A 108707-nucleotide genomic window follows, 5' to 3' on the forward strand; every position below is an offset into this window, starting at 1 on the left:
TTCAGCTCTCATGAGGACAATAGTTGAGTAGTGTGCAGAACCTACAAATTGTTCCTGCTCCCCTTTATTAGCTTATCACAATTCTCATTTAATCCTCATTTTTTCCATTTCATGCTTTCCAGATCTGAAAATCTTTCCAATAGTGGCCTTTATGCATTCTAATGACATTTAATTAGTTGCCTTTTATCCCACCTTAGTCTCTCTCCCAGACTATATTAAAAATCAATGATTGTAACATTTCTAATGATCTGATGTGATGTTGGACAGTTCAAGTCTGGTCCCAGAATAACGAAAAAAAAAAAGGCAAGAACCATAAAAGGATGTGATACTTCTTGCCCTAGATTTCTTTGCTGTGCTTCCCAAACTTACACAACAGAGATCAACAATTGTGTGTGGTTTTTGCATTATCAAGGGTATGAGAACTGTGCTTTGGAGTTTATAGGAAAGTTGAAGATGGAAGATGATTACACTGACAAAGACAATAAGCTCGATGTTTTTGCATACGGCTTTCCAACCTCTACTTTTGGATTGTCTTTCCCCCTCCTGCTACCCCAACTAAATGGGATGTTAGCCACCCATGGCTGAAACGAAAAAATGAACATGGAATGAGCAGGAGACAAGATGAATGAATGAAAGATGAGAATATATTTCTTTAGAAAAATATGCACATATACATCTTTTTGCTTTTAACATACTCTGTATTAATTTATACATATACATAGCGTAAGCAGCTCACATCATTTGGCACTATGTATAATTCTACGGTAAGCTGTGTTGTTTTGTCAGCCCCTACTATAATAGCACAATAATGTCTAGAATATTTAGCAATATATTATCACATTTGTACTAGAGCTGCCTCAAATACTCTGTTTTCCATGTTTGTAAACAAAAATAGGAACACCACTACATAAACACTGTGATTGGAAAAATACCTTCTTTTCAATTCCTCCTTTACATTCAGTAAGGAGACATAAGTCATTTTAGTATCCAAAATACATTTTCACTGAAGGAATATAATTTTCTTTGGGTGCACTAAATATGTAACCAGAACAAATAAACTTTTTGTTTTTCCACAGCTAAATCACCGCTGAAAGGCAGTGGCATTGACATAAACGAGATCTGAGATTTGTAGGGTTTCAATGGATCTCCCCATTTAGCACAAAATCAAATGATGGTAACTGTGATTACTGTTGCAAATTCACAAATGAACTTCAGGTGCCAGTAATGAGAACTGGTTTATTCAGGGATTTCTGAAGATTTTATACTGAGGGTGTAAGGAGAGATGTGGGAATATAATATTGGGTTTTAATAAGAACCTCTACTTTTATTTTAAATGAACTGGTAGATGGTTCAATTCATAGCAGTTACTTTTCCTCCTCCTGTTTTGCTAATAGCAGCAAACAAGAGGTCAACTACAAACTGATTTCTAATTAGCCCTACTGAATCTTCCTGGAAAAGACCGAGATCTTGTTAAGCTTTGAAGCTGGGTGGAAGGCAGTTAATGGATTTATATGGAGTCTTTTAATTACCAGTCTTAAACAAATTTATCTTTTACTGCTAGATAGCACCCAAGGGCAAGAGGTAATCTGCTTTATAAACCTTACAGTGATCTGCTTTATAAATCCTGGAGCTTAAGAAAGTGGAAAACTCTCTTTAAAGAGAATATTCTCTTCCACCAGAAATTATAGTTTTGGCAGTTTTGTGAAAAATTTAGTGATGGATTCTTTGTGACCTCCCAATTTATAAACGTCAGCGACCAAAGCACATTCAACGTGAAGGCTGGTTCCTTACGGCAGTTCGGGCCCATTCAATGGACAGGATTATCGAAAACCACGCTGAGCATACGATATTAATAAACCAATTAACAAATTGGCCCATCTAATGTTTTGAGCAAACTGACTCTAAATTTCTTTTTCATTCAAAGCATTACATCTTCCTGCCAAATGCAGGTCTCCCCCCCACCTTCTTAGTCACCTCTATATTAGAAAGCCACCTGGTCTTGCAGAGGTCATGTAATTTGTGTGGTTTACATTGTGTGGACGGTAAAACATCTGAGTAACGTCGGAATTGATTGAAATAAAAAAATTAAAAATCAGATCCATAGCCAAATACAGAAATATTCTAATTCAAAGTCTAGAGTTAAAAAGAAAAATAGTGACCGTGATTTTAATTTTTCAAAGTTATAAATGGCTCAAGATTAACAAGGAGCACCCTGTTTCTGAACTAGGTCAATTTAAGTGTGTTTTTCTTGGATACTTTGCTTGCATTACTGTGACATCTGCATCTCAGTCCTGGATGAAAGATGGAGTTCACAAGGGATGCAGTGGGAGACCCCATTCCTAGACTGTCTCCCACAGCAATAGTACCAAGGATAACTTTCTCCAGATTTACTATGGACAAATTCACTTAATAATTCTTCACAAATGATATGCTCAGCTCCTGGGAGGATGGGGGTCACTTTAAACGCATGGTCTGTCTGTCTCCCAGGAAATGAAGGCTCAGTGATCACGATGTTGCGTTAGCTTCACATTCAAGCGGATGACTCTTGCTCAATGATTTCCAGAGCAATGACCTCGGCACCCTCCTCACCCAGGTTGTTGGCGGCTTCGTTCCTCGGCTCCTGATGGCAGATGTAAACCGGGATGTCCCCGGCTTCGGCGGCGGCGGCGGCGGCAGCGGCTGCGGCGTTGGCCGCAGAGCGGCGGGGGTTCCTTCGCCCCCAGCGCTGGTCCCACTGGGTTTTAAACTGGGCCCACTGGCGCTTCACGGTGGTTTGGACCTGGAAGAGAAAAGGGAACCTTGTTTTCGTACGACTGTCAGAAACGACCCGAGCCAAGTTTATGGGCACAGTTCGTGTTGCTTATCAGAGGTTAAAGGAGGACGAATTGTAATTCTGATCCAAAGGACCATGCAGTATACACGCTCTGGATGGGGAATATGCCATCTTGGAAGAACCTGCAAGTCGGAGAAACGAGTTGCTTGCTTAAGTACTGGCAAGGTCGTTTGCTCTCTTGAGCAAAAGTCTCTTCTTTAGCTCTTCTCTCCAATGAATGAAATTTGCCTTGGTTTTATACCCAATATGGTATATGTGTCCTATCAGAGGAAACAATTTTGAAAAGTTTTTATCTGCTACCACCTCTGATAATGCAGAAGCTTTTATCTAAGCCTGCACATTACTGGTCATATAAAAAAAAATATGTATGTAAACCACAGCACAGTTCAGGGTTTTATAAGGACTTCATACTATCGATTTTTCCTTTCTCCAACACGGCTTGAGGTGGGGCACGCTGGATGAAACTCTGGTGAATGGAATGCCAAGCTTTTAAGAATAAAATGTCAATCTCTTCCTATGGAAAAACCCCTAATATGTAAACAAACTTACCAAACTTGCTTTACAAATATGATAAACTGTATAATAGAGAAGGAGAAGATGCTAAAGCCAGGAAGCTCTAAATACGAAAACTATGATAGCCACTGCGGAAAAGAACACCATAGGCAGTAATGCTGCTTGTCCAGCTCTGATTTCTCCAGAACTGAATTCAATTTAGTCATTAAGTTCATCTTCCCTGTCATCTCCTAACGTCTTGCTTTTCTCTATAGCTGAACAAGACTAAAATGATTAGAGACTACTGCTGCAATATCTACATTTCTGAGTTTCTGTTGCTCAGTACATGAGACAAGCTTTTATATAAAATATTTGCATCGACTTATTAATACATCTTTCGTTGCTTTGCTACCGAACTTGGATGTAAGACCTAATCATTATGGGGGCACAGGATGGGAAATCTGGAAATAGTATGACATGAGATAAAGCATGTAACAAGTTAATTGTGAAAAGCCAAATTTGTATGAATAGAAAAGAAAATATAAATGATAGCACAACCTATTAATGTTATAAAGAGATATGCCTGATGGAAGGCTGAATAATTTCTGTGGCAAATACATTTCTGTGTATCATAGCAGAACAGTCTTTCCAAATAACTGCTAGTATTTGTCATATCATTTTAAATATTTTCCTCAGAAAAAGGCAAAACGGTCAAATGATTCATTGAAGACAAGAGGGTATGAAACTTGTAAGTGGAGAGGCTCCTCTTCAAAGCCATCAAGTTCAAGATGACAAATGGCAGAGGAATTTGGTAATCTGATCATTTGGAATTACTGCTGCAACAAACTGTTTTGTGTTTTTGGTTTTTTGGAGGTGATGAGTGTGTGGGTGTACTCTCTAATGTGCGTCTATCTAATTTTATTTAAAAGAGACAAAGACCGAAACTTTAAGTGCCATGGTCGAGCTGTGTGCCATGCAGCCGAACCTTGCCCTGACAAAAGACGTACAGAGGACTGTGGAGGGCATGAAAAGTTGTAGCTGTTGCTGTTATTTACTGAGGGTTTACCACGTGCCGTTTTCCAAGCTCTTGATAGTATGAACTTACTTAATCCTGTTGATTTAACGACTACTGTTCTGCTCACTTTACATATGGGGACTGAGCTTATGTAATGTGTCTAGGGTCAGACAGTTGGAATGTGATGGAACCACCAGGCCGGGGGAAGCCCGTGGCTCCTGACCGTGCTGCTTGGCCACAGCATGCACTATAGAGGGCTGACCATCAAGTTTAAAACTGAACTGAAAGTAGGATTTGTTTCTTGTGGTCATTGCATAGGCAGGAGGAGAGCGTTAAGTGTTGACGCATCTGCTCCAAAGACTGTGCTCTTTGGATTTGGGTCCCAGTTTGTTTCCTGCAGGTTTTTTGGTTTTTTTTCTTTCTTTCTTAGATTTTTCTCCTTTGTAAAAAGGAATTCATGACATGAATTCAGAGTTGTGAGTAGGATTTACTGAGGTTATTTGATTCACCTTGTATGGTGCTGGTGCATAGCAGTAATTCCCTACTTTTTCTCCTATTCTCTCCCCATGCTGATCCCACTCCCCACACCACCTCCAAGCTTCTTCCAGTCAATGTGGCTGGATTTGTGAGAGTCAAGTAACTCCCTTATGATAGTCTGGCACCTTCAAACTCCTAACTGGGCTCGTTCTTTATTAGGGCTATTTACTGGTTGAAAATTGATGCATGTAAGTGTTTTGCCTCCTATTGTTTCCTAAGAGGTACAAATGGAAGGCGTAATACAGCTAGAGGGGACAGGATGGATTGGAAGAGGCAGAGCTGAGGAAGAATGAAAAAGTAAAGAAGGAAAGCAATTAGGACAGTTTATCTACATTTAGTGAATAACTCAGCACTGACTAGTTTGTTCACCCTCTGAGACATTTCTATCTAGAGGTCAAGGCACAAAGAGAAGACAAGTCTAAAGGATTAGGTCCATTTTTTGTCTCTAAGTGAGACAATGTGCTCTTGCACATACCAGCTTCTTGTGCTCGGCTGCTGCCATTCAAAACAGCAGAGGGTGACTTACTTCAAAGGGGCTGAACTTGACCAGGGTTATTCTCTTCAGAAGGAATTCAGTCCACACCCAAAGTGACCTGAAATCTTGGTCTGATGGTTTTGTCCTTCAGCGATTTACCAAAAATGCCTCCATTTCAGTCACCTGGCCAGGCACATATAGAAGGGATTTGGGTCCTGTAAGAGCACTTAGACACCAGGCACAGAGCTGCTGTCGGGGGCAAGAATGAAAGATTCCCATCATTCTACTGCTTTTGTCTGAGTTGGCTCATCTCTCTGCCAGAGTGGTTTTTAGCCACTTATGGCCCTGACATGAATTTTCCAAAATCAACAAACTGCTTGTCTCCCTCCACCAGCTTTATCATTTCTTCCCCTCAGGCCTCTTTGCTCACACTACTCCCTTGGACTGGAATGGTCCTCTCCCACCCTTCAGTGATGCCAAAACTGGTTTTTCAGGACTCAACTCTGTTTCCCCAGGAACCTTTTCTTGACCCCCTGATACAGAGTCAGGAGTCTCTTGTTCATGCTCTTGTTGCAGTAACCTGTATTCCCTATTGCTCTTACTATGTTATCTCATCATGACTCAGTATGTCTCTCTCTCCTCCTGTACCTGGAAATTCTAAAGAGCAGGGACCATGTCTTGTTCATTTTTATATTCCCAGAACGTGTCATGCTGTTGGACATATAGCAGTTATTCAACCAATATTTGTTGACTGATTGTCAACATCCATTCTAGAATGAGTTCATAACTCTTTCAGCCAAGAAAATGATCACTAATGACCATAATTAGTGCACAGGTATCCAGTGGTACTAGGGTGGGGAGCTGAAAGCATCTAGGGCAAACGTAATGGAAAAATGGGAATTTTCTTTCATGCAGACATGAAACACTGGGTTTTGATAGGAGACCTAGAATCAATGCTTTTCGAGAACTTGAATTCCTTCTGGAGGTGCCCTGTAAGTCACTGGGTGTTAGATCATCTACAGCTGTTGCTAGGTCTTCTCTCATGCCATGGTGTGTGTTTTTGGGAACTGCTCTTGAGCTCCAATGAGTTGTACTTTTGGAAATGATCAGAAGCAGGCACTTGTTATACTGCCCAGGCAACCAGCTGGGCGGGAAAGGAAGACTGTCATTGGGTAACATCACACCACCTTTCTGTTCTTTTTGCACCTATAGCATCATTTCACCGGGTCTCATTCAATGCCATGAAAGAAAGGGCTGAACTTTGGGTCAAGAAACGCACTCTGCCCACATTAGCCTTGTAACCTTGGGTAGGATAGTTAACCTCTCTGAGACTCCTTTCTTCAGTACAACGCTTCCACCTCACCTCGCTGTTGGAAGGATTAAATTGTGACAGTATATATCAAAGTGGCACCTAAGCTTTAAAGTACCATACAGGGAGGCTACTGTTATTATTGCTATTTCTGTACTGTTATTAGGGCAGGATGTTGACCTCAAGTCTTCAGACTAAAATGAAACTCTTCTGTCATATTCTTTTTTTGGAGGGTGGTGGTGCTAAGAAAATACAAAGACCCCTCAATGACACACATAGTTTCTGATCTCAGACATTCTAAACTAGGTCTCCACAGAGTGCTCCATGGCCCAGGCTTGCTTCTTCCTGCATTTTTTTTTTTTTTTTGGATTTCTGTACAATTTATTTTTCTGTTGGGACTAGCCAAGAGATGGCATGGTTTTATTTGGGTCGTACTATCTATTAAATGTGGGTCCTTAAATGCTTTAAATGCCAGGTTTATAATCTAGGAACCATCCAATGCCCTGTTGAGGAATTAGGAAATACACTGCTTCCGCATATTTTTGGAGAAGCGATGTCCCCAGACAAAGGGATCTGGTAGTTTCCGTGAATTCAGCATCTCTCAAATACCAACACTGTCTTTATAGCTAAAAGTTACACAGATATTTAGAGGTATCCAAAGCAGACAGTTTAAGTTTAGAGTGAGTTTATAAAAGTGCCCAGCAGACCAAAAAAAAAAAAAAAGTCTTTGTTTCTCCTCACCTGTTCTTTTAAAATAATCCCCATTGGAGTATACATGCATATTAATGAAGTACCCTGCCCAGCATGAGGCCAAAGGGTTTGAGGCCTATTTTATATTTTTAATATTATTATTACAGAAATGTTCATAGCCTTTTATAATTGCATTCCTGAATTATAATCTATTCTTTTGTGTGGAGATGGCAATCTGCTTCAATTTGTAAACCACACATATAAGAATAGGCCCTTAGCAGGATATAGAAGACACTTGAATAATTATAGTTTAATAGGGCAATTATCTCCTACAATAGCACAGGTTGAGCTTGATGCTGCTTTGATCACTAGAATAAGGGCATTGAATCTGTTTGGGGAAAAAAACAAAACAAAACAGGGAGACTTTTTATTGCTCCTGAAAAGCATCAGAAATGTTAGGAGTTGCCAATGTGATAAATATAACACACCAAGTTTTGAATTATATAGATTCATCACTCATTATAAAAGCAATTAACACAGATCACTTTACATTTTCCCTAATTATATCAATTTATTTATTACCAAGTTCAAAAAATAGAGCCTGGTCTGATGGTTTGAAGACGTAATTATCACACCTGGCTCAATTTTTAACCATCTATATGAGTATCTTGGTATACTTGGGCCTCTCTACATTTGTGAAAAAGAAAATCAGGTCACAATCTTCGCCATTGGCCTGGAATGCTTTTATCTTTGGCCTTTGTTTTCCTGAAGTTCGGTCCAGGCACCAGCAGTTACACACTGTTGAACGGAAGGCAGGCGGGGTTCATCCCCAGGAGTGCTGAGTCAATGGATAGATTTGTCAGACCTGCGTCCTCACACCTTTACTTGCTGTCCCACAGCTTGACAGGCCTACTGCAGTGCAAATTTAAGATTAAAAACCACGAGTTTTATAAACACTTTAAATCCACTTGGAGGTATGCTTTAAGTGCTTGCAATCACTTTTTGAAGTGGAATCCCTATTAAACCCCATTAATTAGATGCTGAAGGATACTTCGGAATATTAGTCGCGAAGTTGTCACTGATATTTTTTTTCACCCTGTTGGAGCATGATCTTTACTGGTCTTTATCTTACAGAACGTACATGCCTGACAGTTTGAGGTGAATTGGGTACTTCATGCTTAGAAGATCAAGGCCTTCTAATTCCCTTTCACTCTCTACTCTCCTACGTCTGTAGAAGCTTTCCTGTTCTAGAAGACAACAATAAATAAATATCATCTATAATAAGGTTAATATTTTTGAAAATATTTAACTATTGTATTTCCTAAATAACATTCCCCTGCAACACCCTCATTCATTAAGTCAAGTTCATTCATTGCTTGAAAAACAACTTGGGTTTTGTCTAGAGTATGTTCTCAAAGTGTGTTCTATGATCGTCAGCATCAGCATCACCTGGAAACTTGTTAGAAATGCAAATTTTCAGGGCACCTGGGTGGCTCAGTCATATTAAGCTACTGCCTTCGGCTCAGGTCATGATCCCAGGGTCCTGGGATGGAGCCCCTGCATTTGGCTCCCCGCTCAGTGGGGAGTCTGCTTCTCCCTCTGCCTGCCACTCCCCCTCCTTGCGCTCGCTCTCTGTCAAATAAATAAATAAAATATTAAAAAAAAAAAACACAAAAGGAAATGCAAATTCTCAGGCCCCATCCCTGTCCTACTGACTAGGAAACTCTCCTGGGAGGGGCCAAGCACTCTCTGTTTTAGCAGACTTTTCCAGGCGATTCTGATGCACATGAAAATTTGAGAATACTGGTCTAGAACAAAGAAATAGTTGCTTAGCTTTGAGTCTCAAAGTTGACTTTCTAAAGTCTCTAGAAGGACAACAGCTTTGAAAACCAGGTTTTATTGAGTGAGAGAAAGAATTTCTAGATAGAAAAGCTTATCTTTGCATATGAAGTGAAAACCATACTACTCTGGAAATAGAATTTTACTAAAAGCCATCATGTAGAGAACATGCAGGATATGGCATAGGGAGAGTTCCTGCAGATAGGAAGGAACAGTGGTGAGTACAAAGCCCTTCCACTCCTGAGAGGGAGGGCGAGAGAGCTACAGAGACACAAATGACCTTGCATTTCCCATTCATGTTGGAAATACTTGGGAAAATGGAGAAGACAGAAAGCAGGAATAATAGAAACACCCCAGTATAGCAAGTCTTTCTCTGATTCTGAGAGCACAGGTCTAGAAATTGATAGCCACGTAAAGAAGTCCCACATTTGGCCTGCTACCATGTCCAAGCTGGTGACTGAGCAGTGGAGTGGGAATGGCTGTGACATGTGCTGAAGACAGATTCACAGGCCCGTCACGGTGTGAAGAGAGGAGGCTGACTCTCCCGGCTCCTCTGGTGGCTTGGAAGAGAGAACCGATGTAGCAGAATGGGGCTGGGGCCTGGTCAAGGAGGCTACACAGTAAAAGGATGTCTAGGCTCCTCAGAAGTGAGTGGAGCCACTTCAACAGGGGCTTCCAATCGCACCTTTGGATAAGGGCTTTGGAGCTAAATATTTTCTAGAAAGAGACTGCTGTCTCTTAGAAACTGGTGGGATGGGCTCTCTAAAGCACAATAAGTTACAACAAAGAAAACTAGTTGTAGTTTCTATCCACTCCAGTCTGTTACTGTTAAATTGAGATCTTTCTGATCATTCTACTTTGAGCAACGAACGATTTTACCCACGATGCATGGACGATAGCAAGAAACAAGAAAAAGGGAGAACATCACTGCATTGTTGGTGCTCTCTCAATTTTTTTTATTATATTATGTTAATCACACAATTTTTAAGCTGCAGCTTGGAAACGTGGGGCATCTTTACAGGCGTCATCATCTTTTTGAGGTCCCTTAGATAGTTAATAATTTACTGAAAGGTGTGGGTGGTCAACGTCCACACTCTTGGAAGGCTTGTAGGAATTACATGACCCATAAGCACACTCTCATGGGTGCTTCCTGATTCCTACTACTGTCATCCTCCAAATTCCTTCACTGCTTCTAGTCTACCTGTCAACTATCTGATCCATTTCCATAATGGCAATCACTGATAACATACAGGTAAGAAATGAAAATGCAAGCCCCAATCTGCACTGTCTCACTGCCATCTCAGCCCCTTGGTCTCTGCTAAAACTCAGTGTGCTGCCAGGGCAGCCCGGTCCCCGCTCTGCGGCAGCTGCCGCTGCAGGAACGTCCCGCAGGTCCGCGCGCCCTGCCGGGTTCATGGGCTGTAGACAGCACCTTCACAGAGGCCCGGCTGTGATGTTATATTTGGCACAGTACACACTTTCTACCTTATTAGAAATGTCACATTTGTAGCTTCCCCCGGTAATGGAATCTTAATTAAAATGAAGATGGTTTCTTGACTTCGAAAAGCAGAGATAACATACTCAAATGAACTAGAGACATTCAGTTGTTAGAAGGACTTCTTGGCTTGCTTTCTATGCCTGACGCTTCAAAGACAGTGTCATGGCTAAAACACAGGAAGTACTGAGGTATTTTTACCAATGCCTGCAAGCCTCTCGTGTTTTCAAGGTATGCCCCTTCTGAACCTGACCTTTATATTAGCCCTATATAGATATCGCTTTAGGTGGAAAAAGTTATGTGTATGAACCATTTTATTTGTAGGAAATTTTATTTGTATGAAACAACTCAAAAGGCAGAGATATATATTCACAGAAATTGATATAAAGATGGGATGACCTAAGCCCTATTTAGTTATTTAGTTTTTGCTATTCTTAAAACAAACAAAAAAACCCCAAAGAGACACTTTAATAGCTGGCAGCAGAAGGCTGTCTTTCCATTTCTATCCCAAGCCTTCAGTCTAGCCCCTAGCGATAGTGAATGCACAAGATACTTCTGCTGAATGAAGGAATGAGTTTATGGATAAATGGATGAAGGGAGAATAAGATTTGCCAATTGAAAAGGAGAATGAGAGCGACAAAAATCTTGCAATGCAATGACAAGGCTGGAGATAAAAGATCACAGAACAGCAAAATATTACAGGTGCTCCCTGTTTAACTGAAGAAATAAAGGGTAGAGAATCAATTAAATATCAATTGATTTTGGTTAGAAAACCTTTCTAATTACTAACAGGAAAATCATATGTTTGTTGATCTCTTAACCAAATGTGATTTTCCTTGGCATAAAATTATTCTTAACAGGAATCAATGTAAAATTATAAAAAATGTACATTACAATTCATGTGGTATATAACTAGAGAAAGTATACTAACAAAGCTCCAGGGAGGAATCATGGACATATTACAGTGCAGTGGAAGATCTAGTTCATTTCATTAAGAATCAGGAAATTTGGGTTCTAGTCCTGGTTATATAACTATGATTGTGACATTGTGCAAGTCACATGTTCTTCCTGGAGTGTAGATTTCTCACCCGAAAAATGAGCGAGCTTACATACCATGTTTCATGAAGCCCTGGACATTGTTTGCTACAAATTTAAGCAGCTCCACTTTTTTAAAAAATTCAAATATAATTAACATACATATTGCAAATGGCAAGATTTCACTGTTTTATGGCTGAGCAATATTCCATTGCATGTATATACCACACCTTCTTTATCCATTCACCCATCAGTGGATGCTTGGGTTGTTTCCACATCTTGGCTTTATAAATAATGCTGCTATAAACATAGGGGTGCATATATCTCTTTCGATTAGTGTTTTCATATTCTTTGGGTAAATACCCAGCAGTGGAATTATCGGATCATAGGACAGTTCTATTTTCAATTTTCCAAGGAGCCTCCGTGCTGTTTTCCACGGTGCCTGCTCCAGTTTGCATCCCCAGCGACAGTAAGCAGCTCCATGTTTCTGCTTCACAGTTGGGGTCCCAGGCAAGGAGATTTCATCAGAAGAAAGGGAACTCTGGCTAAACCCCCCTGACAACACTGGCCATATGAATCCCTAGATTTTACTGAGCTAAATATTCAGATAATAAGTTACTTATTTGAGAATCCTTTTTGGGTCTTAACTTCAGGGGGACTGTCACAATGTTGAAGAAGTAGTATGACACTGGCACCAAGCAACGGGACGAGAACGCAGTGAACCAGTACAAACTGGTTGGATACTGGCCCCATGCCAGTGAGGAGCTGGGTCTTCCCAAGGAATGGCAGCACGACTTCTCTTTCTATGGGAATCCAGAATAGCTCTCACTCTTGCTGCTCAAGGGACTGATCGGTTTAAGGTGCCATCCAAGGAAATCAGAACTTAGCTGCCAGTGTGGGTAATATCTACAATTCTCCCACAGAAACATAGATAAGATTCGGCCTGAAGTAGTGGAAAAATACATGATCCTGTATGTCACGAAACCCTGCGAGGTCAACTGCAGAAGTGAGACCAAATGAAATGTGTCCAGAGGCCCTTTGGGAACTGTAAAGTGCTGGCTTTATATCAACAAGTGATGGTATTATGTGAAATGCATGCTTACCTCATTGTTGCAGAAGCAGTAAATCACGGCGACGAAGAATCCCTAAAAAGAGGAGGAAAAATAGAACTAAGGTTATTTTTGGGTGCATATGTTGTTTAGGAATCAATATAAATAGCCTGGAGAAGAACATTTCACTGTTGCATTAGCAAGTCAAGGCTCGATGAAAGACAATTACTAGCACACATATTCAGTGCTTCACTGTAAGAATATCCTAGTTTAAGAGGGATATAGCTTCCAGCTTGGGGTCCAGTGGAGGCACTTCCTACTGATAGGAACATCTGTCTTTCTGCCCTGTGTTTTCTTGGCTTTGGTGATTATGATGCTAGCCATCCAGGTTGGGAAACTGGCATTGGTTATGTTGATCTTCAAAACTCCCCTTCATGAAGATAAAACAAATGTGGCCCTCAAACTACCGGATAAGGGAAGGAAAGGATGAGAGGATGGTGGGAATAGAAACTCTGTCCTCAGGGGCGCCTGGGTGGCACAGCGGTTAAGCGTCTGCCTTCGGCTCAGGGCGTGATCCCGGCGTTATGGGAGAGCCCCACATCAGGCTCTTCTGCTATGAGCCTGCTTCTTCCTCTCCCACTCCCCCTGCTTGTGTTCCCTCTCTCGCTGGCTGTCTCTATCTCTGTGGAATAAATAAATAAAATCTTTAAAAAAAAAAAAAATTTTTAAAAAAAAAAAAAAAAAAAAAAAAAAAAGAAACTCTGTCCTCAGCACTCAGTACTGTGCAGTGGGTCCAGCTCTGGACAAAATATTTGTCCTCAGAAAGATGTGTTCTCAAAGCTCATACTCCCCCTGTTTCCTTCCTCAGTTTTGAGATTTAAAAAAAGAGGGAAACAGGCAATGAGGAAGAGAGAAGTTGTATCCCTTCCAGATTACATATATTTGTAAAGGTCCTTCTGATCATAGGTGGGCCTTAGAAAATGCTTCACCCTACGTCAACTAGCTAAGCCAATAGTAGAATAAATACACCACCGGCTTCTTTACCTGGAAATGAATCAGAGAGTGCATCAGGTAATCATATATCTTCCCAAGCATCTTGTTGGAAGGCCTCCAGGGAAAGACGACGAACTGGATTCCCAGCAGGGGCACCAGGATCAGAGTGGCCCTCACTGCCTTCAAGTACATGTGGGATTCCGCCTCCTGGGTCTCCCTCATCTTGCTCACGAGCACCCGGACAATGTTGAGCAGGAAGAAGAAATTGACCTGCAAAGATATGATGTTATGAGCAAATCATCCAGGTTGGACCAACTTAAGGATGCCCGCTTTCCTCAGTTCTTGTTTATCTCATTCTGGGAGCAGATGTCACCCTCACAGCACAGGAGAGATGGCCTGTGAGGTGGTGTAATTCTCTTAGCATTGCTGGAAGCATCCGTACAACCAAAGACCATCCCCAGACCTGAATTAACATTTTTTGTCCAAATGAGAAAATATTTTTTTCCTGTATATGTATTAGGTTTGATTCCAATGAGAGTGTTTATGCTTTACTTTGATTTTTATGAATTTTACAAAGGAGGGTCATAAATTACACTTTTAGATCTTGCTTTCTGGTCATTTCATTATGAAGATTTCCCCCTTAGGCAGGACTACTTCACAGAAAGTGAAATGAGGACTGAAGAATTTATCTGTAAAGTTTATGTAGTGGAGACAGCTAACCCAGCCTTCTTTTCTTTCTAATAACATTTTTTAAAGAAAATAACTTCATTGAGGTATAAGGCACATTCAGTAAATTGGAGATTTTAAGTTTATATTCAAGTTTAGAGAAATGTATGCACCTGGGTAACAACCACTCCAAGGAAGAAAAGAGCATTTTCATTACCCCAGAAAGTTCTCTCCTGCTCCTTTGAAGTCAACAACCCCCTCCCCTCCACTTTAATCAACTACTAAATTCTATTACCATAGAAGTGGGGTGTTATATAGTATGTACTCTTTCTTGTCTGGCTTCTTTGGTTTGACATATTATCTGTGAGATTCATTCACGTTATATATATTAGCATTTCCTTCATTTTTATTGCTGAGTAGTACTCCATTACTGTGGATAATACACATAATGTGTTTATTCATTCTAGTGTTGGTGGAAATTGGCATGGTTACCAGAATTTGACTATCATGAATAAACACACTATTAATATTTGTATACAAGTCTTTGTGTGGACATACGTTTTCGTGTCTCTTGATAAGTACCCGGGAGTAGAACTGCCTGTTGATACGGTAAGCGTATATTTAACTTTATAAGAAACTGCCAAACTATTTTCCAAAGAGGTGGCTTCATTTAATGTTTGCTCCAGCTCTAGTTGAGAATTCCAGTTGTTCTCTCCCTTGCCAACACTTGGTATGGTCATACTTTTTAACATTAGCCATTCCAGTGAGTCCCAAACTACTTTTGGCTGTGAAGATTAGTTCTGAAACCAAAGTTGTTTTTAAAATTTAACTGATGATTTATTTTTAAGTGATCAGAATGATTTTCCTGCCCGGAATAGAAGTCAATATTGTTGCCCTCAAAATTCAAGAAAGGAAAGAGACCTTTAGTAATAATTAAACTCTTATGAGGTACTAGAAACATTCAAGAGCCACGTCAGTGGGTCTTTGTGAGGACAGTTGGGCTGGTTTGTCCGTCACTGCTCCGGGGGAGGGCAAAAGAAAACGACTGTGCACTGGAGAGACTGGGGCAGTGGGAACTCAGGCTGGATGATGACTAGGTTTGATTGGTTACTAATGGAAAATTCTTCAATACATGAGCAGAACATGGTTTATGGCTCAGATTGTTTTCATTTTTCTTTTCCCTGCCCAAAGAAGAAACACTGTCTTTGAGGTTAGTGGGAAAAATAATGTCTAAATATTACATGTGATGGTTGTAATGCTGGCTACCATAGACTAAACTTCGGGTAAAAACAAAGAGCTTGGAAATAGATGCAGATGGTCATATTCTTCCTGACCCCAACTTCTCACTAGTCAAGTGACTTGGGGGTGAGTTTTTCTAATGAGTAAAAGCAGTCCTGATGTACTCTGAAGGGTTGCTGTTAGAACAGCCTGGCAACATATGTGAAGGGCCTGAAATACTTTTAAGTGCATGCTCAGTGGTAGTTCCGATGACAGCTCACAGACCAAAGATGAAATGAAAGATGGTTTTGTTTGGCAGAGATCAGGGCAAAAGGTGCAGAGGGACTGGTTTTTCACTTTCTTTATCAGTCACATCTTCTTACCATTTTTCAGCCCCTTGGTCTTTACCTTTAACAAGGAGCATGTAGGTATGGCATTGTTTAAAGAAAACCGTATTTTTGTGGTGGCGGGTGTAGAAATGAACTATGCCCCTTCCCCAACTGTGTTAAATAAAAATTATTTTTTTTCATTTGAAGACCCTCAAATCAAATTGTTACAGATGATCTCATTATAGATCTCATTACATTAGCCCAATTTTGAAGTTATGATACATATGTGACACAGAGCCGTCTTCACAAAGAGATAGCACTTAATAATGGATTTAAAAAGCAATTCTCAACAACAACAACAAAATAAATAAAAAGCAATTCTCACCACCAGTGCTGCCATAACGGGGCCGTGGATGATGTAAAGCAGATGGGTTTCCACACTCAGCCAGCAGCTGAAACAAAGGAGGAGGGGGAATATATGAATATGAATGCGTCTTTTTTACAAATATGTTCACTTAAAAACCACCAAAATACTTACTTGTCATTGAAGTACAGCGCCCTAGTAATCGCATGGATAGTGGTTGGCACCAGTGGGAACCCTAAAAATGTGAAAAAGCAGAAATCACACCTGATTTCTTGGTCATAAGCCACAACCATGATTCCATGGAAAATGGCAGTTTATTTTCAAAAACAGTGACAAATTTTAATATCTCTGTCAACATACTTCCCTGACGTTTTTACACAAACTATTTTTGGCCAAACCAGATAAAAATGCTCTTGTTTAGAACATCATGTGCTTTCAGAATTTCATTAAGAGCATCTGATAATTGAAAGCCTTTTACAAATTATCCAGGATGGTAGTAGGCACCTTATTACTCTCACTGTGACCATTATACCATTGTTTTGTCTGTGGTGATGACAACGATAATGATGACGGTGACTATTAGTTGAGACCAGAAAGCTCTTCGCTGTGTGTGAACTGAACTTTGTTATAGAGAGGAGTTGGGTCACCACGGAGGGAAATGACCTGGGACAGCTTGTGGAGACAACAGGCTGACTGCTCTGAAGGCCTGGTGATGTTCATCGTATTGTTTGTAGGCTTTTTGTTTTCCTGTCTGTCTGTATCACGTGCCTCGGTCCCGTTTTCTTTCCGTAAGAATACTTCAGGGTGCAACTGCATTCCCTACCCTCTGTAAATTCTGCCTGCAGAGCCTCTATTAAGGCAGCTTACCATCTACTTCCCTGACCAAACTCCAAGTGCTAGTAAAAAGCAACTTTGAATTTATAAACGGAATGACAGGGGTCGTTACCGGCAATGCATTCTGCCAGGGTCCCTCTTTTTAATCATTTTTCATCCTATAAGTGTCATCTAGAATAACATTGTGATTCTTGTAAAATGATTTTTTTTTCTCAGATGTACCCCAGCCCAACAGAATATTGCTTGATTTGGTTGAGACATTTGTAGAAAGAGCTTTTAAAATTATCATCAGATTAAGAAATGTAGCTCAGAAGTGAGTTAGAGCTCCACACTTTTATTTGCTGTGAATTATGCAAAAAGAGAATGCCTCAGAATATTGAGTTTTCACCTGAGAACAACCTCAGCTTCTTAACCCGTGAAGCATATAATTCAATAGGGCCAGTGATTAAATGCTTGGCCTGAGAGAATTTTGAGTTAGACTCTTTACACAAAACACAATTGTGTTTTAGTCACAGCAGTTCTAACGTATCATTTCCCCACTTGGGTTTTAGAAACAGAAATTCATTTTTTTTTCTCTCGATTGATTCTGAAACATACATTTAGAATTAGACAGCAGAAGAAGCATATGGAGATCTCACTCCCACCTCATCATTTTATAGAGAGAAAGATGTGTTCCTTAACGTAGAGGAGTGCGGGCCCTGTATCTGCTCATTTCCAGTGCTCTTTGCCTTGCTCTAGCCACGATGCCTCTTTTGATGCAGTTTGTTTCCCCTTCCTCTTCCTCTCATCCCTCAGGCCCCAAGAGCCATAATGGCCCTTCCTGCCACTGCAGTTGGGGAGGGTAAAAATAATCCCTTCTCCCTAGGATTCTTTTTCTGGGGGGAGAGTACTAGATAAATTCTATGTGTTTGTTGTTAAAGTCCATGGGGGGAATTTCCTTCTTTGATTTATAACAAGAGGGGAACCAGCAAACTGAAGAATCAGTCTGGAGAGGGTTGTAAAATAAATGATTTTTTTCTGTGAACTAAACTTCACTATTTGAAGTTGCCTCTGTTTGAGAGAAATCAACTAGTAAGTGGCCCATGCAGAATTGGAAAGGGAGTAACTATCGAAAGAAGCATTCTTTCACTTTCTGTTGGGGAGAATTGTACCACTGAACACTCTTCTCCCAGAGGGTGATGTTTCTCATGTCCCTTATAATTTTTAGGATCTGTTCCAGATCCTGAAGCAGGTAATATTATTCACAGCTGAAGTGAATGGTTGGGATGGACATCACCTGCAAACAAAGTTAGGTCTCAGGACATAGCTTTCTTGGGCCAAATCTTCTGCTGTCCCACTTTCAGACTCTTTTCAAAGCACAGGTTATGCCTTATTTCATGGCACTGTGAAATGTAGGACCTATCATGCTTTTTAGGTGTGAAAATAATTTCAAAAGGACAATAAATACATTAACCAGTAGAAATTTTTTCTTCTTCGCTGCTCCATTAAATTCTTTAAAGATTTTGTGACACTATTTTTCTTGAGGAGTTATTTCAGTTGTACTTTTAGCTGTTTTTCTCCCACCCAAAGATAATGCTTGCCCAAAGTTCTAAGACAGAACTATTGCTTCAAAACACATCATCGTGGCTGTCTCTCAGTTTTGTTCTCAGACATGGTAAAGAGTTTAGTGGAATTTTGCAGCATCTGTGCGCACACATGTGTGTGTAGGGCTGGAGAAAGATAGATTTAGGTCTGGCCTCCTAAAAACTAATTACAGGTTAGAACTATATTGGTTGACTATCTGTCTTTCCAAACATCTGTCTAGGGGGAAGTGCAAATCCTCATTCTTTAAAGTTTATGATTCCATGCTTACCTTACTGAGTGCAATGTTCCTTAGGAGCCTACTTCAATCATTCTGATAAAGTTTTAAGTCTTTTCTGATTAAGAATGGTTAAGGTATCATAAATATTTTTACTTATTTTTATTGCCTTCTTTTTGATACAGCTGAGCAGCTTGTTCCTTTTCCCCTTTGAATTGTTCATGTGTGTTAAGCAAATGTCTTCCTTGAGCTATCTATGATGATGTCTAAAGTTTTATAACTAATTCACAATGCATCAGAACAGAAAGAGTAGTTATAAATTGTTCCTTCCAGGGTACCCTCATCTCTGCTGAATGTCACAGGCAAGAATAAATTTATAGCCTTTTTCCTCCATGGAAGATTTTCCGAGTATGGCAGATAGATGTTTTTGAATAGTCAAAACCAGTATAAGAAATATGCCATAGATTCTATTTTAAAGGAAATAAGTGAAACACATCAGACAGAATGGGGTGGTGTGTGTGTGTGTGTGGCAGGCCAGGGGTGGGATGTTATTTTCAGGTCTTCAGTTGGAAGGCATCTGACTGGCACCAATCCTTACTATTGTGATGATCAGAATTACTACTGGGGGCATTGAACTGTATTCAGTTGATTCCTGGTATGATTAGCTTTGGAGGACTAGAAATCTCTGTCAAGGTACGTATGAGGCTGAGAAGGTCAGGGAAAGGTAAGATCAGCCTCTTGTGGAAGACTGCAGCTAAAAGAAAACAATAATAAAGGCCATTTTGATCTTTGTATTCTGACCTGTTTTGAGGATGAGGAAGAGCAAGAGAACTTAGCACTGGATGTGATACTGGCAGGACAGTGACAAGACTGCTTTCTAATCTCGCCGGATGGTTAAGGTAACAGAATGAGGGGGTCATGGGGGAACAGTGGTGAGGTGGTTTGGGCTGTATTCTAGATGGGCTGTCCAGTTCACAAAGACCCCTCTCCCATTTTTTCTGGATGGGTAACCCATCTCCAGACATGTCTGCACTATGTGATAATAGCCCTCTCAAAGTCCTTGGCCATGATTCATTGAACGATGGCTGGCCTCCTGACTTCAGTTGGACCAGATTCTCTTGTCCTGCTATTCAGATTTGGGACTTAAAGACAAGTATCTAGTCTTTTTATGTACCTGGAACAGAAAAATGTGAGCTCAGGAAAATTTGGGGTAGCCTGTATTGACCATTAGGACTGGGTAAGCAGAGACCCTGTGATCTATGGTCGTAGAGAAAGAGAAGGGTTAAAACAGATGCTTAGGGGGAAAAAAAGATAGAGACAAAAGATAGCGGGAGAGTGCTCCTGGCTTTCTAGTCCCAGAGTACAGCCCTTGTAGTAAACTTGGCAGCGTTTCAGCCCTTGACTTCCGTGAGATACTCTAGATTCTGAATTTCTCTCTTCTTCGTTAAATTGGAGAATCTTATTCTCTGTTACTTGCAACCAAAGAGACATAGCATCATCAGTTCACTGATGACACAATCCAAATATCTGCCCCACTAACCCACTATTATAGAGCTGTCCTATTGGTTTTGGGTCATGTTTTCTGTTAAAGTCTGTATATACCTGTTAGGGAGGGTCTTATGGAAACAAATATTGCATAGGGCCAGTCCTGGTTAGACTGTGAAAGACTTTAGGTCACTTACATGACTTCCCAGACATATTTCCATACAGTTGGTGACAATGCCTGTTGAGTAGGGGTTTAAATACAAAGGTTGATGTTTTCAGAAAGCCTTTGGATTATCTTCTTTCCTCATTAACTCTTTCCTCTCCTATCAATATTTTTAGAGGCTCTGTAAAATGTTGCATTAAAGAGCAGGCTTAATTGAGGGTAATCCACAGCTTCTGCTCCAAAGGCCATTGTCACCCTATCAATGGAGAACAAGGGCAAGCCTTTGGCTCTACAGTCAGGATCCTCCTCTGGTTTGGGAGGTTCACAGGATTGTGTCTGTTTTTGATAAGACAGCATGCTTTTTTATCCCAGAGCTTTTTCCCTCTCCCTGCCTCACCACCTACCTAGTTTCCTTCCATCAGAGTGAGCTATACTTTAGCATCCTCTGGGTGAAGGGGAGAAATTCTAGAGTGGCCCCATCTACCTCAACAACCTACCTTAGTCAATCCGTACAGAAGCAGCCATGGTTTAAGCAGCCAACCACAGGCTTTTCAAAGTCTTTGCCATGCACTATGGTATCAGGTAGACTTCACCTGGAGTCCCAGGAGGTTATTTATGTCTATTGTTCAGTGGGACTCTACCTCCTGACCTTTCACTGGAGGAGTCGTGCTGATGGATTAATAGGAAGGAATGTTTTTAAGGGAGGGAAGTGGTGCCTAGATAGAGGAGATACAGAATTCAAAATGTGAAACTCTCCTTTGCTCTACAAACAGATGATAAATAAAACTGAAGGGAGGGTCTAATCAGATCTCTCAGTCAGGGCACATTTGTCCATCTGGTAGCGGAGAAACGCATAATCACACCCCTCCTTCTCTGCACTGACTCCCATGCTGATCACAATCCATAGGAACTTGTTAAAGGGCTTCTACCAAGCTCTCTTGGAGACTGAACTCCTGCCCTCACCTGTGTCCCATCATTCTTCACAAGACCTAGGCCCCTGGTCATTTTCTGAGACCAAGACTAGAAGGAGACTGTAAATATGCAGACAGAGGTGAAGGTGGCTCAAAACTCAGCTGGGAAAATACATACCCCAGCCCAAGAGATAGTACCACCGCAGGTGCTGTTCCTCAGTGAACACGGCCACCACGATGAGTGTGTGCAGATAGATTCCTTCACAGAGCATCCAGAAATAGTTGCATGCCATCATGTACTGGTGAAAGAAATGCAAAATCTTGCAGCTCAGCTGTCAGAAAGAAATGGAGAAAGTCAGTGGAAGATATTGGCAAGGATGTAACAGTGGACAGAGAGTAAATGTGAAAACGAGCCAAAGCATTTGCAGTCAGCCAGCGAGGGAGTTTCCCCAAGACATCTGTGGACACGTGCCACCCTCTGTACCCACAAATCAGAATGACAGTGCATAGAGCATTAGTAGTACAGGTAAACAGCCATCTAGGGCAATGGAAGACTTGTCCTCAAAATGTTCTCTTCCTGTTACATTCTGGTGACTTATATAGACTAGACAGGTTGATTTCCCTGCAATGTTTCTGAGGCCCATAATTTTTGAGAGCATCCAAGGATTTTTCACATGACTTTTATGGCCCTTTTTCTGTGGCCAATGAGGCGAATAACCCAGAAATTGTTGATTATGCTCCTAAAGTTCATTGACCTGTAAGTGACGTGTTGTTAGCAGTACAGAGGAGAGAACCAAGTGATAAATTTCTCATATGTGAGGCAGGAGTTAGGCTGAACCCAATTGATGTGAGTGATTTTGTTTTCATAGGGGAGGCTTAGCTTCTCTATTGGGATCTAAATGTTTGGTGCACAGAGATTAGGAATAGCATCCTTGTTTAGTACTCCATGCAGATGTAGGAACCACATCTCTGGGGAAATCAGTACAGCTACATATTGTTGTCTGTAGAGAAATAATCATTGCTTAAACTGCATAACTGAATACCCTAAATTATTTTGTAGTCACTTTTAGAATAGGGCTTCTCATCTTGGTACTACAGATATTTTGGACTGGATGATTTGTTGTTGTTGTTGTGAGGTGCTGTCCTGTGCATTGTTGGGTATTTAGAAGTATTCCTACCTCTGTCCATTAGACACAGTAGCAGCCCCAACCCATTCATGAAATCAAAAACGTCTCCAGACATTACCAAATATACTCTGGGGAGCAAAATGTTCCTGGCTGAAGATCACTACCCTATGGATATTTAGCTGTGCTTAACTCTCTCTAACAACACTGACAACAACATTTACTAATCAAGATGTGAGGTATTAGAGATGATTATTTGCATTATTATTTTACCAACTGCCCTGCTTTATGTTATGTTGCTCCCTATTGCATTTTGAATCTGACTGATTTCAGGCTTTCTTTTTCACAAAGTAAGAGAGCCATAACATGACCTTCAGTGCTGTGCTAACCTTTTCAGGACTGCACATTTCTATTTAATGCATAGCAGTAATAATTTATTTACTGAGAATCCAATGTGCTCAGTCCTTTTGGGACTCATAGAACATAGGGAAAAGCCAGCTGGGTCCATAAGAAGGCAAATATTGCATTTTCAGAGACAGAAGCAACTTTTGATTCTGACCAAAGTGGAACAGTAGTGCAGAGAATTCAAAATATCAGGTAATCCAAAATAATTTGTATTTGGCTTAGGAAGGCACTGACTTTTTTCCCCCATCTGAATACTTTTCTGATTGGAATTATTTGATTTAATTTTATATTAGTTTGCATTTGCTAAGAAAATACTTGCTAGGTGCACATGAACTCCAACACATAAGTGAAATAAGAGATTCAGTTGATACTCTGCATTCATCCTGAAGACTACTCTTCCTTGAAAGCCCTGTACTTTCTGGGTCAAGAATCCCAGTGTAGATGCTTAGGTGGCTGCCACTTGTAGAGGAAGAGATAGGAAGAAGATAAAGATGATAGCCCTGTGCAAATATGTGGCTATTTGTCATCCAGAGCAGTCTGGCTTCATGTTTTATATATAGTCAATTCTCATTATTCTCAGTAGTTATGTTCTACAAAGTTACTGCAAAAACTGAATTAGCAAATACTGAGCCATTGCTCCTAGGGGAAATACAGGGTTAGGTTCCTATAAGCCTCTGGTCAAAATATTTTCATCCACCAATCAATATGTAACTTTTATTTGTTTCTGTTTAAAGATACCTTATTAATATATATTGTTGATTTATTAACACTGAACTCATGGCTAACAATACTATAACTTCTGCCTGAGGGAAATGTATCTAACATATCTATTTTTTCTGTAAGGTACATCATAGCCCACTTGTGCTTAGGAATATGACAGCTCTTAGACATTGTGCTTGGGGGCTATTTCAAGCAATTAAATCACCAAAAAAAAAAAAGCACAAAAATGTGAAAAACAGGGCATTAAGTAGACCATGAAAAGGACATTTACACTATGAGAGATGAAATAAGAAGACAGAGTGTTGCCTTGCTCAACCTCAACTGGGAATGTGTACATCAAGTGACTCAGTGTTTTTTGCTACTCTGTGCATGTCTGTGAATGGATTTTGGACTTACAAATAAATTTTAGCAAGTAGGCAAATTTGCAATATGGAATCTGTGAATAATGAGGATCAGTTGTATTTGGGTTCAGGGTAAGATACTTTTTGAGGATAATGGCTCAAAGTTCACAAAAGTTCTGAAAATAACCAGTCTGTTAGTTTTTCCCCAATATATCATGGACATAATTAGATACATCTAGATCAGGATGATTATTAAAATTTCTATAAAATTGGTCACCACTTAGATCAGTGGTTCATAACTAGGGCTGTTTGTCAGTATCACCTGGGGAACACACAAAATACACGAACAAGACCTCATCTCCCTTGTGTATTTTCAAAATATTTTAGGAGTTTCTAATGTAGGTTCCTAGTGAAGAATCATGTGCCTGAGATATTCAAGGTCATTCAGTTGCATTCAACAAACATTTATAGAGCATCTACTATGAGCCAGGAACTGTGCTAACTCTGTGAATATCAAGATGAATAAGGTATAGTCATATAATCTCTGACTTGATTACAACCTTTCCCTCAAGGATAGAGTAAATCAGGTATTCAACAGAGAGACAAGGCCTCTTGCCTAAGGTTAGTCCTTCCCATCATTCTGGGATGATTTTCTGCTTAGCAGCATGAGGTAATAAGAGATTAACTCTGAGATCAAATAAGCTTAAATAGCTTTTTTTTTTAATTTTTATTTATTCGACAGATACAGAGACAGCCAGCGAGAGAGGGAACACAAGCAGGGGGAGTGGGAGAGGAAGAAGCAGGCTCATAGCGGAGGAGCCTGATGTGGGGCTTGATCCCGTAACACTGGGATCACGCCCTGAGCTGAAGGCAGACGCTCAACTGCTGTGCCACCCAGGCGCCCCTTCAATAGCTTTTTGACTATTCATCCAGGAAGCAGTCATAATACTGTAATTTTTTTTAGAGTAATGATTTCCAAATTGCAAGAAATAATCTATATTCAAATATAACTAGATCACTCCCAAGTAAAACAACAAATGCTCCAAGTCAAAAATATATGGAATTTGTGAATTATGCTCTATTTTATTTTCTTCATTAATATAGGCAACAAAGAGATAATTCTACTGGGAATTATTGATATGTATCCTAAGAAGTAAAAGCAATACTATCCACTTCGGCTTCAGATGAATTTTATCACCATTTAGTGTCTTCATTATCTGTTTGTATTTCAATAAAACATAAAATTTGTTGAGCAATAATGTCACTTAGCAAGAGAAGAGATCCTGTAGTTTTTTTGATTGTGTATACTCATTAGACAAATCTATGGTTTCCATCAAATAGCATGAAGAGCTTTTATAGTAATTTGATTAAAAATGGAATTGGAATTATAGAGCAAAGATTTTCTTTAGTCTAATGAATTAAGTCAACCTCAAAATCCTGTAGAATATTGATGTTCAGTTGTGGATTTTATTCTGATTACATCTCCCAACCACACGTAAGAAAATTCTTCTCATCTGTATAGCATGGAAACTATTGTGTGTCCAAGTGTTTAAGAACCATTCAATGGGTTGCACCTGGGTGGCTCAGTTGGTTAAGCATCTGACTCTTGGTTTCAGCTCAGGTCATGATCTCAGGATCATGGGATTAAGCCCTGTATCAGGCTCCATGCTCAGTTTAGAGTCTCTTTGGGACTCTCTCTCTCCCTCCCTCTGCCCCTACCTCTGCTCATTCTCTCCCTCCCTCTCTTTCTCTCTCTCTCTCAAATAAATAAATAAATCTTAAAAAAAAACCACAACTATTCAATGGGGGAAAGAATGCCTCCATATGAAAACTGCTTTGGAATTTTTTGGGTTTTTAGAAAAGACCAACCTTAGAACAGGTGGTCAGTGTTTTGAGGTGTTCCTCTGTTGTGCTGGGGACAAGGGAAGGATTTTGGGATGAGAAGTAGAAAGGAAATCAGCACAGATCTATGGAAGCAATGCAGGCAACAGTAGGTCACAAAGTATATCCTACCTTTCAGCCATTGAAGAATCTACCATGAACCATTCTTGGTACCATTTGCCCTATGGGTATGTCTAAGAAGTCTAAAAGGGAGCTAGGGAATACCATCTTGCCTCCCAGAACTCATTCCACCATCTTCATAATGTCTGAAATGCCACATAATTTCATTTCTTTAGCTTAAGACTGTTTTCCTTATTAAAATGCCATATCTCTGGAAAGGATTACACATTTAATCCTATCATTCACAGAAACCTCAGAGTGGAAGGACTGGAAAATGAAAGGGAATGGTGATGGAGGACCATAGGAAACACAGATATGGAATGTGGCATAACAAATACTTATTAACCTTGTACTGGAAGCAGGCGTTAGTCTGGAAGATTAAAGCTGTCAAACATTGACTGTACTCCCAAGAAACTTAGAGTCTTGAAGGCCCTGAGAAGTGCTGCCAAAGGTGAGCTTTCCCCCCTGGAGATCTTTGGCAAGGGCCAAGGCAGCACATACTTCATCACATAGTACGTTTTGTATGTGACCAAAAACTCTTCTCTTTTACAAAAAATACTTGCAATTTCTCCCTTTCATTGGTAAAATGGAATATCAGGTGAATAGGTTCAGCGTCTATATTAATTCTGTCAAGTCAAAGCTGCCAGGTTTGTCATGTTTTAAAGCAGAGAGTTTGCTCTGGGTTCAGAGTGATTTCCAGTGATTAAGCATGATTATTTATGTTTCCCTGAAGCTTCTAAAAATGTTTTCTCATCAGCTCATTTTAGCACAGAAGGAAGAGTGCAAAGTTATATTTATTTGAGCCAGGGAAGATGAATTGATAGGTCAATCTACATGGTTTGCTTGAAGGAAAAGATATTTTTAAAAACCCCGAATAATAAAGACTTCTGGTCTCCATTGGTTAAATTTACCAGGGTAATTCCTTGTTACATTTTACTTAATGGACATTTAGATTCCATATTGAGTGAACATGTAATTGCTGTTAAATATGTGTCTGCTTGACCATTTTTTGTCTCTGCTGTTTCTCCTATCACGACCCTCAGAGTTTAAACCCAATAATATTTATACAGAAGGTGAGCAGTAGATGCTAATTAAGTCAAATGAATATGGCTTTGGGTAGTGTCTATAATGCTGTTCACTGAAAATATTTTAACACCTAATTTGATTATTTCTCAAGAACCCGAAAAAGAGCTGCTTAATCAAAATTTGACAGATAAATTCCAGGGTCCTTTTTTCCTAACAGACCTATGGTTCTTGCAAATGTCTGAAGGGGTCAGGCTACTGGCACCAATAAAAAAACTTACAGTGCTGGGCAGGATCCCTGGCAGGGGGCCCTCCTGAGTCTCTGCCATGTTCTTCTAAGTTTTGGTATCTTTAGAAGGTAGCATTCCCAAAGTCAACAGTTCACTGTCTTTATACCCTGTAGCCCTGCTAAAGCAGCTCCTTCTCTTTGCACGGAGTTCTTCAAACTGGGCATACAAATTCATCTTTCTGAAAATACTTCCAATCTTCATGATTTGCAGTTTATCTTAATACATTCCCAGTCTTGAGATAATGATTAAATAACATATTTAAAAATATAGTCGCCTATAAACCTGGGGTAGTTTAATTTTGATAATACATCTACTTTTTTACTCTGTCACAATGGTTCACATTTTTTAATTATTTACACAGCATGCAAATCATACAGAACTTTTCAAGGCCTTTGAGCTTATTACATGTAAAATCCATAATCACTTTTTTTTCTCATAAAGGAGAGATGCAAGACTTATTTATCAGCTGAATTCAATTGCATGTGACAGGAAGATGGATGCTCCCCATTGAAGTACTATTTATATATGCAATTGAAACATTTTTCTACAGTGGCCATCTTTATATGAAGCCTATTTAAAAGTATGTCTTTTGCTGCTTCCCTTATCATTTCAATTAAAAGAAAACAAGCTTTTGTCTGAGTCAAATATACTTAGTATCTCTTCTCCCCACCGCATCATTCCAAACAGCACTTCTTTAGAAAACAGAAAATCAAGAGAAAACATGCTCTTAAACGACTGAAAAAGGTCCTACTCTATGGGGCCCTTCATCAGTCTGCCCCCTATTTGTGAGAAGGAATTTTGATTTCAGGATCATTTTAAAGTATTCTTACTGGAGAGGGTTTTCATAATTAGCTTTTGGTTTTACGTGAAAAAGTTTACAAGTGTTCCCATTCTCTGTGATATGATGGGGAACGTGTGTTTATTTCTCATTCATTGTAAGCACTATTGAACCCAGTTATAAGACCAAAACAAAATGGGAGATACTAGATCAGAGAGACAAGGGATGCTGAGAAGAGTTTTATTTCCCTTACTTAATTATTTGAGGTTGTGAACTGTGTCTGGAGGCATATTATGGGAGAATGAGGTATCTGAATATTTTGGTATATAACCAAAAGAAGGTAAATTATTTTACATTTTTAGAGTCAAGGACTTACTTTTTTCATCTTTTCTATTGCTTTTCTTTCCTTCTAAAATAGTATCAGTTTTACAATGTTTCCAAAAAGACTTAGCAAAAAATTAGCGATGTTATTTATCACTGCCATTTTCTCCCTTTTGTAAGTGGTCCCTTATTATTCTGGAAACTATTTGAAAGCAAGGAACTCATCATTCCCAACAGAGAAAGTTGCCCAGAAAAACAACCCAAAGTATCCTCAAACTTCTGTGTGCATAAGCATTTCTGTATAAGGAATGTATATTGTACTTGATAGACGATTTAAGGGATTTCTGGAGGATAATTTTGATTATTCAAGAATTTTATTTTTATAGGCAAATGTTAACACCCACCACCCTTAGTATCATACAACTCCACAATACTGTTTCTCTCTTTAGGCCTTCATTTTAAGGAGAATAATTTGTAAATTTATAAGCAAAACTTTATATTATTTATTTTTTAAAAGATTTTTGTTTATTTGAGAGAGAGAGAAAGAGTGCATGTGCACATGGAGGGGAGGGGCAGAGGGAGGAAACAGACTCCCTGCTGAGCAAGGAGACTGACGCACAACTCGATTCCAGGACCCAGGATCATGACCTGAGCTGAAGGCAGACACTTAACCGACTGAGCCACCCAGGTGCCCCAAAACTTTATATTCTTTAAATCAATTTCTTTATTAGGTGACTGATTATTTCATGCTGTTAGGAATGTTATCTGTTTCCCCAACATATCAACCATTGAATTGTATTCCAAATGTGCAGAGTTCAGAGGGAGAAATGAGAATGTTTCTCTGGAATGTGATATATTTATTTCAAAGGTAGCTTACATCTGGCCTGGTGCTTCATACCCTCAAATTTCAGGTTTCAGTGAAGATCTTCACCTTCTTGTTTTTATCCTAGGTTTTTCCTATCACATGTCTGCTTTTCAGACTAGCGTTTACCTTGCTCTAGTCACAGGAGTGTACATTTTCTTTTCAGAGGTGTTTTTATTTCTAAATGATATTTCTAAATCCTCAAGGTCTCTTTATCTTCCTATGAGGGAGATTTGTGATTACTTTTTTCAGGGCAACTTCTCTTTAGAACTTTTTGGGGAGCTGCAGTAGTGCTACTCCAGAGAAGTGTTTTGCGTCATTCACGGGTGTCTCAGGATGTTGTGTGAATCAGGAAATATTGGAAAGGGCTTCTTCCAGTTTCTCCAGGGAAACATGCCACCCTGGGCCTAGGTGCAATGGAAGACGTATTTTATGCTTTCAGAGTCAATGTGGGGTTTCCTTTGGAAAAAGCAGTCAGGCCTGTAGGGGCAATGCAGTCTCCGGTGAATGACTACTTAGATTAGGGCTTTGTCCATGTTCTTTTTTTTTTTTTTTTTAAAGATTTTATTTTATTTATGTGACAGAGAGACAGCCAGCGAGAGAGGGTACAGAGCAGGGGAGTGGGAGAGGAAGAAGCAGGCCCCCAGCGGAGGAGCCTGATGTGGGACTCGATACTGGAACGCCGGGATCACGCCCTGAGCCGAAGGCAGACGCTGAACGACTGCGCTACCCAGGCGCCCCTTTGTCCATGTTCTAGTCACTTCCACACAGACCACCAGGATTGGTCACAGGTGAAAACTGGGATGAAACCATGCAGAAGAACTAGGAGATGGGGAGGAGTGGTGGGTAAACATGTAGAGAAGAAAATCCTCGTGGGAGAGAGGTAGGTTAATCACAACTAAAAGCCAAAACAAAAAGGATTCTGATCTTCTAGTCGATTTTGCTGGAGTCTGATAAGCTTCTGGAAATCACATTTTTGTTCTTCCGTGAATGTTCCAGGTAGAGCTGGCCAACATATATATGTACGTCAACAAGGCACCAGCCGGCACTATGTCTCCGGCTTGTTCTGCCTCTTGTATGTACATGATGTGTAGATCATTCTGTTTTACGTGGGCACAAACTTTTGGGGAATGGGGCTGCATCTCCATGATCTTCCCTGAATTATTTGGAACTGGAGTGAACAACACAGTGAATTTGTGGGCAAACATTTTGTTTGTCCACCAGGGAGGATGGATTAAGTGAGACTGACATTTAGTTAGGCTGGTTATTTCCCCAGCTCTCTTCTATTGAAGTGAGAGGGTTATTTTGATACATGGAGAACTAAAACGGAATATTGCGTAACTTTTCCTCTCCATCCCTCCACTTATCTTACAAGCTTGAAAATGCCCTTTAACCTACTCCTTTTTAAAAAAGATTTATTTATTTATTTATTTTATAAGGTTGAGGGTCGCAGAGGGAGAGAGAGAGAGAATCTCAAGCAGACTCTGTGCTGAATGTGGAGCCCTATGTGGGGCTTGATCCCACACCCTGAGATCATGACTGGAGCCAAAACCAAGAGTTGGACGCTCAACGAACTCATGTCACCCAGGTGCCCCTAATCGACTTCTTGATATTAAATTCTAAAAGGGGTGGCTATGGTTTGCTTACAGGAGTCTGAGTTCCTGAAAGCATTTTATAATGCATCCTTCCAAATATGTGCGGTTCAAATGTAAATAATAAAGGCATCTACAGTAATTATCTTCCTATGGGGGTGATTTTCTCAAATTTTAGCATGCATCAAAATCACTTGTACAGCCTGTTAAAACACAGGTTCTTGGGCCCCAGTAGTAGAGATCATGATTTAGAAGGTCTAACGTGGGACCTGAGATTCTGCATTTCTAGGGAGTACCTGGGGATCCTGATACTGTTGGTCTATGGGCCACTCTGAATAGGTTTAGGGTATGGAAGGAATTTCCTCAATATCTGATTCCTGTTTTGGTTACTTGCTGGCCTTTCAGTGCCGATAATCCTAATTATCTATGTTCCAGTAGACTCACAATACAGTGGGAAAGTCCTGACTTTGATTCACATGTATACTAAAACCTCGTGAGATGGAATTACGGTACTTTTTGTCAAGATGCCAGTGCAGTTGATAAACGAAGGAGCAAAAGACACTCATATCAACTTGAAAATTGTCAACTTGTACAGTCTTTAAAGCTAGCTGAATGAAGGAGAAAAATTCCCCAGTCAGAAAGTCAGCATTAAATAACTTTGTAAGGAAGTACTGCAGTCTTTCTCCAGAGGAATTAAGGATGTAACATTTTCAATTAAATGTGAGCCTGTCATGCAATCCTGAGCTGATTTCTGATAAAGCCTGAGAGAAAATGAGCTTGAATCTGTGGAACTGTAGTCATGATTTGGTGTGTTTGGGGGGAAAAAAGCATTGGAGATAAAAGTCCCATGTAAGATAAGAAAGTTGGAAGATGACCTACAAATTGGCAAAGGAAGCACTCTGGAAGTGTTCAGAAAACAAAGCCACAGTAAACAGAAAAGCAGGATACACACAGGATGGAAAAAAAACCTGTTAGAAATGCAATGGGGAGGGGTGCCTGGGTGGCTCAGTCTTTAAGCGTCTGACTTTGGCTCAGGTCATGATCCAGAGTTCTGGGATCCCGCCCCCCATCAGGCTCCCTGCTCAGCGGGAAGCCTGCTTCTCCCTCTCCCACTCCCCCTGCTTGTGTTCCCTCTCTTGCTGGCTGTCTCTCTCTCTGTCAAATAAATAAATAACATCTTAAAAAAAAAAAAGAAAGAAATGCGACAGGGGAATACAAATTAACAGCTTGCTACGTTCAAGAGCCCTTCTCTGTATGGTATAATGAAGATATCGTGTCACTTTTCACTAGAGGTTCTCAAGCCAATACTGACTTAGTTTTATTTTCTCAGACCACCGCCCTTTTCGTCATTTCTGATTTACTAACCTCTGAGTATTCTCGGCATTGTGCTTTTACACTTGGTCCCTTTTGGATTTAAGCAGTTTTTTTTTTTTTTTTCAAATGCTCTGAAGTTTCCAAATCTACGCTGTGTAATGCAGAAATGAAACTAGGTGCCACCGTGAGAAAATGACAAGTGCTTGAGGCCTAACGACAATGGTAACAACTAGAATGTAAATAATAATAGCTAACATTTGAGAGTTGTTATGTGCCAGACTGTTCTGAAGATTTTAAGTGTATCAGTTCATTTAACCCTCACAAACGACTCTACGAGGAAGGTGCTATTATCACCTGCACTTTACACATTAGAAAAGTGAGGATAAGTACGTTGCTTAACGTTGCAGAATAATCTGTAAGTAAGAGTAAGAGCTAAGGATTTGAGATCCTGTAAGATCAGTGAGATCAATGCCGTAGTATCTGGAGCAATCCCGCTAAGCACAGCAAATCTCAAACTGACTTGCTCCATAGCTTCCTAGCAACGAACCAACAGTGTGTACCACCAAGGGAGAATAAAAAATTCCTTCTGTTTCAACTAGAAGCTTTTTGAGAATGAAAACAAATCTATAAGAAATTCATGATAGCCTTTTCCAAGCAGGGGAAGCTAGCTGCAAACGTTGACATGAAGCCTCGCTACATAAACCATCTCACAAGGTACCATTTGTAAGTCACTGGTTTCCCGTGCAGAGGAACCACCCGGATTGGCCATGAGAGAAACTATAGGTTGGGCTGAGGTTTTATAGCCATTTTAGCAATAAATTCTTCAAATCCATATGGGAAAGTGGTCAGTTATAAACAACAAATTTTAAAAGAAATAAGGAAATCTTCCATACTTTTCTGCACCACATGATCTTGGTTAAAATACCATTTATTGGGGCGCCTGGGTGGCACAGCGGTTAAGCGTCTGCCTTTGGCTCAGGGTGTGATCCTGGCGTTATGGGATCGAGCCCCACATCAGGCTCCTCTGCTATGAGCCTGCTTCTTCCTCTCCCACTCCCCCTGCTTGTGTTCCCTCTCTCGCTGGCTGTCTCTATCTCTGTCAAATAAATAAATAAAATCTTAAAAAAAAAATAAAATAAAATACCATTTATTGGTTTTGATGTATAAGTAAAGTGAAATGGCATAAAAGATCGGAGTAGGATATTTCCTTACCATCATTCTCTCTGCATTGTCCCTCAAATCCATCATACTTTTTCATTCCAATTTCTTCCATAGGCTACTAAAGTGGATAATTCCAGTCTATTTTTACCTGCACTGATCTCTCTCATCTCAAAAACTCTGCTGTCCCTGTCATCTCTCTCACACTGAGATGCCCTCCCTTGCACCAGCCTCCTCTGGGCTGGGTATGAGGAGTCCAGTTTCCAACCCTGGGTTTCATCTGTCTCCGGTGTCTCAGTTCTCGGCATCCATTCCAAACTGATCTTCCTGCGATAAGAATGAAGTTCTGACATAGTCTGAACAATAGTCTGGTAGCTCAACTGTCCCGAACAAATTAAAATTAGAAGAAATTCATTTTGTTTTTCCCAACTTGGGACCCATCTGACTTTACTTATATAAGAGGCTATAGAAAATGTGACTGGCTTATTTTGGCTTTTGAAGTGCAAAGGGCCCAGGTTCCCGGTAAAAACTAATTTCCCTGTATTGTCCCTTTTAGACCCAAAGAAAAGGTACAGAGAGACATTTCTTTCTAGAAAATGACAAATATGCTGCCAGCTTCCTTTAGATGCAGTAAGAACAATGCTTTTAATTCTGCCTCCTGACTCTCTACATGAAGATTATCAAATAAGCAGATAGAACAAGAAAATGAAATTTTAGATATTATGGAAATGAAATGCTCAAATGACACAAATGACAATGGGTAATTTTCACATCACTCAATAAACTGAGGCTCTGTTCAGCCCTTATCTATGCCATGAGTTATTCTGAGTTTAACTTTTTAAAAAAGAATGTCAAGGAATGAAATTCTCACCCTTGGTTTTACAGGAGAGAATCTGCCTAACTAAAAAACTTCCAAGGGAAGAAACTAGCTACTTTGATGGGAAAGGGACCACAAACCCATGGGGATTCCCTACTGAGGAGTGAGAACATTGCTTCTTCTGCCCCCAGCAAAATCAACTCTTATAGAAGTAGTGCAACAGCACTGGGGATGATGCAGCCTCCTTTTCAAGAAATAACTTTCTTTTTAATATATTCCCTTGGGCACTGGGAGGGAAAATCTTTCTGCCTCTTAACTGCTGATTCAGTGACCTGAGAATTGGGTCAAAATGAAAAAATAATCCACAACTCTGCCTTTAGTTTGCATAAGAGAAAAAGTGTCTTTAAAAATTATATATTCTGTTCTTTTAAAGGAGACACATACCTGAATCATAGATAAATGGAATGCTGATAAGTATGCTTTAAGTTATGGCTGCAGTTATATATATATATTTGATATATATATTTGATATATATATTTGATATATATATATATATATATATTTGTTAGTTGTAACTGCAATTGGTACTTGTAATTGACAATGTCCAATAACTTCCCCTTTTCAAAAATTTCTTGTGGGTTTTTTTTTTTTTTTTGGTCTTTCCTTGGACTTTTCTTTATTAACTCCACTCTTCTTGGCTATGGATAAACCTTAATCTAAGTTTTCTGGAATGTCACTTTTTCAAGAAAAATGCAATATTTCAAATAATTCATTTAAAGTAAATTTTAAATATATAATTTTGCATGTGACTTAGTAATATATTGATGACCTGATTCTCAGTGTTGAGATGTTATTTTGTCTGTCTCTTTAGAGGTGGAGAACTTAACTCTTAGAAAAGATGGGGCTTTCCTACTTAAACTTTTCCTAGTTCTTGCTTATCCCCTATACATTTAGATATATTATTACAACAGGGAAAATTTCTCCTTTCTTGATGCCTGAATTTATAGTTTCAATTGCAGTTCACTTTCAGAGTCTTCTGGATGGGAAGCGATACTTAATAAATAAATTGGGCTTCTATGAACCCATTTATGACAGAATATGTATTTTCAAGGTGAGCTACAACACAGATTTCAAGATCTGTGTCTCTCGTGGAAATAAGCAGTTTCAGGGATGAAGAACATATAAGACACGTCTACTCGAGGATTCTTACTTGCCCTTTCTTGAACTGACTTAGTTTGCTTAGAGAGAGCAGCTCTGTGTGTTGGCATACGGAGAGTTAGAAAGGAGATTTAGCAGTATCTCACTGGAAGACAATGACTGTCGCAAACAGAAAACGTACTAAACACAAATGACCTAGTTTTGGGGGGCCAAGTGCATTATGCTTTACGATTTACAAATATGAAATAATTTTTGTCATTGTAGCCATTTCTTTTTAGCCAACACTATTTATATGTATTTGGTAAAGGGTGCAGATTTCCAAATTTTGTCTTATGGAATAAAAAGACTTCTGGAAATGTGAAAGAGGGCACAGGGTGTTCACACATTATGACCGTTCCCTTTTTCCCACTGCCAGTGGCTTATTATTGGTGGCTTTTTCTCATTTTGTCTGCCCTCAGAGGAGATGAGGCTTCTCTTTCAGGAACACAGTCTTTTTGCTCCTTTGTTTTCCGTTAAAAAAAAAAAAACCCAAAACTTAAAACACTTGGAAATAGGTAAACAAAGGGCTGAATCCCCCATGTATGGTTGAGAGACATAGGAAACCCTGTGTGCATGAGGTGTGGTCTATTTCTAGGGATAGTGAAGGGAATGTCATAAATAGCTATGTTCCCCAAATTCTATGAATTCAGTTCAGCTTAAAGACTAAAATTTGAGTTTGGGGCACTCAATAAACACTTGATTGATTGGATTAAAGTCTACCTTTCAAGATTTTACTATTTTTCCCTAGGAAGTTTGTTCTCGCATAGCTAAAAGTAATAAGTCTGTTAGGTTAACAATGTATTGATTGGCAGAACCAGGTGCTAGTCATGCCAAAAAGATAAGCTTCTTTCCTGTTTTTCAAACTTAGGTCATTTTGAGAGTGCCTAATGTGTGCGACAGAGCCACCCTCACTCTTCCATGAGAAAGCTTCCTGTTAATATCTCTGGCTCCTCTATGCTCACACTTACATTCTCCCAGGAGATCAGCAGCACGGTGGTTGAACTGGGTCCCTGGACATCTGCTTACAGGCTTTATTATACGTTTCCAGGCAATAGAGAAGCTGCAAGGCGGAGCCAGGTGGACCTGGTGATGGCTAAGAGGCAGTCTGTGCATGGTGACTGGCAAAGTATACAGGCACGTCTGCCCCTAAAGTATCTATGAAAGTGAAAACACCCCGTGATGATAACTCATGAGACTGTTAAGAGCAATGAGTAGACTAATAGATGAGTTAGGGAAGCCAAGTGCAGAGACCTAGGGCGTTAGTTGCAGGGCAAGAGTTAGCAGCAACCCTGTGAGCAATCACTTGCAATATTGAGCCCTTGGGAATTTTTAAAAGCTTTATGCTTCTTTTGGGACTCCAGGACAAGCTCTTGGAAGTAAGCAGGGCAGTTTTTATTTTTCTCGTTGATGGATAAGGTTAAATGGCTTCTGTAATTGAACAGCGAATTCAGAAAAATCCTGAATTTAGACTATTTAGGGAAGACCATACTAAACTAGTATGGTCTTACCCAATGGATAAGAGGCCCCCTTCACCCTACAAGCCTCTAGAGAGTGGGCTGGTGGAATGACATGTGGGTATGGGAGAGAGCCTACTCAAGAATTTACAGTACTTCACTATGTGGCTGAACACCGCATTGATTCTTTAATGACTAAAGTGCCATTTCCTGGCCTCCTCCACATAGATAGAAACTTTTTCAGGATTTCCACACTTAATGGGGTATGGGAAACCTAAAATTTGAGTCTTTTCTGCTGAGAAATGCTTAGTTAATTGCTTCTACATCTTAGTAGGAGTCAGCTTCCCTAATTAAACATAGTGTATGCATCCAACTATGGACAATTACCACTTTGGAATGGCTCAGCCCCTTTCTTTCTTTCTTTCTTTCTTTCTTTCTTTCTTTCTTTCTTTTTTACTTTTTTAAAAATTTAAATTCAATTAATTAACACATAATGTATTACTGGTTCAGAGGTGCAGGTCAGTGATTCATCAGTCTTATATAATACCCTGTGCCCATCACATCACGTGCCCTCCTTAATGTCCATCACCCAGTTACCCCATCCCCTCATCTCTCTCCCCTCCAGCAACCCTCAGTTTGTTTCCTATGATTTCTTATGGTTTGTCTCCCTCTCTGATTTCATCTTGTCTTATTTTTTCCTCTCTTCCTCTATGATCCTCTGTTTTGTTTCTTAAATTCCACATATGAGTGAGATCATATAATTGTCTCTCTCTGATTGACTTATTTTGCTTAGCATAATACCCTCTATTCCAGCCACGTCGTCACAAATGGCAAGATTTCTTTTCTTTTTTTTTTTTTTTATGATTGAGCCCTTTTCTTTAAGAACACATCTTCCTAAGGAAATAAATCAAGAGCACCATGTGGTATATAGGAGACAGGATGGGCTTCTGAGTGAGACATGTCTTGGTTTGAATCCCATCTCTAAATTACCACAGTAGAGAGGACCTGTCCCTTTATTGAGCCTTGGTTTACTCAGTTAATAATGGGAATAATATCCATCCTTTGCTAGGGTCGTGGGAAGACTAGATGAAATGAAATGATTTTTATTAAAATCAGCTGACATTAAAAAAGAAAACTCATCAAGATAAACCCGTTGGATCACATTCTGCAGGTAAGATAAGACTGTCTCAGATAACAGACACCATGGTTTTAAAAGATGGACCATAGTATCTTTCTGGATATATCCACGCTGCAAAAATGATTAACACTGTGGATTCCTTAGAAGCCAAGTTGAGCTGCTTTCCCATGCCATGCCACCGCCACGCAGGATGCACGCTCTGGGCAGATTTCACGCATTTTTGTCTTTGGGTTGGCAGAGCTGTCAAATGCCAGTTTTGAAAGATGAGGCTATCTACAGATGCTTGCATAACACAGTTAAGCAGAGAAACAAGAATGAAAATATCCCTTGGTCATTCATTGTGTGCTAGATTGCTTCTGTTTGTGCTTTAAAATGCACTCTCCATCCTGCTCCCACTGCCCTGGGCCCAGAGAAACCCATCTGTACATCTCCATCAGGGCTTCCTTGCCCTCAGTTTATGGCTGAGCTCAGTCAATGGGGATCATCAGCAGAGACTGGGAAAGGAGAGTGAGCGAGCTCGGGGTATTTAGACCTTTTTCAAGTCATGCAGACAAAAACATGACAGTGTTTATATGGCTTACCACAGTAAATGCATAGCTACTTACAGCTCAGTTGACTGGCACAAGCCCAGCCCTGTGTCAGGAAGCGAAGAGGATTCCTATATAGGCTTACCTGTAACCCATTAGTGACACATTGAGGCATTGTCTTAGTATACCTGATATTGCCTATGTTTACAATATGTGCTCAGTAAACTTCCCATGGATGTGAGTACATTTTTGATCAATAGTAAAAGTCATGATTTGTTATATAATTCTTATTTGGTTATGACTGAATTATTCCCAGCCCTTTACTACTGCACATAGCAATTACTTACGATCACTATACAGAAATGATACACCATGCTTTATGCAAAACTCAACTGTAAAAGTAAATATGATCACACATATAAACAGCTGTTTGAGTCAGACAATAGCACCATGGTCACTATTTATAGGTACTATGTCCTTAAGAATAAATCACAAGCAAATCATGCAATGCTTACCGGATCCCTTCTCACGAGCTCTCCATTGGGTACGACTTCAACCAGGTGGATGATGATAATCATAGAATTCAGGATGTAAGTCAGAAACATGTTCTTGTGCAGAGTCACCCTTTGGCAGCCAAGGCTCCTGGAAGAAAAAGTAACCGAAAGCATTAATCAGGGCCACAGTGTTGAAGTACCTGGAAAAAAAAATGTTGGTAATATTTGTAATATTTCCTTTAGCAATAGATGAGAGACCTATAAGAAATAAGTGAAGCCAGTCCCATCTTTAAGACTCATTACCGCTTTTCTGGCTGATTTTTAAAAACAGTTTTCCCGTCACGGTGGCTCATAGTTTTCAGTCCTCAGGGTGACTTCATACAGTAACTGAAAAAGTGAGGGATAAAATCACTTTCAATTATAACAAATGTCATGAAATTAATTAAGAGAAGGACTCTTACAAGAGCAACCCTGGGAATTAGGGTCTGGAGTGTGCTTCAGATGAAAAGTCGAATATTCATTGATGTAACCAGGCAGAAATCGAGTGGCAGATGGGATAACAGAGCATGAAGTCGGAACCAAGGCTGCCCTTGATAAAGTACTGAATTCGTGTCCTTGACCCATCCCAGACCTTATTAAGACTCTGTCATTCTTCTCTTTTGCCATTTCTTCTATCATCTTCTTATTTCTCATATTCCAACTAGAATCAACTCTGTGGTTCTCCCTTTCCGCATCCTCCTGATGGTGGAGCTCAGACACAGTCGGAGAATTCTAAATAGGCTCAAATTTGATCTCGTTAGGAGGCACATTGTGGTTTGCATCTGATGAAACCCATCCAAGCGTTGCCGCTTGTTGGCATAGCCATTTCCTACCTTTTGGACACTAAACAATTTGTTGGATTTTTTATTCCTTTCTCCCCCACTTCATAAGCTTGTACATATGTATTTGTGTGAATAAGCACATACATAAACATTAGTTTGAATATCCTATTTCACTTTTTGATGCAAATGGAGAGAGCCCTGCAGGATGGTTATAACAAAATTGGAATGATTATCCTTGATGAACAAAAATCTTGCATTTACCATAATTGATCCAGTCAAAAATGTTCAGCATAATGTGAAAATCTGAAACATTCAGTTAATGATGCCAATGATTAATCACAGTAACTATTCCTTAAAAATCTTCATGGAATAAAGTTAGGATTCCAGGAATTTTGAAAAGGGAATTCTGGGGAAAGATGAAATAGGAGAATGGTCTGGGTGTATTTACAATGCTTTCCTAAATTTCATATCAAAAGAAAATGCAATTACCTGTAGTAAAAAGTAGATTTAAGTCATGAGGGCACCTGTTAGAGCATATTTTGATTATTGTAGCTATGTCTTTCAACTCTCAGGAAACATAACCATTAGTAAATAGTCAATACCGAATATTTTAAAATTTGCAACTTGAGCAGGGATGGAATGCAGAACTTTATATCCAGGAAGGTTTAGAGAAGAACTTACACACACACACACACACACACACACACATCCATGTACTACTTTATTTGGCAGCAGAAAGCTCTGTTAAATAAACCAAACCTAATTGGTTTTATAATAGTACTATAAAAGTAGGTTGCAAACTTAAGGCTTTAAAAAGAAAAAATTATTTATGTGAAACATCATACCCATTTATACTGCATAAACTCTTCAATACTGCAACTGCTACATTAAACCGGTGACCTGCCATTTTCCATAGAGTCATAATAGCATTTTATAACTCTTCTCACTGGGGGGCAAATATCTGTGGTCTTATTATCGGATTCAGCCTGGCTTAAACCAACAATAGTTGACATTGTTGAGTATGATGAGTATGGTTGATGAGTGGGTATGAGTATGGTATGATGAGTATGGATGAATGCATCAAACAGAGCTGCGATTCTCATGTCTGGTTTTCTTTTGACCAGGTAGAGTTCAATAATCTGCCGATGTACGACATCAGTTTAAAGAACTGGTAAATGCTCAGTCTTCTGTGTAAATCAAAAGTATACATCCTCCACTTCTAGCTTATTACTCTCTAGCCCTTTTATCCCTGCTTTATTATTTTTTGTTCTTAACACCACCTCCTGACATATCATCTGTTTATTGCCTCTTATTTTCTCTGTTTCTCTCACCAGAGTGGGGGTGCTAAAGGAATTCGTTTTGTCCACCTAGAAGAGTGTCTGACACCTTGCAGAGTTTGATACTCGTGTTTTTAAATTAAAAAACCTTTACATAAGAGCAGTTTACTTTTTCAAGCTGTGACCAGTAAACAGCTCTCCAGTATATCAGAGAATTACATTAAATGCTAGATTGTCTCATATCTTATACTTTGTATCATACTGAACATTTGCCAAGTTCTTGCTATAGGTAGTAACTAACTAACATTGGACATTATGCTGTTGTTCAACAGTAGTGAAAACCGATATCCAGTGCAGTATTACATACATAATGAGAAAATGACCTGGTTTAAAGCCGGATGGAAGAATATGACTAGTATAGAATATGAGTTTCTGTGTCTTGAAGTTTCAATATAATTCCTGCTTATTGAGTTTAAAAAATTTTATTACACTTACTTGATGACATTTACACTTAGCTTTTTGAAGCAAGTTAGAAGTACTTTAAGTTTATTAAAATTCGTTCAGTAATCCAACGCATATTACTGTGTACCCATTTAATAATCCAGCACACATTACCATATGTTTCAGACCTTCTGGTAGATACTATGGATATATGGGTGAACAAAACAGCTTCTGTCTACAGGGACCTTATATGCTACATAATTGTTTATTTACACTTACTAGGATAACTGTTCTGAAGGAGAGGTGTAGGGTGCTAAAGAGGTTAACTGAACTTAATATAAGTTATTAGGTGTTCAGTTATTCTCAATGCAAAAATGTCTTGTTGCTTGAATGAACAGATCTATCAGATCTGAAATGTCGTAAGCAGAAAAGAGCACAAACCTGGGGTTAGCTATACACCTCATTCCTCTTGATGAAAAGAAATAGGTATTTAGATAGACAGAACATTGCTTACTTTTGAGAACCCCAAGTCCTATAGATTCTCTAGTAGCAGGAGGATAAGACAACCTAATCTACTTCTGTCTTGGCCCAACCAAGGTGTCACTCGTATGTGAGGAAGAGATAATGATTTACTTCGGTATGAATCTCAAGATGCCATATTTTAAGGCTAAAACTAAATGTTATTTTCGTGGTTTTAGTTTACTTGGTGTAAATCTTCCACACTAAAAAATGTTTCAAGTAATTGGGACCCTCTGTATGTATGTGGGTGATCTGGGGGAGCTTGTAGTTGTAAGAGAAGGCATTTATATTTGCCTTGAGTTTTGCAGATTGCATAAACCAGTTTGATATCACAGGATAAGGAAGAGCAGTGTTCTCTTTAATAAGACTGTAATGATAGTCACATTCAAAGTAAAGAAGGAAAGAAGCAAGAAATAAAACAAGTAAAAGTTGTTTTGAGTTTACTGTGCATGCGAAAATATGCATTGGAATGACTGCTGTGATGGGTACAAGCAGTTGTAGTTTTCAGCGTTTAACTCTAAGGTTTCCTCTACCTAGCTACCGTATCTTGTTCACAGTGGACAAGGCAAGTGAGGGGAATGGAGGGAATGTGGAATGGATTGCATTAAAACTCCTAGGAAAATTCGAAACCCAGTATCTTACATAGCTTTCCTCTCCGACAAGAGACTTCATACCCTGGGATTTGGCACAAAATCTTTATCCTTAAGGAACTCCTTTTTCAATAATAATTCTCACTTCTTTTCCTATTACTACTGTTCTATGAGTGAACAGTTTTCCAAGACATGAGAGACAGTTATCTTTTGTGTCCTGTCATGTCGAGGGAGGGTAGGGAGACAGGAGGCTATCTTTGGTGCCATGGACTTAGTGGCTTTTCTGGAGCACCAGGAAGGTGACCAGAGATATATAATAGTGGCTACTATACAAGTTCAAGACAAAGTGTTATCTATCCATCCACTATGTAGATGTGACAAAGAAAAACAGTGCATACTGAGTGAGTAGAGAGGAATCAGTATTGCTTCTGAAGGTCCCTACGGAAACCCTGCTTTTGTGCTGATGTGGCCAATGTAATAATGCAATGCAATAAAAACACCCCCTGCCTTCCAACATATATCTCTATTCATTTTCAGGCAAGAGTAATTAATGTTCAAAATTTAATAATCAGTAAGGCATGAGTATCAAGCAGTCAAAATGGGTGTTAATGAATGTTTGACTGTGGTGTTTTCTTGAGAGAAAACAGTGAGATGTTTTAGTAGTTTAGGATGATTCCACAGAAATGTCAATTGATAAATCCTAAGTGGAACTGATGTGATAAGTGAATTTTATTGCAAACTTGCTTAAAATGGTCAGGGAACAAACACAAATAAATGGCCACTTATGTGACTTTCTCAAGACAGTCTTCCCTAAGGGTATCTTCATCTTAACTCTCTTGTTGACATTTACTATTGGCATATAGTAGTGAGGAGTCTTGCTGAATAAATTTGATGTTTCTATTTAATCCCTCTCTGTATTGTTGCTCCTAACTATTTTTCCTGTGAAGAAAATGAGTGTCTATATGAGTAATTTCCCAGATTTTTAGCAGCAGAGTATTGGCAGTTCCAAGGCCTCCTGTATATTTAGTAACTTTAAATTCCTCTGGAGGCTTTCTTAGCCTGCTGGTTTGAGGGGGACACCTGCAGGGTTATTCCTTTTTATAGACCCTATAAGGCACATTTTATGTGTTGAGAGTAAGATTTCAATGGGATGATTATGAATGGGGCATTAGGTCTCAAAAGTGGAGCTGGGTGTAACTTCTCATTTTGGTTTCATGAAAGTTTTATGAAATTGATTAGATTTTGCAAAATAACTCAAGCCTGGGAATGTAGAATTAAGCAAGGGAGTGATGATTGTATTTTTGCTCAGGTTTCACACAGATGATGCCATTTAAGTGCATAAATCATAAAAGCTTCCATTGTAATATGCAGTAAAGACCTTAAGGGTGATGTTGAGCGTTTGAAAACAATTCTGGGAAAATGTTGCTAATTAAAAGATAAAATCCAGTGATAGATCAGAATTACCTTTTATTTTTCGCTTTTAATATTTATGAAATGCAAATGTACAGGAAAAAAATCTGAAGATTCAGAAACATACTTTAATTTTTTTTCATACTTTAATTTGAAGAAAACGGATGCCCTGGATATTTTTTTTTTTTAAGATTTTATTTATTTGACAGAGATAGAGACAACCAGTGAGAGAGGGAACACAAGCAGGGGGAGTGGGAGAGGAAGAAGCAGGCTCATAGTGGAGGAGCCTGATGTGGGGCTCGATCCCATAACGCCGGGATCACGCCCTGAGCTGAAGGCAGACGCCTAACCGCTGTGCCACCCAGGCCCCCTGCCCTGGATATTTTTAGTTTGGGCAGGTTTAAGATAAAATTAAGAACAAGTATAACACTCAGATGTGACTGCTTTTAAATCTGAATATTTGATATCTCAGCATGTGTGTTTTTCATATCCTATCTGTCTCTGGTTGTGTGCACTCTGCAGAAAGAGCTATTGCAGTCTCTGTCTTCCCGTTACCATATTCAGATTATAGATCAATATGACTTGATTTTCCTCCTAAGAGTTAAGTTGCTGTTTGGTAGGCCTTTGGAAATGAGAGACAGTAGGACAAAATTAGGTGCTGCCCCCAAATTCTCTCAAGGGTTCAACCAGATTAATTTTGTTCTGGGTCTAACTGGAGTTGAGAAATATTTTACTTTACTTATGTGCTGCACTTTTAAACACACATCTTCAGTGGCTTTAATACAGAAATGAGTGTTGAAGGAATATTCTTATTTTCTTTGCTGATTTGGCTCTCACATCTCATCACTTATTTAAGTGGCTGCAGAAATAAAGAACGAAGAAATGTCCTGTCGACATTTTTTTATCTTTAAACTCGTGAATACGTTTATTAGTTGCACCATTACAAATTTGGGGGTTGTTTGTTTCCATTTTTTTCCTTTCAATTTTTTTTATGGTTATATTAAAAATTTTAAAGGTTAGACTCTTCGTGACAGACTTTTTAATCAAAGTTGTATGGGAGCCATGATGATGTATTTATTCACCGTGGTCAAGTGCAGTTGAAAAATGAACAGAAATTCCAAGATTAATCATGCTATGTGTTTACTCCCCCATATTCTGATCATTCTAATTGAAAATACTCTTGTATTCTAATTCTAGTAATTAATCCCTTATGTCTCGTTGCTTTGTTTATATCTTTCTCTAGTTAAACCATATATGGAAGGAGCTTATTCTCTGTTTATTTAAATTATTATTTATTTATTTACTATTATCTAATTATTATTATTTGGTTAACAAAAAATTGCTATTCAGTTACATCGCTTGGTCAGAGTAAGAATCTTGACTATGTAAGATATAGACCTACTGTGATAATGGTATAAGATGAAGACAAAGATTAAAAAGGATCAAGGGGAAAATAAATAATAGTAGTTGTGTTCAAGGTGTGCTTACAGGTGATTCTCCCCTTGGCTTAATTTTTAGTAGTATCATGATAATGTTTTAACAAAAATCAAATTAAGATTCTGTTATACTATGTATGAATCACTGTATATTTACATGATCATATCTTTGAAGTGTGGAGGATTATTTGTAGTCTAAGCCTATGAAGGAGCTTTTCTTGACCATTTGTATAATACCACAACTAAAGAATACATTAGTTGAAGGAGACAGCCCACTAGTACAGAAATTAGTCAGAATTCTCAGGAAAGGGTAATGTAGTGCCTCCTGCCTTTGATTTAAAGAAATCACACTAAATTTAGGACATTTCCAGGACTGAATTTAACATACATTACTGTCTCACATGCATGATGAAGTCATTCCTGAAAAAACAGATTCAATGTTTCAAATTCTCCATTATTACAAAATCAACATTTATTTCAACTTAATCATTTTGCTGTAGATAATGTAATCAAGTGCATAGACATGGCCTCGGAATAGAAACCTCATTGGGATTTTACTCCTCAGAGTGTTAGAAGGTAACTGTGGTTGACAATGCTCCGTTTGCAAGGGCAAAACACTGACACTTAACTCTTCTTCCAGAGATTCTCCTTGGTCCCAGCTGAGTGAGTCGGGACCAGAAGGGAGCCTAACCTTCCTTCTATGGCCAAACACTATTCTGGGCTCACTAGCCATGCTTCTCTTCTGGCCAAATCCACCTGTGGTAAGCTCATAATTCGGCAAGGTGCATTTGAGCTTCTGGCCATGGCCTCCATATTTTAGGATGAGGGTGAAAGAAGGAAGAGGAGCCTCTCCTCAGTACTTCCTGCAACCTTAGCCATGGTAAGTGGAGCTTTTCACATGTTAACACAGTGTACCTATGGGCTCACAGGAATGTTTCATTTTGGGAAGGAGCCATATTGCCTTTGAAAATTATATGAATCCATCTTATTTGCCTCAGAGATAGGGTTAAAAAGCATGTTTTAATTAATTTCATTTTCCTTGCTACTTCATGACTCCCAGTGTTGCATTTATCTTGTGGTTTGCAGACCACCCTTCCCCGAACTCTTGCAGTTTACCATTTATTTCAGTACCTTGAAGAAGAAAATAAAAAGCAGATGCTATGAGGGTACTTACTTGAAAAACACGAAAATCCCCAGCGAAATCACCAAGGTGAAAATTGACAAAGAATGGCCCACAATAGCCAAGTAGTACAGGACGTATGCATTCTGGAACAACAACAACAACAAGAACAACAACAACAACAGAACAGTTATAAAAATAAACAGGCAAATAAATGATAATAGAGGAGGGAAATAGTTTCTGTTTTTAATATCAGTGTATATCAACAACTGTTCTCGTCCTTTAAAAAATCTACTAAAATTACAACAAATGTTTCAGAGAATTAGATTATATTGAATCATAATATTTGGGGTTAACAGGTTAAATATTATAAGATTATCAGTTATACTAGAATATTCGTGATGTGGTGGGAAGAGCATAAGAATGGATTCATCAACGCTGTTCTTTACTTGGGATACTAAACATTAAGTCTTTGTGTGACTCTCATAAATCAGTCACTTCACCCCTCTGGATCTCAGTAGTCCTCATCTCTAAAATAATTTGGTCAAAACTAAATGATTTTTAAAACAATATATGCCGCTTATAAGAAACATCATTAACTACTGGGATACAGAAATACTGAACATAAAAGGACGGGAAAAGATGATCTATGTAAACACTAACCACAAGAAAATTGGTGTTATAGAGTTCCAGATGTTAAGTCAGGAAGACGGAACATTTTTTCATTTCTATTCACCTAATAATATAAACTCAAATCACATAAAGCATAAAGCAAAAAGTGACACCGCTTAGTAATCAGTAGAACATATGATACAAATGCAAGACAGGTCAGAATAAGTTGGATCATTTCTATGCAGTTTTTTAATTCCTGGGAGAAATGTGGCATTTATGTACAAATCATTACGCTTCAACACTTGATTCTTGTCAATTTCCTTGTAAAGAGCCTGATATGGAAGCACTGATTCTGCTAAACGGCTCTCGAAGCACGCAGAGTCTTTTGTTCGGTGATGTGCATTAATGCTGGACAGAAACAAATACTGCCTTTCTAGGCGTTAGAATTTCAAAATGAACTAATCAAGTTCTCCTGAATTGTGGCTGTTGGCACCACCGGATGGGGCATCTACATATTATTTGCACTTTCACTGATAACTACTCTCCTAACAGCAACCCTTTTATCCTTACAGAAATGATGACAACATTGGAATAGCTGGTTTATAGCTAGAGCTGATAAAGACTTCAAAATAGCTTATACTCCCTTCCTTAGAAAGTATTTAGGAATCTTTGCAAGAAAACAAATACTCACCTCCTGTCTTTTCTCCCACCAATTCCTTTTCTGGCTATTTTCTAACTTCACCACTAGACAAAACCAGGAGTGGTACTTTCTAAGAGTTTTCCTTTTAAATAGTTCACCATATAGAATCCCCTTGCCATTTAAAATACTGTTTTTAATTTGGATATATAGCCATGCCCCTAACCTCTGTCGCTACTTTATTTTTATCTCTGTATATTTTATTTCTAAGAAAACTTTATATAACCTAATTCATTTTCTTTCAGTTGCCTCCAGAATACTTTAAAAAATATTTATTCTTCTGAAATAAAGTTGTCTAAATGTGTAAGATTAAACCAACAGCTCATAATTTAGTTGTCATTCTTGGTGTCGTTCTTAAGACTGAGAAGTGCTTCTTCTTCTTTTCTTTTTTTAATGAATTCTAAGTTGGTTTCTTCAAAAAAATTTTTTTTGCCTGTATCTGGCTAGAAGATTTCTGCAACAAATTTTAATCATTATGTTAGGTGCTTGGAGGGGAACGTTTACTCTTAAAATACTTTATTTCTATCTCAGACATGGCCAGAGAGAGAGGTCAAATATGGCAGCCTAAGAATTATTTATTTGGATTTGCACTCTTTGTAACAATTCATTTAACAGGTTTACAGTTTTTTTCTGTAAAATCATAATCAGCACTGATTCAGGAATTCCTTACTTGGTGACATGTAATTTCAATCAGATCTTATTAAGTAAATAGCTCTCCATTAGGATGTTGACATGCATCTGATTCTCAGGGGGTGACTAAGTAATTTGTGAAGAGGTAACGGGCTTTAGTGCCCCCAGCCTATGCCTGTGACAAGATATTCCTCTGGTCTTTAGTCAACTGGTCTCTAAGCTACCTATTCATCTTGTTTGCTTTTTGTTCTTCCTTGTTTTGTTTTAAATAAAAGGAAAATTTTCTATACTCCTAAATCTGCTCTATAGCATACAGAAGCACTGATGTGCTTTCAGCTTCCAACTTAGTAATTACTTAGCACACAAGCCTGTCTTTGAAGGAAACAATAGGCTTCCCTTGTAGCACCAGGGCTGCTCAGGGATAGCCTGTGTGGTTTAATACTGATCGACTGTTTCTCCCAGCAACATGGGGAGAGGAGGCTGACTGTGGGCTTAGTGATTTTTTTTTTTTCAGATTTCTCATGCATTTGGAGAGTAGGTGTCTGGCTTAAATGTTTCTAAGCAGAAATGATATGAATATTTAATAGGCGGTAAGACACAAATACTAACAAATCGGAACAGACTAAACTGCCACACCTGTATCAACACGTAGATGAGAAGCCTCATTCTAAGGGTTCCTTCAAGGCCTGATAGTAAAACTATAATGGGTGTCTTGGGGCGGGGAATGGGGGGCAACTGTCACTTTGTGACTTGGGGAAAAAAATCTGCAATTTTGGAACTCTTCCAGTAGAAGAGAGATCTTAGAGCGTCCCTGGAAATGCTGCCTAAGATCTGGCATCATGGGGAATCCCATCATCTCTTCCATGGACACTATTTCCCTCGTTATAAATGGCCTGATTCTCATGGAACTCTTGACACTAAGTGCCAACCAGAAAGTAAAATGTCATTTCCTCTAAGGCTACTTCAGAGAGTCCTTAAAACTCTCAGGCCATGATCTGATTTCCTTCTATAGAATAGGCTGGCCTCTTGTTAGCAGGTATTTTAAAGTTATGCATACATTTATAAGTGAAAATAATGGCATTCTCACCCAATAGCAAAATTTGAAATAGAACCTACCTTCAGTTTCTCAGGAGTGAAAGCATTACACATAGTATAGTTGGACCAGGTTCGATTGTTCTCAGGATGTTTATACCAATCCCCATTCTCGTCACAGTATTTTGTAACCTTTTCTGTTAATGAAACAGTTATCACATTGCCATCTCAAAATACCAAGAAGGAAAAATAAAGCTTAAAACCATTCCACAGCGTTAATCACTTTATAGAACATGAATGTGAATATAGGCCAACGGAGACTACCATGAATCATGCATTTTACAAAATGTTTTAGTACGTGTTGTCTCGTTTTATCTTCAGCAAAGCCATGTAAAGGGACGTTGCTAGCTCCACTTTACAAACAGGAAACAGAGAGTGAGAGAGGGGACAGAGTTTGAAGTCACTAGATAGTGGGTCAGCTGGGATTTAATCTCAGGTCCGTTGCACTAAGAAGTGCTAACTATACTGTACCTCGTATTTTTAAACCAACCTGACATTTCTGATTTTAGATAGGAACTATGTGAGAATGGCAAGACCATACTTTTCTTTTTTATATGCAATTTGTATTTATTAGGTTGAATGTATGAAACTGCAGGTTTTGTGGGTCAGATGGTCAAATACTGGCAATTTCATATAGTTAAGTCCACTAGAACAAAGAATTCCTAAGCTAAAGTCTGTATCTAGAAATCATTTCCATGCTTCTCAAAAAGATTTCCTTTGAATCTTTTCTGTCGGTCCCACAGAAGGTATATTAGGGATTTAGAGACTGAGCCTTTACTATTTACTTCTTGAATCAACTCTTCGGTGATAGTGAAATTTGCTGATTTGGCTGGATTGGGATATTAAAGATCTCTGCCTTGCTATGGGCCAGGTGTTGTGCTAAGCACTTTGCAGAATTGTCTTCTTCAGTGTTAATAATGACCCTTTAAGATGGGTATTGGTCTTTTCATTGTATATATAAGGGGCTGAGGCTCAGAGAAGTTAAGTGAATTCCCCTTCCACAGCTAGCAAGTAGGAAGGCCAGGGCTCAAATCCAGGTCTAGTCTAGTCTGCTTGATTCCAAAGCTATTGTGGGGCTACTAAGCTCTGTATTAAGCCTCACAGTCCAGTGGCAAAGTTACCTACACTTCATTCAGTGACCCAAAGAATAATAATTTGGTTGACTGCAAGATAGTATTCAAATTCTAATCTGATTGGCTACACAATTGGAAGAAAAAAATTATATTGAATTAAATAAAATACAAATAATGAACAAGTGAACAATAAAATGAATGCACTTGCCAAATTTAATCTGAGTTGTTCAGACTTTCTCTAGTTCTCCAAAGTACCTCTGCAATGTGTTTATGGCCTCAGAGATCATATAGTAACCCCAAATTGGTATAATATGCAAACAGATTCAACCCTCAAAATTTTTTGATTTTTTATAATTTCTTGGCAAAAACATTTTTGAAGCATTTTTCTTCATTGGAAGAGGTAAAGAGCTGTCACACCAATGGATAACCCTTTTATGTACGCCTTTTGGGTTTTTTTTTTTTTTTACCAGAGATATGGAAGCCTGAATCACATACTAATATTTGGAGGATACTGTTATTGTTTTAAAGGCTAAGAAAACAATTCATGTAAAAAAACTTGTCTGAAATATCACTGACATTAAGCAATGATGATTCTAATAGGTTGCTTGAAAACATCTTTTCCTTGAAAAACGTGTTTTTTCAGCTGCTTGAAATAATTGTTGGAGTACAGTATGGAATACATATAAACAAATCTACAATTTAAAGTTTGAATCTCGTGTTTAGTTTGGTAGTACCTGTTTCAGTCATACAATGAAAAATTCTGAATTACACTTACAAATTGCCAAAGATAAAAGAATTTTCATACTAGCTGTTAGCATATTGATTGACTAAGCAGAACTACTGATAGAAAATTATTTTAAAAATTATCAGACCTCAGTGGTATTTCAGACAAGTTTTTTTACATGAATTGTTTTTTATGTGAATTGTTTTACAGATTCTCAGGCCCAATCCCCAGAAATTCAAATTTGCTTATCTGAAGAGATAACCAGGAATCAGCATTTTAAAAATCAGCAATTCCAAAAGGTATCAGGGTTGAGAATCATGGTCCTAAACCGTATGTTGACCTTCTTGACTCTGTGGCATTAAAGCTCAACATTAAGGGCATCGCCTTAAATACATCCTTGTTAAGTGTGCTTTTTACTTTTTAGCATATTCCTTCAGGCTACCAGCCTTTTTTGAATTTCAATGCTGTTATTCCCTCTATCATGACCTGTCTTTTACCAAACACTTCCTCTAAAATGAAATCTCTGTCATTTCATTAAACTGTTTTGTTTATCATTAAAATATAGTGTTGGGTCAATGGTAAAATCCTAAACAATTTAAGTTTGTTGAATACAGGTATTTTCAAGATGTGTTTTTCTTTTGAAGCGTGTTTGTCCCCCACTTGAGAGGGTTCTTTCTAAAAATCAGGATGATAAGATGGATCTATGCCTGGAAATCCCTGTTTTGCTGACCAAAAACTTGCCTTTTAGTTAGTAATTATAGCCTCTTTGGCAAGAGCCCGTTGCTACTTCGGAATGGCCTTGTAGCCTCTATTGCAGAAAAGCTCTTTATGCCAATCAAGTTATCTCTAATGTAGTTGTCAAGTCAAGATGAATGAAGCATCATTTATTGGGAAGAGTCATTAAAGCCAGAAAGCTGATCATCAAACAGCATTCAGTTAGAGTTTACAGGAAAGTAGGGCTGAGCAGGGCAGGGCCCTCAGCCCTTCTTGTTGCACAATGAAAATTTTCAGAAGTGGCTGGCCTGAACTGGTTTTTAAAGTAGCCCCCCCCTCCCCCGTAATCTCATTTTCATTATCTCTGTCTTACTGGGGTGGAACTTTGGATCTCATCCTTGTTGGGAGCACCGAAGCATCTCTTAAACACTGACACTGGGTAGACTAATTTCTCTGCTCTAATCTGGATTCTGGAAACTTTCTTGTCTAGATTTTACCATTTGACGATTGTTTTCTCACTTTCAGTCTATGTGCAGTAACCTCTTGTCATTCATAGCCAGTGAGCAAACATAAAGAGATGGGCTGGCTGACCCCGAAAGGTGGTAGAAACTCTGACCAAACAACTCTTGGAAAAATCCGAAAGTCAAGGTTGGTTTTTCATAGTCTTTTAAGCATGAAACAAACACTGATTCCTCTCTTCAAGATGCTATTTCTAGTCCAGACCAGATAATTCAATGAAGATCCTTCTTGTCAGAACCTTGGCATTCCCTTCCACTGACTGAATGTTCTCTCATCCATGGAACCACTTCCAAAAGGATACTGAAGGAAGGAGGAAAATGAGCACTGTGGGGATGTGGAGGGATTACTGTTCTGTTGTATCACATCTTGTTAGAGGAGGTCTAGAGCTTGAGATGGAATGACTTGCTTACCCGGGGCCCTGGCCCACAGCCAGCCAGTTCAACATCTGGAGCCACTTAAACACTCAGCAGCCTCAGGCTCACTCCACTCTCAGCAACAAACCCTGCCTGCTAACCAGGGCTTAAGTGGTGTGCCTGTAGCTTACTTTCAGCATCTGGGTCTCTTTTATAACTAAGTGCTTCCTTTTCAGTATCTTAATATCAGTCAGTATTTCAATGGGACAGATTTTCTATCTAGTTTCTTGGAACAGAGTTTTTCTGGCCCCAACACCTGTGGTCCCTGAGGCTAGGTGGCTACTGCTTTTTACCCCTCTGGTACCCACATTCCTCCATTGTCTGGATCAGTCTCATCTGATGCCGTGTTCCACCTCCTACTGGCATAGCTACTTGGTATATTGCTTGAGCTTTTCTGGTATCCGCCACTTTCTTATTTAGACTTTCATTATTACTTAACACATTTTCATCTTGGCTGCACATTTCGTCACAAGCAGAACTTTAAAAGATCCTCATGCCCAGATTATACTCCAAACTAATTAATTCAGAATGTCTGGGGTGGTACCAGGCATCAGGATTTTGTTAAGCTTCCAAGGTTCTTAGCCAAGTTGAGAATCACTCACTACTAACACCTATCCAAATCCATTCCACTGACCCCCATGTGTCTAGTCTCTGGACTAAGGCTTTTACACCAACTCAAATATCTCTTTACACATTCCTCGCTTTGCTCCTGACCACTAACCACTGAGCCTCTTGGATCCCAGACCTCAAATTTATTTGGATAGCTGATGTTTCTGAGATACATCCCATCAGCCCCCTAGCTTCTTACTTACTCCACTTGGTAGCTGGTACTCCTAGACCTTCACCCTGCCTACGTACGCATCCTAATCCAACTTCCAGTTATACCAGTGTAGCTAGACTGAGGCCTGAAGGAAAAACATGTCTTCCCTAGGAAGCTCTAAAAGTACTTCGATCTGCACAAGTGTGTGTGGGGATTTAGAAATACTGTCTCTCAAATGCTTTTCCAAGACTGTTGATAAAGAGAGGGTTAGGTAAGAGCTCAGGAGACTTGGTCCACTTGCAATTTTGTGTCAAATATTGTGTGAGTATATAAATTTAGATAATATATATGAAAATGTTTTGAAAAGTAAAAAATGATACTCAGAAGTATTCTTATGTTATGTTTATAACTAAAATCAATTTGGTGTCTCTTATTTACTTAACACACATTTGTTGACTGCTCGTGTTGTGCAGGGCGTGGAACTGGATGCTAGTATGATCCATTCATTATAACATTAGTCTTATTTACTGAACATATATGAATAATCTACTGTTGGAACAGAAATCTAACAAGTGTCTAGAGTTAGTACCTTCTGATTTAGTTCCCTTTCCACATGACAGTTTTATATAACTTTCAATGTTATCTAAAATTTCCATTGTGCATGCTCTATCAGTCCAGTATACCCAAAGTCTAGACCAAATATTTGCATAAGTTACCAAATGTGTGACAGTTGAAAACTGAAAAACAACATTTAAATAAAACTTCACACGGTTAAAAAAATTCATTTAAAATTTTAATAAAATTTAATATTAATTATTTAAAATATATAAAAAATTAACTTTCATTTAGAATTGAAGACCAATGTGCACAATGCACCAGTAATGTGACCTAAAAAATAAGGAGGGCTTGAAATATTTGTACAACTCGGTGATATTTCAAGTAAGGAAATGCTTCAGAAAGTGCTGAAACATATAGAGAGTATGATTAGACAGGTATCTTTTATATCTGATTTTCTTCAGAACCATTAAAGTTCTAAAAGCTTCATAGCAAAATATGAAATAAAAAGAAGTATTTTACCTGATGGATCAAAGTCTGGAAAATAATCTGGGCAGTACTGCTGGGACAATACTCCAGCCGGTGTATCATCCCAGCATAGCCATCCATCCCAGGTGCGGTTGCAATATGGACCTGATGATTCAGGAAGAAATTAATATTGATGTTGGAAAAAGTTGCAGAATCATCAGCAGGATTTAACAGTGTTCAATAGGATCTAACTACTTAATAGTTATTCTGGAGATCTCTCCGTGCATATGGAAATATTAAAAAGAACAGCAGCAGCAACAAAATAAAGATATTAACTTTACCAACTCAAAACCAAATTTAATTTTTATAGGGTTTTCTCCATTTGCTCTTTAAAAGACATACATGTCATCTGTATGGAATCTTTCCTCCAAATCTTTCCTTTAAAATATCTCCAGAAATGCTGCAAAGAAATCTTGTGAAAGTAAATGCAATATCACCCCTGGATAAGAGGCTTACTTTAAAAAAAACTATATGGCTTTAGAACATATAGATCCTACTAACCATTAACCTTAAAAAGGGTTGCCTTGGATGGCTCTATTCTTTATTTTTTTTCCTTAAGATTTATTTATTTATTTGAGAGAGAGAGAGACAGAGCATGCACAAGAGCAGGGCGAGAGGCAGAGGGAGAAGGAGAGAGAAAATCCTTAAGCAGACTCCCTGCTGAGTGTGATGCTCCATCCCAGGACCCTGAGGTCATGACCTGAGCAGAAATCAAGAGTTAGATGCTTAACCGACTGAGCCATCCAGGTGTCCCTTGGATAATTCTATTTTTAATCCAAGAGTTTAAAATTAAAATTCCTATTGGAGATGCATTTATAGACAGTTAATAGATTATGTATAAAACTAGTCTTATTATTTTAGAATCACACTTTGTTAGTGGCTAAAATAATGCTCGGTTTGAGCAGTTTATCAGCATTGGCTCCAAGTAGTTTCTCATGACTTTCAAAATTTAATCTACCCTAAAACATAAGGTAAGATATGCCTCTATAAGGCTATTCAAAAGAATAAGCCTCAGGCTTTGAAGTCGGAAGAAAGAAGAAAAGAAAAGAAAAGGAAAGAGGAAAGAAAGAAAGAAAGAAAGAAAGAAAGAAAGAAAGAAAGAAGAAAGGAAGAAAGAAGAAAGAAAGGAAAGGAAGAAAAGAAAGGAAAAGAAGGAAAAGAAGGAAAGAAGGAAGTAAGAAAGGAAAGAAAAGGAAAGGAGGAAGGGAGGAAGGAAGGGGGATAGAAAGAAAAGAATAGAAAAGGGAAAAAAGATTTAAAAAAAAAGAAAAAGAAAAGAAAAAAAGAAATCTTAAAATAATGATCATAGTACAAAAGCTCAACCTCCCAAAATGATTAAGACTGAAGTGAAGGAGGCTGCTCTCACTTCATCTCTGAAAATAAATTTTATGTTTCTATTGTTTCATTTGCTTCAGAGGAATGGTTTGTCTTTGGGCAGACCTGCATCCAACGACTTTTCAGGTTCTTAAAAAACACTGAAACTACTCCAGACGGAAGAATAACATGTATCTGACTTTTAATGGTCTTAACTTTTGTTTAAAGGAAAATGCTAAAAATAGGAACTAGAAATTAAAACTTTTAACTATTTGAAGGCAAACCATGTGTAGAAATAGAATATACTTAAACAATATTCCACCCTACCAAGCGGTGTTATCTTAGAATATACAAGGGTTTGGGTGCCTGGATAGCTCAGTCGTTAAGCATCTGCCTTCGGCTCAGGGCATGAGCCCGGTGTTCTGGGATCAAGCCCCACATCAGGCTCCTCTGCTGGAAGCCTGCTTCTCCCTCTCCCACTCCCCCTGTTTGTGTTCCCTCTCTCGCTGGCTGTCTCTCTCTGTCAAATAAATAAATAAATAAAATCTTAAAAAAAAAAAGAATATACAAGGGTGTACACAATCTTGTTGGGACTTTTCAAATGCTTTAGGGGAGAGGGGAGAGAACTGAAATCGATGTAGTAATGTTTGGCCATCTCATAGCCTTCTATAGCTAATAGAATGTGCTTGGCCCTAAAAATATTTCGACAGTCACATAGAGTATTTTAGAGAAGGTGACAGATATACAATGCATGCCTAGGAGAGAGCTTTTACTAATTCCTCTGGGAACTGGGGGTAGAAAAGAGGAAGGAATAGCAGGAGTTGGCAACCCATTGACAGTTAAGGGAAGATACTGCCTAATTAACCCAACCGAGACAGGGTTTTGACAGGATTCACCTGAGGCTAATTCTCTGCCCACTATTTTCCATTTCCCTTCCTGTCATTTTCCAGTTCCTCTCCATCACTTAGCCCTGCATTGTTCTTCCTTGCCAGGTGTGAATACTGAGTTATTGTAGTAATTTTGTTATAGGTGCAGCTGTTAGCCCAAAACCAGTTGGGTAAACTTGGGCAAAGAAAGTAGACATGTCTCCAGCATGAAATACAGAAACATACCATAGTTTGAAAACCACTGTTAAAAATGCTGGCATATTAAAATTAGTCAACACATATTTATCCATGGAAGAAAATAAGCCTTTAATGATGTTTGCAACACATATTCGCATACATCCTTCTATGTACCTTCTCCTTGGTATGGGGGTAACTGCTGCATGCGGTCATAGCATTTGTACTGCGCATCCGACATTTTCTTTCGTCCTAGGACGTACAGAAATGGCTCGGACTCCATACTGGGAGGATAGGTGTTATTTGAAGTGGCAGGAAGAATTGGGGTTGGGTGCTGTATTAAAAAGAAAAGTCAGTTACTTATACAGAGCGGGAATGGGTGTATAAAGAAATAAATGAAACAATCAAAAAGTTTGAAAACATTTTCCTTCATGAGCAACAATTACGAATTATCCTATGAAGGTAGGATATTTTTCTTCATAACTAAAAAGTATATTTATATTTCACCTACAAATTCTACCTACAAATTTCATATTTACATGCATTCCATTCACTACTGAAAATGTATAGCCCCCACCCAAACTCATGCACCTCTTTATCATATAAGATTGTTTTAATTTTATTATCATGGTAAAGTTTAGAAGTAAACAAAACAAATAACCTAATTTCCAAAAAATACTAACATTAAATCAATTTTGCCTTCTTTGGAACTTCTAATAATCATGAGTCATGCTATTAAAACAGATATATTAGCACACTAAATACGATTTTATATTAGATTATTTCAGTTTTTTAAAAAATCTGTGCTTAGATTATGTACACTGCCAAAAATTCACCCCAATTATTCCACAGAACAAACAAAATCTCTTCTTCTGAGATATTCTGTGTTGCATGATTGCCCTTAATATCTTTAAATTGGTTTCATCAGCAGATGACCTACACAGGGTAATTTATTTTCGCTGCTGAAAATCAATGTAAATCTTAAATATTTCTCCTAGCGCTTCTGCATTTTTGATACAGGCGGACATTGGTCGTGATCACTACCTAACACATCATCCTAAATTGTGTTTATCTTGATTTCAGTCTCTTTTGTGGCCATGATGTTTTTGGTGGTGCCTGAATCTGTGACTTTCTATATCCATGTTCTGCACAGAGACTTTATTCAGAGAAGACTGCAAGCTTCAGCCTGCACTAACTTTTCTTCTTCTGATTAAGAACACTCTCTGCTCTCTTTCTATCACACCTGTTAAGCACACTTTTTATTTGGCCTTACTCTGTCTAAATTATTCTAAGATTAAAGTTTCCCCAAATACATCAATGGCAGAAATAGTGTTATGTACTTTTCTCTATGCCTCACAGTCTCTGAAACAAACTCATTTTTATTAAGTTGACCTGTATACATCAGGCTACTCATAGTAGAACTGCAGTGTTTTCCAGTGTATGTCATTGTGTAGAGGGGGCATCCTGTCCTCTACGACGGCATGGCACTAAAAGCTAAACTGTACAATGCATAACACAACAACAATTCAGAACAGACAGAGGGCGTAGAGCAAGAACGGTCAGGGACAACTACAGATACAAGGTAGAATGTGAATTGGACTTTGAGTGCCTGCACAGACAGAGGAGAGGGAAGGCTTTCTGGATGGAGGGAAAGGAATGTGTCTAAGTCCCAGAGGCAGCAAATGGCATGTGTGAGACACTGTAAGGAAACCATCCTTCCTAGAGGGGAGCATTTTGGAGGATTAGTAAGAAATGGAGTCAAGGAAAATCAGGTAATACAGAGCTCTGAGAAAATGAATACAAAGTGAGTGGTGCAATGAAAGGCTCAATACATTTTAGCTAATGTTATTACAACATGACAATAAAATAAAGATGTCATGCAGGTTTTTGACCAGTGAAGTTTGCGAAAGGAGACTGTTAGTAAAATTCATGTGGTGGGCATCTGGGGAGGGAGCCAGGAAGCCGAAGGCATGGACTAGATCACTGCATGCAGGGGGGAGCAGGGAAGCACAGCCTTCAGCACTTTCTCAAATAAGAAAAACATGTATTTGAATATAGGAAAGGAGAACAGTGATAGTCAAATAGCTCTGATATGTTAACCTATATAATGGAAAACAATGGGAGTGCCCTGAGAAGGGAGAAGTTGGGAAAGGAAAACCTTACTGGGGGAAGAAAGTGAATTCTCTTTTGTACTTGTTTTGAAGGTGCCAGCAAGCCATCTAAGTAGAAATTGCTTACAAACAGAAGAGGGTGAATACTTAACTACTGCTGTAACTCTAGATGGACACTTACTGTGAATATAGTGGACACTACTCTTTAAATATTAGGATTATTTCTAATTTTAATGCCTCTTGAATGTATGATAATGAAAAGAGAAATTAATGTACTGACAGAAATTATTTAAAATGTACAAATCCTTTACCAATGTAGTTGAACATCATTCGGTTGTCATATGACCCTTTCTTACTCGTTTTAAGACCAATCGGCAAATAGTCATTGAAACTAGTAAGTCAAGCATTATGCTAGAAGCTGAGGAAACAGTGCTGAATAAAACAAGCATAGATCCTGCCCTCATGGAGCTTACAGACTAACAAGAAAGACCGACATTATAAAATTTTTCCTGACACCAGAAATTGTGAACGGTAAAGAATCATCAATTACTGAATGCTCAGATATTCCTTCAGGAATTGGAATGTGGTTTGGGAGTAAAAAAACATTTTTTGGAAGAGATTTCATGTTAAGGCTTCATTTGGATTGTATAAGCCTACATTTGTACGAATGCACGTGTCTGTGTGTGTTTTAATATTAAATCTCACTACAGATCACATAATCATGGTCTTTAATAGATCACTGTGTCCTCACAATGAGAGATATTAATTATAGGCTAAACTTGTTCATCTATTTTAGATTTCTTGTGGCTCCATTCTTAGAATCTTTCATTGACATGAGAATTATCATTTGTTATATTATTTATTTCTGGGCCATTTTCTCACCATATTCAAATCAAATTAGAAGATGGAATGTGATGTCATAGATAAATATTTATATTTTAGATATTAGGGACTATTTTAAGTTTGTCATTCCTTCCAGAAGTAACATTCTGAATTCCGTCTTTAAATGGACTGGGCAGCCAGTTAAGAAATGTTCCTGGGAGCCATGGGGAGGCATTATGTGCAAGGATATCAAGAGGAAAACCCTGTGCTCGTATTTTCAATTACAGCATTATTTGTTTTAATGCAGTTTTAACATCAGTAACAGTACAGATATGACCATCTGAAAGAGCAGGTGTAGTTCATGCAGACGATAGTAGCATCAATCTGATCATTCTTGCAATATTGAAACAAACTCCAGTGAACTTGGTTTGGAGCCTGGTTCAATAGAGATTGTTTCAACACTGAAGGAATGAGAAATTAGAACTTCTGTCGTAGATGAGCCATAGTGATCTGAGTCCACTCCTTGTCTGGTTCGTGTGTGAGCATTGGTGATATAATTTTTCCAGTGGTTACTGAATGTTTCAGTGACTTTCTTCTGAAAGTAACATACATGTTGAGGCATTCTGTCTATGTATGTGAACATAGACAGGTAACTATTTTATATATTATTATATATTATATACATATAATATTATATATATATATAATTCCAATAATGGAATTACTACTGCTTGAAAGTAATATTTATACAAATTTCATAAAGTTCATTGAACATATAAACTTTTTTGCTGATGATTTCATACCAATAAAAATAGCTAGTGAGGTGGTATAGTTTTCAGCAATATAGAAGCCAAATAGAAGCATAGTGGTTAGATGAGACGACCAAGCAATGTGAAAGACTTAAAGATATTTTACTTGTCATAAGTATTATGCTTATATTATATATTTGGGGGGCATAAATATTTTATGCTCACATGAGGATAGAGATGAGATATTGAGGGCACATTGCTTTTGTGGATAAAGATTGGTGTTCAAAGCTTTGCATACAAGCCATCTTACATGATTTTTCCAAAGCAAAACAAAAAACAGCCCCTTAATTGTTGTCCTATGTAGCAGTTTAGCCGCCGTATATGTGATGTCACTCCTAAAGGTGCAAGTAAATGGCGCCACACATACGACCACCAAGCTGCCACCAATACCTGTAGTCCTCAGCTGAAACACCACTGGTTCTTTCAGGTAATAAATACTTTGCTTCCCACATGCCAGGTACTGTTCTAGGTGCTGGAGATGCATCAGTGAACAAGACTGGCAAGATCCCTGCCCTCATGGGGCTTACAGTCTAGGTTTTGTGCACACTAATCATGGAGTCCAGTGGAAGCAATCTGGTTTGAATGGTCATGTAGTCAAGCAATTCCTACTTTGATGTAAGACAACCAGCCTACTTTTGGGTTACAGGTGGTTTCTAGAAGCACAGAGACAAAATAATGACAGGACTGTTCTGTGCAGAACTTTAAGGAATTGTCCATCTCTGCACTGCTTTCAACGTAATGAATGTGGGAACCCATGCTACAGTGCTGAAGGGAAAGATTCCTAATGATTGCCACAGACAGAACTGCTCTAAAAGGAACATGATTCTAGAATCCACAAATCGATATAACCAACAGGATTTCCTTAATACTGACAATGTAGATGTTGGAATTATTTGTAGTTTTCAGTTACTTATACTTTTCAAAATAACGAAGGATAAAATAGAACTTTATAAAGTGTTAACCCTGGTTCTTCCAGGTAGGATCAGATGGTTGGTGTCCTACGTACTTTCTACGCAAGCATTATATAAACAACAAAACTGCTGCATAATGATAAATTCTAAGGAAAGAAGGGAATACAGCTTAGTTAACAACAAAATGCTTCTCAGAAAAATCTAGTTTTTATACGTCCATCCTCATCATCGCTGTTATAATTATCCTCATCACTATATTTTTGAGTCTTCACTATGTGCCAAGCACTTTTCTAAGCTTACTGCATTACTGCAGATAAGGGAGAGGCAGTGAGTGGGTGGTTTTGCTCAATGTAGATTGAGGCTCATGGAATGTGGTGACAAACTGATACTTTAAAGACTGTTTGGAAATCGGGTTGGTAGAATTCAACAAATATACTTGTAGTGGTTTTTCACACTAATGTATTTAAAAAGTAATATTGTATAGTAATTAAAATCAGTATCACTTTTTGAAAAAATTTAATTTTCTTGGAGGAGTATCCGTGTGGAACACAATGAATGTTTTAGAAGGAAACTGACATATCAAAAAATTTTTATGGAAAAATTCTCCAAATCAAATATATGCTCCAAATACAGGATAGAGAGGCAAATTTCTGTTTGTCACAGCAAAGAGGACACAAAGCCACTCAAGTGCCCTGTGCAGTATGTTTGCTAGCAAAGAGATGCCCACAAACCATAAAACATTTCTGTCCATGGCTCAAATATATGAAATTTTTTTAATGTCTGTATTTTAAGATATATTGGGTAAAAGTTTTGAATAGAATTGATTTACTTTAGTTTTTTAACACATCAAAAATGATCTGTAGTCTTTGTAGTCTTTGTGGTAGTACTCAAACGGTCTTATTCATACCTAGAAAGTTACTATAGCTTTTCTTCTGTCTAATGTAATTATATGGTTTATGAAATAAACTTATTTAGAAATATTTACATGTAATTGATCACACAGGATTTAATTTAAGCTCTAAAAATAACAATATCAATTACGAATAGAATATACTGCTATTTCTGCAACTATAGAATCTCATATAAGGCTTGGGCCTTTAGAGACAAAATAAAATATGCTAGTAGTTACTACAATATTTTTGTTTGTTTTTATTATATTTACAATGACATGAAGTTACCTACATTTCCAAATACTGGATTACTTTTAGCAAATTATACTGTATTTTATCCAAAGGTTAAAATAATATGACAATATTACATAATAAAATAGACTATATTCAATATCCAAGTAGATACAGAAGGGCTACATTAACAATTCTACCCATAAACCATTTATTTGATGTATAACATTACAAAATAAAAATTCCCTTAAAAATGAGATGAACATTTTTGGAATATTAGTAATATTTTCCCCTGAATAATGTTAAAAGAAATAGTATATACAAACGTGTAAGCCTATGACTACTCATCGATTAATAATGTAAATCCTGGAACCCTGGGCAAGTTTTGTTTGGGTGAATATAATAATATCAGGTACTGACTGATTTTTATTGCCTTATAATTCACTGGCCAATGTTGTTCTGATGAGCTAGAAAGGATAAGGATCAAGACAACTCCTAATTTATTTATGTAAAATTTACTCATCTCTCTTTCATGTGTCGTTGAAGCTGATATGATGGTGGGTTAGCAAAGTCAACACAAATAAATAGACAGGCCCCAGCAGTATTTTCTAAGATAATTGCAGCTCTGACGACTTGCTAACCATTCAGGAATAAAACAATATAAAATCACATAAATTGAACATGATTGAAAAGGTTAGAGAAAGAGTAATGGAGTGACATTGGTCTGTTAAGACTTAAGATTCTTAGTTTTTTTTGATAGATACATTTAAAATCAATAACCTGACTGAAACAGTTCAGATGTTTGAAAAAGACAGAAGCCCAGAAACTGTGTTTCAAATTCACCTAACATGAAAAACATTTTACCCAAGAACACCATTAACCTTCCATGTTAATTTCCAGATAATTAACTTGAGATATCTCAAGTTAATGTTAAATTTTTGTAAACTAAGCTCACATTTTTCAGTGAAACATAACACTAATCTAAATTGTTAAACTTCAGAGCAGGGATCTGTTAACAAAATATCAAGGAAATGATAGTTTTGAGGAACTTTTGGCTTGTGGAACTTAGCTTTGGCAAGATGTCTACCCTTGCAAATACCCATTCAATCATATGCTCTATTTCAGCATTCCTGATTAATGTAGCTTAAATGATGTTTTACTTACATTTAGAAAGATGAAGAGTACCAAGCACCGGCGTGTCAGTGTGAACTTCATTTTTGGTTTTTGAAGATGATCTTCTAAGTCCTAGAAAAATATACAAGTAACAGACATTTACATTAATAAATACAGCTTTAATATTGCCTATAGTCAATTTCTTTTTCTTGTCTTTCTGTTTGACTTGGAGAGGATCATGTCCCAAGACACACTACATAAAATTCATGTACGTAAGCAATATGCCGGTGATGCAAATGCAGTTCAATGTTCCATTGCCCTTCCTTTCAGCCAGGAATGACTACTGTCTGGTTGTTGTCTAAAGTCCTTCTAGTAAGAAATTCTGGAGCCATCTTTCCGTATCAGGACCAAAATAAAGGATTCAGAGAAATCAAGAGCAACCAATGTGGACTTCAGTTACCACATGGTATCAGTAAAACTGCTGAAAATTTCAGTGGAAACATCCACAAAGAAATCACTTCACTGGACATGAACAAATACAATCTATGATTTGTGAAGGATTGTTAGTCACGCCCTCTAGGTAATTTAAGACCAATTTTGGGGGCGTTCCAAGATGGCGGAGGAGCAGGAGACCTAAAGTTCATCTGGTCCCAGGAATTCAGCGAGAGAGCTACCAAACCATTCTGAATACCTGTGAACACAACTGGAGAACGAAGAAAAGAGTAGCAGAAACTCTATGAACAGAAAAGCAACCACTTTCTGCAAGGAGGAGAAAAGATGGTGGAGGAGTAGGAGACCCTTTCTCAGCTGGTCCCGAGTCAAGCAGGATAGGTACCAGACCATCCTGAAAACCCACGGAATCAGCCTGAGATGCAGGAAGATACATCTGGATCTCTACAAACAAACACCTCCAGCGCTCAATATTGAGGTACGAAACGGGGAGCCATGAATCCCTCGCACAGATATCAGAAGATAAATAGAAGGGGGAGGGAGCCGCCACGCTTGGGCACCGGGAAGCAGTAGCCACTTGCACTGGGGAGCAGGCCGGACTCACAGACTGGCACCTGGGAGAGAGCAGACTGAGACCATGAGCCCAGGAACGCGCGTGACCAGACTGAAAACCGGAGCTCTGGAGTGCTCATTGGAACCTGACTAAAACCGGGAGCTCGGGAGCGCGTGCGTGTCCAAACTGAAAACCGGAGCTCCAGAGCACACACGAACTGAAACAGGGAGCTCGGGAGCACACGTGGGAACCGGGCCGGCTGGCAGTGTTAGAAGCACAAAGGACAGAGGCGCATGGGCCCTGGAAGTGAGGGCTGGGACGTTGGGTGTGGGGCGTACATCCCGGGACGATGCAGGGTTTTTAGCAGCACTGACAGAAACAGAGTTAAAGTGGCCAAGAGAGCTCAGTGGAGAGCTGACTGCGATTTCTCTGTTCTGAGACAGAGGCTAGGGTTCGGCCACTGCTGCTCAGACTCTAAGAAAAGCCACAGAAAACCGCCAGGGAAAGCCGCCAGAGAACAAAAGCCTGGAAATACCAGCTCACAGTGTGCCCATCCCCATCCCCCCTTGCAGGGGACAAGGCAACTCTACCCAAACAGTGTTGCCTGAATATCAGCATGGCAGGCCCCTCCCCAAGAAGGCAGGCTGAAAAATCAAGAAGCTGACATCCCTAAGGCCCCTATAAAACAAATGCACACTGCCTGTGTCCTGGTCAATAATTTGGGCTCTGGGCATCCCCGCAACCTCTCCGCATCAGAATGACGAGGAGGAGAAATCCCCCCAGCAAAGAAAAGATAATGAGTCTGTGGCCTTTGCCACAGAACTGATGGATATGGATATAACCAAATTGTCAGAAATGGAGTTCAGAGTAACAAAGGTCAAGATGATGTGTAGGCTTGAAAAAACTATTAATGAAAATATTAATGAGAATATAAAATCTCTAAGGGCAGAAATGAGAGCAAGTCTGGCAGAAATTAAAAATGCCATGGGGGCGCCTGGGTGGCTCAGTCGTTAAGCGTCAGCCTTCAGCTCAGGGCGTGTTCCTGGAGTTCTGGGATCGAGCCCCACATCAGGCTCTTCTGCTGGGAACCTGCTTCTTTCTCTCCCACTCCTCCTGCTTGTGTTCCCTCTCTCACTGGCTGTCTCTCTCTCTGTCAAATGAATAAATAAAATCTTTTAAAAAAAATGCTATGAATCAAATGCAGTCTAAACTAGATGCTCTGACAGCCAGGGTAAATGAGGCAGAAGAATGAATTAGTGAATTGGAGAATGGGATGGTAGAAGAGAAAGTTAAAACAGAAACTTGGCTCAAAAAAATCCAATCTCAGAATGTAGATTACGGGAGATTACTGACTCACTGAAACATTCCAATGTCAGAATCATAGGCATCCCCGAGGGGTTGGAGAAAGAAAGAGGTCTAGAAGAGATATTTGAACAAATTGTAGCTGAGAACTTCCCTAATCTAACAAAGGAAACAAGCATTTGTGTTTAAGAAGCAGAGAGGACCCCTCCCAAGTTCAGTGAGAACAGACCTACACCACGTCACGTCATAGTGCAATTCGCGAATATTAGATCCAAGGATACAGTATTGAAAGCAGCCAGGGGGAGGACAATCCTTACATACAGAGGGAAAAATATCAGAATAACAACAGACCTGTCTACAGAGACCTGGCAGGCTAGGAAGGGTTGGCAGGATATTTTCAAAGCTCTGAGAAGAACATGCAGCCAAGGATCCTTTATCCAGCAAGGCTGTCATTCAGAATTGATGGAGAGATAAGGATCTTCCAGGATTGGCAGAAACTGAAGGAATTTGTAACCACCAAACCAGTCGTACATGAAATATTAAGGGGGGTTCTATAAAAGTAAAAAGGCCCCAATAGTAATACAGAACAGAAGTTTACAATCTATAGAAACAAAGACTTCACAGGAAACATGACATCATTAAAATCATATCTCTCAATAATCACTCAATAACCTGAATGGCTCAAATGCTCCCATAAAATGCCACAGGGTTGCAGATTGGATAAAAAGACATGACCCATCCATTTGCTGTCTACAAGGGACTCATTTTGAACCTAAAGATACATCCAGACTGAAAGTGAAGGGATGGAAAACCATTTTTCATGCCAATGGACCTCAAAAGAAAGCTGGGGTAGCAATTCTCATATCAGACAGATTAGATTTTAAACTAAAGACTGTAGTTAGAGATATAGGAGGACACTATATTATTCTTAAAGGATGTATCCAACAAGTGGCTATGACAATTAAAAATATCTATGCCCCCAACAGGGGAGCAGCTAGATACACAAGCCAACTCTTAACCAGAATAAAGATACATATAGATAATAATATGTTAATACCAGGGGACCTCAACACTCCGCTCTCAGCAATAGACAGATCACCTAAGCAGAAAATCAACAAAGAAACAAGAGCTTTGAATGACATACTGGATCAGATGGACCTCATAGATATATACAGAACACTACACCCCAGAACAACAGAATACTCATTCTTTTCAAATGCACATGGAACTTTCTCCATAATAGACCATATACTGGGTCACAAAACAGGTCTCAACCGATACCAAAAGACCAAGATTATTCCTCACATATTCTCAGACCACAATGCTTTGAAACTGGAACTCAATCACAAGGAAAAAATTGGAAGAAACTCAAACACTTGGAAACTAAGAACCATCCTGCTCAAAAATGATTGGGTAAACCAGGAAATTAAAAATCAGTTTAAAAAATTTCTGGAGACCAATGAGAATGAAAACACATTGGTCCAAAACCTGTGGGACACTGCAAAGGCAGTCCTAAGGGGAAAATACATAGCCATCCAAGCCTCACTCAAAAGAATAGAAAAATCTAAAATGCAGTTATTATATTCTCACCTCAAGAAGCTGGAGCTGGAACAGAAGAACAGGCCTAACCCACGCAGGGGAAGGCAGGTGATCAAGATTAGAGAGGAGATCAATGAATTAGAAACCAGGAGCACAGTAGAGCAGATCAACAGAACTAGAAGCTGGTTCTTTGAAAGAGTAAATAAGATCGATAAGCCACTGGCCAGACTTATTCAAAAGAATAGAGAAAGGATCCAAATTAATAAAATTATGAATGAAAGGGGAGAGATCATAACCAACACCAATGAAATAGGAAGGATCATTAGAAACTTTTATCAACAGCTTTATGCCAATAAATTAAACAACCTGGAAGAAATGGATGCCTTCCTGGACACCTATAAACTACCAAGACTGAAACAGGAAGAAATTGATTATTTCAACAGACTGATTAATTATGAAGAGATTGAAGCAGTGATCAAAAACCTACCCACAAATAAGAGTCCAGGGCCTGACGGATTCCCCGGGGAATTCTACCAACCATTCAAAGAAGAAATAATATGTATTCTCCTGAAGCTGTTTCAAAAAATAGAAACAGGAGGAAAACTACCAAACTCGTTCTATGAGGCCAGTATTACCTTGATCCCCAAACCAGGCAAAGACCCCATCAAAAAGGAGAATTACAAACCGATCTCCCTGATGAATATGGACACCAAAATTCTCAACAAGATCCTAGCTAATAGGATCCAACAGTACATTAAAAGGATTATCCATCAAGACCAAGTGGGATTCATCCCTGGGATTCAAGGGTGGTTCAACATTCACAAATCGATCAGTGTGATAGATCATATCAACAAGAAAAGAGTCAAGAACCATATGATCCTCTCAATTGATGCAGAAAAAGCATCTGACAAAATACAGCATCCTTTCCTGATTAAAACCCTTCAGAGTGTAAGGATAGAGGGTACAGAATGATTACACAACATTTCAGCAACATGGACGGGACTGGAGGAGATTATGCCAAGTGAAATAAGTCAAGCAGAGAAAGACAATTATCATATAGTTTCACTCATTTATGGAACATAAGAAATAGGAAGATCGGTAGTAGAAGGAAGGGAAGAATGGGGGGGTAAACCGAAGGGGGAATGAACCATGAGAGACTGTGGACTCTGGGAAACAAACTAAGGGCTTCGGCAGGGGGCGAGGAGGGGGATTAGGATAAGCCAGTGATGGGTATTAAGGAGGGCACATACTGCATGGTGCACTGGGTGTTATATGAAAATAATGAATCATGGAACATTGTATCAAAAACTGGGGATGTACTGTATGGTGACTAATATAACAAAATAAAAATTAAAAAAGAAAAAAAGGAATATAAAAAAATAAAAAATAAATAAAAATTAAAAAGACCAACTTTGATTTAAGTAGTCTTATTTAGAGCCTTGATTATTTTTCTTCCCCACAAAATTTTCTACAAGCTTCAAGTTGCTATTAAGAATAAATTTCAATAGCAAGGATTGAATATGTCACTGAACAGCTCATCATTCCTTCTCGAAAGCATACAATAGTCAGAAACATGCTGCTGTATCACAAATAACAGTTTTTCATGACTGTGCAGATAATTTTACACAAGGAAAGATTATAAAAGTTTGAAAAATTAAATATATATATATGTGTATATATATATATATTTTTTTCATCAGCAGGATTTGTGTGAAACTGTTTCACCTAAGGATGAGTGGTTTTGATTGAATCATATGTCTTATACTAACTTAAAAGTTAGTATCTACATTGTTTGCCTGATATACTTGCTCCCAAAAGAGTAATTTGTGTTCCATTTATATATCAATACTGTGGGAAGAGAAAATGAAGAAGGAGAAATCAAAGTTTTCTCCCAGCTTGCTAGCATGGGTACAAGGATGGATAGTGAAGGAATTCAGGAGGGGAAGTAGGGGAAAGAGAGGGAGCTTTTAATTTGTCTTCTCCCTTAATGGAAAATATTACTACCTGAGTATGGATGAGTCTTATTTCTGGGGTGAAAGGTAGGACTTTTGAAATGTATTATGTGTACTCATGAAATTAACACAGCTTTCCTTAACTTGATCCTGCTTTTTTTAGAAGGAAATTACAGATATACATTGAATTTCTAAAGGCCTGCTGCTTATGGTGGTCGGGTGATTTAGCCTCTGAGAGAAGCAGGATGTGTGGAACGTTACAGGCACCAGAATTAAAAGACAGATCTCTTCTTCAGATGAAAGTCCTACTTGTTAATTCCAAATGTGAGGGCTAAACACAATGAGAAGTCAGCTTCTCTATGCAGGTGAATATGGGGTGATTAGGCAGTTAATTGCCTTGTTCTATCTATGTCATATATTTGATGTCATTTGATATTTTATAAAGTATAAGTTACTAGGTTTTGGCTTAACAGTATCATTACCATGAAGAGCATTAGAGGCTGTGGGAGAGTTGTCCCCCTGAAGGTGAGTGAGGCTGCACAGTCATTTTGCTATAGGAAAGGGAAGCCCCATGGTTTCAAAGCCCCACACACTGCTTTTACGATTGTACCACGAACAACTAAGGTGAATGAAAATGGATCTGAGAGTGAACATTTGGAAATGACAGAGGGGTTTAGTCAAGAAACAAAGTCCTTTCCTGGTTTCTTTTAGGTGGAGAGGCCTATAATTTTAAATACTCTTGCATTATTTTGAACTAAAATAAATTTCTCATGTGCAACTTTATGGCAGATCTGGGCTGCACGGAACCTCCCTCTAGTCGGAAAAGTTCAGGTGTAACTCTCCAGGGTTAAACAGTACTTTGCAGATATGACGCTCTTTAAGAGAAGTATTTTGTGGTGATCTGTGAAGAGGAGAGAAAGAACATGTAAGTAGAACTGTGAAGAAAGACAGGGCTTTATGAATTTAAGGGAGAAAAACATGGCAAAGAAGAGTAGAATCAGTATGCAGAATGAAGTAATTCAGCTTCACTAAGATTCTTCCAAGGAGAGAGAGAGAAAAAAAAAAAGAATGAAGAAAGTTAAAAAAGAACAACAGACGTGGAGAACCCAAAATGAACTAACAGAACCTATAGCTTGGTTGAATGATGATTAAAGAATGGACAGACTGCAGGACAGAATCTAGGGAAAGGCTAACACGGAATTTCCAATAGGCAGGGTTCAGAATTCAGTGACCCCGAGGAGAACAGTTTTGACCTAAGGCTTAGAGAGTTAAGCCTGCAGCCAAACAAGAAAGGACAAAGTCGGGCAAATGGCAGCTAATGGAGATAAAAATGGAACCTGGAAATGTCCAATTTGGAATGGGTACAGGTGAGACAGGTAGTCTGTGGTCAGTCACCTGGAATACCTAGAAGATGACTCAGAGAAAACCAGAACAAACCTTAACTTTACCATTAGATTATTTATTTGTTTACTTCCTGATGTTTTCCCTATTCCTTCTCTACAGGAAGGACTTTATTCAGTTTTGTCACCCAAGAACCTAAGAAGAAATCTGGAACACAGTAAGTGCTCAGTAAATGTTGGTTGCTTAGTTTAAGGGATGATGTAGGGTCAGAATTTGGTAAGGCAGTAAGCATTATTCTTTTCCCAAAAAGCCCTAATTGTAGAGCCAAGAGATTCTAATTTCTGCTTTTGATTTTATTATTTCTTTTATTTTGGGCAAGAAGCTTCACCTCTATGCCACTTTCTTGTCTATAGAAAGACTCCTTAGCCCGTCCTCCTTGACTAGGAGAAGAACACACTTCCAAATGTGAAGCATATTGATCCTGCTGGATCTGTCCAGCAGTCTAGTTACTTAGGGCAGTTGTTTCCAAGATGTCTTTTAGCCACTTTTTTTAAAAAACAAAAGCTCTTATGGGAGCCCCATATATAAACCAGATGAATGTGGAGTTTAAAAACTTGATTGTGCAGTCTGATTTAGAACATGTTAATGAAATAACTTTGGACAGTGGTTCAATTACTGGGTGAGTCAACAGAATCTGCACTGCTTTGAATCCACAGATGAGCACTCATCACTAATCTCCTCTCTAGAAAATTGTATTCCTTTGTTGCAGGGATGAGCTGGTCAGTGGAAACCACTTCTATTAATACACACAATCTAACTCACTAATTCAATGATGATGATTGAATAGAATAATCTTCATTTAAGGAGAACAAATTTCCTTGACATGTAAAGTTACATTATTTTTATTTATTTATTCTTTTGTGGAAAGAATATGAAATGTCAATGTCTGAAAATAATGTGTCTATTCTCATAGATCAGCATTTCCAAAAGTGTATTCCATAGAATAGCAGTAATCCCATGAGAAGCAGCATGAAATAAAGTTTCCATGGCCAAAAATGTTTAGGAAATTAAGCATTTCCTATATTCTTCTTAGAGATCTACCATAGACATTAGCACTTTGAAGTACCTAATTTTCCTGTACCAAAACCACTAGTTTTAAGTTTTCATTCTTCAAACCTGTTTGACTGTGAAATTTTTTTTTCAATCACAGTTATTAACCCATCTACAGAATATACTTTGGAAAATGCCCTTTTGGCTCAATGGCAATTTCTAACCCACCATGTCTATTAAGTTTGCAAGTCATGAGAAAGAGCTGCCCTTTTACTTAAAAATTTCTTTTTTTCTTCTCCATGGAGCAAAAGTGGAATTTCTGAGGTCTTAATATTCCCCAGCCTTGGTACAAAGCCCAAAGCTATAAAAGGCATCTCAGAGGCAATTGCTCCTTTGGAGCATTATTCGTTAAGAACCTCTCCCCTAATACCCTGGCTATGAGAACAGGAGTGGGACGAGGGTATGGGCAAAGAGCAGGAAAAAGAAGAGACAGGCACTGCTTATCTCAGAATAGCTATAGCCTTTTGTCACCCAAGGCCTAGAATGTGTTTCAAATTTGAAATTTGACATTTGTTTTAAAGACAGACCTATCTAGTAAGCTTCTGTAGATATAGTCCAAGTGAACAGGTAAATACATTTTGTGAAACCACAGGGTCTGCTGGTTTGTTGCCTTAACAATGCCTTCTGTTTGGAAAACTCCTTGATTACACAATCTATGAGAAAATCGTTCTTCATTACTATAGAAACTCACTTGCCCCAATATAATGTTGTCATAAACCCAATTTATGTTGACATATTGAGCAAAGCAGAATGACTTTTTGCTCCCCATCGTGAGTTTAAAATGCTCATCTGACTCCAAACTCCAAGTTTAGTTAGTGAAAACTGGTATCTCTGTACTGGGGAGCTGTTTTTGGTAAACAGATTGGCACATCATGTAAAAGAATCTCGATGAGAAGGGCAGCGGAATAAGAAGGATGGCATATTGGAAAAAAACGCCTTTTTCTTTGACTCTTGTCAAGAACCTGACATAGTAAGTGTTCAATAAACATTTATCGAATGAAAAAGATAGATTGCCTCTAAGCAGTTGGCTAGGCAACATTAATCAGTCGGAAATCTTGGAGAACGGGTTCAGGATCATGTGCAGTTCAAAAGTGTGACATTACTCAAATGGATACTATTAATGAATAATTAGATAGGATTTCGTTAATTAACACTAATTTGAGGAAAAGGCATTGTGACCTCATCCATACTTTCTAGTACTGGATCTCCAATAGCAGCCATGATGGAGAAAGGAGAGATAGGAACTGTTTGGTTCAAATCAATTTAATTAAAAACACATCATGGACTTATTATGTGTGTTTTAATACCATCTCAAGATAAAATTTAACTTCCATATGTGAGAGGTTGGGAGAAAAACAGCCTAGTCTAAAGGGTCAGGATGAGCAAAGATGAGGATGTGGGAATCACTGAATATATTGAAGAAACTCTAATTGGGCTGATTTTGAAGTTCATGTTCTTAGTCATTAAATATATACTGCCATCTGACATGAAAGGAATAAACTCAGCTTTGGACAAATGGAATTTGAGTTGTCAGCAGGGTCGTCCATATGGACCTGATTGTTTTTTTTTTTAAATTAAAATTTTTAAAATTTATTTGTTAGAGAGAGAGAGCACAAGCAAGGGGGTGTGGCAGGCAGAGGAAGAAGCAGATTCTCTGCTGAGCAGGGAGCCCAATGCAGGGCTGGATCCCAGGACCCTGGGATCAAGATCTGAGCTGAAGGCAGCCGTTTAACCGAATGGGCCACACAGGCGCCCCCAAAGGCACCTGATTGTAATTAACATGTATGCTGCTTCTGTATAAGCTCATAACTTTGTAAGCTCATGGTTTCTGTTGAGAACAGCTATGGTGAGTATGGGCAGAGGAGTCAGTGCAGTGCAATGGAAAGAAAAATCTTGGGCTAAGGAATAAGGAATCCATATTCTAATCCTAAAACAACCTCAAACTTACCATGTGATTCTTAAGCATGTTACTGCACCTTTCTGGACATCAATTTCATTATCTATAATTAGACAGTTGGACTATAACTAAGGGTTCTTCTCACTCCAACATTGGCTCTAAGTTGAACTGCAATAAAATATAAAAAAAATACATTTTGGAGAAAGAGAAAGCATAGCAATTAGATAAATATTGGGTCTTTCTGATCCTCCAATAGAAAATAAACAAAGACAGCATATTCCACATTGTGTTCTCCAAAATATAATCATATGATCTCTCATTTAATAATGAAAAAGGAAAGAATAGTTCACCAGGACAAGGTTTGAGAAATGTGGAATACTATGTGGTCTTTTCTGGAAAAAAAGTTATGTTTATGTTAGGATACTAAAGGTTCTGAGAAGTCCTGCAACAATGGATCTTTTAACTAAATTCATTTAAGTTAGCTCTTGTTATCCATTACTTTACCAATAATAACGTGCGATTAACACTCAAGGAATGGATAGGCAAGTTTAGCTAACAGTTAACTTCCACTGATTTCAGTGAATGAAGGGTCTGTTGCTCTCTCCTTATTAGCAGAAAAGACTGTAGTTACAGGCAAATGTTGCAGATTTATTAGCATTTCTTTATTATACTGGAATAGAAATGACAGGATTTTGCCACAACTTATCTAGATTACTGCAATTCTGATGAATAGATGATTGAGTTAAATATGTTGATGCTATTACAGCATAGGGAATACAGCCAATAAAAAAAATATGTTGGTGCTTTGTTTTGAAAGTCCACTTTCACAAATACTGATAATGTGAAAAGTGTCCTTCTCTCTTACCCAGGAGACTTCCTGTGAGGTGCTATACTGGTTGATTCAAATTACAAACTCTTTTAAGTCAAACTTTCAAATATTTATGTAGAATTCATTATCAGACACACATCAAACCATTCTATGAATACCAACAGGAATTCAAAATTGTGGGTTTATGATTTAGTCCTTATATACACATTATTCTGTCCTTATACACCTTTGACAAACTTCTTCTTTTGGAAAAAGATATGCCTGATTTCACCGGATGATGGAATTGGAAGAGACTCTAGAATTCAAATTTTCCAAAGCCTCTCACTATACAGGTGAGTGATCAAAACCTACTGAAATGATTTCCCACAAATTGGTTAGAAGGTTGGTGGGAGAGCTCTAGTTAAACCCCTATTATATTCCCAAACGAGTGTACACCATCAACTCCTACGATGCCTCACGTCAAAGGTTTTTTTCTAGTGGGCTTCAGCCTTCCGCTAGCAGAGCCTGTAAGGTAGGTCTAATCAGGATAGACATAAACCACAACCACAGTTCATCCTTTTGCCCAGTTTGGTTCCTCTTAATCACCTTCAGGAATTCCATTTGGTTCTGATTTCAAGGATATCTTAGGGTAGAAGATGCTTAAGCCTGAACAAAGTGGATTAAATAAAGGAATATCCTGTGGTGGTATTCAAAATGCTTAACAGTGGCCACCTACTTCCACATCCACCAATCAGAACAATTGTTGGCTATTAACCGCAGGCTTTACTGGGCTGGTGCTCATCAGCTGTAAGCCAGCCTTGGAGTTCTCCACTTCCCTCCTCTCTCCCATAACCCTGTGTTCATTGTGCATGTATCTCTGTATGCTTGTGTTTGCAGAAATGAAGGTGGAGTGGAATGAGGCTGAGAGCTCTCATTGTATTTATAAATTCACTCATCAAATATTTACTGAGTCAGATGCACTTTTTGCTCTTATGAGCCATTATGTACCACAGAGAATGCCTGAGTAGGAGCTACTCTTATGTACCCCCTTTATTTATACATGCTTCCCAAACCCTTCACCATTTCTGGGATTCTACACAAAGATATTTCACTGAGAACCTTACAAGGGACAAGCCTGTTCCTGTTTTTCCAACTCTAGTAGCATATATTTACTAATAGAGAAAGGTGCTATCAAATATAATTTAATCATTACAAAGCTTTCCTTTTCTTCCTATTTAATTATTTAAGGGTCCATTTCCCTGAAATTTGAGTGCCTTGGAAATTATCCTTTCTGTGTAAGCGGTTCAAAAGTTTCTGTAAAATTAGTTGGATTCCCTTGAAAAACAGAGATTAAGTGAGATTAATGACATCAGGGATGGCCAGCCAAAGCTGGAATCCTCAGCGTCAGCCATGATGATGCAAATAGTTTTCGTCATAGCAGTTGTCTCCCACCATGACCCTAACAGCTAATATTCAAGACAGTGATCTAAGGAACTTGTCTAAAATGATGGTGTCAAAGTCAATTTCAATGTGGCAATTTAATATTTCAGGTGAAGCCAACATTTTGCAACCTTCTTTATTAAAGGAAGCTTGGTATTTCTTTTTTTTTTTTTAAGATTTTATTTATTGATTTGAGAGACAGAGAGAGTGGGGAGGAGCAGAGGGAGAGAGAGAGACAGAGAGAGAGAGAGAGAGAGAGGCAGACTCCTTGCTAAGCAGGAACCCGACACAGGGCTCAATCCCAGGACCCCGTGATCATTACATGAGCCAAACGCAGATGCTTAACTGACCAAGTCACTTAGGAGCCCTGGTACTTTCTTTACTAAAAGAAATCTTGCATATGACTCACTTTGTCAATTCACTTTTTAAAAAATTATGTATATAAAGAAGTTTTGGTCTGTGAAATAAGACTTAGCCAATCGTACATTTAATTAGGAATACCAAAGAAGTAATCGTAATGCATGTGATTTGCTTTGGGGTTGTAGATGGGATAATAACTGAGAAGCAGGCAGCCAAGTTCAGTGAATTCACAATGCATCTGGGAGGCGTCTAGATAATCTCCATCCATAAGTAATCCTTATTCATATTTTCCCAATCTCTGACTGAATTTCTATGACAGCTCTTCTCTTTGTACTTGCCCTGCCTCCCTCTGGTGGTTTGCATTCAGTGACAGGAGCTAAAGGAAACACTGGAGAAGTAAGTGCTAGAATTCTTGTCATGCTATTGAGGTGAATTGGAGTAACTGAGTTGACCAAGAGTTTACTCAAACAGGACCTGTGACTCTTTCTAAAGGAAACTTGACTGGCAATTGCTTCTAATGTAAGTTGACTAATATAAGTTCACTGCTCTGCTGTTGCTATTGGGCAAGGTAGCTGATGCGCAGGACTTCCCAGGACCTGAACTAACCGCTGGCAGGAAGGGGACAGGTAACAGAGCTCTTCCCTTAGCCTCTCTGTTCTCTGCTGTAGTGAGCCTTTGAACTTAAGGCTTTAGGCTCAGGAAAGTTTTGATATTCTTTGGAAAGATACAGATGGAACCTAATGTTTATCAAGAAAACCTATTATTATCATGGCTGATTGATATACAGGAATATACAGTAGTCTTTAGCCAAATTAAAATATACGTTAAAATGGACTTTTTTAAAAAGAAAGAACTGATGGGAAAGGAAGGAAGGAAACTAAAATGAACTGAGTGCATACTAAGAGCCAGGTAATTATATTTATTACATTGTCCTCACATCAAATGCAAACAAACATTATCCCCACTTTATGCATAAGGATATAAAAGTTTGCAGATGTTAAGTGACTTTACCAAGTTCTCACAGTCAATGAGGGGCAGAGACAAAATCTGGAAACGGTTCTTCAAAATCATGCTCTTTTCATATTTCACACTGATTCTAGAAATACATATATTTAAAATCAGTATTAGGTAATGATGCTTTGAAAATAAGTTGTCAATGATTTTTCTTTTTAAAAAAGAATTGTGCTTTAAAAAAGTATGTGAAATTTTGCTTTGGAAAATATATAGAAGTTTGGTAAACATTTATTGTCTCTTAAATGGACAATTTGAAAATTGTTAAATATGTTAAGCAGATTTCATTCTTCCTCTTGGTTAATAGATATTTTACTTTATATTTTTATAGAATTCTAATTTTTCATACATTTTTAATAATTAATTACAAATAATGACAATATATTTCCCTTTAGAGTCTCTTCATGAACATTCCTTGTTGAAGGGTTATGGGCTAATAAGGATTCTTAGTTTTCATTAGTAATCCATTATAGCTACCAAAACCTTCAACAAGGACCAAATCTAAAAGGCATTAAGAGATTTATGACTACTCATTTTAAAATCATTAGATGGGACACCTGGGTGGTTCAGTCAGTTAAACATCCAACTCTTTTTTTTTAAAAGATTTTATTTATTTATTTGACAGAGAGAGAGAGACAGCAAGCGAGAGAGGGAACACAAGTAGGAGTGGGAGAGGAGGAAGCAGGCTCCCAGCAGGGAGCCCGATGCAGGGCTCAATCCCAGGACACTGGGATCACGCCCTGAGCCAAAGACAGACACTCAACGACTGAGCCACCCAGGCACCCCAAGCATCCAACTCTTAATTTTGGCTCAGGTTGTGAGATCGAGTGCAGCATTGGGCTCCATACTGGGTGTGAAGCCTGCTGAAGATTCTCTCTGCTCCTCTCCCTCTGCCCCTCCCCCCCAACAAAACAAAACCATTAGACAAATATGACTTTCCTAGGTCAACTGTATTGACTATATTGACTTTTATCTAAATCATACAAGTAAACTAATAATCATACTTTGGAATGATTATTGCTTAAAGACAGATATAAATTATTTATATTCTTTTTTTCTAACTTAACTGTATTGAAGCAATTTTTCACAAGTGCTTCAATGTCAGTTTCAGAGTTGCTCTCTGTGAAATCATGCTAATTCTCGAGTTGGCCACCAAGGTGAATATTGGGCTAGATCACAACTAATGCTCCTTGATTAACTTCTTCAATATTCTTATAATATGTAATTTTAAAATGCAGTACAATATTCTCTCCTTCTATCAGCATTAAATGTAGAGTCTATACAACCAAAGATAATTAAGATCAAAATCAACATACTCAATTTATCAAAGATCTTCTTAGCCCAGTATGAGTGGTGAGGCTAACGTTGATCCCAGGGCTCTCCTAAACCAAAGAACTGTGGGAAATACAGCCAGCCAAATGTTTCCATCTGGTCCATATCAACTGCTGTTTTAGAGTCAGCCTAATTAAGCATTGGCAAGAAAAATGCTGAAATAATTTAGAAAGGTGTAAAGAGAAGCCCATTAAAACAAATAAATAACAAAGGAACTTTCAAATATAAAAAGCAATACTTTTAGGAGTGGTTTGCTCATATGGCCATCAGTTAATACTTCATTAAATGCCACAGAAGTTCATAGTTCATGGCACTGGATTAATTGCAGTTCAATTCTAATTTGTCTCCCTAGAACAGAGATGTTTCTCATGGAGTTTTGTATATATCAAGTTCAAGACTTGAAATGGGCAGCAAACATCACTGTAAAGTGCACAAGCCCACCCACCCGACTCATATATATATGCATATATACACATATGTATGTATGTGTATATATATATATATATATATATATATATATATATATATATACACACACACCCAGTTGACAAGGTAAACCACATGACCCCGTGGGCTGAAAATATTTACTAGAACAGGAAACAAAATTAGTAGCACAACTGGAAATATAGCCTAGAAGCTGTTTCCTTGATTTATTTTTAAGACTAGGATATTTATCACAGTCATTCCAAAATGTCATTAAAGTTATTTTTTAATTAACACTCAGTGTTTCTTGAAAAATAAAGTGACAAGAGTCCTATTTTATTATAAGAAGACAATATAGAAGAATTTGATTGTCATATAGACGAGTCCTATGGCAAAATATGCTTTGCTGCTATTTTCATACAATAGTATCAAAGACACAAAATTCAACAGCACCCCATTTAAGAGCAATGACAATATCCTGCTCAGACAGCACATTCTTCCTTGTAACAACATAAATATTAGATGCTTAGAGAACAAGTCAGAATATGTCTCCTTTGGCTAATTTAGTGGAAGCAGGAAAAAATACTGCAATATAAGCGTTCATGCATTTTAACATAATCTTGATGGGATTTTACTACAGGAAAACTTAAATATTATAAGCATTATACTCATGGGGATATATAACTATCTTCTGGCAAAGTTTTGCTTTACTAATTGCATAAGTTTGTAAACTATGAACAATTTTACAATATGTGTTAAAATCCTTAAGACACGGAGACCCTTTGACAGTGATTTTTTCCCCTAAAGATTTAATCATAAATTGGCTGATATTTAATTATAGAAATAGTCATTATAATATTGTCTACTGTGGTAGAATTTGGAAATAATCTAAATGCTCAAAAATAATGGATTTGTTAAATAAACATTAGTACATCTACACTATGGAACACCGTGCACCCATTAAAAATTGTATTAGAATATTTAATTACCTTATTACATAGATATTTATTACATTAACACTTTTAAAAAGGACTACAAATTGAATGCACTGTATAATCTTGTTTTTGTAAATATATATATATAGATATATATGCACAGAAGAAAGGCTTAAAGAATAAAATAAAATGAATTTTTCTTATTAAGCAGTGGGGACTATCAATGTTCCTTAGTCCTCTTAGTAGTCTTTCTATGTAGATACTGTTATTGTTATTGTAATTTTGTAGCTGTGGAAACTGAGTCTTAGGGGGCTAGGTAAAATATTAGTCAGATTGGCTGTGTAACAAACAACCCCCCCCAAGTCTCAGTGGCTTAAAAGAACAGATGCTTTTTTTTTTTTTGCTCAAGTCACATGGAGCTATGGGGCAGCCAAAGCTCCCTCTGTGGATCTGCTTCCCATGACTTTTCTTCTGTGACCAAGGCTGAAGGAGCAGCACTGACCCAAGCATGTTTCTCTCCTGGCAGGCGGCTGTCAGGCCAGAGGAGCCAAACTACAAAATGGCATTTCAAACTTTGCTCAGATGGGGTAAGACACAGCGACTCGGTCACATCCCTTGACTTAAGCAAGTCACAACATGAAGCCCAAAGTCAATGTATCAGGAACAAATAATCCTTCTCAGAATAAAGAGAAAGTGAATAATTAGAAACACATACACACACACACACACACACACACACACCCAGGACAACTGCACAAATTTTCACAGCAGCGTCATGGCAAAGTTGATACTAAAACCTCTCCAGGAGGTGGTTTTGCAGGTGATTTTCTTTTGCTTATCTGCATTTTCTAACTTTTATAACATGTAGGAATTGCTTTTGAAATATAGAAAAGGCAAAAAAAGAAAAGACAAAATAAACTGACTTGCATTTGTTCTGGGTTTTATTTGGTGTTGCTAATAGGAATGTTCCCTGTGGTGTAGCTTTGGAGTCGAGAATAAGAAAGCTTTACAGGGGAGAAGGGAAAGTTATGCTCATCTCACCCTAATTGTTTGGCCCTGCTTTTAATCTGTCTTCTGGTAACTGGAAGAATACTTAAAAAAATGTTTGACAATAATCCCTGATAAGGAACACCCCACAGATTAAAAGAGGGCACTTAAACCAAGTGGGAGTGCCATTTCAGAGCAGTCCATTCTCTATAATTAAAGCTTCATTCATGATACCAACAGCAAGTTGCAATAAAAAAAATGAGTTAGTACTAAATTAGCAATACGTTTAAGACAGAATGTCTGTTGGTCTTTCTAATTACATCTCTTAAGAGGGCCCTGACGGTGATTAGCTGTTAAAAATATATTTCACAAATGTAATTACTAAACTATAAAGGGAAATGAATCTCAGTGGCCAATGAGGAATAGTCATAATATACCCATAAAAACAACTGCAAACAAAGGCGGAACACGTTTGGTGATATTATAGAAAATTGCCCAACTTTTCCATTTCACCTCTTATCGCCATTTTGCTTCTCTGGAAATTCCCACCAGCAGGAGAAAAGAACAACATATCCTATCTCACATTTCATATTTGCCTTTCCTAATGAATGCTACGGTAACATTACTTAAATATGGCTAAAAATAGTTAAATTTTGCAACATCCGTGCTTGAAATAAAGGCAACGCCTGACTTCAAAATAATAGACCATAAGATAGTTAGAATATCTAACCTCAGCAATATCTGGTACTCAAAGAATGCCAGCAGGAATTCTTTAACCATGTATTATTTTCTCTGTTCAGCAATATCTTTTCCTTTCTCTCACTGTATGTGAAATCTGTGATCTGCCGTCTTGGGCAGACACTCAAATAATACTTGTAAATAAGATAGGCCTCTATATCTATCACAGTCCTTAAGGTTTTAAGACCAAAGAGAAATAAATGTTCAAAACGTTCAATGACTAGGCTTGTGATATATATCGGGCCCAAAAAAGTATGCCCCATTGGCAACTCTGTGTAAATTACACTATGGTATATCTTGAAATGGTATTTTTTTAGCATGACATCTCTCAGAAAGAGAGAGGCGTTACAGAAATGTTGAAAAAACAAAGCTAAACAAAACAGCCCTCAACAACACCATGAAAAAACTGCATTAAAAAATAAGCAAAGCACCTGAATAGAAGTGTCTCCAAAGACGAAATACAAATGGCCAATAAGCACAGGAAAAGATGCTCAACATCACTAATCATGAGGGAAATGCAAATCAAAACCACAATGAGATACCACCTCAGTGGGAACAGGGAGGAGCGGTTACTCTTTAATGGGTACACAGTTTCAGTTTTGCAGGATAAAAAAAGTTCTGGAGATGGACAGTGGCGATGGTTACACAGCAAGAGGGACGTACTTCATGCCACAGAACTGTGTACTTAAAAATGGCTAAGATGGTGAACTCTATGTTACATCATTTTACCACAATGAAAGATAAAAATAATACAAAGAAAGACAACAGAAGAAGAAGGAAAAAAAGAATCTCTGAATGACTGGTATCATTTCGAGTGCATCACTGACATGATGAGAAAAGATGAAGTAACTGGCTGGGGTGGGACTGAGGGGTAAGAGCAGGCGCTGGTCTGGAGACAGGGATTCAAGCCCCAGCCCTGCAATCAGCTACGTGTGGGAATTTGGGCAGGATGAAGACTATGGATGGGTACAGTGAGAAACCGCACTGTAAGCCCTCTAACTTCCAGTAACTCTACAAACGTATGAAGATGGAGAATGATGAATAGAGAATTGAGTATTAAGCACTGCAATACTCAGGGATCAGGGACAAGGAAGGAGGAGGGAGAAATTTCCTTATGGAAAACTGCGTTCCAAACAGTGGTAGGATCTTAGGACCTAGAGAATTCATTGTGTACTCTTCTCTCTCCCTATGAGGTAAGATCGTTTCTTGCCTCTGGAGGGGAGCGTGCCAAACACTGAAAACTCAGTTCCATGACACTGCTTAGAGAGGACCAGATGCTTTGCTTCAGTAGAGAATGGTTTGGAAAGAATCATGAGAATATCCATTCCTGGATAGCTCCAGAATGTGGCCAAGAAATAGAAGACATTCAATCAGGGCTATTAGCTATTTTAATAGCTCTTCTCTTTTCCTTGTGGGCATTGCACAATTCCTAGTGAAAGTACAGTGACAGCTGCCTTGAGCTACCATCAAAAACAGAGTGCTGTATCATCGAAATGCTTCACAAGGGTGGTTTTGCCCAGTTAATAAGCATATCAGTGGTGAGTGCTGAAATCATAATAAAAAAGCAAATAGAAAAAGCATAGAACAAAACTGATTCATAAACTGAGGCAAACAAACAGATGGTAAGATTTTCAACAGAAACTAGTCAAATGGCCAGAGGTCATGAATAACCCTACTAACAATTATTACAGATGTATTGCCTGTGTGGAAACTAAATAAAGTATATCATTATGGGACAGATACCAGATTTTGGTCACAACTAGAGATTTCTTTGTTAAGTCTCTGATTTCTAACTCAGGGTTGTAGAAACCCCCAAATGTATATCATTTCCTAATGCTAAATTTTGTTTGCTTGGTTATGTGCATACATGAACACAGTAAACTTTTGGAGTCACTTCATTTGTTCAAACAAAAAATTGTATTTGTTGACCTTTTATTTCGTTCCATATAGTGTGCTAGATCTTGGAAATACAGTAAACACAAATACATGAGATCCTTACCAACATGGCACTGGTTGAGAAGACAGATAATAAGAGAATTGGGAGAATAAATGAAAGATCATAGTAAGTACTTCAAAGTAGAGAAAGAGCTCTCAGTCAGGCTGAAACAATAATGTAATGTCCTATGCTGTGAGGGGATGTGATCAATCTTACTCCTATGAGCTAAGGGGAGACACAAGGCTGGGAAAGTGAGTTGGGATCAGATTACACAAAACCCACATGTTGTGGGGCTGAACTATGTGCCACTAAAATGCATATGCTGAAGTTCTAACTCCTAGTACTCCAGAATGTGACTATATTTGGAGTTCGGCCCTTTAAATAAGTAATTAAAATTTCCTGAGGTCATTAGGGTAGGCCCTAATTTAATGTGACTGATCTCCTTATAAGAAGAGACAATAAGGACGCACACACACCCAGGCAAAGATCCTGTGAAGATACAGGGAAAAGATGGTCACCTACAAGCTGAGGAGAGAGGCCTCAGAAGGAAATCCATCCTGTCAATGCCCTGGTCTCTGATTGTCAGCCTCTAGAACTGTGAGCAAATACATTTTGGTTGTTTAGGCTACCCAGTCTATGGTACTTTGTTAGCACGGCCCTAGCAAAGTAATATGCCATATAGGTCCCTTGAAAACTTTGACTCCATAATCTAAGACCCATGGAAAAGACTTTAATGTGTTTTAATGGGGGCAGAGGGAGGGGTGGTGACTTGGAGGAAACTTGGTAACTTGGAGGTAACTTGGAGGAAAATTTGGAAGGGGGTGGGAATGGAAGCAAAGAGATCAAGTTAAGGAAGTGGTTGCAATTGTTTGGGGGAGAGACACTGCCTATGTGGAAAGGATTTAGGAGGTAAAATTGACAGGACTGATTGTGGATTAAATATTGGGGAAAGTGGGGGTGAGGAAGGTGTGCAGGATAAATCCTAGGTTTCTGACTTTTATAGCATGACTGATGGGGGTGTCACTTAACTGAGATAGGGTACATGGGAGGACAATCACATTTTGTCGGGAGGCTCATAAGTTTAGTTTAGGACCTGAAGTGGTTTTTATTAAAGACCAATTTCACAATTCCTTAGCCATATTCTCCTAGAGACATGTGTTTCTTGGGGGCACACTTAGGGCAACTCCTAGTGACTTTTAGAGCAGTCACAGAGATGGTGGTTAGTATACTTTAGTATACTTTAGTGTATACAAATTCCTTAGCCATATTCTCCTAGAGACATGTGTTTCTTGGGGGCACACTTAGGGCAACTCCTAGTGACTTTTAGAGCAGTCACAGAGATGGTGGTTAGTATACTTTAGTGTGTTTCCTTAAATGTCCTTTAAAAAGATATATACTACAGAAGAAAATTGCTAAATGGCCCTGTAGGAAAGAAACAGGACACTGTTGTTACCACTACATGCTCCAGCTGGCTCAGTTGTTTGTTGAATCATTTGGCCAAAGAGTTGTCTATGGTGATTGGTTTTTTCTACCTCAGTTGGTGTTTGAGGCATAAGGTCTGGAGAGCCTCAGCTTCCTAGCTTACTTTCCTAAGCAAGGACTTCTGCTGCAGGAAGTGGCTAATAATCAGAAAACAATAAATTCCCAATAAGTAAAATTAGGGTTAATTTAGTCAGAATGAAAGGTAAGCAGAACACTTCCTTGTTGAACACACACAGTGAATATACTAATGGGGTGAGGAAGTGGTTAAAAGGGGGCATGTTAAGCTGTTATAAGTCAGTTAACACCTGACTAAGAAAATATTAGTGTAACAGCAGCGTTTCAAAAGGACAACCAGCATAGCAGAGCAATGAGGAGCAGGGGGCGGGAGGTAGTAAGCCAGCACCGAAAGGGTTGGGGGCATGGTCAGGTGAGTTGGGCTCATATGGGGCCTTAATACTTGGGGTTTTTGAGACAGCCTGGAAGTTGAATCAGGTCCCAAGGAAAGGAACAATGACTGAGAAAGAAAAGTGGAAGAAACCAAAGAAGCCATCTCCTACGTCACTGTACAGGACTGGAATCAGGCTGATGGAGTCTGCGTTCCCTTGTGCAATGGTTCACATAGATAAGATGAAGCTGACTACCTCTTCTCAATTTTCAACTGTAAGAATCGATGCTCCCAATCTCACAAAAGTTCAAATTTTTGACTAACTTATAATTTCCGGGATCAAGTCTACAATATGTCATAGGATACCCTCAGAGAATCTTATGGAAGCATAGATACTACATACAGTTAAAACCTCTATTGCCATTTGGTATATATGCAAAGAAAGATAGGTGTACATTTACTGCACAGATACTGACATGAGAGTTATATATATTGGGGATTTTACCAAAAGCAAATCTCCAATGTACTTAGTCAATGAAAGAGAGCAACGAGTCAATGCAAAATGTAATATATTTTCCAGTTGATATATTGAAAGGCATGTGGAATGACAAAGGAGGGTGGGCTTTTTTTAAACACAGTACAATTAAAACATGAAATGCAATTGTTTTTAATGCAATTGAATTTAAACCTTAATTCTGCTTCTACTGGCATTGAATTCTCATGTAACAATAAACAAAATAAAAGTCGTAACTGTACATAGTACTTGAGTGGTCTAGTGGGCAGGGTCACTGAAATATTTTACATTCACCCAATCTGAAATGAAAGTCCATCAAGGGCATCACAGGTAGGGTGCTGCCCTTTAGCTATTTGTATGAAAATAACTGTGCGCACCTAAAGCAGCGCTTAAGGCCTTTACTTTCATCACCTGAATTAATTAACTCAACAACGGAAGAGGGGAGGTTTGCGGATGAGAAAGTGGCAGATCTGGGATTCAGTCAGATCTTAAGATCTTGCAGTCCGGGGACCCACTGAATCTTTAGTGTACTCTCCCTGATTTTCATTTCCACAGAGCCGGGTTTAAAGTTGGGAATTTGGGTTGCTCTTTCCTGATGCCTGTTCAAAATCAAACAAACGAGGCGCTCGATACAGAAATAAACTGGCTGTGACTCTTCCACTTCTCACTCGTCGCAAAGTGACTGACATCCCCGTGCACTCAGCAGTCAGGAATATTTGGAGAATCAACCTCAAATAGATTGCGCTTGCATTATGCCAAAATAAGTGCCTGAAGCGAGTAAATCAATTAATGAAGTGAAAATTTCAGACCAACTAGGAATTAGATATTAGGTAGATATGTGGTTCTCACATTTCCAGTTTATAGGTGACTTGAGTGGCAAAGGAATTCAAGAGTCATTTGCCCCACACATTTATGTCTTCCGCGGCATGTGTGTGTACACAAATGTGTATTCATTATTTATATATTCTTTTTTGGAATTGACAAGAAAAGGATGTTATTAGTTCATGCTAAGAAATTAAAGTGTGGACAGTGATTCGAGACCAAAATTTCATAAACATCAATGCTACAAGAAAGAAGTTTATGAGCTATCTAAAAAGCCTTGTGACCTTCCTTTATAGATAAAGAACACTAAATATTTTCCCAAACAGGTCATTAAATTTTAAATACACCTTAATTCTAGGGACTCTGATAACAGGTGATAAGAAACATTTGATATGATCTAAGATTTTCATTTTATAGGATATAATATATAATTATCATGATTGAGTAATGTATAAAGCTTTCTACATTGTCTTTATATTACAGAATCAAGGAAAATTTTATACATGTACTTCTTTATGAATGTATTTTAGAATTAAATTAGTTTTAAAGGACTCTTCAGTTGAGGTTTGACTTAAGGGCCATTCAACTAATGATGCTTGAATCAAGGACTCAAGCTGTCCCAGCTACATTTTTAACTCAAGGACTATGTTTTACATTCCAAAAATATTAGAAAATGATTTCCAAAATAAATTGATAGAAGTTTCAAAAAGGACTTGGACCATCTACTTGTTTAGTGGTTAGGAAGGATGAATTAATAAGGATGTTTTTCTTTTGGGGCCTATACAACACAATATCTTTGATATCAAATTGAAAGGATTAGAAAGATTTTTATCTTATTTTTTAATACTGTGTCTTTATGCATGTATTTAAGTTATTATATGCAATATAATGAGAGATGGTTAAATAAGGTAACAGGGCTCCTTGTGTCAGTAGCCAAATTGCATTAGCATGTCAAAACCATTTGAATCTACTAAATTATGTTGATATTTACCCAACTATACCAGTTGCTGGTATAGTCTGAAAAAAAGACTATTTTCCAAAACAAGATGTCATTGTAGTAAGTTTTAAAAATAAAAAGTAAAACTAAGGTTTTCTATCATGAAATCAAATTAGCTAGATGATTTGAAATGTTTTAACTTTTGTGGTTATTTTACATGAATCACAGTGGAAAATAATATCCTGTTGGGTTTAAAGTTTGTTGATGATTCCTGTCTTTCAACATTCAGATATATATATTTTTTAATATTCTAAAATAATGAGAGATTTTCTAATATACCTTTATATAATAAGTTTCTCGTGGGTTTGGACTATGAACCTGCTTATTCATACTGGAATTAAAGCCAATAAAATTCTACTTCTCTCCCATGAATAAATAGGAAGAAAAAATTACAATGATAATAAAAAGAAGTCTTTTGATATTTTTCAGCATGGACCTACTCTGCAATGTTTCTGAAAGAAGATAAAATGGTTTAGTATATATATTGACATATATATGTTGACATATATCAACATACATACATATTGTGCTAAGGACTCTGCAGGCACTAGAAATGCAACTGTGAGTAAAAAAGGCACAAGCAATTCCCTTTCAGAGCTACATTCTATATAAAGATACATAGAAGAAAAGAGGAAGTTGTAAAAAATATGCCCAGGAGGGGTAAATTCTAGGTTCCAGGAGACATTTAGTTGCCTTACTCCACATGATTGCCCAAGATATATTGTAATTATTTCCTAACTTCTTGAGAGTCCATATGATGGGGCTAAAGTCCCTCTCATTTTCCAAATGCTGTGGAGAGAAATTTGAGAAAATTGTTGTTCATTTTTTTTCAAGAATCTTACTTAAGCATCATTTACATAGCATTAATAAGCCAGAGCATAAAGCTAGAGCATAAAATCAAAACACTAAATGTGGAGGGTATATAGTGTGTATATGTGGGGTTTTTTGAGGGGGTATATTTGCTTAAGCATGATTGGCTTTAGGCTTTTCAGAGATATGTTCTTGATGGAGTTGTGCTCTCTTGCCTCATTTATATAAAACAGTGATGGATATGGTTTTTGCCTTGTACCAGGCTCCCATAAACAATCTCTGACTTGTGGAAGATTATGTTCTCTCAAAGATGGTGGCTCCGATGGGACAGGTATATCATCCCACCTTATCTTCTTACAATGTGATGTGGACACTCTCCCAAGAGGTAGGGGCTATGGTCCCTCCTCTTGGATCTGGGTACTTTAGTAACTGACCTGGTCCTCAGTGTGGCAGAAGTAACTCTTCATGACTTTCTAAGCCCATCTATTTTCCTTGGCTCTCTCTTTTTCTTGAGACACTTGCTCTTGGACTCAGCCACCATGCTGTAAGGAAGCTCAGGCCATAACACATGGAAGGGCCAAGTGTGGTTGTTCTGATCACTGGTATGAGCATCAGCTGCCACACATGTAATGAAATAGCCTTCAGATGATTTTTGCCCTCTACCTATAAGATTTCCAGCTGAAGCCCCAGACATCAAGGGACAAAGTCAAGTTGTTCCCACTATGTCCTGTCCAAATTCCTGGCCCACAGAAATGGTGAGATATAATACATGATTTTTATTGCTTGAAGCTACTAAATGTTAGGGTAATTTTTAATGCAACAATAGATAGCCATATTACAATATGGCTCAAGGACTTCAGGTAAAAGATTAAGTATTTTGGTCTATTTCTAGCTCTGCCACTAACTAGACGTTTTAGTCTAGTGTAACTAGTTTTGCATAAGCCATAATACCCTCTGGGTCTCAGTTTTTCCATCTTCTAGTTGGTAAAATTGGAACATGTCCCTTTCAGCCTTAGGATCCAAGATTCTGTGATGGGGGCATTCTAAATAAGGGAGTATCAAGAGATGTACCCAATGGGTATTTGTTGAATGAATGAATGAACAATTTAAAAATAAAATTATATAATAGCTATTAACTAAATACTCTGGAGTGAATGGAGTGGAATCAATATATTGATCGTCCTAAACACAACAATGAACATTTACGACATCCTCAAACGGAATGAAATGCTATATGGAAGATAAATGGTTTTGCTTGTGGTTTTCATGATGAAAGAAAGACCAGTTGTCATTACACACCACCTCCATTTTACAGATACAAAAACAGGATAAACAATATTAAAAGTCACACAGGTAATATGTATAGCAAGTGCAAGCTGAGGACACAACAGGTATTCAGTATTGTGTCCTGATTGGAAACTCCAGGGCTTCTCAAGCCTGAATACAGGTTACAATCACCTGGGGAACTTTCAAAGCACACTGGTTTCCTGGCCTCTCATTCAAGGCTTGGCCGCATGGGGTCTGGCCCAGGTGTTTACCAAACAAGACCTCTTAATTTCCCAGGAAGAAGTCTGGCTAGAGCTGAAATTGACTTTTAGCTCTTCATTTTACTCTTGCCTTTCACTTCTCCTGAGATCTCTACCTGAAGAGAAACAGAGAAGAGAGGAAAAGGGAACTTCTCTGTCAGGAGGAGACATTTGGTATCTTTTTTATTTTTAGAAACAAAATGATCCTTTAAAAATTTTTTAAAAAGATTTTATTTATTTATTTGACAGAGAGGGAGAGGGAGAGCACAAGCAGGGGGAGGAGCAAAGGGAGAGAGAGAAAGAGGCTCCCTGCTGAGCAGAGAGTCCGACAGGGGGCTGGATCCCAGGGCCCCGGGATCATGACCTGAGTTGAAGGCAGACGCTTAACCGACGGAGCCACCCAGGCGCCCTCAAAACAAAACGATCCTTAACTGAAATGAAGGAACTAGTTATTTTAAGGGAAAAAAATTATTTGAAAATCCTATGATTCCTCTTTCTTGATCACAGAAAACCCAACTTCTACGTTAAAAATCCTGTGTGGCAGAAACGGAGGAGGACACAAAGGAAAAGACGACAAGTGTGAGGCTGTGACTCAGCTGAACCAGAAAGAGGAGCTACACCAGGTAAGTGGGCATCAATTTGTCATTCTCAGAACCACCAGCCCAGGAAATAAGACCTTCAGCAAATCAGACTGAATGTTTTTGCTTGAAGGATGACCTGGCTTTAGTGAGAGAGCATAAAGTTTTGGTTCTAGGAGTTGGACTCTGCCTGTGGGAGATCTGAGACTGAGCTGAGGGCAGAGCAAGGCACAGTGGTGCCATGCTGGTTCAGATGAAAGCATAGCAAAGAGGAATCCCAGAGATTTGAGGAAACGAATTTTGCCTCTAGATTTTTAGGCAAAATTCTTTTCCCCAAATCTCTAAAATTGTCCCTAGCGATAATCATTTTTAGGCAGGAAATAATGAAGTCTTATCTTGCACATTTCTGAAAATCTAATTTGGGGAGCCATTCTCTCGAGTTGCTGGCAACTCTGGGACTTGAGTTATTAGAAATGCAATATTGTTATCAGGGTAAGAGAAGATCCTAATAGGGTATTTAAGAGCTAACAGGCTTCCTAACCTCATATCATATAAACAGGCTAATGCCCTAGGTCCTTTCGGACCTTTTAGTACGTGTGACAAAAACAAAACAAAATGAAAAAACTTTCAAGACAACTCAGCAAAAAATTCCAATTTAGAATCAATCTAAAACTTTGGAGGTCAACTGCTTTCAAAGCAGAAACTGGCTTTATTTTCTTTCTAAAGACTTTGGTCAAAGCAATGTTTGGAATACTCACATTTGGAGATTAACTTTTTGCCAAATACAGAAGTTTCTAGTTTATTTCCTCAATGGAAATCTTCCCATCAAGTGAATCTTATTTATTCCGGGAACAGTGTTGCATTTGTAGACTGTGTTCCTAAGGACTCAGCATCAGATAAATAATATATATGGCATCAGTATGTCGTGAAAGTTTAAATACAAAGCTAAAAAATCTCTCTGGTAAAAGTAGTAATATTTAATTCTAATTAGAAAATATGAATATATATAGTCTGAAAACTATAAAACATAAAAATATAGTTTCCCTACATTATTAGTTTGACTTAAAGCTTCCCTATAGTCATATAAATTAGGCATTATAGTTATAATACTTTTACTAATTTTTTAATATAGAAGGGATCCTCAGAGCTGATTTGGAATGATCTGTAACTTAAAAAAACAAAAGCAAAACCAAAAGTGTTTTCTAAAGGCTTTTGAATTGTTTTTTTCTCCCTATAAATTTCCCTGTCATAAGCAAGGGCATTTATTTATATTATTTCACTCATCAGAGTGGAACTCAGAGTGGAGTCATGAGTACTCTACAGTTATTTACAAGGATGATATAAAAATGTGTCTTCCCTTAAAAACTGTATTTTGAAGTCAGAGCAGGTCAGCATTTCTCTGCTCCACATTTTCCTGGTTCAGAGTAATATGAGCTAAGACCTTCCAATAGAAGGCATTCAGCGATTAAAAAAATCATGGAGATCATAAGTAGACATTTTAGAAGAACAAATAACAGCTGCTTTCCAGGGGGGTAAGGAAATGAAGTGAGATGGGGGAGGAGTCATAGGGTACTGCTCATAATCTTCTGAAACACAGAACTGTTGGAGACTTGATATGGCCAGGCATCATGCTATTTACCTTCCCAACAACCCTGTGTGGGACATGGCATCTTCGCTGTATTGAGGAAGACACTGCACCCCAGAGAGATTAAGAGATTTATTCGAAGTCTTACATTTAGGAAGAGGCAGAGTCTAAATTCAAACCCAAGTTTTTCTGATTCTACAGCCCATGTTCTCATTTTCCCTGTACCTCACAATGGTCTCCTCATTTTAGAAAAGCATTTCTTTTGTTTTATGGTACCAAAATTTGTAATAAAAGTAATTCAGAGCCTTAAAAGTATACATAACATGAGACTTTTTGTGCAACGTACATGGGATCAACAGTCATTTGGTGAGTATAAACATGGGTGCACCCTCTTAATTAAATCCAGCTGGAGATCCTAAAATATTTAAGATAATTATATTTTTGATACTATGAATTACTCTGACTTATACAGACAACCTGAAAAGTCTAATTAAAAAGCAACTCTTGGCATGGAAGAGGCTCTTCAGCAACTCTTCAAGGGCTCCATGGATTTGGCAGCATCTGCCCCTTACACACACAAGAGTACCATATGATTCCATAGAAAATTATCTGGTGCTAAATAGCACTCATAAAATTTTTTCCTCAATAAATGGCAACACTGACATAATTTATGATAACTACTTTCCTTCCAACATATGATTAGTGTACTTAGGAACTGGCATCTAACTAATCGGGCAGTAAGCCTGCCATGTAACAAACAAACTATTAGGGCAAACCAGAGGCTCCATGAAGGTCAGGAGCGATCATTGACACTCTCCAAACACATGTCCACTCCCAGACCCAGCCACAGAGGTGCTGCAGGACGCTGCTCCTCCCCACTGCTCTGTGCTCCCTGAAAGCCCGAGACTTGCCTTCACCTGCATATGGAGCCTGACTGCCCCCCTCTCACTGTGCTTCTGGGATGGTCTTAAAGTAATACTGCTTTCAAAGGAAACGGGGGTATGAGTAATCCCCAAAGACAATTAAAAGTCTCAAATATTCCACAGAGGATGTGAAAAAAATTATTCATTTTCACAGAAGATCAAACTGATCATTCATGTTAATACAAGTTAAAATGGAAAAAAAAATTTCTAACAACATCTGCTCAGAGTAAAAGTATGTATGCTTTTATGTGCTGGGATACTCTGTTGCATACTGTAATACAGAACCACAGGTTTCTTACAGAACAGCTGGCTTAAAAGATATTTCTTCAGTTTTTATATTTCCATTCATTTGAATTGTTCTCTTATATTTGATTCCTTATATTTCTATATGTTTTAAAAGGTAATATTTTCTAGAATGTTGTGTTTTCAATAAAACCTCTTAAAGTTTTCACATGGCATCATGAAATGACCAACAAGGTTTGAGTCCCCGCTATGGCATTTATGAGCTGTGTGACCTTGGGAAAGTCAGTCAATCTCTCTGAGGCTCCATTTTTCTTATTTGAAAAATGGGGATCATAATGCCTGTCTTGCAGTGTTAACGTGAGCTTCAAGGAGGTTGGGTCCATAAAACATTTGACATGCAATAAGCATTCAATATATAGACACATTTTTATTGTGACCTGAGCCTGTTCTATTTCTCTTTGAGAATAAATTATAATTTAAGAATGTAGCCTCTATAAAGCCTAGTAAGTCAGGGAGAGAAGGCCCAGATACAGAGAAGTAGAAAGTCCTTAGAAAGCATACAGAATTGAGATAGTAACCTTTATCTCTTTGTGCAGTAAGATTATTAGGAGAGATTCACACATTTATGGGATTGTTTTTGCATATTCCTTGTAAATTTTTTCCTTTCATAACCAAATAAAATTTTACACATTAAGAAGAAAAGTTCTGTTCATACACATACTATCCTCTACACCATCTTATATCATTATAATGATAAGGAACAAATTTCAATGGGATCTTAAAATTATTCTGCTGTTAAACCAGCTTTTAAAATAATCTCAAATATTCTATTGAGGCTATTTAGCCAGATTTTTCCATGTGCCCTGTGAATAGCCTTGTACCTTACAAAGTGGTATCTTGGGGCGCCTGGGAGGCTCAGTTGGTTAAGCGTCTGCCTTTGGCTCAGGTCATGATCCCAGTGTCCTGGGACCCAGCCCGGTATTGGGCTTCCTGCTCAGTGGGGAGTCTGCTTATCTCTCCCCCTGCACGTGTTCTCTCTCCCTCCCTACCTCTCAAATAAATAAATAAAATCTTTTTTAAAAAAAGTGGTATCTCACTGACACTGTCTAAAGAAAGGATTTAGCAAATAACAATGGTGGTAATAATAGCTAATATTATTAGCATTTGCTATGTATTAGCAATGTTCAAAATGCTTTACATATGTTGTCTCATTTAACTCTCACAGTAATAGATGGGGTAGGTACTACTGTTACTCCCATTTTACAGATTAAAAAATGAGGCACAGAGAGATTAAGAAGAGAAGGAGTAATTGACATATGTCCTGAGAACATCAATATTAAGGCATGTTGCTCTGACATTCTGGAAGTAAAGGGGCAAAGACCTTTCAAATTAAAGAAATTAGGAGAAAGGGAACATGGCAATGAAAACAATAGAACACAGCATTCCTATCCTCCTCCTTCCTCTCTGTGGAAAGCTTCCTCTGAGTATATAATCCATATGTAGAACCAGTGCTGTATCCCGGGCCGATGGAGAAAGCATTTTAGGGAGTGCCCTCAGTATTCATGAAGTAGTGTTTATAAGTAAAACCAGAAGGAGACTTAAAAAATGTAAATAACTACTAGAGTTACAAATGTTAATATTCAAGCGATATTACTGATCCACACCTTTGTCCTGGTTTTACCACTTACTGTACTTATATCATCTCAAGGCTAGTCAATGCACTGCTCTAGTTCCCCATCTATAAAATGAAAGGGCTTTATTAGCTGGTATCTAAGGTCCCTTGAAACTTGACATTCTCTAGTTCTTATAACAGCTCAGGAAACTTCATCCTAATCTTTATATGATGTTCTGATCTTTAATATATTTTAGACCAAGGTCCTTATCAAATTGCACTTGACCTCTACCCACAAGGCCAGCTTCTTGTCTTAGTCATTGAAACTAAGGCATGAGAGATTTCATTTGCCTTGAAAACAGGGAAAGTAATACTGACATCCTATAGATCTAATCTGCTCCACTCTGTCTGCTGACTGGGTTATTTCTGCCGTGATACTGGCCTAATAAAAAAATTAGTAAGTTCCAGTTGTGGCCAAGACAAACCGGACCTATCTTAGGGGAATTATGCCCACCTTTGACTTAATGAGAATAAACTATTGGTTGTTAACTCATAGTGCAAGGGAAGAGATGGAAAACTTCTTTGTTATTATACGTTATGATGGAATTTTATTTTAAAGGCCCAATGTTTCTACAGAATAATTAGCACATTTGCTTGTGTCAGTCCCAATCTTTTCATATACCAAGAGTAGATCCCTCACATCAAGAGATGTGAAAGGTACAAGCAGGATTCATTTGAAGACTAGCATTCCTAAGTGCATTGCTCTGAACCTTTGAATCTTATGCTACATTATATTTTGCAATTGATTACTACATAGGTGATCTTAACTGTGCCTCAGGACAACACTTAATGGGGAGAGCAAATGGAAATATATTCATTTTATAGATAAGGAAATGAGGCTTAGATAAATGGAACTTGCTCATGTTTTACCGTATGCATAAAGGCTAGATATAGCCATTATTACCCAACTTATAAGTGCTAAAGGCAGGACTAGAACCTAGATCTTTCCATTTGAAGGCCCATTTTCTTCTGCTCTATCATATGTGTGTATTTGTGTATTACATATATGTGTGTGTGTGTGTATATACAGATTAAGATTGTTTATCTCTTTTTGAAGGATGATAGGTGATGTTTCCCATAATGTTACCTATTTTCCAAAAGGAACTATATATTCCTTTTATAATAAAAAAGTAACAATCAATTACTAAAAGTCTTTCATAAAATACAAATGGCCCTGAAGAGAGTATTGTGTTGCATCATTCTTAAATTATCATGGGTTTTGGGAGACAACTTTAAGATGCAGAGCTGTCAAATCACAGCATTGACAGTAAAAAGGAATTATGAATCAGAGCATGAGAGTAAGTCCAAGGAGGACTGGCTTGGGCAGGACACTGTGATGTTTTTTGCCCATTAGAACCAGGAGAACATGAAATGTCTGCTGTTTGAGAAGAGGATACTATAAACCTACCAATAGGGTATCAAGATTAGCCATTATTCACAGTGTTGCCCCTGCTTAGACTGTAAGGGGCTTCACGAGTCATTCCACCTTAACATAGGGAGCTAGAACTGAAGGTTTTTTTTTTTTTCTTATAACCCAATGTCTTATCATAGTACCAGGACATAGCCCAAACTCTGAAAATGCTTCTAAACTTAGGAAATTTGAAGTACTGGAAAGAGCTTTGCATTATTACTCTGCAAAGATCTGGGTTTGATCTGGGACCTCTTTTTGTTATTTGCTAGCCATACAGTCCCGAGTTAATGACCTATATCTCTGAGACAGATATCAATCTGATAAAATTTAGATGATATTCATAATTATCATGCCTCTTCACATAGTTGGGAAAATTAAATAATTATATATGATAAACTATGAATGATTAGTGTACATAAATTATTACTATTTCTATTTTTCAAAAAGACTTTTAAAATATAGCATAGTAATTCATAACAGTGCTGCCATCTTTTTAGAATTCTTAAAGATTACAAGACAAAGAACTAAGAGCAGATGGAACTATATTATAGAGAAAAGACAACTTTAAATTATTCTTATAAATTAAATTATTCTTATATCCAAGCTTCTAAAACTTTAAGGATCTGAGATATTAAATACACACACACACACACACACACACACACACACACACACACCACACTTCTCTGTATATTCTACTGTGAAGGCGGCCTGACTCATCGACCCCTTAGGATTACTTTCTATCTTCTAGCTATAATGAGGATGTATTTTCTATCCAAGATAAGGAAATCTTGTTGAGTAAAATACTGACCCAAGGAGAACTTTAAAAGGGATTATTTCAGTATAAGTACATAGAAAATCCAGAAATAAGTCCAGCTCCACATGGGAATTTATTATAGGGTAAAGGTGGCATCTGATGTTGGTCAAGAAAAGATGGATTACGGGGCGCCTGGGTGGCACAGCGGTTAAGCATCTGCCTTCGGCTCAGGGCGTGATCCTGGCGTTGTGGGATCGAGCCCCACATCAGGCTCCTCTGCTATGAGCCTGCTTCTTCCTCTCCCACTCCCCCTGCTTGTGTTCCCTCTCTCACTGGCTGTCTCTATCTCTGTTGAATAAATAAATAAAATCTTTAAAAAAAAAAAGAAAAGATGGATTACTTCATAAATGGTGCTAGAACAACTGCAGAGCCATTTGGGGAGAAGCTGGGTTCTTCTTCATTCCCTACATGTAAATATATTTTAGATAAATAAAATAAGTAAGTTCAAAAAAAACTATATAACAGTATTTATATTTGATCTCACTTATGTTTAACATAAACATATATCTGCATTTAGCAAAAAAGTATCTAGAAGTGTACAAAAGAAATTGTTTACAGTGGGTTCTTCTGGGGAGTTGAGTTGAAGAATTGAGAGAAAAAAATACTTTTATGTAAATCTTTTCTATTATTTACTTTTAGATAAAGACCATGTTGATTTTATAATGAGAAGCTTAAACCATGCTAAATAAATGTGAGGTATGCTCATTAACTGTTATTCATAATCTTCTAGGTTTCTTTGAGTCTTATAGGAAGACCTTTCCTATAAACTTTAAAGACTTCCAGTCTTCATTCATACATACCAATCTTTTCCTCTGCTTTATCTGTTCTGTGAATTTAATCTTTATAAATTTAGTTGTCATTTTATCTAGAATTCTTTATATTGTCACAATTATCTGATTGCTTTAATATAAATTAACCAAATAAAAATTGGTATCTACTATCAATATAGTAATTTTAAATAAAATGATTTTATAGGGCAATGATTCTAGAATTAGACTTTCCAGATTCGTTCTCCAACTCCTTCATTTGTTAGCAGTGTGACCCTAGGTAGGAAGGATACCTAACTGCTCAGTTTTCTCATTTGTACTATGAGGTGAACAGTGGTCTTTATATTATAGGGCAGTTGGGGGATTAGATAAATGCATATAGAAGATTTAACGGTTCCTGGCACTTAGTAAACACTCAATTAATTTTTTGAGATTATCATAATTTATATCATTATTAAAATACTTTGAGAGAGATTTTCAAATTCAGTTGTTACAATATAGTCTGGTCTTCAAGTACAAACAACCTCAGAAGTATGTTTATAAAGACAGAACAAATTGTTATTAAGCAACTGTTTCTCATTTGTTGAAAACTATCAGAGTTTCGAATATTACCTTTAATTTCTCAAGCAGAAATTACTGAATATGCAAAAAATGAAGAGAGAAAATGAGATGAAGATTGATCCTAAATCAAAATTGTCAGAGGGTTCACAAACAAAAAGGAAAATAATGTCATTCAACCTGATGGGTCAATGAGATTATAGATGTATATGAGGACTCAGTTAAATTAGTTATTTTTTACTCTATTTAGATGTAAAGTGCAAACAATGTGTATAGCATTACCCAGATATTTTCCTTACATTTCACAGATATAATTTAATCATTCAATGGAATATGTTGCTTGATTCAACTTGGAGAAATCAGAAAGCTATAAAGACATTCCTGGACTTAATAATTTTCAGTGAGGGGCGCCTGGGTGGCACAGTGGTTAAGCGTCTGCCTTCGGCTCAGGGCGTGATCCCGACGTTACTGGATCGAGCCCCACATCAGGCTCCTCCACTATGAGCCTGCTTCTTCCTCTCCCACTCCCCCTGCTTGTGTTCCCTCTCTCGCTGGCTGTCTCTATCTCTGTCGAATAAATAAATAAAATCTTTTAAAAAAATAATTTTCAGTGAATTCTGCCTCTCATTCCTCAATAGTTTTTTTTTAACTTTTAAACAACAGTTCCAAGATAATATCCCAAGTATAAGAATATTAATGAGACATTGTGTGTATGTTTGTAGTGTACCTGAGCAGGATTTTTTTTTTAAGTAGTACAAAGCATAACACTCATATCACGGAGGGAGCCAGATACCTCATCAACTTAAAAATTGAGTATATCTTTCTCTAGGTGGTAAATCTAGCAAAATAAAAGAAAACAACCTTAAACCTCTCAATGCTGCTATTCATTTATTGATTTGTAAAGCATTTGAAACAAGATTTATTGTCTTTCATTGAACTGGATATAACATGACTGTTGGCTTTAGATAATGTATGAATATCAAGTATTTCTTTATCTCCTTCAGTTTTTGCTCCTCTGGGTCCTTCAAGGACTATCAGAACTGAAGATTGGGAGTGCTTGTGTGAGTACACACACACACACACACACACACACACATACACTATTCTCTGAGCTAGCAAAGATATCTGTAAATACCTACTGTTCTTTTAATTTCAGGACCTACAGTATTGATAAAATGTTAATGATTTTTCAAACAGAAAATTTCAGAGTGTGCCTATGCAAACAAAAGTGCAGTTTTCTGGAATGACATACTATAAGTCATTCTCAAAATTCATCAGAAAGCTTTTAAACTGTGCTTTTAACAATTCAAAAACAGATCTCATTAAGTGGAGAGTCATTAAAAAGAGTCAAGACGGATTATTGATTATTAAATTGAGATGCATATATACCCAGGAACCTTGAGGAAATAATAAAACTAGGTATGTGCACTTTGGTGAATTATCAAAACTTTGGAGATGTTAACTAAAGATGGTGGCATTCACTGAAAGCATTTAAAAACTGACATCAGAAGTGAAAGTATGGCCTCAATTTCCTTTGATGAGATATCTTAAGCATTACAATAAATGAGAAAATAGGATATCTGTCAGAAATAAATCTCGTATCTATTTATGGCTTTTTTGCTGATATATGTATCTGTGTATTGTGCATACATATACACATATGTACATGTGTGTATGAATGTACACCTAATACATGTATGTGTGTGCATGTATGAGATTGAGAGGCAGAAAAAGAAAAAGCAATAGAGAGAGAAAGATAAAGGGTGGGCCTGGGTAGCTCAGTCCGTACAGTGTCCAACTCTTGATTGCAGCTCAGGTCATGACCTCAGAGTCCCGAGATCCATATCTGTGTAGGGCTCCGCACTCAATGGGGAGTCTGCTGGAGATTCTCTCTCCCTCTGCCCCTCCCCCTGCTTACATACTCTTTCTCTCAAAAAATAAATAAATCAGGGGCGCCTGGGTGGCACAGCTGTTAAGCGTCTGCCTTCGGCTCAGGGCGTGATCCCGGCGTTATAGGATCGAGCCCCACATCAGGCTCCTCTGCTGTGAGCCTGCTTCTTCCTCTCCCACTCCTCTTGTGTTCCCCCTCTCGCTGGCTGTCTCTATCTCTGCCAAATAAATAAATAAAATCTTTAAAAAATAAATAAATAAATAAATCATTAATTAATTTTAAAAAAGAAAGATAAAGAGGGAAGGAGAGAGGCAAGGAGGGAAGTCAAAGATGGACCTCATGAAAGTGAAGTATTTTAAGCAGAAGGGTAATTCTTTCGACAATTTCCTTCAGCTTTTCCTATTTTGAAGCTGAGCGAACTGAGTCAAAGGTATGCACGAGATCACAAGCTGACCTGAGGCCTCGCCAGGAGGGGCCCTGATGCTGCCTGAGGCCCGTGCTTCCCTTGACTCCATCGTCCCATCTTGTTTTGTACAGTTCCTCTCTTGTGGTTATGAAGATGCAAGTGATTAAGAAAAAGACCAGTATTTAAGTAAATATCAGCAAAATTTTTTAAAAGTGTGTTTTCTTATGCCACTTGCAAACCTTTCGGGGGCAAAAAACAAAGGATAGAAGAGCATCATCAACTTATTTTTAATTAGCTTACTCCTGTTTTGTGTAAAATAGGCTAAGAAAATTGAGATGACTCAGCCATTACATTATTAATGTTAATGTTTTAAATTAGCATTACTAAAAATGTTGCTTCGCAATAGTGATCTCTTTGAAATGTAACAGAATATAGTAATTTAAAAGTTACCCCTTAAAATGAACCCTAGAGAATACTTTATCCAGGGATGTGTCCCTGGCTTAATCAGGCTCTCCATTTATCTCGTTTCTTATCACTTGAAACCCAGAAAAATTGCTTTGAATTTTTTTCTCCAGTAGTTTCAAATACAAACAGGTGCCTACTTCATTGTACATAGCAAATTCCTCTCCATAAGGACCTAATTTTGACATGCTTCTATAGCCCTCACTTTTGCTTTTGGTGGTGTTTTTGGTAGCTGCACAAAGGATGCTTAGTGAAAGCTTTAAAAATGAACTAGAGATAAAAGGATGGATAAATGAGTAGATTTGTCCCCCAATCACTGGATTTCCTATCTAGCTGTTCTACTTGACTATGATGTTATCTACAGCAGAGACTGCTTCCTGTTGACCACTGTGTTCCCATCATCTACTAGGTATTCAGTAATGCGTGCTGAATGAACCAATGAATCAAGTCTATCACTTTTATGTCTTCAATTTTTTCAGCTTTTATTTGGGTATATGTCTCATGTCTTCAACTATCCCAGGAGCTCTTTGAGGGTAGGACTCATATTTTATTGGTCTTGGGCTTAGCAGAGTGCCTTGAATAAAGCAACACTTCAAAAATCAATGCAAAACATTCCCTTTGATTGCTTTTTAAAAGTTCCTATATTTTTAAGTCTAAGCCATTATAGTGAAATAAAATTTAGGTCAACATAAAGAAGTTTTCAATAAGTAGATATTAAAAATCCAATATCAAGCTCCAATATCTAATATTTTGATAATGAGGTAGATTTCCTTTTGAAGTCGTTTATTTTTAAGATCTCAAATCTAACAAATATGCATATTAATGCCTAGAAATTTCTATAATGGATGCCCATAATTTATAGAAATTTATTTTAGATAATATATTTATAACTCTAAGACTCTTTGATTATAGCACTCTGTAATTACATTTCCTATTTCCACACTTAAATATTTTTCATCATAGATGTAACAACCATTCATTAAATAAAATGGAAAAAATATGTAGAATGAAGAAAATTGGCTAGAGTCCCACCACCTCAATAAAACCACCTCCAATATTTTGGTCTATTTTTCCAATTTATTTTTTGTACACATATTTATGATTTTCTAAGTTATAATCAAATTATAATCTTATATCTCATATATTTTATTTATCGTTTATTTCTGCTTAAGGAAAAAAAATGCTTTCTAGTACTAAGTAAGCAAATTTAATTCCAAGTTGTTCCCCAAAACTTTCTGATTGTGTTCTTTTCTCCCAAGGAGCTCATATATGCAATTAATCTCAAAGAATTATCAAAACATTAGAAAAACAAAATAAATAAAAATGAAAATAATGTATGTGTGTCAGAGAGTGTGTATAATTTTTACAGATAGATGTATCTTTAACTCTTTGTCCCTAAGTAGAAAATGAGACTACAAACTTTTTCAGAAAACTAATTCCAAAGGTACCCACAATAAAGTCTCTTTTAAAGAAAGTGAATTTTATGTCCCTATTGGTTTTTACTATAAAACTGAAATTTTTAGGTTAAGTCATATTACCTCTGCAAGCATCAGTCTCTTCATCTTCAAAAATAAAAGGCTAATATAAACATTCACCTTATAGGTTTGTTTGGAGAAGTAATTAACTCTTGCAATGTACTTAGGGAAGTGCCTGAACACATAGAAAGTGCTTCGTAAATGTCAATTATAATTATCATTACTGGGCTAGTTTTGTGGTCAAATAGTAATCTCAGATCTTGAGACTGATTTTTTTTTTCTTTTCCTGGCTTCAATTAAGTAGAAAATTATAATCTTTTTTTTTTTTTTGTCATAATGCTCTTTTAGAAATCACTTAAATAACCTTCCCATTCTGTACTTTCCTATCTTCCCAATTTAACCAATTCAAAAAATATTAAAAAAACATGACCTTTAACATTGACTCTCTGCTGTACTTTTCTCCAATTGAATTTCTTACAGAATCTGGATTTAGTCTAACAGGAGTTGCTAGGCTACTAGGGATTTGTAAGCTATCTCAGAAGGTACCTGTTTGGATCTCTCAGAACTATGTTCACACTAATAACATGAAATAACTATCCCATCAAAGGTAGAGAGCCTTTCAAATTAAGGTTGAGAGCAGAAAACGATATAGAGCAGATCATAGTGTATACACTAGACACAAAGCAAAGGAAACCATGAGCCAGGAACTGAAGTTGTGTCTGTGTTGCCACAGGCAATCTAACCCTTCTGGTATCAGTACCACAGTATATTCACTGATACCAAGGCTGGGGATTTCACTATAGGGATTTAAGTCAATAATTCTGTCAATTTGAAGGTTTAGGAATTTAGTCCAGTTAGGAATTAGACTGACAATAGTTAATCAGTGTTAATCCTTAGGTTGTTTTCCTCCCTCCCTCCCTAGCTTTCTCAGAAACATCTTTATTACAAGTGTTCCTAACACTTCTTTATGTGCATTACAGAATGTGTATTAACTTCCTATCAGATTATTTCTTTGACTATGGAATACTTCAGTAAGGTTTCAATATTTCTTTTGGTTAATGTTCTTTATGTGTTTAGAGACTTGTGTCATATTAAGTTAATTCAAAAGTGAGTGCTCTTTGGAAAAGAATTATCATGTGCAGGGAAAAATAAGTGCTTAATCTTAGTGGAACATGTTAGCAAACTTGGAATTCACATTTTTGCTTTCATGGTCACTTCTAGACATAGCAAAAGAACTAGGGCAGATAAAATGTGATTGGAATCAATGGACATTTCTCAATGAACTAATTTGAGGAGGAGTCAATATAAAGATTAGAAACAACTATTCCAAAAGGATTCATTGGCAGTAGAACACAGAAAGAGACTTTAGCACCTATCTATGTGAATTGGATTGTTTTTTGTTTGTGTAGGTGAGAAAACTTGGACCCTGAGTGATGAAGCCATTTTCCCCAAAATGACACTGTTATACGGTAGCAAGGCATGGTAGAGACACCACCTCCTTTGGCATTTATTCTTTTGTTTGTATCAATTCATCACACTGTTATTGTCCTTTAGAAATAAATGGACAATACACTCTGTAGAACAGTGTAAAGAAGGGGAAAAATAAAGTATTACTGATATTGATACAGAGACAAGACAAAGAAAAAAATTAGATTGCGATTTATAATGAATATTATGAATTGCTTAGATTTGTCTATGGGTTATATTGAAGTACGGTCATAAAGAATGTTAATAAGATTTTCAGGATATGTATATAATATAAATAATGTAAGATGATAACTTATGAAATTTTATTTCAATTACACAGATCCTACAGTTTATACTATTGCAAAAAGAAACAAAATGACTCCATGTATTTGTCAATACCGAGAGAATACAAGATGTTAGTTCTTATAACTATGTAACTTTTTGGATGGGAGTTAAGATGGTGGAGGAGTAGGAGACCCCTTTTTTCAGCCAGTCCCCTGAGTCGAGCTGGATAGGTACCAGACCAGCCTGAACAACCACGGAATCAGCCTGAGATGTAGGAAGATACATCTGGATCTCTACAAATGAACATCTCCAGCGCTGAGTATTGAGGTACGATGTGGGGAGCTGTGAAACCGCGCACAGATATCGGAAGATAAATGGAAGGGGGAGGGAGCCACCGTGTCAGGGCCCCGGGAAACGGTAGCCACCTGCAAGGGGGAGCGGGCGAACCATGGACGGCATCACGAGACAGCAGACTGGGACCATGAGTGGGGAGTGCGGGCCACCAGACTTCCCACAGAATTCCGGAACTCCGGTGTGCTCACTGGATCCAGACTGAGACCGGGAGCTCCGGGAGCGCGCGGGGGCGGCTGGCGGCTGGTGGGCCACCTGCACGGGGGAGTGGGCGGACTCGCGGACGGCACCCGCGAAACAGCAGAATGAGCCCCTGAGCCGGGAGCGTGCGCCACCAGACTTCTCATGGAACTCCGGAATCCCGGTGTGCTCACTGGAAATAGACTGAGACCTGAGCTCTGGGAGAGCGCGGGGGCGGCTGATGGCTGGCTGCGTTAGAAACACAAAGGACAGAGACGCGCTGGCCCTGGAAGTGAGGGCTGGGACGCTGGGTGTGGGGCGCACATCCCGGCGCTGCAGGGTTGAGCAGCACCAACAGAAACAGAGTTAAAGTGGCCAGAACATCAGTGGAGAACGGTCCGCGATCCCTCTGTTCAGAGACAGAGGCTGAGATTCGGCCACTGCTGCTCTGACTCTCAGAAGACGCACAGCAGACTGCCAGGGAAAGCTGCCAAAGAACAAAAGCCTGGAAATACTGGCTCCCAGCGTGCCCATCCCCATCCCCCCTCGCAGAGGACACGGAGACTCANAAACAGGGTTTTCTGAGTACCTGCAGGCAGGCCCCTCCCCCAGAAGGCAGGCTGAAAAATCAAGAAGCCCACATCCCAGGGCGCCTGGGTGGCACATTCACCGCCAGTCTTCGGCTTAGGGCGTGATCCCGGCGTTCCGGAAAGGAGTCCCTTATCGGGCTTCTCCACTGGGAGCCTGCTTCTTCCTCTCCCACTCCCCTGCTTGTGTTCCCTTTCTTGCTGACTGTCTGTCTCTCTCTCTCAAATAAATAAATAAAATCTTTAAAGAGGAGCCCACATCCCTAAGATCCCTATAAAACAAGGGTGCAGGGCCTGGGTCCCAGTCAATAATTTGGGCTCTGGACAACCCCGCAACCTCTCCTCATCAGAATGACAAGAAGGAGAAGTCCCCATCAGCAAAGAAAAGACAATGAGTCTGTGGCCTCTGCCACAGAAATAATGGATATGGATGTAACCAAATTATCAGAAATGGAATTCAGAGCAACAATGGTCAAGATGATGAGTAGACTTGAAAAAAGTATTAACGAAAATGTTACTGAGAATATAGAATCCCTAAGGGCAGAAATGAGAGCGAATCTGACAGAAATTAAAAATTCTATGAGCCAAATGCAGTCAAAACTAGAGGCTCTGATGGCCAGGGTCACCGAGGCAGAGGAACGTATTAGCGAATTGGAGGATGGGTTAGGAGAAGAAAAAACGAAAATAGAAGCTGGACTTAAAAAAATCCACGCCTACGAATGTAGGTTACGGGAGATTACTGACTCAATGAAACGATCCAATGTCAGAATCATCGGCATCCCTGAAGGGGTGGAGAAAAACAGAGGTCTAGAAGAGATATTTGAACAAATTGTAGCTGAAAACTTCCCTAATCTAGCAAGGGAAACAAGCATTCGTGTCCAAGAGGCAGAGAGGACCCCATCCAAGCTCAACCAGGACAAACCTACGCCACGGCATGTCATAGTGCAATTCGCAAATATTAGATCCAAGGATACAGTATTGAAAGCGGCCAGGGCAAAGAAATTTCTCACGTACCAAGGCAAAGGTATTAGAATTACGTCAGACCTGTCTACACAGACCTGGAATGAGAGAAAGGGTTGAGGGCGGGCGCATTTTTAAAGCTCTTTCAGAGAAAAACATGCAGCCAAGGATCCTTTATCCAGCAAGGCTGTCACTCAGAATTGATGAAGAAATAAAGACATTCCAGAATCGCCAGTCATTAACCAATTTCATAACCACAAAACCAGCCCTACAGGAGATATTAAGGGGGGTTCTCTAAAGGTAAAAAGGCCCCAAGAGTGATACAGAGCAGAAAGTCACAACCGATACAAAAAAAGACGTTACTGGCAACATGGCATCATTAAAATCATATCTCTCAATAATCAATCTCAATATGAATGGCCTAAATGCTCCCATAAAACGCCACAGGGTTGCAGATTGGATAAAAATAAATGACCCATTCATCTGCTGCCTACAAGAGACTCATTTTGAACCCAAAGACACATTCAGACTGTCAGTGAAAGGATGGAGTACCATCTTTCATNGAGTACCATCTTTCACGCAAATGGACCTCAAAAAAAAGCTGGGGTGGCAATTCTCATATCAGATAGTTTGGATTTTAAACTAAGGACTATAGTTAGAGACACAGAAGGGCACTATATTATTCTTAAATGATGTATCCAACAAGTGGATATGACAATTATAAATATATATGCCCCCAACAGGGGAGCAGCAAGATATATAAGCCAACTCTTAACCAGAATAAAGAGACATATAGATAAAAACACATTAATAGTAGGGGACCTCAACACGCCACTATCAGAATTAGACAGAACACCATGGCAAAAACTAAGCAAAGAATCAAAGGCTTTGAATGCCATACACGATGAGTTGGAACTCATAGACATATATAAAACACTACACCCCAGAACCAAAGAATACTCATTCTGTTCTAATGCCCATGGAACATTCTCAAGAATAGACCAAGTTCTGGGACACAAAACAAATCTCAAATGATACCAAAAGATTGAAATTATCCCCTGCATATTCTCAGACCACAACGCTCTGAAATTGGAACTCAACCACAAGGAAAAACCTGGAAGAAACTCAAACACTTGGAGACTAAGAACCATCCTGCTCA

The 108707-nt window shown here is 38.2% G+C and overlaps 1 protein-coding gene and 1 long non-coding RNA gene across 2 annotated transcripts; one reads left to right on the forward strand and one right to left on the reverse strand.

Moving 5' to 3' along the window:
* Positions 1-2530: 2530 nt before the first annotated feature.
* Positions 2531-57676, reverse strand: CALCR (calcitonin receptor). The gene is made up of 11 exons (XM_034642535.1): positions 57571-57676; positions 55013-55123; positions 49757-49869; positions 46756-46847; positions 39109-39235; positions 21709-21862; positions 16514-16574; positions 16361-16427; positions 13814-14032; positions 12824-12865; positions 2531-2779 (listed from the first exon to the last, which is right to left on the reverse strand). Exons 1-11 carry the CDS (start codon positions 57674-57676, stop codon positions 2531-2533), a joined length of 1341 nt encoding a protein of 446 aa, XP_034498426.1.
* A 13913-nt stretch (positions 57677-71589) lies between these two features.
* On the forward strand, positions 71590-91540 carry LOC117803685. The gene is made up of 3 exons (XR_004627623.1): positions 71590-71634; positions 75509-75585; positions 91438-91540. It is a non-coding gene; the product is annotated as an uncharacterized LOC117803685 (long non-coding RNA).
* Positions 91541-108707: the final 17167 nt, after the last annotated feature.

This window comes from Ailuropoda melanoleuca, chromosome 1, assembly GCF_002007445.2.
Source record: "Ailuropoda melanoleuca isolate Jingjing chromosome 1, ASM200744v2, whole genome shotgun sequence".
Classification (NCBI taxonomy): Eukaryota; Metazoa; Chordata; class Mammalia; order Carnivora; family Ursidae; genus Ailuropoda; species Ailuropoda melanoleuca.

Bases quoted from the DNA above. Each gene is read 5' to 3' on its own strand.
- CALCR (XM_034642535.1), bottom strand. From the start codon at position 57,676: ATGGAGTCCGAGCCATTTCTGTACGTCCTAGGACGAAAGAAAATGTCG. The intron at 55,124-57,570 runs GTACATAGAAGG...CTGAATCATCAG, and splicing joins ACCCCCATACCAAGGAGAAG to GTCCATATTGCAACCGCACC. The intron at 14,033-16,360 runs GTGAGAATTGCT...ATATCTTTGCAG, and splicing joins CCGTTATGGCAGCACTGGTG to GTCAATTTCTTCTTCCTGCT.